Source organism: Aquarana catesbeiana, linkage group LG11 (genome assembly GCF_042186555.1).
Source record: "Aquarana catesbeiana isolate 2022-GZ linkage group LG11, ASM4218655v1, whole genome shotgun sequence".
Lineage (NCBI taxonomy): Eukaryota > Metazoa > Chordata > Amphibia > Anura > Ranidae > Aquarana > Aquarana catesbeiana.
The window spans coordinates 144,396,252-144,540,430 of NC_133334.1; the positions used below are offsets into that span (position 1 = coordinate 144,396,252).

Consider the following 144,179-nt stretch of genomic DNA (forward strand, 5'->3'; position numbering starts at 1 on the left):
TGCATTTTGGACAGCACATAATACCTGTATGGAAGTACCACTTGGATGTGCATATACCTGAGTAAACCTGCTGCGTATTTCAGTCTGTCATTGATTTTAAGAAGAATATGGGTGCACAGGCTCATGGTGCAAATAACATTTGTTTATTGGGATAGGATAAATAAAATCAATACACTTACAAATGTAGGTCACAATCACAAGCGTCAAAATCCTCCAGTACCGATCCCTGAACAGGGTCATATCTGAGCGCTGAGATTGATGAGATATCCACAGGGTGGATGGATGCGCTGGCTCCATAGACACCGGCTCAACAAGCAGCTGCCGATAGGCTGCGAGCGAGCCGCACACAGACTCCGGGAACCGGACGATCCGGACAAGGCTAAGGGAGCTTCCACCACGTAGCCCAGGGAGAGCTCAGATGAGACAAAGTGTCAGGGGACGCTGTGTGGTTGCCAGGACCTGAACACAGAGCTGCAAGGAGTGTGGTGTCAGATAGACTTTTGAGTTAACTCTTTCCCTTGAGGAATCCCTTGGTCATTTTTTTTTGTTTTGGACTCTATATACTTTTTAGCGCAAAGACCGTTGTTTTTGTTTGTCATTGATTTTAACAGGCGGCTGAGAGCTGGCTGCATGCTGCACCTGTGACTACTATGCAGAGAATTATGCATTAATGTATGGCTGTACAGCCCTATTGCAGCCTTGTGCATGAACCCTTATTGTTAAAGCTGTAATGCCCTGTACACACGATAGGATTTTCCGACAACAAATCCCATGGTTTTTTACCGACGGATGTTGGCTCAAACTTGTCTTGCATACACACGGTCACACAAATCTTGTCGGAAATTCCGAACGTCAAGAACGTGGTGACGTACAACACGTACGACGAGCCAAGAAAATGAAGTTCAATAGCCAGTGCGGCTCTTCTGCTTGATTCCGAGCATGCGTGGAACTTTGTGCGTCAGAATTGTGTACACACGATTGGAATTTACGACAACGGATTTTGTTGTCGGAAAATTTGAGATCCAGATCTCAAATATTGTGTGTCGGAAATTCCGATGGAAAATGTCCGATGGATCCTACACACAGTCGGAATTTCCGACAACAAGCTACCATCGAACATTTTCCGTGTGTACGGGGCATAAGAGTAGTTTAAGAAAAGAAAAGTCCCCCTGAGATATGGGACTTTAAGAAGTGACTGTAAACGTAAAAGTATAAAAAATATATATCTTTATTAAATATTAACAACAACAATAACACAAAAGGTAAAATAAAAATAGGGTCACATCAATGTACAAATCCATAAATAGTGGGTGGATGTAGATATATATAGAGCAACTCTTTACTTGACCCAACGTTTCTGGCTGAATGCCCTTCTTCAGGGGTTTTATTCAAGCATATAGAGTCATATATCTAAGAAAACATATATTCCAAATATTAGTGTATAGTTGATAAGCGTATTCATTTGTAATAGAAAATGTCTCAGCAGTGAAAAAACATAAAAGCAAAATCACTTACATCATAGAAAACCACCTTGACATCTCACATGACCATAGAAAAGGATAGCTGAACAGCTAGACTGTTGGAAAAAAGATTTCTCCAAGACCCCACTCCCCGGTAACACCAGCGAGGATCCCAAAAATCACCGCCCGGTCAGAGAACCCTCTGGAGTCCAAATATTTAGACAGAGGAGATTATTTGATTAGGAAAATTATATGCGCAAAAAGCTGTAGATAACTAAGTCTCCATAAGGCACAATGGAAAAAAGGGGGTGTACATATAGCTACCTACCTATAAATGACGAGATGAAAGGAAATAAGGATAACTCTGAAAGTATGGTAGCAAAATCTGCAAAATCTGCTATACAGAGGAAAGGGGCTGGGTTGGGTCCATCAATCCAAGGAATATACCTGTATAGATATCAGAGACTAAATGGTCTCAGAAAATGTGGGCCACTTAGAAAAGGACAAGGCAAATAGGGGGAAATAGCGAAATATAATTATGAAGTACCTGTCATTGACAGTAACCAGGCCGGCCATATGTATCCCCAGAAGGAAGCAGAGCTGCAGCAGCTGTAATGGACTGCTATGAAAACAGCTTTTTATCATGTGCAGCGGATGCCAGCGCAGGCGCACAACCACAATGCTGATGTCAGTGCGACCATAAGGTAAAAGGTCGCAAGTGTAGGCCGTAATCACGCATGAGCATTGGCAGCGCGCCGCCGTGATGAGGCCGCACGACACGGAGTGGAAACTGAGCATGCGTGCGAAGAAAGATCCCCTACTCAGGGAGCGCAGGGCCCCGCCCCGATGAACAGGGCGGAGCTCTGTTCTATATGAGCACAGACGCAGATTCGCCACTGTAGAGTGGCACAGGGACCCGCGCGTCCAACAAGGATGTGTCAGAACGCGCCCCCCTCCTGCGCTGGGTGGAGTAAAATGGGGAGCAGGGCAGGAGAAATAAATGAATAAAGATACAAATACATGTGTCATGTGAGACAACAAACAGATGGCAAAGAACATGATAGATGGTAAAAAAACAAGAAAGAGAAGTAGAGTATAAGGGGGGGAAAGGGGCACCATGATGAAAAAAAACAGGATAAAAAACAGGCTAAAAAATAATAAAGACAACAGGTTGATATACATAATATGCATATGTACACAGTTGAAAGTAGGGCTATAAATAAAGACCAAAAACCTAAACCATAAATAACTCCAGACAAGTATAAAAATGATGGACGCATTACTCCTCCCACCCCCCTGAAGAAAATCCCTCAAGGAAGGGACGGTAGCTAATTATGTCATTGAGACCTGGAGCTGTAGTAGCATTCAAATTTTGTATCGAGCGTGATTCACGCTGTAATAAGGTCCTGTTCCCATCTCCTCCACAGGGATTGGGATGTACTCTGTCCAGGATAAGAAATCTAATTTTAGGAGTTCTACTTCCATGAACGTCCCTTACATGTCGTCCTAAGGGTAGGTCTGGGCAAGATTTGTTTATAGTAGTATATGTCTAGATGCTCTCTTATGGAACGGCTGCTTCATCTTGCCTACATAGAATGAACCACATTCGCATATAAGTATGTTGACAACGCCTATGGTCTTACAGTTAGCATAATGGGATGGTTTGAAATGTTTGCCATTTGGTAAAATTATATTATCTCCAGTATACATATATTGGCATAGGTTGCAACCACCGCAACGGAATGTTCCAAGACGTTTACATGGGTCTGAGCGGAATTCACCTGTGAATTCACTCTAAATGAGAATGTCTTTCAGAGATCTGGACCTACGATAGGAAACAGATGGTCTAGAGGGAACAAAAGGGCTGAGAGATGGGTCAATGTTCAAAAGGTGCCAATACTTTGAGATAATCTTGTTTATCTCCTGATTTTGTCTAGTGTATCGAGTAATGATCCATAGAGTATTGGTTTTGTCCTCCCTATTTTTAGGGGTCTTGGGTTTGTTAGATAGTAAGTTTTGTCTGGGTTTGGCAACAGCCCTTTTGAAGGCTTTCTTTAAGCAGGTAGATGAATAACCTCTGAGAAGCAATCTGTCACTCAGGTCATTAGCCTCCCTGCGAAACACGAGTAAGAGTAATTTAAGAGCTTTACAATGGAGAAGAATAAGTATATTACACCATGAGAATTTGCCAAAATAAATGAATCACATAATATTCTTTGAAATGAGAAGTTACAACAAGACCTGTGATGCAGGAGTATCAAGCAAATGTGTGTTCTCCTTGGACAGATGCTAAATTGAGATAACTGCACAGTTACCATCAGTGCGTGGTTTCTACTAACTGCATTATACTAAAAAGACATCTGGAGTTATATTCTTATGATTCATATTTGATTTATATGACAGTATTGGTTTCAAAATCGAAACCAATATTGTCATATAAATCAGTTGGCAGTATTATTCCCTAGTATATAATGTTTATTTTTATTATTATTCTCCTATAATATAACATCATTTATCTGGATATTTTTATACATTCTTATTTGCAGTATATAGAGACATATATAAAACCACCTTAATATCATTTTATTGTTTAATAGTTAAATTCATAGAAATTGTTTGATGTTCTCCTGTAAGATCATATGTGTCTCATTACCACTGGTTTAGAGTTTCCCTTTGAAATCCTTTCAAGGCTCTGGATTTATAATGTCCTTCCCTACTAAGCTGACTCCGGCCAAGACCAGTATATTGCTATCACACAGTATCCTGCCCCCTTCTTTCCATTACCCCTTTCCCCTACTCCTTTGCCTGTAATATAAATGCCACACAGTTCCTGTTTCCCCTATGGTTTGACAAAGGAGCGTCTCAAAACTCCAAAATATGTTACCACCGAAACCCACTGATGTCATTACATCCGACGTCCCTTCCAGTTCCGTTTCTGACACTGACTTGCGTTCCAGCATGGTTACGGCTCTCGCTGGTGAATACCATCCAAGCTCTGCATCCCTCCTCACCCGGACTTCACTTGAGTAATACAGCCACCCCCAGTTGCCAATCTGCCAGCTTCTCGACCATCTTCTCATCGAGTCCTGCAAGTGACCAAGGACTAATGATGAGCTTGTTTTCGTCTACCTTTGTGAGTGCATTTTAACCTCCTTGTTTTAATGTTTAGGGGTTTTTTTGCCCATAATTTGTATTAAAGTTTAAGACAATACAGGTAAAGAACAAGTGAAGGAAAAAACATGTGCCTGTTGCTCAAGACAATTCCAATCAAGACATGTTATATTGCTAATGGGGTTATACCTAAAACCAACGTTGACCCGTAAATAAACAGAAAATATGATTACTTCTGAATATCAATATAGTAATTACTATTTACCTAAGAGTTCCATCTGCTATCGAAGAGGTTTCTGGTGGCTAAGATACGTGAATACATTTTTCAAAAGAGTAGTTCAGATTGACTAGATTAATGACTTCAGAGGGGTTTGGTGCTCACTCCTGTTTCCAATATCTGGCCAAAACATTTTTGGGTGCTAATAAAATGTGGATTTTACTGTTCTGTAGTTGTGGGGAAATGCATCAATTACCATATGTGGAATGGCCAAGCCCGGGTCTGGTTTAGTTAATATGCCAATAATGTCTGAAATAATTAGGAAGATTTTTCTCCAGAAGCCATGTGATACTTTTGTAGACGCAAAAAACATGGAGCAAGGTCCCCACTTGCCCATAACTTCTTCAGCATAGGGAGGAGGAGTTATGGGAGAATTTAGTGAGTTGATAGGACGTCAAATACCAGCGGGTGTTATTTTTGGGTCAGTTCCCAATGTGAAAGACAATGCTATATGAAGAAATTAAAATTAATTGCCTTAACCCATTGTTCTGTAGAGTAAGGTGTTTTGAGATCTATTTCCCATTTACCATTTCACCATGGGGGGGGGTTACAAACAAGGATGAGTGAGTGCCCACTCACCAGTCCAGCGACTCTTGGTAATGGAAGTGGCGTAGGCCTCAGCGATAGGCCTTGGTGGAGCCCTGATCAAAGGGTACAGCAGTGCAGAACCCACGGCGCTTCAGCCGGGCTTGATCTGGCATGGACGTGGGAAGAGCAGCCTTCAGGCCGCAGGCTGGTTGGACAAAAGTAGCTGCCAACGTATGCTCCTGCACCCATGCATGATGACTCTCCCTTTCTCTGCAGCACAGGCCACGACACAGCCACAGTACACACCAACACAGAGTCACCTGCTAGCAGCTTCCAGGCCATGGTCCCAAGTGAGAGATCCCACCTGCACACAGATCTTTTATCACCTCTCCCAGCATCCTGTTCTTCCTCTCCAGTCGGCTGGTATTTATAGCTCAAACCAGTCCAGCTGAATGCAGATCTTGACTCCATGGACTACACGTCCCAAGATGCTTTGTGTTGCTCATAGAACTCAGTCACTCTTCAGAATATGACAACACAGAGTACAGCTGAACACTAGGAGAGAATAGCTCCACAGCAGTGATGCTGCACAGTGTCTCCTGACAATTCAGGCAGCATTATCAGCTCCTGGCTACATATATACAGTATCTCACGAAAGTGAGTACACCCCTCACATTTTTGTAAATATTATCTTATATTTTTTCATGTAAAAACACTGAAGAAATGACACTTTGCTACAATGTAAAGTAGTGAGCGCACAGCTTGTATAACAGTGTAAATTTGCTGTCCCCTCAAAATAACTCAACACACAGCCATTAATGTCTAAACTGCTGGCAACAAAAGTGAGTACACCCCTAAGTGAAAATGTTCAAATTGGGCCCAAAGTGTCAATATTTTGTGTGGCCACCATTATTTTCCAGCACTGCCTTAACCCTCTTGGGCATGGAGTTCACCAGAGCTTCACAGGTTGCCACTGGAGTCCTCTTTCCCTCCTCCATGATGACATCATGGAGCTGGTGGATGTTAGAGACCTTGCGCTCCTCCACCTTCCATTTGAGGATGCCCCACAGATGCTCAATAGGGTTAAGGTCTGGAAACATGCTTGGCCAGTCCCTCACCTTTACCCTCAGCTTCTTTAGCAAGGCAGTGGCCATCTTGGAGGTGTGTTTGGGGTCGTTATCATGTTGGAATACTGCCCTGCGGCCCAGTCTCCAAAGGGAGGGGAAAATGCTCTGCTTCAGTATGTCACTGTACATGTTGGCATTCATGGTTCCCTCAATAAACTGTAGCTCCCCAGTGCCAGCACCACTCATGCAGCCCCAGACCATGACACTCTCACCACCATACTTGACTGTAGGCAAGACACACTTGTCTTTGTACTCCTCACCTGGTTAATGCTACACACGCTTGGCACATCTGAACAAAATAAGTTTATCTTGGTCTCATCAGACCACAGGACATGGTTCCAGTAATCCATGTCCTTAGTTTGCTTGTCTTCAGCAAACTGTTTGTGGGCTTTCTTGTGCATCATCTTTAGAAGAGGTTTCCTGGGATGACAGCCATGCAGACCAATTTGATGCAGTGTGCGGCGTATGGTCAGAGCACTGACAGGTTGACCCCCTACCCTTTTAACCTCTGCAGCAATGCTGGCAACACTCATATGTCTATTTCCCAAAGACAACCTCTGGATATGATGCTGAGCATGTGCTTAACTTCTTTGGTCGAACATGGCGAGGCCTGTTCTGAGTGGAACCTGTCCTGTTAAACTGCTGTATGGTCTTGGCCACCATTCTGCAGCTCAATTTCAGGGTCTTGGCAATCTTCTTATAGCCTAGGCCAGTGATGGCGAACCTTGGCACCCCAGATGTTTTGGAACTACATTTCCCATGATTTTCCACTACACTGCAGAGTGCATGAGCATCATGGGAAATGTAGTTCCAAAACATCTGGGGTGCCAAGGTTTGCCATCACTGGCCTAGGCCATCTTTATGTAGAGCAACAATTCTTTTTTTCAGATCCTCAGAGAGTTCTTTGCCATGAGGTGCCATGTTGAACTTCCAGTGACCAGTATGAGAGAATGAGAGCGATAACACCAAATTTAACACACCTGCTCCCCAGTCACACCTGAGACCTTGTAACACTAACGAGTCACATGACACCGGGGAGGGAAAATGGCTAATTGGGCCCAATTTGGACATTTACACTTAGGGGTGTACTCACTTTTGTTGCTAGCGGTTTAGACATTAATGGCTGTGTGTTGAGTTATTTTGAGGGGACAGCAAATTTACACTGTTATACAAGCTGTACACTCACTACTTTACATTGTAGCAAAGTGTCATTTCTTCAGTGTTGTCAGATGAACAGATATAATCAAATATTTACAAAAATGTGAGGGGTGTACTCACTTTTGTGAGATACTGTATATATAATAATACAGCGCCTGTACTGTATATATAGTCTACACTACACTGACTACACTGTGCAGATATATATATATATATATATATATATATATATATATATATATATATATATATATGTATATATATATATATATATATATGTGTATGTGTATATATATATATATATATATATATATATATATATATATATATATATATATACCGTATTTATCGGCGTATAACACGCACCGGCGTATAACACGCACCTCAATTTAGGAGGGAATTTTAAGGAAAAAAAACTTTTAGGAGGGAAGTTGAAGGGAAAAAAACTTACATTTAAATGCCCATCATTGCAGCCTTCTCAGTGCAGCCATGTCAGTGCAGCCTTGCCAGTGCAGCCATGTCAGTGCCGCCTTGTCAGTGCAGCCTTGTCAGTGCAGCCTTGCCAGTGCAGCCATGTCAGTGCAGCCATGTCAGTGCAGCCTTGTCAGTGCAGCCTTGCTAGTGCAGCCATGTCAGTGCAGCCATGTCAGTGCAGCCTTCCCCAGTGTCCAGTCCAGCCTTGCCCCAGTCCAGCCTTGCCCCAGTGCAGTCTTGCTGAAGCCTCTGAGCTTCAAAATCGCCGACCGCGATTTGAAAATGGCGCCGCCGGCGCCGAAATACACAGAGCCGGTCCTCGGCTCTTCTCGGCGGCTCTCGTTTACTTTCGGTTCCACTCGGATGGTGAGCGGAGCTATCCGAAACTAGCTCGAGTGAAACCGAAAGCCGCCGAGAAGAGCCGAGGACCGGCACTGTGTATTTCGGCGCCGGCGGCGCCATTTTCAAATCGCGGTCAGCGATTTTTTCGTTCTGGATCGCAGGGGATCGGCGTATAACACGCACCCGCGATTTTCCCCTGATTTTAAGGGGAAAAAAGTGCGTGTTATACACCGATAAATACGGTATATATATATATATATATATATATATATATATATATATATATATACGTATATATATATATATATATGTATATATATATATATATATATATATATATATATATATATATATATATATATATATATATATATATATATAATATAATATATTAAACTGCCTGCACTCCACTAACTAACCTGCCTCTAGATAATGTTCTCTCAATCATTACACTATACACAACCTCAGTGTAAGAAGCCTTATATAGTGTGGGGCGTGTACTTAGCCTCCTGTGCCATGATTGGCTAAAGGCACCCTGCACCCTATTTATAATAAAATATTTACAAAAATGTGAGTGGTGTACTTACTTTTGTGAGATACTGTATATATAGTGGGGACGGAAATCATTCAGACCCCCATAAATTTTTCACTCTTTGTTATATTGCAGCCATTTGCTAAAATCATTTAAGTTCATTTTTTTTCCTCATTAATGTACACCCAGCACCCCATATTGACAGAAAAACACAGAATTGTTGACATTTTTGCAGATTTATTAACCACTTGAGCCCCGGACCATTATGCTGCCTAAGGACCAGAGGTCTTTTTCCAATTTGGCACTGCGTCGCTTTAACTGCTAATTGCACGGTCATGCAATGCTGTACCCAAACGAAATTTGCGTCCTTTTCTTCCCACAAATAGAGCTTTCTTTTGATGGTATTTGATCACCTCTGCAGTTTTTATTTTTTGCGCTATAAACGGAAAAAGACCGAAAATTTTGAAAAAAAATGATATTTTCTACTTTTTGTTATAAAAAAAATCCAATAAACTAAATTTTAGTCATACATTTAGGCCAAAATGTATTCGGCCACATGTCTTTGGTAAAAAAAATGTCAATAAGCATATATTTATTGGTTTGCGCAAAAGTTATAGCGTCTACAAACTAGGGTACATTTTCTGTAATTTACACAGCTTTTAGTTTATGACTGCCTATGTCATTTCTTGAGGTGCTAAAATGGCAGGGCAGTACAAAACCCCCCCAAATTACCCCATTTTGGAAAGTAGACACCCCAAGGAAATTGCTGAGAGGCATGTTGAACCCATTGAATATTTATTTTTTTGTCCCAAGTGACAAAAAAAAAAAAAAAAAAAAAAATATTTACAAAAAGTTGTCACTAAATGATATATTGCTCACACAGGCCATGGGCCTATGTGGAATTGCACCCCAAAATACATTCAGCTGCTTCTCCTGAGTATGGGGATACCACATGTGTGGGACTTTTTGGGAGCTTAGCTGCGTACGGGGCCCCGAAAACCAAGCACCGCCTTCAGGATTTCTAAGGGTGTAAATTTTTGATTTCACTCTTCACTGCCTATCACAGTTTCGGAGGCCACGGAATGCCCAGGTGGCACAAAACCCCCCCAAATGACCCCATTTTGGAAAGTAGACACCCCAAGCTATTTGCTGAGAGGCATATTGAGTCCATGGAATATTTTATATTTTGACACAAGTTGCGGGAAAGTGACTTTTTTTTTTTTTTTTTTTGCACAAAGTTGTCACTAAATGATATATTGCTCACACAGGCCATGGGCATATGTGGAATTGCACCCCAAAATACATTTAGCTGCTCCTCCTGAGTATGGGGATACCACATGTGTGGGACTTTTTGGGAGCCTAGCCGCGTACGGGGCCCCGAAAACCAAGCACCGCCTTCAGGATTTCTAAGGGTGAAAATTTTTGATTTCACTCTTCACTGCCTATCACAATTTCGGAGGCCATGGAATGCCCAGGTGGCACAAACCCCCCCCCAAATGACCCCATTTTGGAAAGTAGACACCCCAAGCTATTTGCTGAGAGGCATGGTGAGTATTTTGCAGCTCTCATTTGTTTTTGAAAATGAAGAAAGACAAGAAAAAACTTTTTTTTTTTCCTTTTTTCAATTTTCAAAACTTTGTGACAAAAAGTGAGGTCTGCAAAATACTCACTATACCTCTCAGCAAATAGCTTGGGGTGTCTACTTTCCAAAATGGGGTCATTTGGGGGGGGTTTGTGCCACCTGGGCTTTCCATGGCCTCCGAAACTGTGATAGGCAGTGAAGAGTGAAATCAAAAATTCACGCCCTTAGAAAGCCTGAAGGCGGTGCTTGGTTTTCGGGGTCCCGTACGCGGCTAGGCTCCCAAAAAGTCTCACACATGTGGTATCCCCGTACTCAGGAGAAGCAGCAGAATGTATTTTGGGGTGTAATTTCACATATTCCCATGGCATGTTTGAGCAATATATCATTTAGTGACAACTTTGTGCAAAAAAAAAAAAAAAAATTTGTCTCTTTCCCGCAACTTGTGTCGCAATATAAAATATTCCATGGACTCGACATGCCTCTCAGCAAATAGCTTGGGGTGTCTACTTTCCAAAATGGGGTCATTTGGGGGGGTTTTGAACTGTCCTGGCATTTTATGCACAACATTTAGAAGCTTATGTCACACATCACTCACTCTTCTAACCACTTGAAGACAAAGCCCTTTCTGACACTTTTTGTTTACATGAAAAAGTTATTTTTTTTTTGCAAAAAAATTACTTTGAACCCCCAAACATTATATATTTTTTTAAAGCAAATGCCCTACAGATTAAAATGGTGGGTGTTTCATTTTTTTTTTTCACACAGTATTTGTGCAGCGATTTTTCAAACGCATTTTTTGGGGAAAAAACACACTTTTTTAAATTTTAATGCACTAAAACACACTATATTGCCCAAATGTTTGATGAAATAAAAAAGATGATCTTAGGCCGAGTACATGGATACCAAACATGACATGCTTTAAAATTGCGCACAAACGTGCAGTGGCAACAAAATAAATAAATTTTTAAAAGCCTTTAAAAAACAGGTTACCACTTTAGATTTACAGAGGAGGTCTACTGCAAAAATTACTGCCCTCGATCTGACCTTCGCGGCGATACCTCACATGCATGGTGCAATTGCTGTTTACGTTTGACGACAGACCGCCGCTTGCGTTCGCCTTAGCGCGAGAGCAGGGGGCGACAGGGGTGCTTTTTTTTTTTTTTTTTTCCTTTATTATTTTTTTGCTTTTTTATCTTATTTTTAAACTGTTCCTTTCATTTTTTTTTTTTTTTAATCATTTTTATTGTTATCTCGGGGAATGTAAATATCCCCTATGATAGCAATAGGTAGTGACAGGTACTCTTTTTTGAAAAAATTGGGGTCTATTAGACCCTAGATCTCTCCTCTGCCCTCAAAGCATCTGATGACACCAAGATCGGTGTGATAAAATGCTTCCCCAATTTCCCAATGGCGCTATTTACATCTGGCGAAATCTAAGTCATAAAATGCTCGTAGCTTCCGGTTTCTTAGGCCATAGAGATGTTTGGAGCCACTCTGGTCTCTGATCAGCTCTATGGTCAGCTGGCTGAATCACCGACTGCATTCTCAGGTTCCCTGTTGAGACAGGAGAGCCAGAGAAAAACACGGAAGACGGTGGGGGGGGGCATTCCCTCCCACGGCTTGTAAAAGCAGTCTAGAGGCTAATTAGCTGCTAGGATTGCTTTTACATGAAAGCCGACCGCTGGCTGAAAAGAATGATACCAAGATGATACCTAAACCTGCAGGCATCATTCTGGTATAACCATTCAAAGTCGTGAATGGCGTACCTGAAGACAAAAAAATGGTTAACAATAAAGCACAGTAAACGGTAAAGTATAAAAAATTGCAGACCTGAAAAGCAAACATGATAAAACATAATAACAATAAAACATTGCAGAATAGAATACAGTAAAAAAGAGCAGAACAAGAGAGAGAGAATAGAGAGAGAGAGAACAATAAAACGACAACTATTTTTTTTATTTTATATATATATATATTTTTTTTTTATACTTTTTTTGTAACTAACTTTTATAACGGTAACCGGTTCCAGGTTCAGGTTTCTCAAAATGCGATGGCATCTTGGGAGACCCTGTGAAAGTGTGCCTAGTCTGTGCAATGCTGTACCCTACGCTAATACTCAACTAATGAATGGTAGCGTTCAAAACATTCACCAATGCAAAGACCAGGATTGTCAGGACAGGAGGGACAATAATAGCGGGTGTCACGCCTATATCCGCGCTTGCTGCAGACACAACATCTTTTTTGGGGGTTCGTTGGGTAGGGGTACTCGGGAGGACATAAAGAAAATGCCTCTCATGCAGCCGACTGCATTTGGTTGGGGATGTGAATGGGGGAAGTACGGGCGCTGCAGAAGTGGTGGGTTCCCAATTAGGATTGGCGAATGCAGCAGGAAGGGCACTATGGGCACGACGGGCCTGTGTTTGTCTTTTTGGTGGCAGCGCGACACTACTTGTGCTTGCCACCTCACCAGCTTGAACTGCACTTATGGGACTCGCCACGTCACCAAGTGTTACTGCAGTGCTGGTTTGACTACGACCAGGGTGTACTAGGCCGCTGGCGCTTGCCAGTTCAATAAAAAGCTACCAAAAAAACTGTTAGCGATCGCAAGGATCAGGCCTGACTCTGCGAACGCTGCAGTTATGCGTTTAGTGTTTTGTAAGTGACAGTGATCGATCGATACTGCACTTGGGTGGGCTGAGCTGGGCCGGGCGGAGGGGCAAAATGCAGGTGCTAGCAGGTATCTGGGCTGATCCTGCTAACACTGCGTTTTTGGGAACCCTAAACTGCTGGGGACGCTAGTATAGATCTGATCGGATCAGATATTGATCCGTTCAGATACTATACCACTAAGGGAGGTGTACGGTGCGTGCGTGGGTGTTAGCGGTACTGGCGCTAATCTGACGCTGCTTGGGGCTGGTGCTTGCCAGTTCACCAAAATACTGCCAAAAAAACTGTTAGTGATTGCAGGGATCAGGCCTGACTCTGCGAACGCTGCAGTTATGCATTTAGTGTTTTGTAAGTGTCAGTGATCGATCGATACTGCACTTGGGTGGGCTGGGCTGGGCCGGGCGGAGGGGCAAAACACAGGTGCTAGCAGGTATCTGGGCTGATCCCGCTAACACTGTGTTTTTGGGAACCCTAAACTGCTGGGGACGCTAGTATAGATCTGATCGGATCAGATATTGATCCGATCAGATACTATACCACTAAGGGAGGCGTATGCTGCGTGCGTGGGTGTTAGCGGTACTGGCGCTAATCTGACGCTGCCTGGGGCGACGCATATAACCGCCGGACGATCAGGGGGCTAAACCTTTATTCAGTAATAAACGGCGGGTGCCCTGACACTAAAAAAAATAAACAAACTAACCAGCGTCACCCGTAACACTTATACGGTGATCAGTGGTGAAAGGGTTAACTAGGGGGCCATCAAGGGGTTAAAACATTTATTAGGTAGTATATGGGGGTCCCTGTCGCTATAAAACGCTGACGGCGAACCTAAATATTTACCTCCCTAACTAGCATCACCAGCGACACTAATACAGCGATCAGAAAAATGATCGCTTAGCGACACTGGTGACGGGGGGTGATCAAGGGGTTAAAACTTTATTAGGGGGGGTTAGGGGGGTATCCTAGACCTAAAGGGGGCTAATATTCACTGTCCCAACACTGTAACTGTCACAAACTGACACCAATGCAGTAATCAGAAAAAAAAAAAACTGCTGGTGTCAGTTTGTGACAGGGAGGGGGGGGGGGGGTGATTGGGGGGGATCGGGGGGCGGATCGGGGTGTTTTGTGTGCCTGGCATGTTCTACTGTGTTGTGTAGTGTTGGTGCACTCACAGTGAAGTCTTCTCTCCTCGGCGCTGCAACGGAATACCGAGCCGAGGAGAGATGACATCATTTCCTTTGCTGCTGTTTAGCATACAGCAGCAAAGGAAGTGATCTGATTGGCCGGCGGCGATCGCGAGGGGGGGGCCACGAACGGATGGTCTCCCCCTCACCTCTGATCGCCGCTGGACAAAAGACGACCGCCTCGGGCACCGGGGGGGGGGTCCGATCGGACCCCCCACCCGCGGAAGGCAAATCACGTATATATACGTGATTTTGCCTGTCTGTGCCACCTTGCCGACGTAAATCGGCGTGAGGCGGTCGTCAAGTGGTTAAAAAAGAAAAACTGAAATATGACACGGTCCTAAGTATTCAGACCCTTTGCTGTGACATTCATATATTTAACTCAGGTGCTGTCCATTTCTTCTGATCATCCTTGAGATGGTTCTACACCTTCATTTGAGTCCAGCTGTGTTTGATTTTACTGATTGGACTTTATTAGGAAAGCCACACACCTGTCTATATAAGACCTTACAGCTCACAGTGCATGTCAGTGAAAATGAGAATCATGAGGTCAAAGGAACTGCCTGAAGAGCTCAGAGACAGAATTGTGGCAAGGCACAGATCTGGCCATGGTTACAATAAAATTTCTGCTGCACTTAAGGTTCCTAGGAACACAGTGGCCTCCATAATCCTTAAATGGAAGACGTTTGGGATGACCAGAACCCTTCCTAGAGCTGGCCGTCTGGCCAAACTGAGCTATCAAGGGAGAAGAGCCTTGGTGAGAGAGGTAAAGAAGAACCCAAAGATCACTATGACTGAGCTCCAGAGATGCAGTCGGGAGGTGGGAGAAAGTTGTAGAAAGTCAACCATCACTGCAGCCCTCCACCAGTCGGGGCTTTATGGCAGAGTGGCCCGACGGAAGCCTCTCCTCAGTGCAAGACACATGAAAGCTCGCATGGAGTTTGCTAAAAAACACCTGAAGAACTCCAAGATGATGAGAAATAGGATTCTCTGGTCTGATGAGACCAAGATAGAACTTTTTGGCCTTAATTCTAAGCGGTATGTGTGGAGAAAACCAGGCACTGCATGGTGGTGGCAGCATCATGCTGTGGAGGTGTTTTTCAGCTGCAGGGACAGGACGACTGGTTGCAATCGAAGGAAAGATGAATGCGGCCAAGTACAGGGGTATCCTGGACGAAAACCTTCTCCAGAGTGCTCAGGACCTCAGACTGGGCCGAAGGTTTACCTTCCAATAAGACAATGGCCCTAAGCACACAGCTAAAGTAACAAAGGAGTAGCTTCACAACAACTCCGTGACTGTTCTTGGAAGGCCCAGCCAGAGCCCTGACTTAAACCCAATTGAGCATCTCTGGAGAGACCTAAAAATGGCTGTCCACCAACGTTTACCATCCAACCTGACAGAACTGGAGAGTAGGGATGAGCTTCGAGTTTGAGTCGAACGCGTGTTCGACCGTTTGACGAATTTCAAACGTTATGGGCGGTTCGCGCCAAATTCGAGTGGCGTGTCAAAGCCAGGGTGGCTTTGGCCAATTATGGCTCAGGGGATTTAGTACACGCCCCACACTATATAAGGCCGCCTGCGTGGCGGCCTTGTGTAGTATGTTGCGGCGGCGGCGGAGAGATAGACAGAGAGACAGTGTCATTTGATTTAAGTTAGATAGAGTAGGCAGGCAAGTCAGTTAGCTACACTTACAGTGTATTGTGTATATATATGCATCCTAGGTGTTATATATATATATATATATATATATATACTGTATTCAGTTTAGCTAGATCCGTTATTCTCTTCCTACTGACAGGCAGGCAGGTGTTTTTACAGTGTTTACAGCTACCTGAAGAAAATTGCTGGTGTTCTTCTGCTCCTATTTGTCCTATTAGCTGCAGTATTTACAGTTAGTGTAGTGCGTCCTCTCCGCACGTGCAGGGCGCTGCTGTCTCCATAATTCCAAAAGTTCTTTGGTGTGGGCCTTTTTTGAGAGGAGTGCATCAGATCCCACCGCTGCTATTTGCAACATATGTCTCGAGCGAGACCACGTGCTTGACCAGACATATGTCGACCTGCCATGCAGTTCGTTGGCAAGCGTACCTAAAAGACCCACACCAAAGAACAAAGCGGACCTCTCCTTTCTCCTCATCAGCTGGGATCTCCAACCCCACTATACCTTCAGTCCTCTCTGAAACCTGTACTGAGAGGAATGAAGGTGTAGAATTAGGTGTGTCACAGCCAAGTACTTGCAGGCAATCTGCTATTGGTACACCAACGTCAGATTGTACCAGGCAAATTTCCCTGCCCCAGCTGCTGCACCGCCGCAAGAAGTTTGCTCCCAGCCATCCACATGCCCAGCGGTTGATTGCTAGCTTGGCTAAATTGCTAGCACTTCAACTGCTGCCTTTTAAGTTGGTATTCTCTGCCCCCTTCTGTGAGTTTGTGGAATGTGTGGTTCCTCAGTGGCAGGTTCCCAAACGCCACTTTTTCTCATGGAAGGCAATTCCGGCTCTCTACCGGCATGTGGAAGGCAATGTCTTGGCCCCGCTGGACAGGGCGGTCAGCGGTAAGGTGCATATTACTGCTGACTCATGGTCCAGCAGGCATGGACAGGGACGTTACCTATCTTTCACCGTGCACTGGGTGACTCTTCTGGCAGTTGGGAAGGATGCAGGACAGGGTGCAGTAGTGTTGGAGGTTGTTCCGCCACCACGCCTCCAAAATACTACTAGTGGTGATTCTGCCACACCTCTCTCCTTCACCCCCTCCTATTCTTCTTCCTCCATGGCCTCTTCCTGTGCTGATTTGTCCTCGGTACCAGCAGTGCTCCGTAGGCGTTCAAAGGGCTACGCAAGCACGCAGGCCAAAAGATACCATGCGGTGCTTGAGCTGGTGTGCTTGGGGGACAGGAGCCACACTGGAGCAGAGATTCTGTCAGCTCTGCATGGGCAGCTTTAGAAGTGGTTGACACCACACCAGCTTAAGGCAGGTATGGTGATTTGCGACAATGGCACCAACCTCCTCTCCACCCTCCGACAGGGACAACTGACCCATGTGCCCTGTTTGCTTCATGTCCTTAACTTGGTGGTGCAGCGGTTCTTCGGAAGGTACCCGGGCTTACAGGATGTCCTGAGGCAGGCCAGGAAAGTCTGTGTGCATTTCCGCAGATCATATAATGTTTTTTGATGCATTACACTTTATTGATTGATATATTTATTTGCACCTATTCACTTTACTGATTGTGATATCAGGGTATATGTTTTTTGATCCATTTTTTTGCATTTATTCACCTTATTGATTGATTATTTATTTGCACTTATTCACTTTACTGATTATGATATCAGGGTATTTTTATGGTTTAGGATTTTATATATAAGCACCACTCCAACATATTTTATATTGACATATAATGCCAGTGCTCGGTTGTCTGACCTCCAAAAGGAATTTAACCTGCCCAAAAACCGCCTAATCTGTGACATACTCACCAGGTGGAACTCAACGTTGGCCATGCTGCAGCGGCTGCACACGCAGCAGAGGGCCATCAATGAGTACCTATGTGACTATGGCACCAGGACAGGATCAGGTGACCTTGTTTTTTTTTCCCCACGCCAGTGTTTCATGATCAGGGATGCATGCACTGTCCTGTCACCATTTGAGGAGGCCACGAGGATGGTGAGCAGTGACAGTGCATGCATCAGTGACACTGTCCCTCTTATCCACCTGTTGGAGCACACGCTGCGTGGAATAATGGACAGGGCACTTGAGGCAGAACAGAGGGAGGAAGAGGAGGACTTCCTTACCTCTCAAGGCCCCCTTTATCCAGACAGTGTTCCTGCGTGCCCGGCGATCACACAGGAAGAGGACGAGGAGGAGGATTGTGTCAGCATGGAGGTGGAGCCTGGCACTCAGCATCAGCAGCAGTCTTCAAGGCATCATTTACAATCCGAAGAAACCCATAGACTTGTACGTGGCTTGGAGGAGGTGGCTGCGGATCATGTCGTCCTTAGTGACCCAGAGGACTCTGGACCGAATGCCTCAGCAAACCTACGCTGCATGGCCTCCCAGACCCTGCAAAGCCTGCAGAAGGATCCTCGTATTTGTGGTATCAAAGGGAGGGACCCTCCTTGATCCACGTTATAAGGTTGCGGACCTTATCTTGCCGTCGCAGAGGGAGCAGAGGATGAAACATCTTCGGGAGGCCTTGCAGATAGGTTTGTGCAACGCGTTTCCAGAGCCTGGGAGGTTACAATTTCCTGGTCCTCCTGGACAACATGTTGCTGAGGCTTCGGTCGGTCACAGAAGGAACGGTGGAGAAAGTGGCCGTCTGATCGATGCATTCAGACAATTTTTTAGTCCGCAGCCCCAAGGTTTGATCGTTTCCAGCAACCATCGCCAACGTCTGATTCACATGGTGCAGGATTACCTAGGGGCAAGATCAGACTTGGACACTTTTCCCACCCAAAATCCTCTGGGTTACTGGGTCTTGAGGATAGATCACTGGCCAGAGCTTGCATAGTATGCAGTTGAGCTACTGGCCTGTCCTGCATCCAGTGTTTTTTCGGAACGCACATTCAGTGCTGCTGGAGGCTTTGTAACCAATCACAGGGTGCGCCTGTCCACCGAATCGGTCGATCGGCTGACCTTCATAAAAATGAATCAGTCTTGGATCCCCAGCTACCAAGCACCTGATGCTGATGTAACCGATTAATTTTTTTTTTAAGACTGCCTATGCTGATGCTGAGTGACTGTCCTGTTATGCTGAATCACAATCCTCTTCCTCCTCAATTTTCATGCTGATAGCTTGTAAGAACATTTTTGGTTCTGGGCACCGCCACCAGTGGCCAAGGCCCAATTTTCTGCCCCTGTTTAACAGAGGCGTATAATTACAATTTTTCATGCAATACTTTGCAGCAGGGCTCATTCCTGCGCTCCAACTATAGTATCTGGGAGGGGTTGCAGTGTTGTGGCACCAGCACCAGTGCCCAAGGCCCAATTTTTCAGCCCCTGTTTAACAGGAGCGTATAATTACAATTTTTGATGCAATACTTTGCAACAGGGCTCATTCCTGTGCTCCAACTACAGCATCTGTGAGGGGTTGCAGTGTTGTTGCAATTTTTCTGCCCCTGTTTAACAGGGGCGTGTAATTACAATTTTTAGTGCAATACTTTGCAGCAGGGCTCATTCCTGCGCTCCAACTAGTGTATCTGTGAGGGGTTGCAGTGTTGTGGCACCAGCACCAGTGCCCAAGGCCCAATTTTTCAGCCCCTGTTTAACAGGGGTGTGTAATTACAATTCTTGATGCAATACTTTGCAGCAGGGCTCATTCCTGTGCTCCAACTATAGCATCTGTGAGGAGTTGCAGTGTTGTGGCACCAGTGCCTAAGGCCCAATTTTTCTGCTCCTGTTCAACAGAGACATGTATTTACAATTCTTGATCTAATATTTCACAGCAGGGCCCATTCCTGCGCCCAAAAAGAGTAACTGAATGAATGAATGAATGATTTGTAAAGCGCAGCAAATGCAAACTGAATCACCTCAAGGCGCCAGATGCATTCTCTGTTGTCAGCTTTTTAGAAAAGGAAGGTCTTTAGTTTTTTCCTGAAGGCCTGGTGGTTTTCTTCCATGCGGATGTTGGTTGGAAGAGCATTCCATAGTCAAGGTCCTTGGACTGTGAATCTTCGTTCTCCCTTTGCTTTGTAGCGGTATTTGGGAATGATAAGGAAGTTTTGGTTGGCTGATCGAAGACTGCGATTCGGTGTGTAGTGTTTTATTTTCTCCCGGAGATATAGCGGAGCATTACCTTGTATGCATTTGTGGGTGAGGCAGAGGGTCTTGAATGTGATCCGATTCTTCACGGTTAGCCAGTGTAGGCTCTTTAGGGCTGGAGAGATGGATTCCCAGGGTTTTTTTCCTGTTAACAGTCTTGACGCCGTGTTTTGGATGAGTTGCAAGAGCGCAAGCTGATATTGGGGTAGTCCTACGTAGAGCGAATTTGCGTAGTCGAGTCGGGAATTGATGATTGTTCCCACAACTGCCGCTTTGTCCTCTTCTGGGATGAAGGGGATGAGTCTGCGTAGCTGGCGGAGGAGATGGTGGGATCCGCTCACCACTGATCCTATTTGTGCATCCATTGTCATTCCTGAGTCAAAAATGACTCCGAGACTCTTGGCTTTGGTGCTTGGAGAGATGGTCTGTCCGAGGATGGTGGGAGGTGTCCACGAAGTCTTTATTGTGGAATTTTTGTTAGCTTGTAGGAGAAGAAGTTCTGTTTTTGATCCGTTGAGTTTGAGGGAGCTAGTGGTCATCCAGTCATCTATTAAAGTGAGGAATTTCTGTAATTGCTGATGAAGGTCTTTTTGTCCGTTGATGCGAAGGTAGAGTTGGGTGTCGTCAGTGTATGAGTGGAAGCAGAGATCGGTTTTCCTGATGATATTGAGAAGTGGGTGGATGTAGATGTTGAATAGTACTGGTGACAAGGGTGAGCCTTGAGGGACTCCACAGGAGACTGCCTGGGTTTCCGAGGTGAATGTTCCTAGTTTCACTGTCTGGGAGCGATTCTCTAAGAAGGATGTAAACCATTTTAGAGCAGAATCTGTAGCTCCTGCAACTTCAGCGAGGCGGACAAGTAAAGTATTGTGGTCCACTGTATCGAATGCTGCGCTGAGGTCTAACAGTACCAGGAGACTCGGTTCTCAGTCGTCTGCTGCTTCAAAGGGCGTTGTCCCATATTTTGAGAAGTGCTGTTTCTGTGCCATGGCCTGGGCGGAAGCCTGATTGCAGAGGGTCCAGGAGTTGGTGTGTGTCCAGGTGGTGTTAAAGCTGCTGTACTACTGCTTTCTCTATAATCTTGGAGATGGCGTTGAGGCTAGTTATTGGTCTGCGGCAGTTAGGGTCCTTAGGGTCGAGATTGGGTTTCTTTAGCAGGGGTTTGACGATGCCTTGCTTGAGGGAGGTTGGCACAGTCCCTACTTTGAATGATTGCTTTATGAGATGTGTTAGGGTAGGGGCCAAGATGTCGGAACATTCTTTAAACAGTTTAGTGGGGATGATGTCGTTCGGTGATGTACTGTCTCGAAGGGTTCTGATGATGTTTTTAGTCGTGTCCGTGGTGATTGGGGACAAAAAGAAATTCGGTGGTTGAGTGATGTTCGTGTCGATATCCTCTTTTTGCTTTGGTTGAGTGAGGTTGGTTATTTTTTGATGGATTGATTTCCGAATTATGTCGATTTTGTCGATGAAGAAATCTGATAACTCATTGCAGAATTCTTGAGTATCGTTTACTGGGGGCTCTAAGCAGGTCGGGTTCATTGACTGAGCAACTATTTTGAAAAGTTCCCGCGGACGGTTTAAGGCGGATGAGATGGTGTCTGAGAAATGTTCTTTTTTGGCTTTGAAGATTGCCTTGTGGTATTTCACAGTGAGTGCTTTGTAGTTAGCATGGTTTTCCTTGGTGGGATTTCTTCTCCATGCTCTCTCAGCTCTTCTACGTTCTTGCTTGAGTAGGGTGAGAGTGCCATTAAACCAACTCGAGTTTTTTTGCAGATGAGTGTTCTGCGTTTTGGCGCCACGGAGTCTGCTGTTTGTAGTAATACATTGTTTAGGGAGTTGAGTGTTTGTTCTGTTGAGAGGTTTGAGTTTAGCAAAAGAATTTTGTGTCCTGAACCATGCGTGGGAGAATTTATCAGTTTTTGAAGGCCAAGTTCTTCCATTTGGTTGACGCAGGCGGTTGCGATGGAGTCTTGGGCAGAGTTTGCCCACAGGTTAAAATCCCCAAGTACCAGAAGGTTTTTGGTTTTCAAGGTGTGTATTGAGAAGAATTCAGTGAGCGGCATAAGGAGATTGGTCATTGGTCCTGGTGGTCTGTAGCATAGTAGTATGTGAATGGTGTCCTGAGGTGTTGTTTGAAGATGCAGTGAGAGTATTTCCATGAAAGGCACTGAGTTCTGTAAGTTTGGTTTGGTGAATCCAAGATGTGATTTGAAAATCACTGCTAGGCCTCCTCTTTTTTTTCCGATTCTATGCTCGGTTAGGATATTGTAGTTCTCAGGCACCAGTTCAGTTAGGATGGTGTTGCAATCGGATGTTAGCCAGCTTTCTGTAATGAAGAGGCAATCTATGTTGTTTTTCGATGACGAAGTCGTGGATTTCCAGCCTGTGCTTGACTGCAGATCTGGTGTTGATCAGGGCGCATGCTAGTTGTTGCGGTTGGATCGATGTCTCCCTGCATTTCCTGGTTGATTGTGGGTTGGTCCTTAGTAATTGTTCTTTTTTTAGTCTTTTTTGAGTGGCGGTCGGTAAAGTTACGGCAGTGTTTCTTAGCCTGTGGAGGGTGTCTGCTGTGTATTTGAAGTTGCACATGATGAGGAAGACAGCGTTGCTTGTAGGAAGGGTGTTCTGATGGTGGTACTGATGTGGTGGTGATGCACTTGCAGGGGGATGGAGGGGTCCGATGGCTACCCACTGCTTCTGGAGTGGTGTGGTGACGGGCTGGTGTTGGTGCGGAGGTACTTGAGGAGGTGCGGCTGCCTACCCCCCTTGTCTTTGATCCAGAGGAAGGTGAAAAACCCCTAGCTGCGAGTGCCAATGATGCAGCAGAGGAAAAAATTCCTTCCTGACCCCCTGAGGGGCAATCGGACTTGGCCCCTGGATCAACTGCTAGAGTACCCCTGTGGCTTACCTGTACGGATGGTCCAGCGGACGAAGGGAGGGGGATCTGACGCTACTTACTAGTAGGTGGTGCGGTGGCTGCGTCTACGACGATTAAAGTTTGAGTAGCCCCCGGTGAATAACCAGAGCCCCTGCGGTGAGGTCCAGTAGTAGCAGGATGGGTGATTCCAGGTGTGGAGGGGCACGGGGCTCTGTAGGACAATAGTGGGAAGGGGTATGGGTGGCTGGCTGGCAGGAACTAGGCCACAGCCGTGGTCTGTCCCACTGAATCTAGCGGCTAGAATGAGGTGGTTAGACCGCGGCTGCGGTGGTGTCCCGGGGGGGGTGGCTGGATAGAGGGACCTAGGGATTATGGGTCCAACCGGGAGGTGACGTGGCTGGGGGCTAGTGGCCTCAGAAGGGGGGTCCTAAGATGCTGCACCGGGGTCCTCAGTTGCTGCACCGTCGGCACTGGGTGTGCCAAGGCCCGTGCCGCGGGCTGGACGGCGGTGGGAGTACCAAGATGGCCGCCGGCCAGGCCCGAGCCGCGGGCTGTCCTACGGTGTTACCCGGACCGTCCAAAGATGGTGGGCGGGTGGATCCGGTGAGGATGGTCAAGCAGGGGAGGGGGGGAGCGGCCCGCCGGTCGGGCGACCGGTCGGTAGTAGGAGGAAGCGATGAAGTGCTGCCGGCTAGCAGCCGAAGCTAGGCCGGAGCCGCGGAATGTCCTGAGCGGCCGACTGGCTGGCTGAAGGCGGCGTCCGGAGTAGGTGAGTGCCGATAGGAGGGGAGGGGGTCCCGGAGTATTGCTGGGGGGGAGCTGTGCTGCGGGGGAGCTGGGCCGGACCGTGGAGTGGCCTGTGTGGCCGGCCCGCTGGCAGAGAGTGGGGTCCGAATGGAGGTCAGTCGGTCGGTACAGACAGGGATGGGGAGGGGGTCCCGGTTACTGCTGCAGGGGGAGCTGGCCGGAGCCACAGAGTGTCCTGAGCGGCCGGCCTGCTGGCTGAACGCGGCATGCGGATATGGGTCGGTGAGCAGATGGGGGGAGGGGGGCTGGTGTGCTACTGCAAGGGGAGTCAAGGATGAGTCAAGGATCCCAGAGATGGGTGGCCGGAGCTGCTTCGCAAAGCCGCTGCAACAGAGGTCAGTTCTCCAGTGTCAGCACTCAGACTGATCATGTGACAGCTGTGCTATGTGGAGGGACTGTGAGGGCTTACAGTGTTGTGGCAACACCACCACCACCAAAGGCCCAATTTTTCTGCCCCTGTTCAACAGGTGCATGTAATTACAATTCTTGATACAATATTTCACAGCAGGGCCTGTTCCTGCGCCCACCAAGAGTAACTGTGAGGGCTTACAGTGTTGTGGCAACACCAACACCTAAGGCCTTAATTTCTGCAGAGTATATAGGGCAGGCCCCTACTTTCAAACATCCAACTTACAAAGGACTCCTACTTGCAAACGAAAGGAGACAACAGGAAGTGAGGTGAAATCTACCCCTAAGAAGAGAAATTCTCTCCTGTAAGAGTTAATATGGGAAAAATGTGTCTCCTCTTCACTGATGCTTTATCACCAATCCTTGTTTCACTAAAAAACCCACATTTTCAAAAAAACATTTGTCATTGGGACAGAAAGTGAGGTGAAATCTTCTGAAGAGGTGCACAGACAGCAAAACAAATGTCACAGGGGTGCTAACCCTTCCCTATGTTTCCAAAAAGCTTAAAAATAGATTTTTTTGGCTGGAATTACACTTTAAAAATGTACCAGTTCAAAATTACAAACAGATTCTACTTAACAACAAACCTACAGTCCCTGTCTTGTTTGCTCCGCCTGTATACTGCTGTTCAGAGTATATAAGGCCTGGGGGCCCCACGCCTTTCCTTTTTTTAATTTGGGTGTGGGGTTCCCCTAAATATCCATACAAGACCCAAAGGACCTGGTAATGGACTGGGGGGTGGGGGGCACCCATGCCGTTTGTCTCACTGATTTTAATCCATATTGCAGGGACCCGGCATTACATTAAAGCCGCAAGCAATTTTAAATGACTTTTATTCCTTTAAAAATGTCATTTTGTGCAGGGACTGTTCTAAGCACGGGAAACACGCGCCACTTTACAGGCATACTATAGACACCCTCCCGGGTACGATATTTAAAGAAATATTTTCCTTTTTTTTTTTTTTCACTTTAAGCATCAATAAAATCACTGCTCCCAAAAAAACGTCCGTTTTTAAAACTTTTTTTTGCATTGAGGGCAGGACCCAGGTCCCCAAACCCTTTTTAGGACAATAACTTGTATATTAGCCTCTAAAATTAGCACTTTTGATTTAGAACGTTCGAATCTCATAGACTTTATTGGGGTTCTAAAGTTTGCGCGAACTTTCGGTCCGTTCGCAGGTTCTGGTGCGAACCGAACCGGAGGGGGTGTTTGGCTCATCCCTACTGGAGAGGATCTGCAAGGAGAAACGGCAGAGGATCCCCAAATCCAGGTGTGAAAAACTTGTTGCATCTTTCCCAAAAAGACTCATGGCTGTATTAGATCAAAAGGGTGCTTCTACTAAATACTGAGCAAAGGGTCTGAATACTTAGGACCATGTGATATTTCAGTTTTTCTTTTTTAATAAATCTGCAAAAATGTCAACAATTCTGTGTTTTTCTGTCAATATGGAGTGCTGTGTGTACATTAATGAGAAAAAAAAATGAACTTAAATGATTTTAGCAAATGGCTGCAATATAACAAAGAGTGAAAAATGTAAGGGGGTCTGAATACTTTTCGTCCCCACTGTTCTGGTCACGAATAAGGTCTCATGTATGTAAGTAACAGTTCATAGCACCTGGCCAAGATAGCATATCTGTCAAACAACATAGTTGAAGTTCCAAGATAAATACAAGATATATGGTGACCAGGTTGTCATTCCAAAAGTCTTTTGTAAGGACATAAAAGATTTAAGGAGTTTGTCAGAGTAGATGTCCGAAACATAGTGTATGCCATTTTCTTGCCACAATCGTAGCCTGAGGTTAGGTATGAGTAGAGAAAATATAGTTATTGGTAGTGGAATTCCAAATGGGGTGTCCCCTTTGGGGGCATTAGGCAGTATGTAATTGAAAGCCATTACTGAGGCAACAATAGTGGGGGAGAAAGAGGAATTCTGAAGTAAACAATCACTGAGACTATGACCCAGGACTTGAGATGCTTCAATGCTGTGCCAAAGGCATGGAGTGAAATATCACAATGGGATCTGATTTTTTTCAGCAAGATGCTCCATTACAATATTGAAAAGAAGGGGTCATAAGGGGCTTCCATGTTTCATGCCATTGCTAATCGTAAAAAGGTTTGGATAACATGGAAGAGCAATAAACTTGGGCTGAGGGACACGAGTACAGTGCCATTATTGCTGAAAAAATATGTCCATGGAAGCTAAATTTTTTCAAGACCATAGATAGGTATTGCCAATGCACTGAATGCCTTCTCTGCATCCAGAAATACAAGCAGAGAAGGCACTCCACTGATTTCTTCATGGTGGATAATATTCACCATCCTGTGTATATAGTCAGAGGTCTGGCACCCTTTCATGAAGTCCGACTGGTCAGGATGTATAAGAGTCGGGAGAAGGTCAATCAATCTGTTCACAATGACTTTGGCAATTTCATATCATGATTTAGTAGTGATATGGGGTGGAAATTTTGTGGTGCAGTGGATTCCTTCCCTGGCTTCAGTCATGTTATGATCATAGCTGTCAGCATTTCCAGTGGGAAGGAGGCCAAGGAAGTAGCTTCATTAAATAATCGGACCAGGTGCTCACCCAAGATAGATTTAAATTGCTTATAGTATTCCCCTACAAAGCCATCTGGACCTGGAAACTTATTGTTTGGGAGGGAGTCAATGGCTTTATTTATTTCTGAGTCTGTGAAGGGAACATTGAGGGCTTGTAGTTGAGTATGTGTTAAATTCGGGAGGTGCACCTGAATCTAAGAAATTTTGAATAATAATGTGGAAAGGTCAGGTTGTGCCAGGGAGGGGTCATCCTTTAAATTATAAAGGGTGCTATAAAATGTGCTGAACGTGTCCGCTATATCCTGCAGGTTTATTCATTTATCTTTGGTAACAGGATAATGAATAAAAGAGATATGAGATTTAATATGTTGCCCTTTAATTTGTTGGGCGAGAAGTTTCCCTGCTTTGTTCCCTGCTTTGTAGAAGTGCATTTTTAGGCATTTTTGGGGTTTGTCATAATTGTCTGAAAGGAGGGAGCTCCAGGCATAGCCTAAAGTAATTTGGTGTTAAGCTCAGAGTTTGGTTGCCGTTTGTTGGCGGAGTCAGTGTTTTAGACATCTTCTAGGAGCTTGTCAATGTGCTGCGTCCTCTGTCTCCTATCCCTTGCTCCCAATTGAATAAACACACCCCTCATAAAGGATTTGTGAGAAGCCAATAGCATATTAACATCAGTGACAGAATTTTCATTCACTGTGAAAAAATGTTAAAGGTTTTCATGTAGGACAGGTAAGTACTTAGGAGATTGCAAGATCTGGGTGCTCATTAGCCAGAGGTATGTGGGAGAGGAACCAGCGCTGTCCTCCATAGTGATGCACACTTGAGAGTGGTCAGATCATGTGGTAGGGAGAATAGTAAAGTCTGATACTTTTTGTAAGGTCCATTGGTCAGTAAAGAAGAGGTCTATGTGGGAATATGAGTTGTGGCATAGTGAGAAGAACATATAGTCCGTTCTACAATATGTTGACATCTCCTGACATTATATAGTTGGAGAGATGGAAGGAGACATCCTAGGGAGGATTTGTGAAGTCCAGATAAGGGTCAGGAGTAATGTTAAAGTCTCCACACCATATAGTTGCTCCCTGTTGCACAGTGCTGACTTTTTTGTGGAGTTTGCATAGAAAACACAGCTGGTGAGTATTAGGAGCATAGACTGTTACAATGGTGTATAAGACATCATTTATATAACAAAGTAGGGTAAGATATTTCCCCCTTTTATCTGCAATGCATTGCTGGAGTCAGAAAGGAATAGAGTTTTTGATGGCAACAAGGATCCCCTGTTTTTTGCTGGAGCATTAGCTGTGAAGACATTGGTGACGTTTTTTTGTGGGTGCAAGATGGCGGGTTTGATGCCTGGAAATGAGTCTCCTGTACACAAAGGATATCGCACTTGGATTGCCCTGCTTATTTCCACAGGGAAGATCATTTTGCAGGGTGATCAGGGCCTTTAGCGTTAAAAGTCAGAATCTTAATTGTCATGTTGGTAGGCGAACAGGCAAGAAAAAAAGTGGTTGAAGAAGGTTGCTGAAGAGTAGAGTGATCTGCGAGGAGAGTCCCTGCCAGGAGAGGTTTTCAATAAGATAACAACTGGTAGAGTGATAATACTGAATAGTGAGAAAAATCGCTCTATACTGGTAAAAAGCAACCAAACATGACAGAACAAAAAAAGAAGAGGCTTGGAGCCCTGTATTACTTCCCATACTAGTGACACCAATGGTGCCAAGGAAGAGAACAGTAAAACTGAGAGGTAAGGAGTTCTAAAGAGCTGAGTGCCCCCATTGGAGTCCCCATCGGTTGCGTTGGTGGATGCTGGTGCGAGCCCACAGCAAGTTTTTAAAGGGGCTGTAACTTACTGGTGCGTTGTGGTAGAGGCTGGTCCAGGCAGTCTGGTTCCTGTATATGCTCCATTGGTGTGGGAGTAGTGGGGTCATTGATGACCCCCCAGCTCTGAAGGTGCAGACCATCTTGAAGGGATGACACTATATGTTTAGCGCCATTATACATGATCGCCAGCTTAGCAGAATCTGCCCACTGGTATTGGTGGTTGCGCAAGGCTTTCGTTGGATATAGATGTGGTGGTTGCGCAAGGCTTTCATTGTGTTAAGCTGTCTCTGACGTTGCAGGGTGTGTTGGGATAGGTCTGCATAGATCTGTAGTTGTGTGTAAGAATCAGGTCTCAAGAGATCTTACTTTTTGCATGAGTTGATTCTTTTACGTGGAAAAAGTGGATGCGCAAAATCACATCCCTAGGTGCAGAATCTGGCAAGAAGGGAGGTTTAGGAAGCTGGTAAATGCGGTTAATGACCAATTAAATATGTTTCAGATCAGGCAGTAAGGCTTTGATAGGCTTTGATCATGCTGCGTACATAGGATGAGAGCTCATTGGCCTGCACTGTTTCTGGTATGCCAAGAATCTTAATATTATTGCGGAGTGATCTGTCCTCAATGTCAGCCAACTTGACCTTAATCCACTTATGATCTGCCACGTGGTCATCATGTGCATCAATAGGATCACTAACTGCGTTGGTCATTTCTCCCAAGTTGGTTTTAATATGGGAAACCCTGTTCCCTATGTTTTGGATACTGTGGTCAAATTTCTGCAGGGGGAGAACATGTCTGACTGGAGAGAGCTTCTGAGTGACATGAGCATTTCCTTAAGAATTTTGTCCACGACAGGCTGACCTTCTGTGCTATAGGGGACTATGGGGTCTGGCTGGGTCTGAGCTCTTCGGGCAGCATACATGTGACTCACCACTTGTGTATGTCAGTGTCTGGGGAGTCTAACCTCATTCTGGCCTTGGCTGGGGCTGCTGGCCATGGGAGTGCATGGAGCAGATGAGGGAAAGCCAGTCCTGCTGACAGAGGAGTCCTCAGATGCGGCCTGGGGGTTTGTTCCCAAGGGAGGCTGCATGTCCACGGACGAGGCGCGCCGACTTTGTGGCACCTCTGCGCTGGGAGGAACATGAAGGCTGCCAATTTCCATGGATGGCACTCCTTTTTGCACTTTGGGGATATGTCACCCCGGCAGAGAGGTGTGGAGGAGTGCTGCTAGGCGATGGGTGAGCCGTGGGGATGCTGACAGACGCCGAGACTCCAGACCGATCCGAGGAGCTGATGGATTATCCATTATCATCCATCCTGCCTGTGTGCTGGCCACAGCCCATTAAGGAGTTCTAATTGTGAAGTGGATAGAGTAGGGAGTCAAACTATGCATAAGAATGACTGAATATCAGATTGGATGAACTGGATCACTGCATGGATCAGTTTGCCATGGCGTTACAAATGCTCCTGAGTCGCACAGCTCAACCGGAATCTCCCACTCCAAATTAGCCTATGTTGCAGGCCGACCTTGATGCTGCTCTAGTCTCTCTGCAGGCACTCGTCTCAAGTATTACCTCTATAATATATATGTCTGGTTCTGCTCTGCTTCCCCAGCGATTTTTGGGGGCGATCCAGTCCAATGCAGAGGGTTTCTCCACCAGGTTGAGATATACTTTGAGATGCTGCCCCAGGCGTTTCCCACTAACAGAAGCAAAGTAGGTTTCATGATATATTTGCTTTCTGAGAGAGCCTTGGCCTGGGCAAACCCTCTATGGGAGATGCAAAAACATGTTGTCTTGAGTTACCCTGAGTTTGTGGCTTCGTTTAAAAGGGTATTTGATGTTCCCACACGCTCCGCTTCTGCTGCCAAGTGCCACGTGTCCATCGAACAGAGTATGAGAACTGTTGCCGACTACACCATACCCTGGCAGCAGAGGTTGCGTGGAACAATGAGACCCTCGTGGCTGCTTTTTCTCATGGTCTCTCATATACAATCAAGGATGAGATAGCAGCCCGAGATATACCCACTGAGCTTGAGAAGTTGATCACTTTTGCCATCCTCATTGACTCCAGACTCAGAGAAAGACACTCTTTCAAGGAAGCCTCCTGTACGTTTGTCTCATTGAGGGAGAGATTGTGCCTTTATTGTGGCCAGGCAGATCACTTTTTGAAGTCTTGTCCTACCCGTCCAGGGAACGCCCGAACCTTGAGGTCCTGTCACAGGCAGACCTTAGGTGGCATTGCTTCATCCCCAGTTATCCAAAAGGATAAGCCCCTGGTTTCGGTCACCCTTTCTTGGGCTGAGTCGTCCGTCGAGATGCAGGCTCCAATCAACTCTGGGGCTGCAGGCCAGTTCATTGATGCTGCCTTTGTATCGAAGCACTCGATTCTGCTGCAGCTGCGTTACACTCCACTTGCCATTGAGGCTCTTGACGAGAGACCTCTACAACCTGCTCATGTGACTCATGAGACGGTTTTGTTGTCCATGGCCGTAGGGGCTCTTCACCATGAGAAAATCCAATAACAAGTTATTTCCTCACCTAGGTTTCCACTGGTTATTGGTTATCCTTGGTTACAGAGGCACAACCCCTCTTTTGATTGGCTCCGTGCTGAGGTTAGCCAAGGTAGCCAAGGTCCTGTGTACCTCTTGACTCTCCTTCCTGCCGGAAGAGTTTTGCGATTTTAGCGAAGTCTTTGACAAAGGTCAAGCCGGTAGTTTGCCTCCACACCGGTCTTATGATTGCGCAATTGACATTCAACCTGGTGCCATAACCCCTCGGTTTACCCTTTGTCGGTCTTGGAGGATAAGGCCATGGAGGAGTATGTTGCAGACGTACTTTCACAAGGTTTCATCCGCAAATCCTCATCTCCTGCTGGTGCTGGTTTCTTCTTTGTAAAGAAGAAGAGCGGTGAACCGAGACCTTGTATTGAATATAGGGGTCTCAATTGTTTCACGATTAAGAATGCCTACCCAATTCTGTTGATTACAGAGTTATTTGACTGCCTCAAGGGAGCAACAGTTTTCATGAAGCTTGATTTGAGAGGGGCATACAATCTTGTGCGGATTAAGGAGGGCGATAAGTGGAAAACTGCGTTTAATACCAGAACAGGTCATTATGAGTACCTCGTAATGCCTTTTGGCCTTTGTAACGCCCTGGCAGTTTTCCAGGAATTTATTAACAATGTCCTCGAAGATTTGTTGCAGTTATGTGTGGTGGTTTATCTCGATGATATCCTCATATTTTCCAAGTCCCTGGAGAGCCACCACACAGATGTCTGTCATGTGCTTCAGAAACTAAGAGAAAACAATCTCTATTGTAAACTGGAGAAGTGCGAGTTCCATCGTGAACAGGTTAAATTCCTGGGCTATGTCATTTCCACTGGTTTTTCGATGGACCCAGAGAAACTTTCGCCAGTCCTACAGTGGCCCCGACCCGTGGGTTTATGTCCTCTGCAACGTTTCCTGGGCTTTGCCAACTACTATCAGAAGTTTATATGTAACTTCTCGTCTCTGGTCAAGTCCCTGACTGATATGACCAGAAAGGACGGTAACCCACAGAATTGGTGTCCGAAGTCCATTAAGGCCTTTGAGAGTCTCAAGGCTGCCTTTGTTTCTGCTCCTGCGTTGGCCCATCCTGATCCTAGGTTACCTTTTATCCTTGAGGTTGATGCTTCTGAGACTGGTGTTGGCGCCCTACTGTCTCAACGTCCTACCTCTAAGAGCGCTATGCATCCTTGTGGTTACTTTTCCAAAAAATTGTCATCTGCGGAGTGCAATTACGAGATTGGTGATAGCGATCATTTTAGCCCTGAAAGAATAGATACATCTCCTCAAAGGTACCACTGTACCGGTTCTCATTCTTACTGACCGTAAGAATCTCACATTCTTGTCTGAGGCTAAATGCCTCTCTCCCAGAAGGGTGCGATGGGCTCTTTTCTTGTCAAGTTTCAATTACATTGTCTCATTCTTACCCAGTACTAAGAATGTAAAGGCTCCATGCTCCTCCTGAGAAACCTTGTGACCGCTGCTTTGTCCCAGAGAGTCTCCGTACTGCTGTGTGCTCCAGACTTACCATTCTCCCAAGGCAGCTGTCCACCCTGAGAAGAATCAACTAGTTTGTGCCATTTCCCAACAATTCTGGTGGCCTAGTCTACGTGCTGATATAACTGCCTTCGTAGCTGCCTGTTCCGTGTGTGCTCAGAGCAAGACTACATGACACCTTCCAGTGGGCCTCCTACAACCCATGTCCAATGGAGAGAGGCCCTGGATCCACCTGTCTATGGATTTCATTGTGGAGTTACCCAACTCCCAGAGCAACACAGTTATCCTTATGGTGGTTGACCGGTTTTCAAAGATGTGTCATTGTATTCCACTTAAAGTGGGAGTCCGGCGACCAATCTTTTTTTTTTTTAGGTCATTGAGACACTTTGCTAATCCCAAAATAATACTCACAGTTTGGGTGTAATATTTCTGCCTCTGTGTGTTTTCGTACTGAAGAATAACTTTAAAAATGTGATGCTGGCTGTTTCCATCTTGCTTGTGGGCATGTGAAGCCCACAAGCATTGATTTCCTGGATGCAGTGAATGCTGTTCATTCATAGCTTATTCACAAGCATGATCATTGTTCCCGCACTGAATCTTGGGAAGCCTGACACTAAGCTCCCAGGAGACAGTGCGGCGCCGGGGAAAGGCAATAAACACGCCTACTCCCATGGGAGGAGAGACAGGAAGTGCCACAATAAAGTACAATATAAAGGTAATTACAGCAATAAAAAAAAATTTCGTGCGGCATTTGAACATCTATGCAATTAACTGAAGGGGGTAAGATTAAGTTAAAAATTTGAGTGGAACCCCGCTTTAAGAAGTTGCCCACTTCTAAGGAACTGGCTTCCATTTTTGCTCTGGCGAGCATTTTGTGCACAGTTGGGAATTCAGCTTGCTTTTTCCTCTGCGTATAACCCACAGTCTAATGACGAGCCAATCAGTCCTTAGAGCAACTGCTACATTGCTATATTTCTGACCATCATAACAACTGGTCAGACCTATTACCGTGGGCAGAGTTTGCTCACAACAGTGCCTTGAATTCTGCTTCCCGATTGTCCCCATTTATGGTGAATTTTGGTTTCCAACCTGCCATGTTGCCTGACTCGTTTGTTCCGCAGAGTATTCCTGCGTTAGAGGAGCAGCTCCGTGGTCTTCATACTAATGATAGGTACAGAATCCATGCTGACCACAGATGCCTGCCTGCGCCTTCCTACCAGGTTGGGGACAGGGTCTGGCTGTCATCTCGCAACCTCCGGCTTCGTGTTCCCTCACTGAAGTTCGCACCTCAGTTTATTGGGCCTTTCTGTATTCTTCGCAGGATTAACTCAGTGGCTTATGCATTCGACCTTCCTTCTAATATGCGTATTTCAAATGTATTTCATGTCTCCTTATTAAAACCTTTGGTCTGCAACCGCTTTACCACCTTGGTGCCACGTCCTCACCTTGTACAGGTTGAGAACCATGAGGAGTATGAAGTACAGTCCATTGTTGACTCCCGTAGGTTCCATGGGTACATACAGTACCTGGTGCACTGGAAAGGGTACGGTCTGAAGGAACGCTCTTGGGTCTCATCCTCAGACGTACATGACCCTGTCCTCCTCCGTGATTTCCATAGACGTTTTCCCCTCAAGCCTGGTGGTCCTCCGAGGGGGAGGAGTCGTTGAGGATGGGGTACTGTCAGGGCTGGGCTCAGCCCTTCCTTCTCTGAGCTCTCTCTACAGTTACTCAGCTGTTGATGATATCCTGCTTATCAGTCCTACCTACTTAAGCCGTCCAGTTCAGAGGAGCTCTGCCTTCACCTTGGTCAACATCACAGAAACGATCTCCTGCGATCCTGTTTAAGACTTGCTTTGCTGACATCCCTTCTGGCTCCAGATCCTGCTTGCTATTCCACTACATCGATCCCTGACTTCTGGCTTGGCTGACTATCCATTCCGGTTACCGAACTTTGGCTATGTTTTGACTACGTTTGTTCTTTTTACTTTTATTATTAAACAAGTGTGATTTAACTGTACTTCTGTCCCGGCCTGATTTAATGGTTTCTGACACGTGTACAGCAAAAATATCAACATGGCAGGATAGGGCCTCTTTCTATAGTGAGTAACGTTTTGTCAGGTGGTTGAGACTGCGGACAATGTGGGATAGCAGCTTAAGTCCCATGGAGCTTAGAGTCAAGGATGGTGAGGTGGCTGGCTATGGGATCAGGTTGCGTTTTTTTCTACAGGGTGGTGGCGCAGATGCTCACTTACCTCCATCAGTGGATCATCATCAGCAGGGTCTGAGGAGCCTCTGCGGGGCTGTGACTTTGCTGGGCTGCTGATGGATGGACTGAAAAAAACACATTGGCATTGTCCCCTGAAAGAGCACATGGCTGGAGCTTTTCCCTCGGGCTGCATCGCAGGTGATGCCACTAGAGGTCCAGAGATGGTCACCACCACCGGGTCTCCAACACCATTTTGCTGCAGTCCTGCCCACATCGTGGGGAAGAAAACTGATAATTACTGCAGAGGAGCCTGATTGCGGCGGCATCTCTGCATGCCACTGGTTTGAGTGGAAGGTAGGCTGCAGCAGGGTGGTTGTAGCAAAGCTGAAGTGAGTCTAGGAACGGCCATAGATGTAGAGTCTCTTGGAGCCGAGAGGAGCACTCAGATTATGTGGCCGTCTGCCGAGTGGTCACCACGCCCCCTCCCCTTGTTTTAATGTTTTTATTGAACTGATACACTTAGAGGGTGGCGTCTTCTGCTTTTTCATTTGTTTTAGTGCACAGAGACCATCCAATGCTCTGCTGGAAGAGCTGCAGCAATTGAACAAGTGGCTCTCCCAAATATGGACTCTTTTACCCTGGGACTTTATTATTCTCTATTTGCGCTATTGAGTTTTCTTTTCTTTATTCTTGCATTCAAGGAGCAAATTTCTTTATGAGTTGATATAACCCTATTTTAACCACAAAAGCTAGCCATGGACGGTTCGAATCGCAGCTGGTTCAGCAGGGACAGGCTGATATTCGAACCATATATGGGCAGGCTGATTGTACCCAAGTTAATTGATCGATCAACTTGGGTACAACCAGCCCATTGAATCTTTCAACAGTGGCTGTATCCACTAGCAATAATCTCTGTGGGAGGGATTCTTCCATCAACACTGACTGTGTTGATGAAGGAATTGGGCAAACTGTGCTTGCAGGAAAGAAAATTGCACCGTCTATGGGCGGCTTAAGAGTCCAACTAAACCTGTCGATTGAAGCCTAACTTTACCTTGCTGCCACTTTAAAATTGTTTGTTTGGACCAAGCTGGTCTGAACTACAGTGCCTTGAAAAAGTATTAATACCCCTTGAAATTTTACACATTTTGCCTTGTTACAACCAAAAACGTAAATGTATTGTATTGGGATTTTATGTGATAGACCAATACAAAGTGGCACATAATTGTGCAGTGGAAGGAAAATGATAAATGGTTTTCAAAATGTTTTACAAATAAATATGTGAAAAGTGTGGCGTGCATTTGTATTCAGCCCCCCTGAGTCAATACTTTATAAAACCAACTTTCGCTGCAATTACAGCTGCAAGTCTTTTTGGGGATGTCTGTACCAGATTTGCACATCTAGAGAGTGACAATTTTGCCCATTCTTCTTTGCAAAATAACTCAAGCTCTGTCCGATTGGATGGTGAGCATCTGTGAACAGTCTTGCCACAGAGTCTCAATTGTATTTAGGTCTGGACTTTGGGCCATTCTAACACGTGAATATGCTTTGATCTAAACCATTCCATTGTAGTTCTGGCTGTATGTTTAGGGTTGTTGGCCTGCTTGAAGGTGAGCCTCTGCCCCAGTCTCAAGTCTTTTGCAGACTCTAACAGGTCTTCTGACATCAGCCGGGGAGATCACATGGCCGCTTAGTCTCATGACCGACCTGAAGACAGCACCAAAACGGTATTTACAGCACTCGTTTTTCTAAAAGAAAGGTACAGTGTGCTCTGCCAGGATATGAAAGAGTATCTGGCAGTGAGCAAAAAATATTTTTATTTTTACTAGAAGTGGCGGGGGGGGGGGCATGGGCAGAGATGGAGACACAGACACGAGCTAACATGCAGGAAGGAGGGGGGTGAGGGAGGAGACAGGAGAGCAGAGGGGACAGCAGCATATAATGGAGGCCTGCAATTAGAGCACGGTGATCAGAGCTGCTGATTTTTGTGGTCTGTTTAGAGAGGGGATACGGGAAGTGCCAGATTCAGGGTTTTTTTTTTTACAGTTTAGAGGGGGGCAGATTACACAGCACAGGCACTGTGCTGTGTAATCTGCTTTACCAGAAAAATATATATTTTTTTTTGGGGGGGGGGGGTTAACAAACCCTTTAAGAAGAACCTGCTTACTGGATGGCAAGCAAAAAGGGCATGTGGCTATAGACCAGCCAAGGCCTTTAGCTTGCACAGACGATCTCTGACCGAGTATCACAGGATGTAGCTCTCCCAAACCCTGGCACCGTTATGAATCCCTGACTGTTACACTCAGCAAATGACCCAGAAAAAAAAGACTGACCATAGTGTAATACAGTCTATTTGATATAATTATAAAAAAGGCATTGCACTTACATTTGGTATGTTTAAAAGTTGCATACAAAAACAAAATACTCAAAACCTTAAATCCTGTACCTTTAAAGTACTGCATGGCGTCTCAAATTCCATATTTGCAAACTTCTGCATTTGTAATATAAACAAAAAACACAGTGGGTTACATGTATAGATCATGAATAATAGCATGGGTCACTGCAGAGTATGCAGTGTATGTTGGGTGCAGCAGTGCACATTCTTGTGCATGCATATATTTGCCAACATTATGGAAGTGCATGCAGAGTTTACTAGCAGTGGCATGCATGGTGGATGCAGTGTTGCTGCAATGGTGCATGCAGAGTTTGCTAGCAGTGGCGTGCATGATGAATGCAGTATTGCTGCAATGGTGCATGCTGAGTTTGCTAGAAGTGGCGTGCATTGTGGATGCTGTTTTGCTGCAATGGTGCATGCAGAGTTTGCATGTAGTAGGCAGTGGTGGTGTACAGGGTGGATGTTTTATACAGAGCTTGCAAGCGGAGAGCGTGCATGCAGTATGGAAATGATAGAGTTTACAAGGTGGATGTTTTATGCAGAGCTTGCAAATGAAAAGCATGCTGGAGTAGGCAGTGATGCTGTACAAATGTTTTATGCAGAGCTTGCAAGCAGAGAGCATGCTGGAGTAGACAGTGGTGGCAGTGGCGTAACTAGAAGCTTCAGGGCCCCAGTGGAAGAAACCATTAAAGGCCCCCCTGAACCCCAGCAGGGGTCCTTCCCTCCGAGTCAGGTGGTGGAAACTCCAGGGCCTAATCACAGGTACGACCTTTGTGATCCCTGTAGTTCCGCCACTGATATTAGTAGTTTTTCATTATTTTTTACCATTTTTCAGGAGCCCCGTTGAGGGGCTTTGATGAGATTTCAGAGGTCTAAACAGACTTATGATGTTCCACCTTTGAGACAAAGAGGAAGACTGAGGACACAGCCCCCAATCTCCTTCTCTGCAGCCTCAGCTACATAGAATGAAAGGACAGGAATAGCTCTGTACAGAGCTTCCTGTCCATTCATAAACTGAAGCATAGTAAACACAGTTTACTATATGACACAGTTATGAATGGACAGAGTCAGTGATCGGTACAGATCACTGACTCTCAATTCAGAAAAAGAAGGGGCCAGTAAATTACACATTTACCGGCCCATTTCCCACTCTCCGTCCTGACAGATCCCCAGCAGCAGCCAGCAGGAGAGGGGATGGGGGAACCTGTCAGTTGACAAAAAGGTCCGGTAAAGAGCACACAGGGGCTGGAGTGCACACCTTGCTGGTACTGCTGTACCCATCCCCATCTTCAGTGACCGCACGCTGGTACTGCTGTAGCCCCCTGGTGTCCAGTGACCCCTGCTTGTACACCCCCCAAATAGCTGGGGATTCAGATTTCCTTTGTGTATTCTGCCCCCTCCTCCATCCTAGCACCCTAGGATGGCTGACGCCAGCCCTGCCAGCCAGCATGGTCTGTAGATGGGATTTCTGTTCTTAGGGGAGGTGGGATGCTGGTCCCCAGGGAAGATGGGATCCCGGTAAGATGGAGTCCCCATTGCCAGGGGAGATGGGGTTCCTGTCCCCAGGAGAGATGCGGTCCTTTTCCCCAGGTGAGAAGAGGGCCCTGTCCCCATGGGCAATGGGGTCCCTGTCCCCAGATGAGAAGAGGGCCCTGTCCCCATGGGCAATGGGGTTCCTGTCCCCAGGTGAGAAGGGTGGTCCCTCTCCCCAGGTAAGAAGGGGTCCCTGTCCCCAGGTGAGAAGGGATCCCTTTGCCCACGTGAGAAGGGGTCCCTTTCCCCAGGTGAGAAGGGGTCCCTTTCCCCAAGGGTGATGGGGTCCCTTTCCTCAGGGCTGATGGGATCCCTGTCCTTAGGGGATATGGGGTCCCTGTCTCAGGGGAGAAGGGGTCCCTGTCCTTAGGGGAGATGGGGTCCCTGTCTCAGATGTGATGGGGTCCCGGTCCCCAGGGGTGATGGGGTCCCTGTCCTTAGGGGAGATGGGGCCCCTGTCTCAGAGGTGATGGGGTCCCTGTCCCCAGGTGAGATGGGGTCCCTTTCCCCAGGGGAGATGGGGTCACTTTGCCCAGGGGTGATGGGGTCCCTGTTTCAGGGGTTATGGGGTCCCTGTCCTTAGGGGAGATGGGGTCCCGGTCCCCAAGGGAGATGGGGTCCCTGTCCCCAGGGGTGATGGGGGTCCCTGACCTTAGGGGAGATGGGGCCCCTGTCTCAGAGGTGATGGGATCCCTGTCTTCATTGGTGATGGGGTCCCTGTCCTTAGGGGTGATGGGGTCCCTGTCCTTAGGGGAGATGGGGCCCCTGTTTTAGAGGTCATGGGGTCCCTGTTCTTAGGAGAGATTGGGCCCCTGTCTCAGAGGTGATGGGGTCCCTGTCTCCATTGGTGATGGGGTCCCTGTCCTTAGGGGTGATGGGGTCCCTGTTCTTAGGGGAGATGGGGCCCCTGTTTTAGAGGTGATGGTGTCCCTGTCCTTAGGGGTGATGGGGTCCCTGTCCTTAGGGGTGATGGGGTCCCTGTCTCAGAGGAGATGGGGTCCCTGTCTCAGGACTGATATGCGATGGTGTGTGGGGGATGGGGTCATCTCACTCACCATGACCAAGCTGCAGGCCGGGCACTCGTCCATGGATCCATGGTGGCCTGGGCTCCCTCCAGCGTGCTGGACAGACGATCAGTGTATCTCCCAGAAAGACCTGTAATCTGTGTATCTTGGGGGAGGAGGGGGGCTGGCAGACAAGCCTGGGGTGTCCTCTGAGGAGCCAGCTCTCACAGGGCTGCACTGCATCTGTATGCTTAGTTTGTTTGCCCGGGAGAAGCATGCAGTGCAGTGTGAGCTAACTCAGGGGGCGGGACAGACACCAGGCTAAGTGGCGCTGCATGGAGCAGGAGAGGGGGACCCAGAGGAGCCGGCTGTGGACACAAATCATGCTGGGAATGCAGGACTAAAGAGCAGCCAGTGCGGTACTCGAGCATGGAGCTCTGCTAGTCACCCCCCACCTACAGCCACCCGTGCGCACGGTGCACGCACTGGTACTCCTAGCCTATGCTGCCACTGGCCATGTGTAAAGGGGGGCCGCGCAGGCCCCCTGCAGCACAGGGCCGGGTCGCGGCCGTGACTCTTGCGCCCTCTATAGTTACGCCCCTGAGTGGTGGTGTACAAAGTGGATGTTTTAACCAGAGATTGCAAGCAGAGATCGTGCTTGTGAAGACTTACCAATGCGTTCCACCAAATCCAGCATGTCTGGCTTCTCTTCCCTTCCTGTCTGTCGCTCCATCATGCCCAACGTAGTGGCGGGAGTTATACATCGCCCGGCTCCACCCACAGGAAATGAACTTGACCACCGACACGTGCAAAATTACCGCATGAAAAAATGTGGCAATTACTGCTCAATTGAACAAACACTGCACTCGTTATTTAGCACAAAATTCTTGGCGAATTGCACTTTCAAAAATGATTTACCACAAGCGCTATTTTAACGCATTTTATTGGACGTTATTTAACTCTCAGTGAATAGTTAAAATTTAGAGAAATCCTCTCCTACAATTGGAAAGTCATCTTTCAGTACAGATGGCAATGGTAACTAAAACAGAGTAAATTTCCCCTGCAGGGGCACAGACAGCAATAAATACCTGATAGGGTTGCTAACCCTCCCCTATTCTGTCCAAAACTATAAAAGATACACCTATAATAACTTTGTAACTTTGTCAGTTGTAAACATTGCAAAATGTTTAATAAAACAGACCCGCAAAGAAAACTGCAACTTGTTTAATTTGAAGGAAATTGGAATGTTAATGGAAGGATGTGGCTATTGCAATAGATTTATATAATCTGTAGAAAACTGATTGTTAGTATTCTTTAATTGCATACATCTCCACATTTGGTCAACACTGTCTGTGTGCTATATAATCCCATGTTCAGTTCTACTCTTGTAATGAGAAAGAGACTACTGACAAAAGCAGCAAGCCAATACAATGGGTAGGAAGTGAGACTGCTGGTGATGTGCCATACACAGACAATATTGTCCTGAGTATTGCTATTATTACAAAGAAGTGACAACTGAAATTTATTTAAAGATTTAGAAAATTGTAGTAGGGTGCACATTGAAATGGAAAGGTCATTTTTGAACCCAAATCATTACAAACTGGCCTGTGAAACAACAGCTTTCATGTTTAGAATATAATTGCAAAGCATCCAGAAAGACTTGATTTCCCTGTGTTCAATAAGAAGGGTGATTTGTTTGATTGCATCACATTCCTTAGATGCCTAAAGATTTTTGTTGAACATAAGCAGCAGCAGTCTAAAGCTGGGTACACACTAGAATTTTTTTTTTTTTATTCAACCCAGCAAGCTGAACGAAAACAAAGATACTAACACAAGCAATTTTAGTGTGACAATCTTCCCCTCTGTGTTATTGTATTGTGACAAGAGGACTGCCCTTTCCCAACCCCCAGCCAGAACACACTGATCAGCGCTGATCTGATGCTGGTTTTCCAGCACGTCCATTAGACAGAAGCCAGTCTTGAGAGTGGCTTCTGTAGAACAGACTGCTGTACACATGGGCCAAAAGCCAGCCCGTGTGTGTATAAGGCTTAAGCCCTGGTTCACACTATTGTAATTTGTCATGCGATTTGACAATTCCAAATTGCGTGACAAGTCGCACCCTATTGCCAGGACTGGAACCGTTCAAACTACCACATTCATCATCTCACAGCAACTTTGAAAAAAGTTCCTGCACTACTTTTTTACTATTTTATTGCGGCTTGCACTGACTTAAATGAAGTCGCAAGACAGTGAAATCAGAGGTACAAATTGCACTGATCTGCAGCTTAGAAATCGGGCTGAAGTAGTGAGATTTCAAAGCCGCACTGGTGTGAACCAGGGCTAAAACTTAAAGGCAATTAATTAACTGGCATACACAGTAGGGTAATTAGGAACAGAAAGACGCAGGAATGGGGGATACAAAAAGAAGGAAGAAGAGGACTGGTAAGCACCAGGGTAATATGAACACATTTTCATTTTAGCTACCCTGTGTAAATACTCTTCATAATCATCATGCCATACATGAGCAGTTTTGAACCAAAAGTAAGAAGCTCATTTACCTATAAGGTCTAACACAAGATAACAAACAGCGTGCAGCAAAAAAGGGGTAAGGCATAAACACTAGAGTTGCCACCTCATTCCTTTAAACCCGAACACATATTAATTACACAGGTTCTGTGACTGATAAAGGTGGTAATTAAACTCACTTGGTGCCTTATCTGCATTTAATTAGCCTCAGAACCTGTGTAATTCATATGTGTTCGGGTTTAAAGGGATGAGGTGGCAACCCTAATAAACACACAAGGCTGGTTTAACAAAACATTTTGCGCTTGTTCACTGAAACTATCCTCACTTCAACCACCAAGTCAATGAACCACTTCAATAACAGGCACTTTCCTATCTTCCTGCCCAGGACAATTTTTAGCTTTCAGCGCTTTAAATGACAATTGCGTGGTCATGCAACACTGTACCCAAATGAAATTTTTATAATTTTCTTCCCACTAATAGATCTTTCTTTTGCTGGTATTTGATCACCTCTGCGGTTTTTAATTTTTGCACTATAAACAAAAAATCCTGACAATTTTGAAAAAAAACAAAACTGATGGGCACTGATAGGCGGCACTGATCGGCACTGTTGTGAGCACTGACAGGTGTTTATAGAGGGGGACAGGCTGGCAGGTGATGGGCACTGATTGGCAGCTGATGGGCACCTTTTGATGGGGGCTGTGCTGATAATAAATGTGCTGATTATCAGCACAGACCCCCCCTACTGACAGCGGCTCTCCCTGTCAGCGTGAACCAAGGAAAGCCGTTTACCAGCACTTCCTGGTTCAGAGGCTTCATACCACGATCGGAGTTGCAGTGTGTCGGACTGACACACAGCACCTCAGATCGCTGCGCTGCGCGCCGTCCCGCCAGCACGCGCTGGCTCTGTTATCCTGATCATGTCATATGATGTCCTGTCAGGATAGCTAAACCACTTTGCCGCCGCCATTTTGCTATACAGCGGGCAGCAAGTGGTTAAAGCAGTCCCCAAAAATATTGCAGCTTAACAAATCTTATATGTGATGGTTGTATTCGTTTTCTAATTTAGGCTTTTTCCATTTATTTTCATCTGGCGATCTGGCCAGTATTATTTTTCAGGTGGAGGTATATAAGGCGCTTCTGTATGAATGGAACTTCTGGATATCCTGGTTCTCTGGGCTACCATTCAAATGGACTAAGAACAACTGGAGGATGCACAGAGGGCACTCAAGCAGCACTCAAAGAGGTAGAAGCAAACTCAAAATAGATAGGCGCTCCTAAGTGCAGTAATACCAGTATTTATTAAAATGTGGTTAAAAACACTCACAGAAAACTTCTGCTGCTGGTCAGCTAGTGAGGATCCAGGAGAGCTGTGACAGCAGACCTACCTCCAGGTCAGTATGGGATGATGAGCTTGAGTTACACTACTTTTCTGTGAGTGTTTTTAACTGCATTTGTTTAATAAACTGTTGTTACTGCACTTAAAATTGCCTCTCTTTCTATTTAAGTGTTATTTTTCAACCTCCTTATAGCGGTTGTATATCCATTCCTACAAATTTTCTTTACGTGGACAATTGCAAGTTTTATAGTTAGTTGCTCTAGATGTCTTCTTACCTGCTTGCCTTGTGAGTTATCTGTATATTTCTGTCTAATGACGTCACCCGCGCATGTGCTGTATGTTCTAACTTTCAAAAAAATGCAGGGTCTATGCTAGAGCTGCGTCATTTCCTAGTGTTGACGTCAGCCCGACATCCCGCGATACTTCCTCATACTTCAACAGGATAATCTGTGATTCGCTAGACTTCATTTCCGTAGTAACCGGAAACGAAGAAGAGGCTTGGATACTGCTATTACTGCACATGCACGGGATTATGAAGAGGAAAATCTACTGTGGGCAGAAGTAAAATAGAAGACAAATGCGGAAGACCACAGTTGATATGGCATGGGCTATTATAGAGCAGAAGCATTTCGAATTTAAATATTTTTTACAGTAAGAACGATTTTTGGGCATACTCTTAGTGCCCATTTTATTCTAAACAAATATTTAGATTCTAATAAGTTAAATCTTTTGTAGACTTTACTACCGCTTTAAAGCCTTGTTCACACCATATGTGCAGAAAAACTGATGGAAAAAGCATGCAGATTTTACTTGCTAAGACATGAGTTTACATCACTTTGTATGCGTGTTACAGTGAGTTTTATACATGTTGCAGATTTCTGTGCAGAAAAAATCAGCATGTGATACTAGTATTGTTGTGTGAACAGGGCACATAGATAACAATTGTTTTCTTTGTGCCCTTGAAGAGCGTGTGCAGAAATACTCACGGCTCTGCTCATGGTGTGATTGAGGCTAGGGATGAGCCCAATGTTCGAGTCAAACATATTAGGCAGGGTGCCTTTAGCCAATCATGGCTCAGGAGGCCATTATAAAAGGCTGCTTACACGGCTGTCGTACATAGTGTAATGATTGAACGTTAGCTAAAGGCAGGTTAGTGGCGTGCAGGCAATTTAGTATATATATTATATATATATACATACACAGTGTAGTCCGTGTAGTGTAGACTATAAATACAGTGCAGGCAGTGTATTATTATATATACAGTATTTCACAAAAGTGAGTACACCCCTCACATTTTTGTAAATATTTTATTATATCTGTTCATGTGACAACACTGAAGAAATTACACTTTGCTACAATGTAAAGTAGTGCGTGTACAGCTTGTATAACAGTGTAAATTTGCTGTCCCCTCAAAATACCTCAACACACAGCCATTATTGTCTAAACCACTGGCAACAAAAGTGAGTACACCTCTAAATGAAAATGTCTGAATTGGGGTCAAAGTGTCAATATTTTGTGTGGCCACCATTATTTTCCAGCACTACCTTAACCCTCTTGGGCATAGAGTTCACCAGAGCTTCACAGGTTGCCACTGGAGTACTCTTCCACTCCTCCATGATGACATCACAGAGCTGGTGGATGTTAGAGACCTTGCATTCCTCCACCTTCCGTTTGAGGATGTCCCACAGATACTCAATAGGGTTTAGGTCTGGAGACATGCTTGGCCAGTCCATCACCTTTACCCTCAGCTTCTTTAGCAAGGCAGTGGTCATCTTGGAGGTGTGTTTTTCATCGTTACCATGTTGGTATACTGCCCTGTGGCCCAGTCTCCAAAGGGAGGGGATCATGCTCTGCTTCAGTATATCACACGACATGTTGGCATTCATGGTCCCCTAAATGAACTGTAGCTCCCCAGTGCCGGCAACACTCAAGCAGCCCCGGACCATGACACTCCCACCACCATGCTTGACTGTAGGCAAGCCAGACTTGTCCTTGTACTCCTCACCTGGTTGCCGCCACAAACACTTTACACCATCTGAACCAAAAAAGTTTATCTTGGTCTCATTAGACCACAGGACATGGTTCCAGTAATCCATGTCCTTAGTCTGCTTGTCTTCAGCAAACTGTTTACTGGCTTTCTTGTGTGGAGTAACAAAGTGTAGCGCTAAAAAGTAAAATACAAATAGAAATAAAAATGGTGATTTAAGGAAATCTCTAATGTCTTTTTTTTAAAGTCCATCATAATCGTGAATCGCAGTCCATCTTAACGTGAAGCCATCATGATCACCCTGTGTGTAGGAATAAGATGTGAAAGTACCACCACCAATATGAATGTAGGCCTACCAGAAAGTTTGAACCCAAAACAGCATACGCTCTATGGGTTAAACCGACTTGTATTGCCCACCGGCAATGAGGAGAAGGCCTTGGTAACCAGCAAGAGATGGAATCCTAAGAGCCTTACCGGGAGTGTCATAAGCATATAAATGTGAAGATACCACCACCAAAGTGAATGGAGGCTTACCAGAGAGTTTGAACCCGAAACAGCATACGCTCTATGGGTCAAACCAGCTTGTATTGCCCACCAGCAATGGAAGGGAAACCTTGGTGGCCAGCGAGGGATAGGGTCCTAGGAGCCTTCACGGACGTATCTCCTCTGCCGCCAAGTTCCAGCAACATTTCCTTTCTTGTGTGTCATCTTTAGAAGAGGCTTCCTTCTGGGAAGACAGCCATGCAGACCAAGATCTTAGCTTGACATAATTATGAGCATCATCCATCAGTAAATCATGATAAGCCTGCGGTTTCCCAACAGAAATGGAGCGATGAGGTTGGCCCACTGGTCCTGAGGCAATTACTCTTTCTCAGCTGTGCATTCCAAAGTGGTCAGGAACACTACATAACACATCTTTGTGGGATTTTTCGTAAGAAATTGCTGGCTCTTACAGTTACTGAGCTGCTAGGGGCAACAGCTATCTACTGCACAGACTGCTTCTGAACCTCCAGCTGCGTTGCCTGATACTGCAGAGCCTTTATCAACAGAGCCAAGGTCTCCTCGTAGTGATGGTTGGCTTCCCTGAAGGTCTGCTGCTGGCATACCTGAACTTCCTCATGGTGGCAGTAAGCTTCCCTAGTGGCCTCCTGCTGAGCTTATAGTTAAGCCCAAGTGACTTCCTGCTCACTCACTGTACCCTGAACCAGGGTTTTCCAACTTCCTTTATGCCCCTTCAGTGGTTTGCAGTTACTGTGCCACTCTGACTCATGACAAAAAAACAGCACTGGCCTTTTAAATGTCATTGTCTTTGCTTCAGTGGCTTTTTCCAGCTAGATTGCTCACATCTGAGCACCAATTGTGATAGCTGGGGGTTTGGATAACTATTCGGTTTTGTTTTTGTAAAACTAAGTCTTTTTTTTCCCCAAAAAAAGTTTAATATATATATGAAAGGTTTGGGGGAAACGAGTGGGTAAGAACCATGAAGACGAGCCGACGCACGATCAGAGGAGGAGGGATATATACCCCTCAGACCCCTCCTACAAATACAGCCTCCAGCCAGCCTTCTCACTTGTAGTCAGAGTCTTCACTTGGTAATGTGCTACCTTAACTACCAAGACCTGAGGTGTACCTTGGCCTAGCTGGTTTGTACACCTAAAAGAGAGCAAAAAAGGACACAAAAGTAGGTGTGATGAGAAAGCCTGATGAAGGGGATTAAGCCTAATTACAGAGAAAAACACAGACATGAGAACGGACTGCTTGTAGTGAGAGGATACGTGGGCGAAAAGGGAGCAAGGGCTGACCCGAGAAGCCCCTGCAAAATAATTGCAGTGAAGATCGACCACTTCAAAACGGACACCAGTTAAGTAGTTCTGTAACATTCCCACAAACCCCTGACCTGTCTGTCTATTCTTGGTATTGGGAAGTTTGAGAGGGTGAGCCACAAAAAAGGATGAACTGTCAGGAGTTAGCAGGGATCTGAAGTGCTGGACGCCTGATAGTGTTGGTGGATACGGCCAATATGCTGTGTCAATATGCATCGAAAGCCGGAGTCATGAACCCAAGAAAATCTTCCAACCCTTGGTATAAGCCTACAGAGTATTCCTGGATAAAGAACCATAACCCAGATCGATCACTTTTGTCCAGAGACTAACCATGACCAGCAGGGAGTAAGAAAGGAACCAGTTTGCCCAACAGCTCAGCGCTGGCTGCGCCGAAGTGAATCGCACTGAAATCTCCCAGGAAGGGAAACTTGTATGTCAGACCTAGCCACTTCAATCTACACATGAAGGACATGATTCGAAGAGACCCTGATCCACCTTATTGAAAAATTTCTATAGCTAAACCACCCGTAAAGAAAAACAATGAGCTACCTGACCAACCGGCCCCCATGTGGCTAACTGCCAGTATTGGTAAATAACGAAGAAATGCCAAAGTATGCGTAAACTTGGGCAGACGATCTTCCGGGGGCCAACCACTCATGACACAAGATGGACGAAAACCAACTGATCATGGTTGTGGAATAAACATGGAGATGCCATTCCAGTCACCCAATAAGTCTTAAGTCGGGTCGCGCTTTTGCCTGTAACCTGACAACCGAGTCAGAGTCCTCAAACAGGGGAAGGAGGGCCAGATTCCATCCTAAGGAATAATTCTCATGGCATGATTCAACATACCCAAAGTGACTGTAAGCGCCTCTCTGAACAGGCTGGGGATCGGACAAAAGATGAATGGTCTGACATATCTGACCAGTTCTCCAGGCAACCTCGCAATCAAGAGATTAGAGCCGAGAGAGAAACCCAAAATAAATGATGATGTTTGACCCGGACCAGACAACCACCATTTTATTCTCTAGGGGCTTTACTAATATATATATATATATATATATATATATATATATATAATGTTTGAGGTTCTAAGTAATTTTCTAGCAAAAAAAAAAAGATTTTAACTTGAAACCAACATATGTCAGAGAAAGGTTTAGTGTTTAAGTGGTTAAACTTCCCTCATTTACACACCACAGTATATTACTTTGATCTAAAGGACAAATTGTTACAATGTTTATACTTAAGTTCCACTGCTAAAGAATGTTGTGATTCTTGACAGACTGCCCAGTTTTTTTTTTTCTTTCTTTTGACGGCTGTCGGCTTTAGCAGAGCAGAAGAAAGAATTCTCTGCATAGAAAGAATCAAGAAATACTTTGTCAAGATCGCAACGGGGAAAAAATCGCGATAACGATTCTTAACGATTAATTTGCAGCTTTAGCGGTAACCAGGGTCTTCACGCAACAGGAAATCAACTGAATGAAATAACTTTTGATCCCCCTGCAGGTGCCCAAGATCCAATGGAGTGCTTGGCAAAGATGTCAAATCCAGGCCTGCTTTGACCCAAAGGTTAACCCAGTGGTGAAACGACATTTGCGCAATTTGTTTTGCCCTACCAGCGGTCAGGTCTAGACTTGTGCACAACAGAACATGTTGTTTCCTTTGTTTTCATTCGTAAAATACATAATTTTGTTCTGTTATATTTGTTATGTTAAGTTAATTTGTTTTCGGATAATTCGTTATTTCTGTAGAGTGTCGATACTCGTTATACTGAATCTCGAATCATGTCAAATCAATTTGTTATATCCGCTATAATTTCTTTCGTATTAGTTGAAATTCGATATTTATGTATGTATATATATTTATGATAATGATTCATAGTTTATTAAATCTGTTAACACACACAATGACAATATCTCTTCTCCTCTGCTCAAATACAATACAACACCCTTCTCACTCAGTTCTCAGGAATGCATTTTGCCAGTAATCCAACCTCCAGCACAAAATTAATCAGCTGATTGGACTGTAAGATTTACTTTGAGTTGACCTTTTGTTTCATTAGATCTTTAACAAATTACCGGATCATGTCAAAACCATTCGTTATATGTGCTATAATTTCTTTCGTATTAGTTGAAATTCGATATTTATGTATGTATGTTGATTTGTGATAATGATTCGTAGTTTGGAAAGTCGTTTGTTTATTGAATCTATTAACACACACAATGACAATATCTCTTCTCCTCTGTTCAAATACAATACAACACCCTTCTCACTCAGTTCTCAGGAATGCACTTTGCCAGTAATCCAACCGCCAGCACAAAATTAATCAGCTGATTGGACTGTAAGATTTATTTTGAGCTGACCTTTTGTTTCATTAGATCTTCATTAAATCTAACGAATTACAAAAACATGTTGAATTCATTCATTCGTATTAGTTGAAATTCATTATTTTTTTATTCGGACATTCGGATGCATCCAAATGTCTGAAAGATGCAAAATTCGTCCGAATTTGGATTCGTTACGAAACGAATTGCACATGTCGAGTCAGGTCTAATGGAAGTAGCTTCAAAGCATAGTTAAATCAGATTTTTATAACCAATACCCCCCTGACTGTAGGAAGTGCTGAATCGCCAGATCCATGGAGTTCTTCGATGAAAATACTTCCACAAGAAGAAGGGCAGCCAAATGTAACAACCGATAATGGAAACTTGCCACTGGACACCCCGGTGGGCTGACCCACCACCTTCAGAACGAAGGTGAAGAACCAAACCAAGCACCACTGAAAATGACTGCCTCCAGTAACTTGACAACAAAAGCATGACTGCCTGCTGAAGCCAAGATACTACACGCGAAAGACTCTGACGAGATAGTGATGAGGCCCGCATGCAGGCCTGAAACATTCCCCTAAAAGCGTCTGTCTGAAGACCAGGGATGGTAGATTCCAACACTCCTTGGCTCAGACATATTGAACCAGAAAGCTTGATAAGAATGGTGGTGGAGTAAGGGGATGCTGACCTTGCCTGCTGGAATGTAGGCAGAGCAGGAGCTGGGGGTGCACTGACACCCCACCTCTGACCAAGCAAGCTTCGATTACCTCCATCCTGTCTTGCAACCGTAACAGGCAGTGGAGAGCATATTTTAGCCCATGTGAATCTGAGTTAAGAATAATGCCCAGAAAATGTTCCATGCTGGTGGATGGGAGTAGCTGGAATGGAATTGGAAACAACAATCTGAAGCGTTCTGCCCCCCAGGCTGTGGCCAGGAAAGGAGAACCCCATGACAAGCTCTGCTGTGTGCTTAAGTATGGACCAACTCCTGAATGATGAAGTGCTACCATGCTCTGAACCCCCACGTGGGGTTGAAGGGATGAACGTGAATTAGTTGCTTCCAAGCATGCGACATGCCCAAACCCAAGGAAACACAAACTAGAGAAAATGACAACAGACAACCAAACATGAGAACAACAACACTCCTCTGTGACTACCCAACTATGAGGACATAAGCAGTGATGACAAGACCACAGCGCGTGAATGAACCTGATGACGACCCTCACCCTAGTAAGTGAGTCCGAGTAATCTGCAGCACAAAGACAGGCAATTAAAACTGAATACTCAGGGCTAGTGTACCCACAGACCGTGGTGGGTAGTCGAACAGGTGTAATGAAATGAATGTGCATCGTATGACATATGGTATACGGGCGAGAAGATTGTGGTAAAAAATCATTTAAAAACAAACCTCAGCCCGTATGGATATGTAGACGTGACAGATCCTGAGATGTGAGCACTAGCTAACTGAACCAGGTACACAAAGAAACCTGAACGAATGAGACATGGAAACAAACGAAGATGAAACGGCTACCGGTGTATGCCGTAACTGCATGGCACTAACATGCTTTGACAGAAACACACTACGACAGAAACACGCTATGACAGAACCCGCTATGACAGAACCCGCTACTGACAGAACCGCTATGACAGAAACTTGCTAATGAGAGCCGCTATGACAGAAACACGCTAATGACAAAACCACTATGACAGAAAACACTGTGACAGAAACGCTGTGAGGCATGAATCATGAAATGACGATGGAAGTGGAGCTAACCCACCAATCAGCCCCCCACCTGCTGGTCTGCACCCCCCATTTGTGACCCCAAGGTAGCCTGGACAATCAAGCAAGTCTAAGCTGGCTTGCTCTCCCGACTAGAGATGAGCTTCGTGTTCGAGTCGAACCCATGTTCGACTTGAACATCGGCTGTTCGATCGTTCGTCGAATTGCGAACGATATGGGCCGTTCGCGCCAAATTCGTGTGGCGCGTCACGGCCCATAATTCACTGCGGCATCGCAGTGCATTGCTGGCTGATGATTGGCCAAGCATGCACTATGACCCGCATGCTTGGCCAATCACAGCGCCGCCTGAACAGAGAGCCATAATTGGCCAAAGCCAAGGAGGCTTTGGCCAATTATGGCTCAGGGGATTTAGTACACGCCCCACACTATATAAGGCCGCCTGCACGGCGGCCCTGTGTAGTGTGTGTTCCGGCATTCATTGAGAGAGAGAGAGAGAGACAGACAGTGACATTTGATTTGAGTTAGATAGATTAGGCAGAACAGTCAGTCAGTTAGCTGCACTTACAGTGTATTGTGTATATATATGCATCCCAGGTGTTGCATATATATATATATATATATATATATATATATATATACTGTATTCAGTTTAGCTAGATCCGTTCTTGTTATCTTCCTACTGACAGGCAGGCTTGTCTTGTTACAGTATTTACAGCTACCTGAAGAAAATTACTGGTGTTCCTTTGATCCTATTAGTACCACAGTCAGGCAGCTAGACTATTTACAGTTAGTGCAGTGCGTCCTGCTCACAGTGTTCAGCTAGATCCGTTCCTGTTATCTTCTTACTGACAGGCAGGCTTGTCTTGTTACAGTATATACAGCTACCTGAAGAAAATTACTGGTGTTCTTTTGATCCTATTAGTACCACAGTCAGGCAGCTAGACTATTTACAGTTAGTGCAGTGCGTCCTGCTCACACTGTTCAGCTAAACCTACAAGTTAGTGTGGTGCGTCCACCTCACAGTGTTCAGCTAGATCCGTTCCTGTTATCTTTTTACTGACAGGCAGGCTTGTCTTGTTACAGTATATACAGCTACCTGAAGAAAATTACTGGTGTTCTTTTGATCCTATTAGTACCACAGTCAGGCAGCTAGACTATTTACAGTTAGTGCAGTGCGTCCTGCTCACAGTGTTCAGCTAAACCTACAAGTTAGTGGGGTGCGTCCTGCTCACAGTGTTCAGCTAAACCTACAAGTTAGTGTGGTGCGTCCACCTCACAGTGTTCAGCTAAACCTACAAGTTAGTGCAGTGCGTCCTGCTCACAGTGTTCAGCTAGATCCGTTCCTGTTATCTTCCTACTGACAGGCAGGCTTGTCTTGTTACAGTATATACAGCTACCTGAAGAAAATTACTGGTGTTCTTTTGATCCTATTAGTACCACAGTCAGGCAGCTAGACTATTTACAGTTAGTGCAGTGCATCCTGCTCACAGTGTTCAGCTAAACCTACAAGTTAGTGGGGTGCGTCCTGCTCACAGTGTTCAGCTAAACCTACAAGTTAGTGTGGTGCATCCACCTCACAGTGTTCAGCTAGATCCGTTCCTGTTATCTTCTTACTGACAGGCAGGCTTGTCTTGTTACAGTATATACAGCTACCTGAAGAAAATTACCGGTGTTCTTTTGATCCTATTAGTACCACAGTCAGGCAGCTAGACTATTTACAGTTAGTGCAGTGCGTCCTGCTCACAGTGTTCAGCTAAACCTACAAGTTAGTGGGGTGCGTCCTGCTCACAGTGTTCAGCTAAACCTACAAGTTAGTGCAGTGCGTCCTGCTCACAGTGTTCAGCTAGATCCGTTCCTGTTATCTTCCTACTGACAGGCAGGCTTGTCTTGTTACAGTATATACAGCTACCTGAAGAAAATTACTGGTGTTCTTTTGATCCTATTAGTACCACAGTCAGGCAGCTAGATTATTTACAGTTAGTGCAGTGCGTCCTGCTCAGTGTTCAGCTAAACCTACAAGTTAGTGGGGTGCGTCCTGCTCACAGTGTTCAGCTAAACCTACAAGTTAGTGGGATGCGTCCACCTCACAGTGTTCAGCTAAACCTACAAGTTAGTGCAGTGCGTCCTGCTCACAGTGTTCAGCTAAACCTACAAGTTAGTGGGGTGCATCCTGCTCACAGTGTTCAGCTAAACCTACAAGTTAGTGGGGTGCGTCCTGCTCACAGTGTTCAGCTAAACCTACAAGTTAGTGTGGTGCGTCCACCTCACAGTGTTCAGCTAAACCTACAAGTTAGTGTGGTGCGTCCACCTCACAGTGTTCAGCTAAACCTACAAGTTAGTGGGGTGCGTCCTGTTCACAGTGTTCAGCTAAACCTACAAGTTAGTGGGGTGCGTCCACCTCACAGTGTTCAGCTAAAGCTACCTGTAGAAGGTTGGTGGTGTTCTCATACTACAGGCAGGCAGTTGATTTTGCTAGCTGCAGTATCAGTACATATATATATATATATATATATATATATATATATATCCCAGCTTAGTGCAGCTACAGGCCATTAGTATGTCTGGAAGGCCAAGAAGGAGAGGCAGACAGTCACAAGCCAATAAGAGAGGGCAAGCAGGCTCTGTGTCTAGTGCTGGTCATGGAGACGGTGCATCCTCATCAGCATGTGGCCGTGGGACACGCTTGGGCTTTTTTTCGGCAGCTGGCCGTGTTAAGCCACAACATGCGGAAGACTTGGTCGAGTGGATGACCAAGCCGTCCTCATCCTCCTCATCCTCTCTCACCCATGCCCAGGGTACTTTGTCTGGCAAAGCAGCGGCCTCTTCCCTCGGCTTAATGTCATCAGTGACTCCTTCCCTAGCCCCACCATGTCCTCCTGAGGAGTCCCTCAAACTGTTTGACCACAGTGTTGGGCACATGCTCCCGGAGGATGCCCAGCGTTTGGAAGGCTCTGATGATGATACTGAGCTCGATGAAGGCAGTAACATGAGCGCAGACAGAGGGGGTGCCCAAGAAGGACAGCAATCTGGCAGTCATGCTCCCCCTGCTGCAGCATACTGCCAGGTTTGCTCCAGTGATGAGGAGGGAGGGGATGATGAGGTCACTGACTCAACGTGGGTGTATGATAGGAGAGAGGAGGAGGAGGAGGCGGCACATCACCAACGAGGCAGGATGCCCTCCAGGGGCCAGCCTAAGGGCAGCACATTGACTGCATCACACTCCAAAGCTCCACATGTGCAGGGCGCTGCAGTCTCTGCGCGTTATTCAAAAAGTTCTTTGGTGTGGGCCTTTTTTGAGACGAGTGCATCAGATCGCACCGCTGCTATTTGCAACATATGTCTCAAGCGTATCTTGCGTGGCCAAAACATCTCCCGCTTGGGTACCACATGCTTGACCAGACATATGTTGACCTGCCATGCAGTTCGTTGGCAAGCGTATCTAAAAGACCCACACCAAAGAACAAAGAGGACCTCTCCTTGCTCCTCATCAGCTGAGATCTCCAACCCCACTATACCTTCAGTCCTCTCTGAGACCTGCACTGAGAGGAATGAAGGTGTAGAATTAGGTGTGTCACAGCCAAGTACTTGTGGGCAATCTGCTTTTGGTACACCGACGTCAGATTGTACCAGGCAAATTTCCCTGCCCCAGCTGCTGCACCACCGAAAGACGTTTGCTCCCAGCCATCCACATGCGCAGCGGTTGAATGCTAGCTTGGCAAAATTGCTAGCACTTCAACTGCTGACTTTTCAGTTGGTAGACTCTGCCCCCTTCCGTGAGTTTGTGGAATGTGCGGTTCCTTAGTGTAAGGTAACTAAACGCCACTTTTTCTCACGGAAGGCGATTCTGGCTCTCTACCGGCATGTGGAAGGCAATGTCCATGCTTCGCTGGACAGGGCGGTCAGCGGTAAGGTGCATATTACCGCTGACTCATGGTCCAGCAGGCATGGACAGGGACATTACCTAAGTTTCACGGCGCATTGGGTGACTCTGCTGGCAGCTGGGAAGGATGCAGGACAAGGTGCAGTAGTGTTGGAGGTTGATACGCCACCACGCCTCCAAAATGATTGTGACAGAACCTCTCTCCTCCACCCCCTCCTCTTCTTCTTCCTCCATGGCCTCTTCCTGTGCTTTGTCCTCGGAACCAGCGGTGCTCCGTAGCCATTCAAGGGGCTACGCAAGTACGCAGGCCAAAAGATGCCATGCGGTGCTTGAGCTGGTGTGCTTGGGGGACAGGAGCCACACTGGGGCAGAGGTTCTGTCAGCTCTGCAGGGGCAGGTTCAGAGGTGGTTGACGCCACGCCAACTTAAGGCAGGAATGGTGGTTTGCGACAATGGCACCAACCTCCTCTCTGCCCTCCGACAGGGACAAATGACCCATGTGCCCTGTTTGGCTCACGTCCTTAACTTGGTGGTGCAGCGGTTCTTGGGCAGGTACCCGGGCTTACAGGATGTCCTGAGGCAGGCCAGGAAAGTCTGTGTGCATTTCCGCCGGTCATATAATGCCAGTGCTCGGCTGACGGACCTTCAAAAGGAGTTTAACCTGCCCAAGAACCGCCTAATCTGTGACATGCCCACCAGGTGGAACTCAACGTTGGCCATGCTGCAGCGGCTGCACACGCAGCAGAGGGCCATCAATGAGTACCCGTGTGACTATGGCACCAGGACAGGGTCAGGGGAGCTTGTTTTTTTTTCCCCACGCCAGTGGGCCATGATCAGGGATGCATGCACTGTCCTGTCACCATTTGAGAAGGCCACGAGGATGGTGAGCAGTGACAGTGCATGCATCAGTGACACTGCCCCCCTTGTCCACCTGTTGGAGCACACGCTGCGTGGAATAATGGACAGGGCACTTGAGGCAGAACAGAGGCAGGAAGAGGAGGACTTCCTTAGCTCTCAAGGCCCCCTTTATCCAGACAGTGTTTCTGCATGCCCGCCAATCGCACAGGAAGAGGACGAGGAGGAGGAGGAGGAGGAGGAAGATTGTGTCAGTATGGAGGTGGAGCCTGGCACTCAGCATTAGCAGCAGTCTTTAAGGGATCAGTCCCAAGAAACACATGGACTTGTACATGGCTGGGAGGAGGTGGCTGCGGACCATGTCGTCCTTAGTGACCCAGAGGACTCCGGACCGAATGCCTCAGCAAACCTACGCTGCATGGCCTCCCTGATCCTGCAAAGCCTGCGGAAGGATCCTCGTATTCGTGGTATCAAGGAGAAGGACCAATACTGGCTGGCAACCCTCCTTGATCCACGTTACAAGGGTAAGGTTGCGGACCTTATCTTGCCATCGCAGAGGGAGCAGAGGATGAAACATCTTCGGGAGGCCTTGCAGAAAGGTCTGTGCAACGCGTTCCCAGAGACTGGGAGGTTACAAACTCCTGTTTCTGGACAACGTGTTGCTGAGGCTTAGGTCAGTCAAAGAAGGAGCGGTGGAGAAGGTGGCCATCTGACCGATGCGTTCAGACAATTTTTTGGTCCGCAGCCCCAAGGTATGATCGGTTCCAGCAACCATCGCCAGCGTCTGTTTTACATGGTGTAGGAATACCTAGGGGCAAGATCAGACTTGGACACCTTTCCCACCGAAAATCCTCTGGGTTACTGGGTCTTGAGGATGGATCACTGGCCAGAGCTTGCACAGTATGCAATTGAGCTACTGGCCTGTCCTGCATCCAGCGTTCTTTCGGAACGCACATTCAGTGCTGCTGGAGGCTTTGTAACGGATCACAGGGTGCATCTGTCCACCGACTCGGTCGATCGACTGACCTTCATAAAAATGAATCAGTCTTGGATCACCACCAGCTACCAAGCACCTGATGCTGATGTAATCGAATAATTTTTTTTTAAATCTCAGATCCCTTCAAAGACTGCCTATGCTGATGCTGAGTGACTATCCCTGAGTAATTATCCTCTTCCTCCTCAATCATCACGCTGATAGCTTGAAAGAACATTTTTGGTTCTGGGCGCCACCACCAATGCCTAAGGCACAATTTTTCAGCCCCTGTTTAACAGGGGCGTGTGATTACAATTTTTGATGCAATACTTTGCAGCAGGGCTCGTTCCTGCGTTCCAACTAGAGTGTCTGTGAGGGGTTGCAGTGTTGTAGCACCAGCACCAGTGCCTAAGGCCCAATTTTTCTGCCTCTGTTTAACAGGGGCGTGTAATTACAATTTTTGATGCAATACTTTGCAGCAGGGCTCGTTCCTGCGTTCCAACTAGAGTGTCTGTGAGGGGTTGCAATGTTGTAGCACCAGCACCTAAGGCCCAATTTTTCTGCCCCTGTTTAACAGGGGCGTGTAATTACAATTTTTGATGCAATACTTTGCAGCAGGGCTCGTTCCTGCGTTCCAACTAGAGTGTCTGTGAGGGGTTGCAGTGTTGCAGCACCAGCACCAGTGCCTAAGGCCCAATTTTTCTGCCCCTCTTTAACAGGGGCGTGTAATTACAATTTTTGATGCAATACTTTGCAGCAGGGCTCGTTCCTGCGTTCCAACTAGAGTGTCTGTGAGGGGTTGCAGTGTTGTAGCACCAGCACCTAAGGCCCAGTTTTTCTGCCCCTGTTTAACAGGGGCGTGTAATTACAATTTTTGATGCAATACTTTGCAGCAGGGCTCGTTCCTGCGTTCCAACTAGAGTGTCTGTGAGGGGTTGCAGTGTTGTAGCACCAGCACCAGTGCCTAAGGCCCAATTTTTCTGCCCCTGTTTAACAGGGGCGTGTAATTAAAATTTTTGATGCAATACTTTGCAGCAGGGCTCGTTCCTGCGTTCCAACTAGAGTGTCTGTGAGGGGTTGCAGTGTTGTAGCACCAGCACCAGTGCCTAAGGCCCAATTTTTCTGCCCCTGTTTAACAGGGGCGTGTAATTACAATTTTTGATGCAATACTTTGCAGCAGGACTCGTTCCTGCGTTCCAACTAGAGTGTCTGTGAGGGGTTGCAGTGTTGTAGCACCAGCACCAGTGCCTAAGGCCCAATTTTTCTGCCCCTGTTTAACAGGGGCGTGTAATTATAATTTTTGATGCAATACTTTGCAGCAGGGCTCGTTCCTGCGTTCCAACTAGAGTGTCTGTGAGGGGTTGCAGTGTTGTGGCACCAGCACCACCACCACCACCACCACCACCACCACCAAAGGCCCAATTTTTCTGCCCCTGTTCAACAGGGGCATGTAATTACAATTCTTGATCTAATATTTCACAGTAGGGCCCATTTCTGCACCCACCAAGAGCGAGTGAGGACTTACAGTGTTGTGGCACCAGCACCACCACCACAGGCCCAGTTTTTCTGCCCCTGTTCAACAGGGGCATGTAATTACAATTCTTGATCTAATATTTCACAGCAGGGCCCTGTGAGGGCTTACGTTGTTGTGGCCACAACAACACCTAAGGGCCAAATTTATGCTGAGTATATAGGGCAGGCCCCTACTTTCAAACATCTAACTTACAAACGACTCCTACTTGCAAACGGAAGGAGACAACAGAAAGTGAGATGAAATCTACCCCTAGGAAGGGAAATTCTCTCCTGTAAGAGTTAATATGGGAAAAACATTTCTCCTTTCCACTGATGCTTTCCAATCCTTGTTCCACAAAAAAACCCAAATTTTCAAAAAACATTTGTCATTGGGACAAAAAGTGAGGTGAAATCTTCTAAAGAGGAGGAAAGACAGCAAAACAAATGTCACAGGGGTGATAACCCTTCCCTATGTTTTCCAAAAAGCTTAAAAAAGATTTTTTGGCTGGAGCTAAACACGTTAAAAATGTACCCGTTTAAAATGACAAACAGATTCTGCTTAACAACAAACCTACAGTCCCTGTCTTGTTTGCACCACCTGTATACCGCTGTTCAGAGTATATAGAGCCTTGTGGCCCCACATCTTTCCTTATTTTAATTTGGGTGCGGGGTTCCCCTTAATATCCATACAAGACCCAAAGGGCCTGGTAATGGACTGGGGGGTACCCATGCCGTTTGTCTCACTGATTTTCATCCATATTGCCAGGACCCGACATTACATTAAACCCGCAAGCAGTTTTAAATGAGATTTTTTCCTTTAAAAATGACATTTGGTGCAGGGACTGTTCTAAACACGGGAAACACGCGCCACTTTACAGGCATACTATAGACACCCCCCAGGTAAGATATTTAAAGGAATATTTCACTTTCTTTTTTTTACTTTAACCATCATTAAAATCACTGCTCCCGAAAAAACGGCCGTTTTTAAAAGTTTTTTTTGCATTGATACATGTCCCCTGGGGTAGGACCCGGGTCCCCAAATCCTTTTTAGGACATTACCATGCAAATTAGCCTTTAAAATTAGCACTTTTGATTTCGAACGTTCGAGTCCCATAGACGTCAATGGGGTTCTAACGTTCGTGCGAATTTTCGGTCCGTTCGCAGGTTCTGGTGCGAACCGAACCGGGGGGTGTTCGGCTCATCCCTACTCCCAACTCTCAGGGCCATGCCGGACAGATCAAGCCAAACATGTCCTCACTAGGATTTACTGAGAATCTGGTGATGGAGCCTTTGAACAATTAAATGAAACTAAATTACAATTAAATTAAACAATTAAATGAAACTAAACTAGGACTAAAAACTGCTAACCAATGTGGGCCCCCCCCGTTGATTTGATGTCCAGCGTGAGCACCGGGAGGAGTAAGCGGGCAGGTGGACAGCCGTGTGAGTAACGGGAGAATTGAGCGGGCAGCCCTCCCTCCGATGATGCCGGCGTGAGCCCGGGAGAGGTGAGCGGGCGAGTGAGCGCCCCCCCCCCCCCAATGAAGCTCGGCATGAGCACCGGGAGAAGAATTGCCATGGCTCCTGCAACCGACCGCCGCTCTGTGAAGAAACTGAATGACGCGCGTCGGCTGTAAGCAAGAAGAAGAGCCGGGGCACGATCAGACAGAGGAGGAGGGATATATACCCCTCAGACTCCTCCTACAAAGATAGGCTGGCCTCTGGCCAACCTTCTCACATATACTGTATATATTCACTCACTGGCCACTTTATTAGGTACATCTGTTCAATTGCTTGGTAACACAAATTGCTAATTAGCCAATCACATGGCAGCAACTCAATGTATTTAGGCATCTAGATGTGGTGAAGACGACTTGCTGAAATCCAAACCGTGCATCAAAATGGGGAATAAAGGGGATTTAAGTGACATGGTTGTTGGTGCCAGACGGACTGGTCTGAGTATTTCAAAAACTGCTGATCTACAGGGATTTTCCCGCACAACCATCTCTAGGGTTTACAGAGAATGGTCTGAAAAGAGAAAATATCCAGTGAGCGGAAGTTGTGTGAATGAAAATGCCTTAAAAATAAAGAATTGCGCTAGGTGCATAAATAGTGAAACATAAAAAACCAAAAATAAACAAAATAACTGTGATATGAGTCCTGCTGCTAAGCACTATAACCCTGATATAAGGCAAAATTAGTATGTATAATAAACAGTGCAGCGCTGGACATAAATCTAAGTAAATAATCAACAAATAGTGATGATACTAATAGTGAGAGAAAAAAAGTAGCAATATAATAGTAAATACTGTAAGCGATCTAATAATAAACCGCAAATGTGCAAACGTTCATCAATGGGAAAAACGTGCTCCAAAATCAAAAAATTATTAGAAAGTAGAAATAATGAAATAAGAAAGAATGTCCAAAAATAATATATAAAGTGCAGAATCACAATCCAATGATCCAATCAATAGTGCCGCCCACCACCGGAGAAAATGGAGGCCAGAAAGCCTACGACCGCCCTTATTCAGGGGGGTCAAAACAGGCATAGTAGATCACCGTTGATATCCTTTTTGGAACCGCCGCCGATGTCCCTCTGATTATCTTCAATACTAGCTTCCCAGCAGCAGCAGGAGACACTCAGGAGAAAAAGGTGGTTCCAGGATGGCTCAAGTGGCCATGATCTGCATGGCGACAGCCAAAACAGATGGGGAAGCTGTTTGTGGGCGTGGTTAGGGAGCTGAAAGAGCTCCTATTTCAGCTCCCTAACCATGCCCACAAACAGCTTCCCCCATTGATGAACGTTTGCACATTTGCGGTTTATTATTATTATAGATCGCTTACAGTATTTACAATTATATTGCTACTTTTTTTCTCTCACTATTATGCCCCGTACACACGGTCGGATTTTCCGATGGACAATGTCCGATCGGAGCGTGTTGTCGGAAATTCCGACCGTGTGTGGGCGCCATCGAACATTTTCCATCGGATTTTCTGACACACAAAGTTGGACAGCAGGAGATAAAATTTTCCGACAACAAAATCCGTTCGTGTCAGTTCCGACCGTGTGTGGCCTGTTCTGACGCACAAAGTGCCACGCATGCTCAGAAGAAATTCCGACACGGGACAGCTTGTTCTGGTAAACTTAGCGTTCGCAATGGATACAGCACTTTCGTCACGCTGCAATGTTAAAAATGGTTTAATACAGCGCACTCTCTTCTTCTTTATAATGTGACAAGAATTAAGTCGTTTTGCTGCTCATATTCACACACATTTCTCACAAACTTTTATTTGTGTTTTTTTAGTGGGATTCCCTGAATATATTGTTATTAGTTGTCACATCTGACAGTTTTATATTTTTTAATTTTTTTTTATTTTGGATTTTAAGCCTTTTTTTTTCTTTAATGTTTGGATTTTTTCCAAGGCTGATCTTTGTTCAATGTTATTATTATTTTTACTCCAGAATATTTTTGGGTGTGTTTTGTGTGTCAAGTTACCCCAACACCATTGATATCTTTTATTATTTAATCTCAAGGAGATTGTTTGTTGTTGGTGTCCCTTGTTCATTTCACATTGTATATTTGAAATGTACCTGAATCCTCACAAACTGTCCTTTTTGAAGTAAAACACATAGGAGAGTATAATTCAAAACAAAAATCCTTTATTAAGGGATCAGAACCAAAAAAAGAGGAAGGCAACACTGGATCAACAGGAGAAATTAGCGAAGCCTGGGACCCCCAAGGCAGACATCAATTCTTCAACATCAAAATTGGTGGCCTGAGGAGTCCATATGTAAGGGAGTGCAGTCTGGTCCGGGATTCGCAGAGATCTGGAAAGCAGCAGATGACATGTGTGTTCCCAGGCTGTGGTACCACAAGAGGCTGCATCTTTTGGCCGACCAGACTGAACCCAGGGCAATCACTGTCTGGTCTTCCTTCCACGCTTCCTTCCCGGCTGTGGCTGTGCAGTTGGAGATGTGGCAGGAGGAGGAGTAGGACCTGGAGGAGGAGGACTGGGGGGACCTGGAGGAGGACTGGGGGGACCTGGAGGAGAGGGAGGAGGAGGAGGACCTGCAGGAGGAGGAGGAGGACCATCCCAAAGATGTGTGTGAGGTGTAATTTGGCCCCTCATACCTTTCTCCAGAGCCTCCGATATGAGGGCCTCACACATGGCTTTTTGGCCCTCCTCCATCCTCTGCATTTTATAGGCTATGAAGGCAGCAATGTTCTCCTGCATGGTGTGGGGTGCTCCCAGGACCTCTGTAGCCCTCCAAAAGAATGCTATAGCAGCATCCTCTAGGGTACTCCTCCTACTGCCACTTTCTCTTTTCAGGGGGGGTGGAGGGACCTTGATATCAGCCAGCCAGCTCGGCCCGGCCACCTCCTGGCTGAGACTTCCCTGTGTATGAAAAAGGGACATGGTTTTAGTTTTTGCATCATCAATCACAATCCTAAATTAGTACTCCCAACTAACATCTAGTTAACATCATTGATTGGACAAGCAGAAATATTTAGAGGAATGCTATACCTGGCTCAATCTGGGCTCCTCCACATGTGGCCTGGAAGGCCCAGGTTGGGCGTTAGAAGGCTCAGCCGGGGGGGAAGGAAGCGTGGAAGGAAGACTGGAGAGGGATGGCCTGAGTTCAGTCTGGCCTGCCAGAAAGTGCAGCCTGTCGTAGTACAACATCCTGGGGACATAGATGTCATCTGCTGCTCCGGATCTCTGTGAATCCAGGCCCTTCTTGTGCTCCCTTAGATATGTGCTCCTCAGGCCACCAATTAATATCTTTAAATAGGTGATGTCTGCCATGGGGGTCACCTGCTTCACAATTTCACACAATTGCTCCAGTGCTGCCTTCCTCTTTGCTTGGTTCTTGAAATGGGGGTGGGTAATCTCCCACAGACAGGGCAGCTCACTTAGCATCTCTATGAATACTGACATGAAGTCATTGTCTTTCATTAAGATATCCATGTTCACTGCAAGACACAACACAAGACAAAGCCTAATGTCAGACAAAACTCTCCTAATCTTGTTACAATATAGGCCTCAATCTAGAAGCAGTATAGGCACAAGTTTGTCTCTTACCTTCGTTCTTACGATCGGCGCGTCCAATGCTCCTTCCTCCGCTCACAGATCGTACGTAATACGCACGCGTGTTACGCTTTATACACACTGCGCATGCGTGTAACTCCGCCCACCCCTGACGTTCTTTCTAGTGTATTCCCCACCCCTTTTCGTTCGGCGCAGTGGGTGAAGAGCACATGGCGGAGTTACAACAGGTGCGTGCTAATTCTAGCAACGAGGAGGAGGAGGAGGAAAGCCCGGATCCAGGCACGTCCCGATCTAGAAGGAGACGTTTTAAGGCCACAAATATGTCGTTTGGGGAGATGTTGGAGATGGTCGACATCATGAGAAAGTCCGACTATGACGGAAAATATGAGCCTTACCCCAACCCGAACATCCGAAAGGCCAAGATCATGGCGAAAGTGGTCAGGAGTCTTGAGAGGAATTTCGGGGTACGAAGATCTAAAGATCAGCTCAGGAAGCGGTGGTCGGACCTGAAGTTGAGAGCAGTACCGAAAGATCCGGAGAGTGCTGCAAAAAAGTAAGTAGTTGTGCTGTGTTCTTATTCTTTCTGTCTTTATTACGTTCGTTCTGCTCCATATGCTTTTATTAATTGTAACGTTTAAAAAGGTCAACTTTAATGTTCATGGGCCCATTATTCGTTCGTATCAAACATTTTTCTTTCAGCCTCTAGAACACCATTGTTTAGGCCATATGCATTTTCACACATTTTCGGGGGCCTACTTGGATGCCAAATATATGTTTGTGTAGATGGGTTTGTTAGAGAAGTGGCCTCTCTACAGTAAAATATAAAGGTAGCAGAAGTGCATATGTACCATCATCCAGAAATCAATATCAAAAGGGGGTTGGAAGCCTGATCCCCGGTCAGGCGACCAAAAAATGGAGCATATTGGACTATTACGGTACAGTAATTAAGGGTAACCATAAGAGCAAGTGGCGACAATAATAAAATTATAATTCATTTATTGATGCAATGAACAGAACATGATAATACAAAAACACTTAATAAAAATACAGGCATATCACCAATGGATTCGATAGTATACAGTACAGCACAAAATCTCAGATATCATATTCCTCGACTAGTTTCGTGGACACAATCCGCTTCATCAGGAGGGAATCTGAAGATAAGTTTTTTCTGACTAAACAGTCTGAACCTGACAATTAAAAAAATACGAGGTTTACAAAAATACAAGATCAGATAATTTATGTTCCAGCATCAAAACATACACATAGATAATGGAGATAGGGGGGGAGGGGAGAGAACGAATCTGCTTACCCAGGTCCCAGCAGACCCCAAGCGCAAGGCCCCAACACCAACAAATGATCTCCCACGGCAACCTGGGGGAGCTAACGAAATAACGGAATAATAAGGATAAAATGTATATTAGAATTGAGGTACCCTAAGTTGCCACATACAGGAAGAAGTGAAACATAAATTGGTGAGTGTGGAGAAAGGTGATGACAAGGGAGGGTAGGTGGGTGAATGTTGTGGAAATTGCCAAAAATTAAAGTCGCATTATGTAAAGAATGAAAGATTACAATAGGTGACCAACCAAATAAGAGGAGGTGATAATGAAAAGGGCATAAGGGTGTTGTATGATATAAGTGGAAGAGTGCACAAGTGAGGAGATGGGGCTGGGGAAGGGAAGGGGAATGGGGGTGGAGAAGGGGATAGGGGAGTGGGGAAGAGGGGTAGTGAGGGATTGGGAGGGAAACAGGGGGGGGAAGAAAAAGAAAGGGGGAAAGGAGGAGAGGGGGGGAAAAACGAGGGAGGATAGGTGGAAGGGGGAAGAGGGAGAGAGGGGGGGAGGAGAGAAGGAGGGGGGGAGAAAGAAGGTAAGAGGGGGGAGGGGAAAGTGAGAAGGAGAATAGAACAATGTGAACATATGGGTAAAAAGGGGCCAAACGGTACCTGGAACTAGTGAAAGCATAGAAGGGCTCCCGAAGGGGACACCCTGCCAGAAACTGGTTCCATAATAGGGTAGGAGGGAGGGTAATAGGAAGGACTGCAAGCGATGGGTGAACACAGACCAAGGCATGTTCACCTAGGCCTAGGACAGCTGCAAGGTAAAATACGGTAGTTTAGAGATACATGATGTTAGTGCCCAGGGATATGGGACTTGGGTAGAAGGGTGGATAGGTACTTACCATAGACTTACATTAGGCTGGCTGAGGTATGGGCACCCAAGGGCAGCAGACCGAACCGTCCGGCTGGCAGGCATAGCCTGCTATAAATAGCTCCCAACCCTGCGATGCTGCGCCGCGCGTCGGTGGGACGCCGGCGCATAACGTCACAGGGTCAGAGGTTCCACACAGCGCGCGCGCGAGGAGATCGCGCGCGCACGCATGCGCACCGGCTACATGGCCACGGGAACGTAGTCCCAGCCAAGGCCGGTGCAAGAGGAGGGGGCGGTCCCGTGTGGGAGACCGATCCCTCCACCAGGGACCTCACCAGGCCGCCGCGGGAGAACACAGGGGGAGGAGTCCGCGCCGGCGCTCGTGCCAGGACCAAAACTGGGGAAGCAGAGGTCTCCATAAAACAAAATATGAAAACAACAATATAAGAGTTGATCAAACATAAAAAAAGGTAGATACAATATAGAAAAAAATAATTGAAAAGCTTAATTAGGGTAAACTAGGGATGGTAATACCCTAGAGACCGGTGCAATGAACCCACCGAGACACAAACCCAAAACACCTAACTGCATGATATGTATATAAGTTTAAGGAGGGCCAAAGACAATAACACATGATTGGGTAAAAACATGTGGAAAGAGGGCGGGTAGCCAAGGTAAGGGTGTCTGGCCGACCTACTGGGCATCTGTCTCGGAGGGTTGCATCGGGGCTGAAAATTAGCCATAATGTAGTATAAAGGGGTAAAATTGCATATACTAGAGGCCCCCCCAAAAAACACACAAGATTGTGTGTCAGTGGGGGTTGATTAAAAATGAAGGGTGGGACAAATGGGGTCCGCAGGGTGGAGGGCATTGATAGCCCCTCCACTGAGACAGCCTACCCAGGTGTCTCACTCGACATAAAAACGGGTGTGTTATCCACCCAATGTATACGATTAGAGAAGTGGCCTCTCTACAGTAAAATATAAAGGTAGCAGAAGTGCATATGTACCATCATCCAGAAATCAATATCAAAAGGGGGTTGGAAGCCTGATCCCCGGTCAGGCGACCAAAAAATGGAGCATATTGGACTATTACGGTACAGTAATTAAGGGTAACCATAAGAGCAAGTGGCGACAATAATAAAATTATAATTCATTTATTGATGCAATGAACAGAACATGATAATACAAAAACACTTAATAAAAATACAGGCATATCACCAATGGATTCGATAGTATACAGTACAGCACAAAATCTCAGATATCATATTCCTCGACTAGTTTCGCGGACACAATCCGCTTCATCAGGAGGGAATCTGAAGATAAATTTTTTCTGACTAAACAGTCTGAACCTGACAATTAAAAAAATACGAGGTTTACAAAAATACAAGATCAGATAATTTATGTTCCAGCATCAAAACATACACATAGATAATGGAGATGGGGGGGAGGGGAGAGAACGAATCTGCTTACCCAGGTCCCAGCAGACCCCAAGCGCAAGGCCCCAACACCAACAAATAGTCCAATATGCTCCATTTAGATGGGGATCAGGCTTCCAACCCCCTTTAGATGGGTTTGTTACTAGAATGAAATGCAAACTAGATTTTGTGTAAGGAGAGGACACTCAGCAGCTGTTTTCACATCTGGACACTGGAGCACTAGTGTGGGACACAAGAACACCATTTTTATTAGGGGGGACCACACAGGTGCTCCAGTGTATACTATAGGGGGGGCTACATCTGTGAAGCTTGTACTAAACAGGTAAAGTATTGCAGCTTGACAAAGGCCAATAAAAAAAATACATCTTGGAACCCTGCTAAAATAGACAATTGTACCCCACTTCCAAGCAATGTTTCCTATTTCTAGTTCTGCTATCAAATATCTGTGTGCTAATTATACCATTTTTGTTTTACATAGGGGAGAAAAGACTCAGACACCCCTCATCCCAGGAGACCAGAGACCCCCCCCCTCTGGAAGAAGGGGAAATACCAACCCAAGAAGCTGAGCAGGAGGAAGAAGAAGACGTGGTGGAGATTGGCACCACAACAGGTGAGTGTCTGCGACCACAGGCTCAGGTAAAAGAGATGGATGGTGGAAGATTTTTGAGACCTTTTTTTTTGTTCTTTATCTCTTTTTAGGTGATCGTGTTCCAGAACGCTTTACATCTGAAAGTGCCCAGATACTGATCGGGGAGATCATGGGGTGTAATCTCCAATTGCAAAACATCCAGCAACAAATCAGTGATGTTATTAAAAAAAATAATAACATCATTGATGTTTTGGGGCGAATTTAAACCCCACAAAATCACCTGTTTTATCGTACGAAAATTTTTTCAATGTTTAGAAAAGCCAAATTTGGAGGATGCACACAGTGTGCCAACATGTGCTATCTGCCATCACGGGAGATCAATGGACGCGTTTTGGGGGTGCAACCCCTTCCTCAATTATAAAGTAGCGTTGAGGAAGGGCTTGCTCCCCCAAAACACGTCCCTTGATCCCCCCTGATGGCAGATAGCACATGTTGACATTCGTAAATTGGTGTGCATCTTCCAAATTTGGCTTTTCCAGGGGTGATTTCCCCCCATCTGAACGCTATATCAAACCCAGTTCCTAAATACTGATGTCTGATATAGCCTTCAGGTTTTACCTAATGTGAACTTTGTAAGTTCAAGTTTTTTGGCTTTCTTGTTGGTTTTACACAGGCCTGTTTTATCTGAAATGGATATTTCGATTTTTGATAATGCTACTGCAAACATTGTTATACAACAAACATGTTGGTTTGTTTTAAAAACCTTTAGGAAATGCACATGTGATTGTGCAGGTATAAAAAAGTGCCTTACTCAAGAATGTGTGGATTATTGTCTCAACACTACAACACTTTTGGGGTGATGTAATTGCTGTTTTATGCAAAAATGGGGGTTATTTCCTAAGGGCAAATAAACTTTGCACTACAAGTGCAGGTTCAGTGCAGTTGCAAGTGCACTTGTAGTGAAATGTGTTTTTGCATTTAGGAAGTACCAGCCAACACTGTTTTTTATAAGGTTACCCAATCACGACATTTTCTGCACTCAACACATTTCTGTCAGGGTCAGCTAAAACAAACACAAGCAGTAAATGTCCACAAAGAATTTCTTTTGGTTGTTTTTTATTTGAAAAAGGTGTCACAGATTGTCTGGCATATTGATAGCCCCCCTACCCGCAAAGAACTCCAGGTAGCGTAACCGGACATCACGGGCATTCAGGGAGGGCAAGCCAGGACGGCCACTTTCAAGCGCCGTCAGTGTTGATGGATTTGGGATTCCGGCCTCAGGCCCAACTGAGCCAGCATAGTTGGCTGAATGTTTTCTTAAAAAATTATGGAGAACACAGCAGGCAAGTATTATATGGTTCAGTTTATACTCCGCCATATGGATGGGTGTCAGAAATAATCGAAACCAGCTGGCCAGGATTCCAAATGTGTTCTCCACCACTCTTCGGGCTCTGGCCAGCCGGTAATTAAAAACCCTCTGTTCCGGGGTGAGGGTCCTCATCGGGAATGGCCGCATCAGGTGGTCCCCCAGCACAAATGCTTCATCAGCAACGAACACAAATGGGAGACCTTCAACATTGTCCTCTGGAGGTGGCAAGTCCAAGCTGCCATTCTGGAGACGCCTGTAGAACTCCGTCTGGGCGATCACTCCACCATCGGACATCCGGCCATTCTTCCCCACGTCCACATACAAGAACTCGTAATTAGCCGACACCACCGCCAACATCACTATACTATTAAACCCCTTGTAATTATAATAGTACGACCCCAAGTTGGGTGGTGGGACGATGTGGACGTGTTTCCCATCAATTGCCCCTCCGCAGTTAGGAAAGTCCCACCGCTGGGCAAAGTGGGAGGCCACAGTCTGCCATTCCTGTGGCGTTGAAGGAAACTGTTGAGGAAAAAACAATAAACATTACTATTTTTTCACAGAAACATGGCAAGCAGATTAGACACAAACATTATGGGGCAACCTCCAGATAGCATTTATAAGGGGAATTTAACAACAACAAAGTATAAGGTACACCTATCATATTCCCCCTCCCCCCCTCTCATGGGCCATTTCTAACATTATAGGGGGGGGGAACTCTTGGACAGGTAACCCTCTTCACTTCATTGAGAGATGAATGCCTAAATACAGGGTATTACTTGGAACAGCCCCTCCTTAGTTACACTATTGGCAGACCACTGGACAGGTAAGAAGTGTCATAATACAAAGATATAAATACACACTGTACACATTTGAGGACATTTGAACATTCTGCTATTACCTATCAAGATAATAATAGGATACAAAAACTTTAAACAGTACCATTGGAAAGTATACAGGCAGGCCCTTGCACTACATGCTTTGGGGAATTCATCCATAAATCTGACCAGTAAAGAGATGGGTATAGTGTGTATGGGTTTGGCAAAGTCAGCAGATAGATGATTGAGGATAGAGAATTGTGATCAGCTGACTTAGCAGTTGGGGGGAGGGAGGGTTACAAAAAATTTGGGGACACCACAAAAAAAAGCCTCTGGCACTCTGCCTGAATTTAAATCAAAAATAACATTTCCAAACATTTTAGGGGGTGTTTGGGGTAAAGCACTACTATGGAGCTGATAAAATACATTGTTAAGTGACTACATGAGGTGAATATAGGCCAGGAAAGACCATGCTGGGGAGGTTATTGAAGGGCAAATATGTATGAAGGACATAAAATAATAATTACCTAAAAATCCAGCATGCATGAGAACAAAGGGGACATTCACAACATATTACAATCATGGTAATTAGGGAATGAGGGAAGAAATACAATATATTATCAAACATTCAATACAATAAAATGTGATATAAAAGGATAAAAATCTTACCTTCATATACTCCTTCTGCAGGACCTGAATGATGGCAGAACAGGTCTCTGGGATAATGATCCCCAGAGCCTGGGGGGAGATGCCTGTCGAGAACTTGAGGTCCTGCAGGCTTCTCCCTGTGGCCAAATACCGCAAGGTAGCGACCAACCTCTGCTCCGGAGTGATGGCTTGCCTCATGCAGGTATCCTGGCTGCTAATATTGGGGGTCAGCGAAGCCAACAAACGGTGAAATACGGGGTCCGTCATCCTGAGAAAGTTCCTGAAATCATCAGGATTATTCTCACGGATCTCACGGAGCAAAGGCATATGACAGAACTGGTCACGCTGAAGCAACCAATTCTTGGTCCATGAACTCCTCCCCACCCTGTTCATGGACTGGACTTGTGTCAAGGTCAGGACCCCAACACCAAGCCCCCGCACAGCACGAACTCTACGAGGAGTACGCATACGAAACATGGCTAGAAAACGGTCGGCTGCTCAGAACGAAGTAACAGAACGCACTGAAGAACAGCAAGGCCTGTGAAGAGCGACCTGAAAAACAGCAACGAGCGGGCAAGATCGCACAGAAAACTCTGATACGAACTGACTGCACGCACTGAAGAGCAGATACAAACCCACAAGCACAAACTGAACGGCAGAAAACGATCTGAAAGCCACGAGTCTGAAAAAGCGCGAATCGTCTCTCACCAAACTTTTACTAACACGAGATTAGCAAAAGGAGCCCAAAGGGTGCCGCGCTTGGTTCTGAACCGGCCTTTTCCAGTCTCGTCGTACGTGGTGTACGTCACCGCGTTCTTGGCGATCGGAAATTCCGACAACTTTGTGCGACCATGTGTAGGCAAAACAAGTTTGAGCCAACATCCGTCGGAAAAAATCCTAGGATTTTGTTGTCGGAATGTCCGAACAAAGTCCGACCGTGTGTACGGGGCATTAGTATCATCACTATTTGTTGATTATTCACTTAGATTTATGTCCAGCGCTGCACTGTTTATTATCCAATGAAAATGCCTTGTTGATGTCAGAGGTCAGAGGAGAATGTGCAGACTGGTTTGAAATGATAGAAAGGCAACAGTAACTCAAATAACCACTCATTACAACTAAGGTATGCAGAATACCATCTCTGAATGCACAACACATTGAACCTTGAAGCAGATGGGCTACAGAACTTCTATCAGCTGTGAACAGGAAACTGAGGCTACAATTCCCACAGACTCACCACAATTGGACAATAGAAGAGTGGAAAAACTTTGCCTGGTCTGATGAGTCTCGATTTCAGCTGCAACTATCGGATGGTAGGTTCTGAATTTGGGGTAAACTACCATGAAAGCATGGATCCATCCTGCTTTGTATCAATGGTTCAGGCTGGTGGTGGTGGTGGTGTAATGGTGTGGGGGGATATTTTCTTGGAACACTTTAGGCCTCTTAGTACCAACTGAGCATCGCTTAAATGCCATGGCCTACCTGATTATTGTTGCTGACCCTGTCTGTCCCTTTATGACTACAGTGTACCCATCTTCTGATGGCTTCTTCCAGCACCGTGCCACAAAGCTCAAATCATCTCAAACTAGTTTCTTGAACAAGGCAATGAATTCACTGTACTCCAATGGCCTCCATAGTCATCAGAGCTCAATCCAATAGAGCACCTTTGGGATGTGGTGAAACAGAAGACAAATCTGCAGCAAATGCGTGATGCTATCATGTCAATAAGGACCAAAATCTCTGAGTAATGTTTCGAACACCTTGTTGAATCTATGCCACGAAAAAGTAAGGCAGTTCTGAAGGCAAAAGGGGGTCCAACCCGGTACTAGCAAGGTGTACCTAATAAAGTGGCCGGTGAGCGTATATTTGTGATAACTGGGCCATGTAGAGGGTAAGCTCAAAAATGATGACACATGCTTCGGAATATTATAAGTGCTGGCTGTCCAACATGTTGGAAATTCTGTGTGATAGATTGGTGCTTGTTAACTTTTCTCCCTTCAATGCACCTTATCTAAACCCTGGACAATTTGGGAGGAAAAATGATGTCCCAGCAGAATACAGTGAGCGAAATCAAGCTGATCTTTCAGCACCTATTATTTTGAGTGATCTGTCCATTATGACCATTTCTGAATAAGCCCCATTTGGCTCAAAGATGTTTAGGTGTCATAACCATTAAATACAATTTTTTACAACTAGTTTGACTGCATGCCACAATTTATGACACCGTTGTATTTTATTAATTTGGAAAGACTAGTTATTTGACTCATTTATTCTATAGCTATCTTGGTCTTTTATGCCCACTGCAGTAGGAGAGTCTGACTCCGGTGGATAGACTTAGTTTAACAGAAGGTGAATTTCTTTTTTTCACATGACATTTATCAAAGAAGTTCCTAAAATGAGAAAAGTCAAAAGTAATCTAAAGCTTTAGTGTGTGATGTTGCTGTTAATGGAGGCAGTTCAGGAGATATTGAAAATCTTTCAGATGGTGCTAAAAAACAACCGCTACAATAAAAAATGTTTAGCCCCAGGCCAGATGTTCATATCCTTGAAAAAAAGGGGATCTGTCATATAAACCCAGGATTTATTACAAGGCTTAAACCACAGCCAGATAATCATTTTTATTGATACAACACACAATTGCTTCTCAACCAAAATATTGTTACAGTGGGCTACTATGTGCTGGCTAGAGTCAGACTGCAAATAGATACAAATGATTAAAAAATATAGTAGGCTCAGTTCACTCAGCTGTAAAGCATGTGTTATCTGCCATAATGGTCATAATCAGTGGTGGCTGGTGCTCAAAATTTTTTTGGGGGGGTGCAAGCAAAAATTCTGAACAAAAAAAAAAAAACACCAATTGCAGCCTCACTGTGCCCATCAAACGCAGCCACTGTACCATCAAACGCAGCCACTGTACCATCAAACGCAGCCACTGTGCCATCAAATGCAGCCAGTGTATTATCGAACGCAACTCCTGTACCATCAATTGCCACCACTGTGCCCATCGAACGCAGCCACTGTGCCATCAAATGCAGCCACTGTGCCATCAAATGCCGCCACTATGCCCATCAAACGCTGCCACTATGCCATCAAACGCTCCCACTGTGTCATCAAATGCTCCTACTGTGCCGCATCAAATGCTTCCATTGTGTCATCAAATGCTCCCACTGTGCCCCATCAGATGCTCCCAGTGTGCCCCATCAAATGCTCCCACTGTGCCCCATCAAATGCTCCCACTGTGCTGCCACTGTGCTGCCATTGTGCCCCCCCCGCCTGCCCGGCACTTACCCTGTCTCATTGGGGCAGAGGGTGAAGGCGGGCAACGAGCGATGTCCTCTGTCTTTTTCTTTCGTCCTCTCCTCCCGTTCTCTCCTATGATTGGATGCCTGATAGGCGTCCAATCACAACACTTGTTGTTTCAGCTAATCAAGTGACGGGTAACAGACCCGAGCACCTGATTGGCGGAGAGGCGGTTCAGTGTTAGGAAAGCGAATATTCATTCGCTTTTCTAACACAGCTGGGTGAACTGCAAGCTTTTTTGACGCCTATTAGAGCCTAGAACTCTAATCAGGTGCTTCAAAAACACCCCCTGCCGCTGTAATTCAGGCACCCGGCAACCGAAAAGGAGCCGGGCACCTGAATAGGGGGTGGCAGCAGCGTCCATGGATAGATTCATGCAATGCATGAATCTATCTATTGGTGATAGAGGGGATGGCTGGAGATAGGGGGCGGTGCCCGTGCGCCCTTATGGACGCACCGCCACTGGTCATAATATTAACTGGGTGACAGTTATTTTCACCTCTTGTTGGCTGTCTGTGTTTTATATAATAGTTGTTATGCCAAATACAAACAATGTTCAAACTGGCATTTGGCTGACAATGCTTTAAATATTAGTTGTCATGGAAAATACAAATGACACACAGTCTTTAGACGCCTTTCACACTGGTGCGCTTTTCCAGGGCAACAACAATGCATCAAAACTCTTCCCCACTAAATCCTATGTAACTGTTCACATTGCAGGTGCGCTGTGTTTTGAAAAGGCCTGCATGCTGCATCTTTGGTGCGTTTTTTTCAAAAGTACACCAAAAAAAAGCACCTTCTGTTGTAAGACAATGGGAACGAATCAAAAGTGCATCAGTGTGAAAGGCTCTTATATATATATATATATATATATATATATATATATAGAGAGAGAGAGAGAGAGAGAGAGAGAGAGAGAGAGAGAGAGAGAGAATAGTGAACAGTTCTGCACGGGTGTATCTATCCATACTTTTGACTTATATAGGTTTGATAAACTAAAGCAAAGGGATGAGGAGATCTTTGCCATTGGAACACAATAAAAATTAGCATACTTATATTATGATAAATTAAAGCTCACATATACGTATGGCAATTTCTACATGGTTACATTGATCCAGTTTGGACCATGTATGTGTCATATCCCTATGGAAGCTGGAAATCACTGTAGTAGGTACCACTACTATTATGATAGCTGCTAGCCTCTGGGTTCTTTGCCAAGCAGCTACCCTGCTGCTTAAAGGGCAAAGTTCACCTTTGTACACTTTTTTCTTCTAAAATCCAGCTGCCCTATGCACCAAATAGCATGCATCTACATTTTTTTGCAAAAATATTAAAGCTTTCCATTAAATCTATAGCCATTTACATTTCTTGTCCTAATTCATGTTTCCAGACGTTTCCATTTGTAATATCTTTCTTCCTGATCAGACTGTAGGTCATGACACAGGAAGGAGTTGACCAGCTAATCTAATTAGCACACACCCTGCATTATCCACCCTCCCATTCCCAGGAGCATGTTTTTCAAATGAAATGCAATCAATCAGTGATCACCCTTCTCACTAAATACTCAATCAAGGGGGGGTGTGGCCTGACGCATGGAGTAGGAGGACGTGCAGTGCTTCAGCTCTACAGGGCTTCTCCACATCGCAATCTGCTGTCTTACCGGACAAAATGGGGAAAGATAAGTACAAAGACCAGAAGGGAATGGGGGGATCCCGGCCTGGAGGGGATTTAGGGCACTTTTTTACCCGATCTTCAGCGCCGGCCTGAATCCAAGATGGCGCCGACGCCTCCATCTCTGGCCCACTCTGAGTCAGCCCTGGACTCACTGGCCGGTTCCCAGGCATCCCACCCAACCCCTGTGACACAGGATTGCCCCTAGGCGCTCCAGGAGCCATTCCAATACATCCCTGGGCTCAGAGGATGGATGGGACTTAGAATCACAGATGAGATCCCTGCACAGCTACATGCGGTCGCTCCCCACAAAGGCTGACTTTGAACAATGTGTTCATCGCATAGAGAAAACTTACAAGCAGGAGCTCTCTGAGCTCAAACGGTTGGTGTACGTTTTGAGGATATAGAAGCCACCACTGAGGCCCTGCATACCACGGTGCAGACACATGAGGAAATACTTAATTCTCATACAGTCATGCTGCAACACTTAGCGTACCAGCAAACGACATCGAAAACAGAAACAGGCGCAACATTTGTGTACACGGTATACCTGAATCTGTGGAACCCAAGGATTTAAAAGCGGCAGTGACGCGCAGTGACGGCCATCTTTAATCAGCTTTTACAATTGCCTAAAGATAATCCCCTTGAGCTTGACCGGGTCCACAGGACCTCTGGCCCCAGGAAACCTGTTCCCTTATTTGTCCACGACACTCTGTGCAGAGTGCATTTCTATAATATAAAAGAATCCATCATGCACTCAGGACTCTATCCTCTTCAATACCACCCCTGTGATGCTGCTGCGTGATCTTTCACGCCTGACTCTAACCATGCTGGAAAGCTTTAAAACCTCTCACGCAGTTACTTCAGTCACGTCAGCTGAAATACCAATGGCGCCTCCCCTTCCAGCTGCAGGTTCACCATGATGGTAAGACTGCCATTTTTCGCACGCTGGGTGACCTTCCCACATTCCTCAGCACCTTGGAGCTGCCTCATGTCTCTATACCAGATTGGCTCTTCACTCCCACCACACCAGGCCTGCCATACATACCTCAGTGGCAAAAACAAAGTCACAAACGACGCCCTGGATCCTCATCTCACACAGATCCCGACGATTGATGTCCTCTAGACCGGCTGGTCATCCATCTTTTTCTTTTTGAAAGCAGGAACACCTCCCGTGTCAACTCAGAATCTCTGAGTACTACCTCTCTGAGACTCTCCTGATGATCTTCTCCTCTCCGCACACCTTCCAACTAGTTGCTACTATTAGCGGTTATTTCTAATTGGAAGGTTTTCTACTACTTACCCACGTTGGGACTCACTTATAGAAGACACCAGGTTCTTCAGTTCAAGGCTGGAATGACTAATTCAGGCAACTCAGGGGAGAACTCACCCTAATTCATCAGTCCCATCTTCTGCAACTACCATCCTCCTCATTTGCCCTGACACTTGCCTCAAAGTGCATCCGTCTCCTTGATGCCTGAGGTTTACACTTACCAAACTCTAACTTCTGTTTTTCAGGGACATATGCGCCTGATTGCAATCCGCAATTACTCTCATGGCAAGCAAACCTGATTTCAGTACCTCGTTATCTTATGTTTTATTCAAATGTCATATTTCGTTGTTCATAACTTTTTTTTCCCCCATTACAGCTTATTTCATTCACAGTTACCTCCTCCCCCATGCTAACCACTAACCCCCCCTTAGGAATACTCGGTGTTCACATTTAGCACCGTACCCTGGTTTCTAGATGTTGTCCATAATGTATTCTTATGTATATTGTATTTATGCATTTATGATTAACTGGCGCCACCTAGTGGCCTATTCAAGTAAATTGGTTTATCCACTGCTGTCTGGGTCCCAGCTACCTGCACTTGATTTTGATAAAACATGTAGTTTTGCTACTCTACCAACTGTGGAGTCTGGGACTCTCGCTTTCGTCTTATACTTTTATGCTGCTACATTATTTTCTTACATGTCTCCCTCTATTTGTTACCTATCCTCTTTCCTCTTCCTTCTACCCCCCCCCCCCTTCTGCTGGCTGGGACTGGCCCCCGAGGGACTCCCATTACTTTATCTTTACTACTCTTAACTCCCCCTTCCCATTATAGCGGTCACACCACCTCTTAACCTAGCATCCTACAACTGTAGGGGCTTTAACACCCCAGAGAAGCGCAGCCAGATCCTCTACCACTTCCACAAACAAAGAGCTAGCATCCTGCTATTGCAGGAGACATACTTCCGTTCTGGCTCAACACCCACAATACGTAATCGCCATTACACTACCTGGTTCCATAGTACTAACCCGCTAGCTAAATCTAAAGGGGTCTCTATTGCGTTCCATAGGTCTTTTCACCCTGAGATACTTGACTCCTGTATTGATGATAATGGACGTTTTGTGTTTCTCAAATTAATCATTTTCTTTTTACAGTGGCAAATATATATGCCCCCAACATGGACCAGGCTCGCTTCCTATCTACCACTCTCACCAGACTACCCTCCTTCGGAGGTCCCTGTGTTATCGTTGGAGGTGATTTCAATGTTGCTCTGTCCCCGTCTGCCGACACATCCGTGGGTAAGTCATCCATATCCACGACCTCACTCTCACACATCAAGTCTCTTCTAAACCCCCATCACTTAGTAGATGTGTGGCGCATACACCACCCCACAGACAGAGATTTTACCTATTTCTCCATAGCCCACAACTCCTATAGTAGATTAGACTACTTCCTCATTTCACAATCCCTCTTAGATACCCCACTACAGACCTCCCTGGGACGTGCCCTCTGGTCTGACCTCTCCCCGGTATACTTATCCTTTGCCCAACCCCCGCAGTCATGTAGAGGGAATTCTTGGCATCTCAACGACAACCTACTATGAGACGCAGTATGTGTTGCTGAAGTTACTAAAGAGATCCAAAATTTCCGATCTGATCATACATCGGATACTACCTCTCCACTTAACCAATGGGAGGCCCTGAAGTGTGTGGTTAGAGGTGTCCTTATACAAAATGGCTCCCGTTTAAAAAAAATTAGATCAGACGACATACGACTCCTCCTTACCACCATTTCGGATCTGGAATCCCTTCACAAACAAACCTTAGACCCATCCTCCTTTGTTACCCTCTCAAATACCCGTCGTGATCTTCTCCAATTACTAGACTCCCACTTTCTAATAGCCAAGGACCGTGCCCGCAATTTCCATTACTCTATAGCTAACAAATGCGGTCAACACCTAGCACGGGTCATTCACCCTAGATCCTCATGCCACCCCATCCCCTTTATCACCAAACCAGACCAGACCAAAGTCTTTAACACCAAGGGCATATCTACCTCATTCAAAGACTTCTACTCCCAATTATATAACCTCCCGCAAGCAACCCCACACAGCCCTATGTCTTCCTCTCAGGACCCAATGCAGACCTACATAATTGATACGGCATTACCCACAATCGACCCCCAGGAATCCTCGGATCTAGATAGACCCCTGGCTGAGCCGGAATTCCTGGGTGTCATCAAAGAACTAAAACCAGGCAAGTGCCCAGGCCCAGATGGCTACACCCCAAGGTTTTACAAAACCTTTGCACCTCTGCTAGTACCATTTCTAACTAGGGCCTTTAACACCACCGACGACACTATCCTCCCTTCCAAAGAACTACTATCAGCCAATGTATCCATTCTTCTGAAACCCAATAAGGATCCCTCCCAATGCAGCAGTTATCGCCCCATTTCTTTATTAAATATAGACCTTAAACTGTTTGCGAAAGTCCTTGCCAACCGTCTCTCCCCCTTACTCCCAGGGATCATACATAGAGACCAGGTCGGTTTTGTTCCGGGCAGGGAGGCCCGGACAACACTACTAAAACTATACACCTCATCTCATATACTCAACGCCATCGCCAGCAGGTTTGCCTTCTATCCTTTGATGCCGAGAAGGCATTTGACCGGGTTAACTGGTATTTTTTAAGACTCTCCCTTGAGCAAATTTGTTTAGGATCCACTTTCATCTTCAAAATCATGTCCCTTTACTCACACCCCTCTGCTTCGGTCTTAGTGAATGGCACCTCATCAGAAGCGTTCGACATATCCAATGGGACCCGCCAAGGATGCCCCCTTTCCCCCCTTCCCTTTGATAATGTAATAGAACATTTGGCATGTGCCATCCGCCAAAATGATTCCATACAAGGTATCCGAACACCGTCCGTGCACCACAAATTATCATTGTACGCGGATGACTTACTAATATATGCCCACCAGCCCCATATAACTTTCCCTTTCCTTTTTTCAGAATTACAGCGATTCGGAAGGCTGAGCAATTTTAAGCTCAATATCTCCAAAACAGAGGCCCTTAACATTTCTCTTTCCGCATCTACCATGTCCTCACTCCACTCCAACTACTCATTTCAATGGCAGACCAAGGGCATCACTTACCTGGGTGTAACAATCCCTGTTAATCTTTCCAATCTTTTTGCATTAAATTATATCCCCCTCCTCTCCTGTCTCTGTGTCATGAAAAGGTTCACCCGTTGGTGGCGCTATCTGTCTCCTGGATCGCAGTACCAGTGTCCACCAGCGGGTGTCTTCCAACACCTAAGACCTGTAATAAGAGGACTCACCTGCTGGTGGCACTGTTGCATCTTTGGGCCGTAGTTCCGGTGTCCACCAGCGGGTGTATTCCGGCAGTGTGGAGCAGACAGCATCCTCTGCGCTCAGGTGTAACGTGAGGTCAAATCACTGCAGTCTGATAAATACCCGGCAAGCCCTCACATCCTTGCCTTGGTGTCTCTCTCCCTGTGCCCTAATCTTGCTGCCTGTTATCTTGACCTTGAGCCTGCATCTGTCCTGACCTGATCCGATCCCTATCCTGAGCCCATCCTGGACCTGTCCCTCCGGTTCCCTGATCCCTGCCCTGCAGCCTATCCATCCATCCTCTCCCTGTCCTGTTGGTTCCCCATCCTTTCCCATCTGACTGACCTCCTTGTGTATGAACTTAGCCTGGCTTTTGTTACGATTACGGTATTTCCCATTCATTTGTATATATCATTTGTTTGTGGGTCTATGGTTGTTTTGCACTGTTCTATTTTGTTTGTTTGTCACCCATTTAATAAACACCATTATTTTTCACTTTCCTGTGTTTCTGGTTCCTTCTGTGCAGTCCACACAGTCTGGTCTTCTAAATTCCCTGACAGTACACCAAGGCCATCCCTGACCAGAGGTGGCTGCATTGAGGAACCATCCGGGTTGTTAGTTCTGCTAATATGGATTTCAATTAAATCAGTTATTATTCCCTGCTGGCAGAAGATGATGTTGAATATTGTCGCCAGATTTTGAAAGGGTGGACTAGTGACCAGCTGATGGAAACTATCCGATCAGCTCATTCCCTAGTGTATCAGGGGTATATGTCATTTTAAGATGTTCAGCCCCTGATCCAGTTATGTGCAAAACCAGCCCTGTCATGCAATCCCGAAGGGAGCAATGATTTTTCTCCCCTCTTCAATTATGGCCAAGTGGAATCCCTGGTATGGTTATTAGAAGATGATCCAGCCTTTTTTATGGAACATTATTCCGTTTGTTCACAGCAGGTGTTGTCTGATTGCATCCATTCAGTGCAATCCCTGGTTAGTCAGGCCGGGTGTGAATCAGCATTTGTTCAACCTGTGCTACGGACATGGTCAGATCTCCTGCACTTAGCTAAGCCTCAACATTCCAGCCCTGCCATCAAACACCTGCCTTCCCAAAAATCTATCTCCCCGTCACCTATGGCAACCTCAGCTACAGCCCAGTTTACGCAGCTCCCTACCAAATACTACTACCCAGTCTCCAAGTGCTGCACCTATCATGCCTTTAATCCACCTGTCTCTTGTCCTGCACCTGTAACAACCCCACAGAACCCTCCTCCAGCCACTGTTCCTTGGTCTTCCTTCTGCCCAGCTACTTTTTTTTCTTACGACCCTGCACCTACGTACAAAGCTGCAGTGGCTAAACCAAAGAGGAAACAAAAGTTCTTCCCGACCCACACCATCTTGCCAGTAACCCAACCTGCCTCCACACCTACCAACCTGTTCCAGCCTGCGTTCATGCCAGTTGAACTTGATGACCCACATAAACCTGCCAACCCTGTGCCTGTCTTCCAGTCTGATGTGCCTACCTTCCAGTCTGATGTGTCCGCTTCCCAGTCTGATGTCTTGATGCCTGCCTTCCAGCCCAAAGTCTCGTGCCTGCCTTCCAGCCTGATGTGCCTGCCTTCCAGTCTGATGTGCCTACCTTCCAGTCAGATGTGTCCACTTTCCAGTCTGATGTCTTGATGCCTGCCTTCCAGCTCGAAGTCTCGGTGCCTGCCTTCCAGCCTGATGTATCTACCTTCCAGTCTGATGTGCCCGCTTTTCAGTCTGTGCCCGCTTTCCAGTCTGATGCTTGCCTTCCAGCCTGATTTCTCGATGCTTGCCTTCCAGCCTGATGTCTCGGTGCCTGCCTTCCAGCCAGATGTCTCGGTGCCTGCCTTCCAGCTTGATGTGCCCACTTCCCAGTCTGATGTGCCCGCCTTCCAGTCTGATGTGCCCACCTTCCAGCCTGATGTCTCGGTGCCTGCCTTCCAGCTTGATGTCTCCACTTTCCATTCTGATGTGCCCGCTTTCCAGTCTGTGCCTGCTTTCCAGTCTGATGTGCCCGCCTTCCAGCCTGATGTCTCGATGCTTGCCTTCCAGCCTGATGTCTCTGTGCCTGCCTTCCAGCCGGATGTCTCGGTGCCTGCCTTCCAGCCTGATGTCTCGGTGCCTGCCTTCCAGCCTGATGTCTCGGTGCCTGCCTTCCAGCCTGATGTCTCGGTGCCTGCCTTTCAGCCTGATATCTCGGTGCCTGCCTTTCAGCCTGATGTCTCAGTGCCTGCCTTCCAGCCGGATGTCTCGGTGCCTGCCTTCCAGTCTGATGTGCCCGCTTCCCAGTCTGATGTGCCCGCTTCCCAGTCTGATGTGCCCGCCTTCCAGCCTGATGTCTCGGTGCCTGCCTTCCAGCTTGATGTCTCCACTTTCCATTCTGATGTGCCTGCTTTCCAGTCTGTGCCTGCTTTCCAGTCTGATGTGCCTGCCTTCCAGCCTGATGTCTCAATGCTTGCCTTCCAGCCTGATGTCTCTGTGCCTGCCTTCCAGCCAGATGTCTCGGTGCCTGCCTTCCAGCCTGATGTCTCAGTGCCTGACTTCCAGCCGGATGTCTCGGTGCCTGCCTTCCAACTTGATGTCTCCACTTCCCAGTCTGATGTGCCCGCCTCCCAGTCTGATGTGCCCGCCTCCCAGTCTGATGTGCCCACTTTCCAGTCTGATGTGCCCGCTTTCCAGTTTGATGTGCCCACCTTCCAGCCTGATGTCTCGGTGCCTGCCTTCCAGCTTGATATCTCCACTTCCCCGTCTGATGTGCCCACTTCTCAGTCTGATGTCTTGGTACCTGCCTTCCAGCCTGATGTCTCAGTGCCTGCCTTCCAGCCTGATGTCTCGGTGCCTGCCTTCCAGCCTGATGTCTCGGTGCCTGCCTTCCAGCCTGATGTCTCAGTGCCTGCCTTCCAGCTGGATGTCTCAGTGCCTGCCTTCCAGCCGGATGTCTCGGTGCCTGCCTTCCAGCCGGATGTCTCGGTGCCTGCCTTCCAGCTTGATGTCTCCACTTTCCAGTCTGATGTGCCCGCTTCCCAGTCTGTGCCTGCTTTCCAGTCTGATGTGCCCACCTTCCAGCCTGATGTCTCGATGCCTGCTTTCCAGTCTGCCCGCTTTCCAGTCTGATGTGCCCACTTTCCAGTCTGATGTGCCCGCCTTCCAGCCTGATGTCTTGATGCCTGCTTTCCAGTCTGATGTGCCCGCTTTCCAGTCTGATGTGCCCGCCTTCCAGCCTGATGTCTTGATGCTTGCCTTCCAGCCTGATGTTTCAGTGCCTGCCTTCCAGCCGGATGTCTTGATATTGGTGTGTCAGCCTGGAGTTTCGGTGCCCGTGTCTCAGCCTGGAGTTTCGGTGCCCGTTTCTCAGCCTGGAGTTTCGGTGCCCGTGTGTCAGCCTGAAGTTTCGGTGCCCGTGTGTCAGCCTGGAGTTTCGGTGCCCATTTGTCAGCCTGGAGTTTCGTGCCCGTTACCCAGTCTGCTGAACCGGTGCCCGTTACCCAGTCTGCTGAACCGGTGCCCGTTACCCAGTCTGCTGAATCAGAGTCCGTTAAGCCAGTGCCCGTTATTTGGCTTGCCGGACCAGCGCCTGGTGTCCAACTCGCTGAACCGGGGCCCGTTACCCAGCCCACTGGGCCGGGGCCCGTTACCCAGTTTTTTGAGCCAGTGCCTGTGATCCAGCCTGCCCTTACGGTGCTCACTGTTTGGCCTGACGACCCGGAGCTTGCTGCCCAGCTCGACGACCCAGAGCCCACTGTCTACTCGGATGTGCCCGCTGTCTGCTCGGATGTGCCCGCTGTCTGCTCTGATGTGCCCGCTGCCTGCTCTGATGTATCCGTTGCCCAGTCTAAGGTGCATGATGCCCAGCCTGAAGTACCCGATGCCCAGTCTGACGTGCCGGCATCTGTTGCTCGGTTTGAGGCCATGAACTTTGGACAATTTCATCTAGTTGGAGCGTCCGGAGGCCGCTCCTTTTGAGGGGGGTACTGTCATGAAAAGGATCACCCGTTGGTGGCGCTATCGGTCTCCTGGATCGCAGTACCAGTGTCCACCAGCGGGTGTATTCCGGCAGTGTGGAGCAGACAGCACCCCCTGCGCTCAGGTGTAACGTGAGGTCAAATCACTGCAGTCTGATAAATAACCAGCACGCCCTCACATCCTTGCCTCGGTGTCTCTCTCCCTGTGCCCTGATCTTGCTGCCTGTTACCTTGACCTTGAGCCTGCATCTGTCCTGACCTGATCCAATCCCTATCCTGAGCCCATCCTGGACCTGTCCCTCCGGTTTCCTGATTTCCCTGATCCCTGCCCTGCAGCCTATCCATCCATCCTCTCCCTGTCCTGTTGGTTCCCCGTCCTTTCCCATCTGACTGACCTCCTTGTGTATGACCTCGGCCTGGCTTTTGTTACGATTATGGTATTTCCCATCCATTTGTATATATAATTTGTTTGTGGGTCTATGGTTGTTTTACACTGTTCTATTTCGTTTATTTGTCACCCATTTAATAAACACCATTATTTTTCACTTACCTGTGTTTCTGGTTCCCTCTGTGCAGTCCACACAGTCTGGTCTACTAAATTCCCTGACACTCCGAAAGGATTTAGCTTCCTGGGGGGACAAAACCATACCCTGGTTTGGACGCATTAATACCCTCAAGATGGACATCTTGCCCAAACTACTATACCTATACCAGACTATACCGGTCACTGTCCCCAAATCTTTTTTTTCTGCCCTACGCTCCCTTTCCATCCGTTTCATATGGAATAAAGGGTTTTGTAGAACTAAATATAAACTACTCACACAACCAAAATTACAGGGAGGCGCAGGCTTACCAGATTATGAGTTATGCTACAAAGCCACACTGATGGCTCGCATCCTAAAATGGTTTCCACAACCCTTCCAAAAAGCCTCGGTGATGGTCGAACAGGATATGTCTCCTGTCGATTTTAGTGCTCTCCTTTGGGGTTACAGGGGCAATTTACTGGACTTATCCAGCTCCTCACCACTAACTACAGCTGCTCTTGTGCTCTGGTATAGGAGAGGGTTTCTTGTGCTCTGGTATAGGAGAGGGTTGTGCGAGATCCTGTCCTCGGATCCATCCCCCTTATCATCTTTATTTGACAACCCAGCCTTCCCACAAGGCATAGGGGCTCAAGCTCTAGATTCATTCCATTGCACCTCCTGGCCTCAAGTACACACCTTCATTCATGCGGAAAATGGAACTCCAATCATCCCGACGGGAACACACGACTGGTTCACCTCCCTACACCTAACAACCTTTACCAAACACTTATGCAGTTCATCCCAGATTCACCGTCCACTGACTGAATTTGAACATTTGGGTTCCCTTAAGAGTTACCCAGACGCTTACTTTCACATATTTACAGTCTGATTCAAGCTTTCACACAAAATGACCTGCCCACTTACACCAGGATGTGGTCGGCAGACTTGGGAAAGACCATCTCCAGAGCGATTTGGCAGATTGCATTCCACTTCGCACACAACTCCTCCATCTCCTGTTACTCACAAGAGAAGAATTTTAAGGTTATGTCTAGATGGTACAGGGACCCCGCCACATTATGAAAAATATTTCCCTCTACTCCATCTACCTGCTGGTGATGCAATGCGGCAACAGGCACGTATCTTCATGTCTGGTGGGAGTGTGATCGGATTCAACCCTTCTGGAGACAGGTATTCCAGGTCTATGATAAAATATATGATGAATCTTTACAACTGATTCCTGAAATAGCCCTTCTTTCTATCCTATCAGGCTCAATAACTTCTCAAAAACAGTATTTACTACGCTTTTTTCTATCTGCTGCCTGCCAACTCATACCTCTCTTTTGGAAGACAACTACCATCCCCCCGTTATCTCTCTGGGTCTCCACCATGAATGATATTATGCATATGGAGGAGATGCTGGCGCTGGACAATAACACAAACGATAAATTTACAGTCCTATGGTCGGCCTGGCGGCGCTACTACTCCTCTGATACACTGGCTACACTGCTTCCTATTCCCCCGAACTCAGCTCCCTCAATACCCTGCATTCCACCTAAACCCCAAATAAGACCCGTAAGTCCTTCCTTCCGGTCCCCGCCAGCAGATCCCCCACCCCCCCACACCCCTTCCTCCTTCTAGTCCCTACTCTTCTTATCTTCTTTTTTCCTTTCGTTTCCTCTCATACCCTTTTATTGTTTGACATAACCTATTAATATGACTATTCCTGTATTAACAGATACCAGCATTGCTGTGGGCGACAGCCATTTGGCACGCTGGTTATCACTGTGTTGTAAACAATTTGTCAACTGTGCTTTTCCCTTCTGTTACTTTTTACCAATAAAAACATTTTCAACCCTAAATAATCAACTTGCACAGTGTATGGCCATCTTTAAAGAAGTACATATGAAGGAGTGGACAAAAACACTCAGCTGTCAAGCCCCGTTCACGACTCTGCATAGCGGGAACTCGCATTCCCACATGCGTTTTTTTTTTTTGTTTTTTTTTTTTAGCGAGGGGGGGGGCGTTCTGGAGCATTTTCGCTCATCACACATAGGGCAGCCCATCCACCTGAATGGGCTGCCCTACACACAGCAATCGCCCCAAGAAAGCTTAAGAACTATTTTTTAGAGTGGAGCTTGGTGCGTTTTTTACTGCGATTTTTGGTGCAGCGCATTTCTGAAATGCAAGGAAATGCACAGATGACAATGGAGCCTCATTGTTCTTGTGTTATCACACCAATTTCACTTTCAGGCCAAATTCACATCTAGCATAGTGGGAGCGCACATTTTGTGTGTCATTTTTCCTGTGACAAGCATAGGGCAGCCTGTTGATTTCAATTGGCTGCACTACATGTGGTTAAGGGGACATTGTGGCATTTTGTGGGTTGTGTGTTTTTTACTGTGCTTTTGTAGCATTTGCCCCTCGTTTTTTCACATGCAAAATGTGTGCTTGCTTCTGTGTTTGGTGTGCCGTTAACAATTAATGGCACTGAAATCACAACAAGTAATTTTAGGTGTATAAACATGGTCATACACTATGCAATCTGATTGTAATTTGTGTATTTAGTGAGAAGGGTGATCACTGATTGTCGCATTTAATTTGAAAAATGTGCACCTGAGAATGGGTGGGTTGATGATGCAGGGTGTGTGCTAATTAGGTCAACTGGTCAACTCCTTCCTGTCTCATGACCTAAAGTCTGAACAGAAAGAAAGACATTACTAATGGAAACGTCTGGAAACATGGATTAGGACAAGAAAAGTAAGTGACTGTCGATTTATCGGAAAGCTTTGATATTTTTGCAAAAAAAGGTACATAAATGCTATATTGGTGCATAGGGGAGCTCGAATTTAAATAATGCAAACCATTCTCTGATTGGACGAGGTGGGGAGGCAGTGCAGAGACATCACAATCTCCACCTCGTCCAATTAAAGAACACTTTGAATTTATTGACTATATGCAAAGTGTTCTCTAAAAGGCACCTGTGCCGAGTGAGCGCCCCCCTGTGTTCACTAAGCAGAAGGGTAGCCCCTCCCCTTTGCATGGAACCTGGTAGCCAGCTGCAATTACTGTAGACGGGGTGCCTACTACAGCGATTTCCGACTACCATATATTTTTTTTAAATTGTAAAAATTGTAAGTTACACCCAAGCATATAAAATCCTCCGCAGATTTTTTTTTTGAGGCCCCTTGCCCCACATATAAACACATACGTATACGCAAGCATCAGATGCGCCTACAGATGAAAACGTTCATTGCGATACACATGTTACATATTGTGGCGCACGTCGGAGTGAGAGTGATATTTCTAGCACTGACCTCCTCCATAACGCTAAACTGATGACCTGGCTTTTAAAGTGTTTTCTATAAAAAATATAGGGTACTTTGTCGCCATATCACAGGCGCACGCAAATTTAAGGTTTGACGTGTTGGGTATCTGTTTTATATTTTACCAAAAATTGGGTAATCTATTTCTTTTGTGTGCCCTAAAACTAGTTTTTATGTGTTGTTTACTGAAATTTTGCTTTCCTAGACCTTTGCGGTAATATCGTGTAAAAAAATTGGAACTACCACTATTTTATTCTCTAAAGTGTCTGCTTTCAGAAAATATATAATGTTCTGGGGGGTTTATATGTGTGAAAAAACGCAAAAACAGATGTGGCAGCAAAGAGATTAATAATTCAACATTGACATTAAAGTATATTAAAGTAAAGGCAAAACTTTTTTTGAGTTTTAGATAGAGTGAAGGTGGATTAAAATACATGTCAGGCTTTTTTGTCTTTGCTCTTATTAGCGAGATTTACTCTCTCTATGTGTCCTGTTTACTGTTCTCACCAAGAGTGAAAATGAAAGAAAATACCAAATTTTGGATTGTCACCAGAACAGTAATAGTGGGAAAATCTTCCAATGGGGACATTAGTTCTGGTGACCCTGGTGAAAACAAGGGTTTCTCTCACTTTGGAGGGGTTTCCGCTCAATTCCTGTTTCAGCTACAGGACAGGAAGTGAGGGGAAATCTCTCTCTTACTCTATCTAAAATAATAAAACAAAAGTGCTGCCATTAGTTCTACCGTACAGCTCCACTCCAGGCAAAAATGTAATTAGTGCATTTTGCATCAATTACCTTACTCCTCAGTCTTCATTCCAAACACCCCTATATAAGCCATCCTATAGATGGATCATAGTCACAGTTTCCGCTATGAGCCAAGCTAAGTTCTTTCCCTGGGGACCTAGTCCGCTTACCACCCTAGTGAGTTTGGAGCTTATGGAAGAAGACCTGGTTGATAGAAGTGTCACCTCCACCAATTGAAGGTGTCTACATCATGCAGGCAATGATGAGGACACCCGAAGAAGTATCCCATACAGTAAACAGAGGAAGAGAAAAGGATTGTCACAAGATTGTGGGTTCCAGTAAGTAAAAATGACATTTGGATAGTTTTTTCATACCCACAGTTAGTTAGACGGAGGTGGAAGTCGGGGTTGCTAATACCCCATAGTTGAGCTTTAATTGTATCTTTAGATATTTGCTGAAAGGAGTTTATGCTTGTACATATTTTCATGCTGCTAGACTGTACTGGTCATCATGAGCTGCTGGATCCCACAGAAGTCATTGGTGGGCCCTAGCTGTAGCCTTTTAAAGCGCAACTAAAGTCTGAGTTTTAAAAAAATGGTCTTTATTACAGAAAATAAATGCAATGTCTCTTCTGCCTTAAAATAAACGTACCTGCCTGCTCGCAGTCTTCTTTAGAATATACACTGAGCTGCACAAGCACAGCACAGTTTACATTGTGGCACAAACCCAAGATAAACTCCTCCACATGAACAACATTATTCAGCACCAGCCAATAAAAACAGCTGCGGCCCAATACCTTGAAAAAGCTAGGTAGAAGATGACAGCGCCAGCGAGGGATGCTGGACCGTTAAATGAGAGGTAATGTATACCTGATATATTTTATAAATAGCACTCATTTTCTAATGCTATGTCTAATTAGGTCTCTGAAAATCTATTTTGCACAGTGTGCACTGTTTACATGGAGCTACATGTACCATGGAGTTCATGTCTTGAGGTCTAGAGCTATCTGAAGACACCACAGCTTTCTATGGTAAATGAGCGGTTAGTAATCTTCGGTTGGGTTCCATACAGTGCACGTTTCTCATGTCTGTTTTTCCTGTATAGAGGGGGTCCCCATGTTACAAACAAGTTAGGGACTGTAGGTTTGTTCCTAAGTTGAATCTGTTTGTAAGTCGGAACAGGTACATTTTTTAAGTGTAGCTCCAGCCAAAAAAAATATTTTTAAGCTTTTTGGATAGCATAGGGAAGGGTTATCACCCCTGTAACATTTGTTTTGCTGTCTGTGCCCCTGTTCAGAAGATTTCACCTCACTTTCTGTCCCAATGACAATTGGATTTTGAAAATTTTGGGTTGTTGTGGAAACAAGCCTTGGTGATAAAGCATCAGTGGAGGTACATTTTCCCCATAATAGCTCTTACAGGAGTGAATTTCCCTTCCTAGCGGTAGATTTCCTCTCACTTCCTGTTGTCTCCCTCCGTTTTTAAGTAGGAGTCGTTTGTAAGTCGGATGTTTGTAACTAGGGGACCCCCTGTACTTTGATTTCCAAAAAAACATTGGTGCATTTATTGGTTTTAACTGAAAACAGACCTGGGACAAGGGTGAATGGAGAGTTGTATACTGTATGTACTCTCTAAATCAGTCAGTCATTCTTATCCAGGGTCCCTTCAGAGGTTGCTTGGCTTTTTTTGAGCTGTAGCTGATTAACCTCCCATTTGATCATCCCTGCATTGTTCCTGGGCCAGCGCCACTTGAAAAGTAAGTAGCATAATACACTGTAAGGGGAGCAATCATCCCTCTGTCCACCAGTGTAAGGGGTATTTTACAATGACCCCAGATTAATTGGTTAGAGAAGGGGTTCCCTGGGACCTAAAAATTAATTCAAGGGTTCCTCTATAGCAGTGGTTCTTAAAAGTGGTTCTAACGGCTGAAAGTGTTTTACCTTCCTGCATTCTATGCAGGAAGGTAAAAAACTTTCAGTGTGCAGCTCCCCCCTTCACCCCCCCTAATACTTACCTGAGCTCCATCTCAATCCATTGATGTACACAAGAGCAGCAGCTGTTCCGCGCCTCTTTGTCCTCATTGGCTGAGAGTCAGTAGCAGGAGCCATTGTCTCCTGTTGCTATTAATCCCAGCTAGTGAGGATGGAGCGGAGGGTGAGGTGGAGCCACATTCTCTGTGTCTAATGGAGACAGAGAGCTGGCTCGAAAGTGAGCACACACGAGTGCCCCCATAGCAAGCGGCTTACTATGGGGGCACTTGGCAAGGGGGAGGGGCCCAGAGAGCCAGTGAGGGACCCCAGAAGAGGAGGATCAGGGCTGCTCTGTGAAAAAAACATTGCACAGAGCAAGTAAGTATGACATGTTTGTTTGGTTTTAATTCCCTTTACAAACACTAACCTTTTTGCGTCACGGACCACTTTAAAGCGGGGCTCCGGCCGGGAAAAAAAAAACTGTAAAAGTCAGCAGCTACAAACACTGTAGCTGCTGACTTTAAATAAGCACACTTACCTGTCCTGGGTGCCCGTGATGTCGGCCGCCCGAGGCTGACCCGTCCCTCGGCTCTCGGGTCCCGGTACCGCCATCCTAACTAAGGGAAACAGGCAGTGGAGCCTTACGGCTTCACTGCCTGTTTCCTACTGCGCATGCGCGAGTCACGCAGCGCTTTGTGAATGGGACGCAATGTGTTGTGGGACACACACAGTTCCCATAACACACTGCACCCCATTCCCCAGAAGACAACGCGGGGAGAAGACTGAAGATCACAGTGGCGTAGGAAGAGGCAGATTAGGAAGACTGCCTAGCAACAGCCATTTCAGTGGAGTCAAAAAAATTTTTTTTTTTCCTCCATTTTTTTAGGAATTTTTTTATGCAATTTTATTTTAGGGTGGACCTCCACTTTAAGAATCTGATACAAGCTATGGACCAGCTCTCCAGAAATAATCACATAAACACAACTTTGCATGCAGTGAATATATGTACTCATTCATTACAAAAATTAAATACAATCATCTAGTGCAAAGTAAACAAAACTATTTTAATTCTGCTCAAATCGACCACTACTACGACTTCTACTATTACTACTACTACTGTTCCAGTCTTAGTAAATTGCTTTCATTACATTTTTGGCTTTAGGATCAATGCACATCAGCAATGTGTAAAACGACAGTCAGAGTTATGTGTGGCTACATAAACACATTCACTGCAGATGATTTCATTCATTGTATATTAGTGACTTTGAGAAAAAGGTCGGGTCACATCACTTTATAGATTCTTCACTAAAACTTCCCTCTGGATGAGCTACATTGCAGGTTATATGAGAGTACGCTTCAAACACTGCAGTGCTCTTAAAAAAAATCATTAGGGTGACACTAAACGATATCCTTATTCTCCAAAAATAATCCGTACACATCCACTATTTAATGGCCCTATAATCTATCTTTCAATAAATCATTTCTTACCATGTTTTTCTCCCAAACCTCTCCTTTCCCCCCTCACATCTGTTTGTGTGGAAGGAGCACTGCTCTATGAACACTACAAATTCCATAGTCCCAGGTCAATCTCGGAATGTATTCAAGTATGTATTCTTAAAGTGGCATTACACCCAAAACCAAAAATGTAATACATTGCAGCTTACCAATCATTAGATGTGGTGGCTACAGTACTTTTTTTTTTAGGCTTTTTTCCGTTTTTACCTGGTGATTTGGTCAGTAACACTCCTCCTGTATCCGGCTTCATGCACACTGCAGCTCAAAGAAACAGCTCCTACAGGCTTTTGAGCTCTTATTTTTTCTGCCTAGAAACTTCCCTCAGTGTTAACAATGAAACATACTGCAGCACTATGTTTCATTGTTAATTTTCCTTGTGGTTATGGTATGACCTCTCAGTGCTTTGTAGCAGTTATTTAGTTGTAGTTTTTCTCTTTGATACAGCGGGGAATACTTGATAATTTTTTCCCTCAATGTTAGCCAATGTGTCCCCATGTACACTATGGCTTTTTCAGGAGTTTTCAAGTATATGCTCCTACAGGCAGAAAAAAATCCCCCACTAAACTCGCGTTTTTGAGAGGAGCTAGTGCCCCAAAGAGCTCAAAAGAGCTCAAAGAAGCTTGAAAATGTGTGAAACGTTTGTACCAGCTTTCTGTTTTGTTTATACAGTGGTTAAGAAAATACTATCTAGGAGGGTTTGTGAAAAAAAGTGCTTATGCTCAAAAAAAGTAAAAAGGAGCTCAAAGAAGCTCAAGAAAAACATGCACAAGAACACAAAAAAGCACAAGCTTCTTCAAGCTGAAATAAAAGCTCAAGGTCTCATGTACACTGCAGCTAATAAACAGACGAAAAAAAAAGCAAAAAATCTCATTCAGGACGAAAGTTTTTTGGCATTTGAAACGCCAGATGCTTGTAGCAGCGTGCAAACGCTGCAACTCACATTTCTAAGCCTTTGGGAGAGAGAGATCAGTACAAACTGTTATCTGGAAAAAACACTTCTAAACGTAAACGCTCATGAACACAGCTAAATGCGCATAAACACGGCATGTAAAAGTGGCAAAACGGACGTCGTTAAAGGTCGCTTACTAGCTGTTGAGTTTCAGCGTTCAGAAGAGGTTTTTTAAACGTCCTGTGTACATGAAGCCTAAGTGTTGCCCCAACCCTAGATAAAGAACAGGGGACATCTTTGGAGAGCAGCATTGTCAGCCTGGAGGGAGGGATGTGTTAGTGTAGCTAAGTCTGCTACTACATCTAACAAACTGAAGCCAAACTCCAGCTAATACTTTATGAACAGTTATTGCAACAGCTTTGTTCCTTTTTGGGATAAAGATTTTCCATAAACAAATAGAATATGACCATTGTAAGCACCCCTGTCATTTTTAAATGGTTTGCCGCAACCCTCTAACTGCTACATCAGCAGGAGAGCTTGTTCTTTTGAAAATCAACAGACTTATTGACCAGATGAAACTAGAAGAAAGAAAGCCTAATAAGAATTGGTAAGCTGCAATATAATGAATGTTTGCCTTTGGATTCACATTGCTTTAACTCAAAAAAGTACCTTTTGTAGTGTTAGCTGGCAGTTTCCAGTAGACGATGACCATGGCAGATAAGCATTGAACACTAATGATGAGATGAGTAAGCAGTACATAGGAATACATCCCGCACTCACCTGTAGATAAGACTCCAGCCAGCAGAGCGGATCGGAGAGCAGTGACGATCCATCCCTGGATCCAGCCTTGAGCACGAGCAGAGCCCACCGGCCACCACTTCCCTTTGACTCGTATAAAGCCACAGAGCCGCTGGGTGAGCGTGCATTGGTGGTGGCCGGGGTGGGCGTGTCGCGCCCGTTGTCCCCGCCCTCTCCCCCGCTTGTCTCTGCGCTCCGCTCGTAGTATTGGATGCATCGATATTCTAGCAGGAGCTATGCGATGTCCTGAGCTCGTCTGCCAGTCCGAGGGTGCAGCGCTGGGCTCAGCTGTCATGCGATCACAGAGGTACTGAGGCTGGGACACAGGCCGATCATCCACTGGGAACACTACAAGCTGGAGAGCACTCTGAAAGTCGGCCAAGTGCCTCTGAAGAGTAGCCCGTCCCCGAGCTCGCTTTTCCCTGGGAGGTGAATGGTCCAGGATTGGTATCGGCTCCAGGAGTAGAAGAGAAGTGTAGAGATGTGGGTCTTGGTTCTGGTGATGGGGCTGGTATGGCTGGCGGGGCTGTCAAACGCTCAGAACGAAACGGAACCTATTCTGCTGGAAGGTAAATGTCTGGTGGTGTGTGACTCCAACCCGACCGCCGACCCCACCGGCACCGCTCTGGGGATCTCCGTGCGCTCCGGCAGTGCCAAGGTGGCTTTCTCTGCCATCAGGAGCACCAACCATGAGCCCTCCGAGATGAGTAACAGATCTATGACCATCTACTTCGACCAGGTGAGTCCAGGAGGGGATGGGCTGGACAGGCTGCCATTCTACTCTATGTCGGCCACATCCACACTTCTCATGCCTCCAACTTCAAGTGTTTGGGACTTTAGATAACACATTGGAATCTTCTTGTACATTCATATTTAGATCTATTAACCACCGCTGGTACAAGAACCTACCTACCGAATAATACACCTACAATCATAGTTAGATCTATGAAAAGCTAAGAGCCTACCTACTGAATAATAGTCTTACAATCATAGTTAGATCTATCAGAAGCTAAGAGCCTACCTACTGAATAATACACCTACAATCATAGTTAGATCTATCAGAAGCTAAGAGCCTACCTACTGAATAATACACCTACAATCATAGTTAGATCTATCAGAAGCTAAGAGCCTACCTACTGAATAATACACCTACAATCATAGTTAGATCTGTCAAAAGCTAAGAGCCTACCTACTGAATAGACCTACAATCATAGATCTATCCAAAGCTATACTAGTGCAAGACCCTACCTACTAAATAGTACACCTTACAATCCTCCTATACAATCAATTTTAGATCTACCAACTATATAGCACAGGAGCCTACCTACTGATTAATACATCTTCTATACAGCATATTTGGATCTATCAAAAGCTAAGAGCTTACCTACGGAATAATACACCTTCTTCAAAGCATATTTAGATCTATCAATCACCACTGGTACAGAGGTACCAGTGGTGATTGATAGACTAGGGTGACCTATCTACCAAATAATACACCTACAATCATAGTTAGATCTATCAAGCTAAGAGCCCTACTGAATAATAGAGCTACAATCATAGATCTATTAAAAACTACTAGTACTAGTACAAGAGCCTATATACTAAATATTACACCTTGCAATCTTCCTATACAATCACTTTTAGATCTACCAACTATATAGCACAGAAGCCTACCTACTGAAAAATAGACCTTCTACAGACCATATTTAGATCTATCGAAAACTAAGAGCCTACTTACTGAATAATACACCATCTACAAAGCATATTTAGATCAACCACCACTACTACAAGAACCTACCTACTGAATAATACACTTTCTACAATCATATTTGAATCTATCAAAAACTACAAGAGCATATACCTACTGAATAATACACCTTATACAAAGCATATTAACCACCACTGGTACAAGAACCTACATACCGAATAATACACATTTTACAATATTATTTGGATCTATCAAAAACTACCAGTACAAGAACCTACCTAAGAAATAATACACCCTGCAATCTTCTTATACAATCACTTTTAGATCTACCAACTATATAGCACAAGAGCCTACCTACTGAATACAAGTGCACAGTATTGTTCAGTAAGAACTCCTCTACCTTATAGTTTTGGTAGATCTAAAAGGGACTGTACAATGAGATTGTAATGGTGTTCAGCTTTGGATCTAAGACTATGTAGTGCAAGAGCTTATCTGATCAGGAGAGACTTTAGGAACTTAATATGAACAGGAAAGAAGGGACATGCATGCAAAATGTAAAATACCTGAAGGGTGTGAATGAGGTTGAGGGGGCAGGATTTTCAATGCAAAGTTAAAAACAGGGAAAAGACCTCAGACTAGCAGGAGGGAAGTTCACAACTAACCGTAGAAAGTATTATTTTTTAAGAGTAGTTGATACTTGGAATAGACTTCCAGCAGAAGTAGCTAGTCAATCAACAATAAATGGATTCAAACATGATTGGGGCAAACCAAATAGGGTACAGTTTATATCAATAAGAAGCCTGATACCAGAGGTATTAACTAAGGTGACAGATTTCACTTTTATTCTCCTTCATTTGTGACTGTGAGGTGATTTTGGTCTGTTTCAGATCATCAATTTATCTTATGGTGACCATAAATGTAACAATCTCATCAAAGGATTCTTCACAGAATCAGATATGATCGAATCTATGAATTATCAATTTTGATCCAAATAGTTCAATTCAATAGGAAATCATTCTGATCGGCCTTGGCACTGAAATCCAATCATAGGAACGTAGATAATTCAACATGATCATTAAGTGTATGGCATGTCAGGCGATCTTTTAGATTTTTTGGTCATATTTCGATCAGACATAACTCTATTGATAATACTATTGTATATAAAATGATATACATATATTGGAAACTCAATAATAAAACTCTCTTTGCTCCCATTTGGGCAGTTAAAAGGACCATCTAAAATGTTTTATTACATATGTTCTGTTACCTCAGTGGATATTATCATCAGGACCTCTCAGATGAGGGATGCTTTACCAGCTTCAGCTTCCATTCTCTATTGGTGTCTGCTAATAACAAAGACTTTAAATATTCCTGGACTTATTTTTATGTCAAACCTAGATGGTGGGCATGCTTGATGTGTTAGGTCAGATTGCTTTATATTGAAGTGTATCTAATACTCAGGGCCATAGCATGATGTTTATGGGAGTGAAATGCTGCGTTTAGACCTTGTATCCAATTTAAAATAACTTTGGAATCCAAGAAGAGTTGTAACACAACTGACCTAATCCCTTTTGGTTCATCATACGCTGCTGTGCCTTTCACCTTTCCCTTGTCATTAACCACAAAGCTGACCATCTCAAAATAATCGCCCGTATGTACGCGCTGGAGCTGAGTCTGCACAACCGTTCTTGTCTTTGTATGACATTTAACTTTCATAAGCAGCTTCTAAATGAAGCGATGAAGTGATTTATATTCTGTCAGAAGAATCTACGGTATATGGAGTCTGGATACTTATTGTCTATAAAGCGTAATTCATTTAACCAGTGCACAGCAAGTCATAATAAAATGCCAGCCACTTATTTGCTAGCAAATATAAAAGCATATGAGAAAAGTAACGTGTGTACTAGTACAATAAAATCAATTTTTTTTTGTAACAGGAAAAATCTGTTTTGTTACAATTACATTCTTTGTAAATGTATACATTAATTTAACCTGCCTTTAAAAACAAATGAAATTAATGATTAAAAAATGTGTAATCCTTTAAGAGGATTTAAGAATTCTGTGGAAATACATGCAATAAGCTGAATTTACAAAGCTAAACATGATTTTTCCTTGTGTGTGAATTGAGCCTGCTGTGTAGACAGAATTTTCCAAAGCATTTTTTTAGCAATTACATAAGGGTAACCCTACTAGAAAAAATTGGGAGCATTATTTGTATTGTGTGTTGTGTTTTTGGGTGATTTTAATAATATTATAGGGCCTTTAGGTGCCTGTCAAAGTTTAAGTTGCTATAAAGGTGTCATTTTTACATTGGCCTGTGTCCATTTTAAATACTCTAGGAGGTGTGGAAGGACTTAATAACAGACAGAACCCACTTGGTCATTTAAACTTAATTCAGACCACTGTAAAATCACTTCTACACTAAATCAACCCTTCAATATATACTGCCATATACAACAGGTATCTGAAATTCCAGTGCTGGAGGTTGTCCTAGAATTTTTCTAAATAACAGACAGCTGTGAATGTCATAAAGTGTATTTTACTAAGCAAAGTGACCATGTCTCTCCAAAAAATCTTGGCCCAAGTGTGGCCCTCAAGCACTTGAGTTGAATACACCCGATGAGATTGTTTAGCACTCTATTTTTTTTCTATTTTTTTTTGCCTATGATGTGGATAATTAAACCTTAATATCTTTCTTTTTTTTTGTGAATATAGATACTGGTAAACATTGGAAGCAATTTTGATTCAGAACGAAGCACATTCATATCACCAAGAAAAGGGATTTATAGCTTCAATTTCCATGTGGTAAAAGTGTACAACCGCCAAACAATCCAGGTCAGGATGGTGTTTTCTATTTCTCTGTCCATCTATCTTGATTTACACTTACAGCTATAGATGTGTCACTGTTTAACCCATACATTATTATAAAGAAAATGTCAGTTTCTACTTCACTTCAGAAATGGGAACATACATTAGATAAAATGTTCTTTAACTGAAAAATATTTATTTTTTAGAACATTTTGAACGTACTCATTTATCTGTAGCTCCTTTGACTTTGAGGCCATTAGATACATGTTAAACACTTTTTGGTCAGGAGATAATATTGATAGCAATGAAAAATCTCAAAGCTTGTTTATTTACGCTTACTTGACATATTGTGTATCATAATGATATAAAAAAAAATATGGAACCTTACTTTTCCAGCAATCTCTATTAGCTGATAAGGTTCTTCGATAATGAAAGCTTGTGGTGCTCTGTCGCCTTCAAACAAAATGTTTTTTGCAAACAGTGCGGTGAAAATGAGGTGCTAATGTTGTTGGTCATTTCTAGAAACTCCCTCTCTTGTGGGGACAGTTCAGGAGATATTAATAATACCGCTTTTGATCTGTCATCTTCATACTCTCAGTAACAAGCAGCATTTTGATTTCTTGAGACATGATATGCTAATGTGTCCTATTTATTCTCGGGGTGTGATAAATCATAAAGTGTCATTCCTGATGTTATATTTTGACATGAAGTCTATCATTTAATGTTTAGGCTTCCAAAATAATAGAGATGGTGGCACTGTGAAGGCCAAAGGTATCATGCCAGTGCAACTGTGAACAAGTCATAAAAATCACACACAATTGATTAGATTTCATTGTCACATAATATAAGATTGCTGTGTGGCTTAGGACATGTTGTGGCTTTTACTGTTTCTCATAATAAAACATCGCAATGTGCTTGCAAAGTCTCCAGAGTCATAATCTGATGTGCTGGCCATTTGATATTTGTGGTTAGAAAGCAAACATCTGCCCTTTCTGCTTAGTAGATTTTTTTTTTTTTTGTAGTGAGATTTAGAATGAGCAAGCGCTTCATTATGAAGGTGTGAGTAGAAATTGCGCTTTATATACCATGTCATTAATTATTTAACCCCTTGCAACAAAACAGTATTGTATGCATGTAAGACATGCATACAATACTGGTGTGTAATCGCCCATGGCTACCGGTTGATCTCAGCTTTCTTTGTTTAGCTCAGGATTAAGTACTGATTTCTGATTGGTTCAGCAGAAGTCTACAGAAAATTTACATTACTCAGAAAAACGCTCTAGGTCCTTACTTTTCAATAAACAATTTAACCAAATAAATATAATTACATACATAGTTGTACATGTTGACCATTTAAGTAAGGAAATCGCTTACCTCTGTAGATGTCCACTTATAATGCTGCTCTGTTAGTCATTGTAGGGAATAAAAAGGAAAAATAAATACAAAAACAACCCCCTTACAAAGTATACACTACCTGTGTATGGTGAATCTACAGTAATCATGCTTTTTCTTTAACTTATCCTGCTACCATGCGATAATGTAAAGAATATTTTTCTCCATTTGTATTACTGGTAGTTTTTATTGTAGCTCACAATATGTGATAGACAAGCATACACTTTTAGTCTATACATAGCACGATAAATCCATTACGCTGGAAAAAAACCTGCTTTTAAATTGGGTTTTATATCTTTAAGCTTCTGTTTTAGCTATGCATTTATATGTATATTAAATCACAATTAAATGTGGCCCTCCAACAGATTTTAGCTAGAATAAATCCCTGTTAACTCTTTATGATCTTTTCTGTGTTTATTGAAACAGTGAGGTTAAGGGGGAATGTTACGCTTTTGATTTTCTCTCTAGACTGGTTGGGCATTGACACATGCTTGCTTGTCTTGAATAAAAAGTATGCCCTTTCGTAAATCAGCATGATAAGTGGGCAGCAATGAATGAACTGAAATGAATAAGCTCCCTCTGTACTTTGAAGACTCTAAACTTTCTAATTCTGAACATGTTACTAGCTTGCTTAGTGAACTGAATCAAACATATTAACCTTTTGGTTTGTGAAGCTTACAGAAGCCTTATAATGTTTTTCTTTTTTTTTTCTCTCCAGGTGAGTCTAATGCTAAATGGATGGCCTGTGATATCTGCTTTTGCTGGCGATCAGGATGTGACAAGAGAAGCAGCCAGCAATGGGGTTCTTATTCAAATGGAAAAAGGAGACAGAGCTTATTTAAAACTAGACAAGGGAAATTTGATGGGAGGATGGAAGTTTTCCACATTTTCTGGATTTCTGGTATTCCCCCTTTAAATCTGACTTAATATAAGAGCAGCAATGAGAGAAGGTTTGTTGCTATTGCCCTCAAATAGCTTAAATTAGAGACTCAGAATGGACATTTTTCACTTTCAGATATTCAAGACCCCGTATATCGAATTGTGTGTTTACCTGCTTCGGAAACTATTATTGTAACAGACAAGGAACTAGTGGGATCAGCTGTCATTGCATAACACGTCACTTTAGGAGCAAACGTCTTCTGTCCACATCCTTAGGGGAATTACTATGTCAAATAGGTGTACATGTTTCTTTTTATTTTTGAGCACAGTCTATATGCCATGTGTAAATTTTGTTTTCTCAGCTTGACAACAAGTAGGAAATACCGTAGAGGTATCATATGTACTGGCTGCTAGTATCCCAGATAACACCAGAACTATCTTCAGAGGCACAGTTGGTGTATTTAAGTATTTCTCTGTAATTTTGAGTGATTGTGGAAGTAAAGACTGCTACATGTCCGATGCTTGTTCTGCTCTTTTAAAATGTGGCCAAAATACAAGCGATAGAAATATATCCAGCTATCAGTATTATACTCCGTACTATAGGTGTGAATGCTGGAATGTTGTTATGCTTCAAGTCCTTAAGTCATAGTTAGGAGGTTTTCTTTTTGTTTGAAGTTCACATTAAAAAATATGTAAGTGTAAACCTACAATTTCCCTGACATATGCCAAATAATTCTGTGAATACTTTTAAAGAGAATCAAATGATGTAAAATATTTTTTTTACTCAACAGAATTTTGGATTTATGTTATTTATTCATCCTGTCCTCAGTTTTCTTAACATTTTACCTTTTTTATTTGTAAAAGTTGCATGTTTAGTGTTCATTTTATCTCAAGATTACAAGTTCCAAACTGTACTTTAAAAAGAAGAAAAAACACCTAATGGCATTAGGTAAATAGATATATCGACTGTATATAGAGTACACATTATATAAAATACTATATTTTAAAAGTAATTTTTCTTTATTCAGATGTTACCTTGTATGCAGCCCTCTGAAATGTCACTGTTTATAATTTCATACTCTTGTCATTTGTTTGCTAATTTATAATTTTTATTGTTATTAAATAATGAAATGCTATAATTTTGCAGTACTCAGAGATGACTACTTTCATGTACATGATCATGGGAGGAGATTTGATTGTACCTTAAATTACCAGTAAAATAAAAGTGTAAGAAAACAGTTTTGAGTTTGTTCTTTGCAGATTGTCATGGCACTTTTAAGTAGTTGCTTTTTGTTGCATTGTCTAATGTGAATAATTTTGGGTGACATTGTTTATGTCAAATTGTTCTTAAGAACATGTCCCACTCCTCAAGTGAGGCATGGATATTTTAATTGTGATTTAATAAAACATTAATTTTATTTAAGATGATTGTACAGAATTTGTGATTATACTGTTGATTAAATAGCACCTTAAAAGTCCCTGGGGAAAATTTTTTCCCCTCCCCCTCCTTCTTTAGGCCAAACAGCCTTTATTTTCTGTTCATTATTTAATCATGGGATGTGGTGCTTTCAGCTGACTATCTCTGTCCTTCCTATACCTCTTTGTTCTTTGCAATGTAAAATTTGTTTAAAGGGATGGTCTACTCAAAAGTGATGTTTAAATCATAGGTATAGAGTCTGGTGAGCATATAATATCTCCCAGGACGCCAGAGTTTAGATCTCCCTGCCATATCACAACTCTCGCTTGTCTTTTGGGATTACCCTTAGGGGTGATTTCCACTCTTCCTGTTGTATCTTTCATGATATAAAATAAATCACAATCCAACAGAACAACTAGGACCCCCTTGTGGCCAGGGTTTGTATGTTTTTTTTCAGAAATTCATGCTTGAAGATCTTAGCACCTCAGAGCTATAAGAAACTGTTAGGTAGTTTACCTCTTTAGCATCTACCAAAACTGAAAAATCTGGCTTTGGTGGGCTGACCCTTTAAAAAAAAAATTAATGAGCTATTTTGTTAATATTAGAAGAAAGAAATGTGCTGCCCATAAAAAACAGTTAAATTCCACCTGCAATGTTGTTTACACAGGCCGGAGAATGAAAGGGTCAATCTGATTAGCTAAACGGAGTGTACATTTTTCTCTAGTTCAGTCTTTATACATCTGTGTGAATGTGTCAGCTTCTATTATCTGTGTCATTCTGAGATCTTGATTTTTCTGGAAAATCTACAGAATGGGAGTGGATACTGCAGAGTTAATATGCCATGGCTTTATTTCAAGCCCTTGGCTTCAAGATGGAATTTAATTAGCTCCTATGGGGAAAATTAATACCAGCATAATAAGCAAAGTCTCCTTATTTATTCTCAGTTTTGTCTCCATAATAGTTTTGCTGAGCTGATGGGGACATTGCAAAATCTTCTAACACACCAGGTGACTCCATCATATCTACAACTTGATTGTTCCTGTAGAGGTCATTATTAAAATGACAAGATCTAATTCCCACACTACTTGACTCACTTCTGAGAAGTGTAAACAGACAGAATTTCCAGTATATGCTCAGTTTCTTCTAATACTTTGTACTACAGACTGAATTATTGTATATTTATACTGATGTAACAGCATATTGTGTATAGAGCATGGTTATATGTAGCAATTTTCTTTTACTGGTTTAAATATACTTTAATTAAAAAAAAAAAGCATTCTGAACATTTTAATATTTTTTGTAAGGATTGGGATAGCATGATACATTTGCTCGATCGATAGAAATATACTGTAATTTCTGAAGTAAAACAGAAACGAGGGCATATTGTGGTCCGATGTATAATAAAATAGCACAATTACCCCTCTCAGTCTGCAGTTCTTCCTACACAAAATGTTTCAATGATCTTAAGGTCCACTGACTTTTACTGTAGACTCACTATGAGCAACCACACTATCTCTGTGGGATAACACACTCTGAAAGTCCAATTTTGCTCAAACTACAAATGCTCAGTCCATGCTGCATAGACAATATACCCCTCACAGCAGTCCATCCACTGCATATATTGTATGAAAGAGTAAGATGTTACTTCCCTTATTACTTTCAGTTCCAATAGGAAAGGAAAAATGCTATCTTGAATGGTGGCTGTTCATGTGGGGAGATGTTATAGTATTCTCCTGGATGGATGATCTCCCACATGATGCTTTATTGGGGCACCTGTGAACATCAGCTCTGCCTCCAAACCCTCCATACATGACAGGCTCTGCAAGGTGGCAAGTGCAAAAAAAATAGTTTAGACTGCCAACTATTAATAAAATCAGTACATGTACTGTACCTACAATAGTCTAAAAAGAAATGTGCATTGTAAAATCCATATAAAACCGGTATCGCACACATAAATAACATGGTCACTCATAAAATATCCTGTGGACCTTGAGATTGCTGGGACATTTTGGGGTTGACTTGCTAAAGGCAAATAGGCTGCTCACTTTCCAAGTAAAGTTGCATGATAATTTTCCCCAGAGCTTGAATGTGGTGAAACTTCACTTTGTGAAGAATACCCAATCATGTGCAAGAAAAATAAAAAAAACTGCATTTTTACTTGACCATAGTTGGATGATGGAAATCAATCATTAAGCTTTGGGGAAAGTTATCTTTCAAAGCACAACTTTCCTTGTAATGTGAACAGTCTATTTGCCTTTAGTAAATCAACCCTATGCTTGAGAGCAACTGCAGACTAAAGCCTCGTACACACGATCAGATTTTCGGATGACCATTCGTTCATTTTTTGTTGCATGCTAGTCTCATGTCGAACGTGAAGAGGTTGCTCACCCTACAAAAATTATCGTACGACAGAATACAACTTTAGAAGTGACGTAATGTGGTGAATAGTTTTGTATGTATTCTTTTGTTTCTCAGCATGCGTAGTCTTGCTCTTACGATTTTTTTTCAGACGAAAAATGTACAAATCAAGGGAAAATCGGATGTTGAGTTCACTTATGACAAAAATGTTATAGTCTGCACGTCCAGCTTTTGTCGGGCGAAAAATCGTAATCGACTGACGAAAGTACCATACTAACGATCCGAAAATCGGCAGATCGTTCATCAGATGAAATTTTACTTCTGATTTTCGTGTGTATGGGCCTTAAGAGGGTTAGTGGTGGTTTATATGGTTTTCATTCAAGGAGTGTCCTGTTATCTCCTTTACAGCTACTTCATTTTTACCCTGAATTTTTATCCTGAACGTTATAACCAATTTTTTTTTGTTCTTATTAGAGGTCATTTGACCTTTTATTGAAATATAAATATTTATCCATATCTGAACATACTCTGTGCAACAGCACAGTGAGTCCACAGTAATAGTCTTTTAAATTTATAACATGCACTTGCAGGAAGGCATACAGATGTCTTAAATTCTGAAATAAAAAAAACTTTTATGAATTTGGGACAAATATTTGGACATTGGGACATTTTAGAAAAACAGGTTCTGCAGGGAAGATAGGATCAGTGCAAAGCTTGTCGATCAATGTATCAAATCAGCCACAGGGCTGTTTTCCTCAATGGTAAACCATTGTGCACAGGGCAGGAGGAGGAGAAACATCTGCTCACAATTTAGGAAATTTTATGTAACAGACAGATTTCAATACAGTGATAACTACTCAAAAGTCAACAAGATAATTGACTTTGAACCATCAAAGCACCACAGAAAAGTTAAATAGATATACAGAGTGATTTTTTTCACTTATAATTATTTGTGTTTCTAATTATATTTTTGCCCAAAATATGCAGTCACACCTGAGTACAGTACACACAGTAATACAAAAGAACATGTTCCATGACACTGTAGAACTATAGACAAAACTTTTTTTTTTTCATTTTGGATAGAGCAAGGGAGGGTAATAACCACTGTGAGATTTTTTTTCACCAACTATGTCCCAACTATGAGGAGATTTCATTTCACTTCCTGTTCCATAGCCAAACAGGAGGTGAGAGGAAATTCCTGCAAATTAAGGGAAGACAACCCAAAATTTGGGATTTTCCTTTAATTTCACTTTCAAATATAGTAGTAAACAGGACAAATAGAGAGGGTGAATCTTCCTAATGGGGCACAGGCAGCAATAAAAACTCACAAGCGTTGTAATCCCTCTGCATTCTATCCAAAACCCCCAAAAAAGTTTTGCTTTTAGTTATACTTTACAGATTTGTGTCTTCATGAGATATTTATTTTTGATAATTCATTATCCATAAGCTGATCAATTTTGTTGTCAGTGATGTTTGAATCTTTGTTATACTCTGATAGATACATGCTTAGTTCATCATGGCCTTGGGTATTGCATTTACTACTTTTTTTAATATTTGTTCATACAAGTTGAAATGTACATTGCTGACCTGTTGTACCATGCCAGCATTCTTTCTAAATGCATTAGGGGTTAGGGTTACATTTGTTTATATTAATTTTCCTCTTAGAAGTGGCTTTGTCTTCTATTGCTAGTATCTGTATCTAAACAAACCCTGAACAGAAAAGATCTGGCACAAAATGGGTATAAATTGAAGTGCTTTACTTCATTTTTTTCTTTTTTGTGGACCTCCGGGTGCTCTCATATATACTGTCCCCCATGTGCTCTTCAGTTGATGAACAGCTCTTGTCTGAAGACAAAAAAGAAATCTGGCTGCTTTTCATCTGCTGATACACAGGACCTGCCAGCAAGTCTTCATTATAAACACATTCAGATACTTCAGTAGCAGCTGGTTGGGGGGCTTGCGCACAAACCAATTACAGTTTATGAAGAGGTTAATAATGGAAGGACAAGTCCTTCCTCTTCGGAAAACACTCATTTTTGTCAATTCTTGTTTGGGAGCTATCGTATTGTATTATGGACAAGTAAAAAATTTGATTTGGTGTATTATCTATATCAGGGAAACAATATTTTGTATTAGTAATATTTCTTTATTACCTCTGATACTAAAATGTATTACAGAAACAATGGTTAAAAGAATAGGATTAGGTTAATTTAAAGAATGGGCCCTTTGGAATAGGGTGAAATGAAAAAAGGCATATGTTTCAATCAGGAAAATTCTATCACTGATTTCTAAAGCAGGATAGTGGTAATAAACATTTGTTTGCTTGCTGTGGGCAACGTTTGTGATTCCCTATAGTTTTTGTGCTTCAGACCATCAAGTACCACAGATAAAAATATAAAAGTACAGTGTTTAGGGCCTAGACAGGACTCGGTGAATAAAACAAAATAATGAGGCTAATTCACTAAAGAAGTTGAGAATATTCACACAGTAAATTGTGTGAATATTCATATCAGTTATCCCAATCACATGAAAAGCTAAATCCGTTTGTACATGTTTGGATAACTGAAGTGTAGGCATTAGCGAATTTGCCTAAAATTTCGAAACTGTGAACTGTAATCCAAACCCCAACTAAGTCAATGGGGGACAAATCTTAAAAATCAATCCTAGCCAGTTTCAAAGCTAATAGACAAATAATTGTTAAACAAAGTGCATGAGGAGATGGGCACTGCTGGAGGGAACTTGTACCAATGCAAAAATACATTTTAAAAGCTTTGCGACTTTGAGGGTGACATGGGAAAACACAGATCATTAAAATTACATGATTCGGGGATGCGTTTAACCTGATTGTTTGTCTAGGCATGAACTGACCAGTGGGAGTAGCAGCCACAACATGTCTAAAAGCTTTGTACAAAATGGCCAGTGGCTCAGCAGTTTTGTGGTATGGATTGTGAGCTTCTTTCTTTGCAGTAACACACTACGTTGTCTTGAAAGTTTAACAAATAGTGAAAGCAGAGTGCTAAAAACACCTTAAAACCATATTCCACAAACCCCTCTCACCATCCTCATGCCTCCAATTCTCCATAAACTGTCAAAATATAGACATGATACAAATTGGGTAGCATCATAAGAAACATACAAGCAGTGAATAGTCAGCAAATAGAAAGAGCTCTGCAGTGTGAGCCTTTTTTACCATGACTGCTGCCAACAGCACCATTGAAGTCTGCAGCCTCTATCTGTAGTGTATTAGCCATGGTAAAAGTACAAGCCATTTAGGTACCACATGCGTGGGGAACCACAGCATCTCAATGATACTTGTTGGCAACAAAAAGCCCACACTCAGTGATGGGAGAAGGTCCTTGAGCACCCAAGGTAATAAGGTCAAAGTGTACTTCCTCCTCCATAAGCTGTAAACTAGTTCAGCAGCATACTTTACAGATCCTTCATGCACCCTCTCCTGCTAAAGAGCCCAATGCAACAGTCTCTTCTTCTTATGCCTCAGCCTGGTCCTGCCAGCACTCCTCCTCCTTATTACTCACTTTCCACCCTTCCTCAACTTCACAAGATTTTCTATCTGTATGCTGCAGCATCTGTGACCTCAGGCTTTAGGGACATAAGTCTGATAAGGTATTTGAAATGTTTACTTTGTGGTACGAGTGGGTAAGAAGATCAGCATGAGGCAATGCAAAGTGTAGGCTTCAACCTTGCTGTAAGTCTCCAAACCCTACCACACCATCTCCTGCAGCATCCTTGTCCAGGCAGGTGTCTCTTTTGCAGCTGCTGGAATGGGAAAGAAAATCTAATCACCCTCATGCCCAATGCATCATTGCCAGTTTAGCCTAACTGTTGACTTTACAGCTGCTCCAATTCAAGCTGGTGATTTGGCCAATTTTGGTCTGTGCTGCACCACCGAAGCATGGTCATGTTTTGCTCAGAAGGCCATGCCTGCCCTCCAATAACCCAAGCAGTGGTAATTTTTATGTATTGCTGAACCATGCAGTGGTAATATTTATGTATTGCTGAACCACTAGATTAGTGGCAAGGTCCACATGAACATATACACTTGGTCCAGCAAGCATGGGCAGGAACGTTATTTCTCCTTTGCATACCACTTGGCGAGTTTGATGGTGGCTGAAGAGGATGCAGAATGAGACACTCTGCTGGAGCTAGTAGGCCAGAAGAGTGTGTGGCCATTTTAGGTGGTCATATCCATGATGTGTTTGTGAGAAGGATTGTGGTGAGGAGAGGGAAATTTGAGGTGGTTTCAAGGAGGGGCATCATCTATCCTTGATCCAAGAGAAAAATCATTAATTTCTGTATGATTTGCACTGTATGATCCCTGTAGGATTTTCCCCTTGGATCAGGGATGCATAACGCCCCCCCCCCACCCCCCCTTGAGGCAACCTTAAATTTCCCCCTCCTCAATAGCAGCACCACAACCTTTCTACTACCGCCATTCAAAAAAAGCACAAAATTCCCCACTTTAAGGTAACTCAACAAAGAACCTTTGCTGAATCTCCTTATGGATTCACTATACACCAGCCAGGTGAAGAGTGAACCATATAATGGCTACAAACTGACATCCCCACACAAGGTGGCCTTTCTTTTGCACTTGTTTTTTCTCCAAAGCACCCCTCTTGTGTCCCCCTGTTTATCATAGCTGCCATCACATTTTTTTAACCCCTTGTTATGTAGGGAAGTTTTTTAAGTGTCTAGCCCATTACTTGTGTGGGAAGCTGGAGATGGATTTTGGTGAAGTAGGGACCAGGGGAGTGGAAAGGGTATTGTGAATTAGTTATAACAAATGAAAAGGTGAGTATGTCCCTTAATAAATTACCTCAGTGTTTTTTTGCTAATAGTGTTAAAATATATGACCAGCCAAAACAGTGGTGGCTCCAAAAAACATTTTTTGGGGGTGCTGTACAGGTGCTGGAAGCATGAGTGAGGGAGCTCAAATGGCGTGCGTAGCCCACTTTACATATGTGGGCATTGTGAAAAAGTGGGTGTAGCCAAAATGGGTGTGGTACAAAGTGAGTGTTTCTTCCCGATCTATAGCTTGTAGTGTGCCATCTTTCCCCCTTTACATAGACTAAATAGGTCCTGGAGGTACACTGAAGAGATTGTGGATGTAAAATAAGCTCCATTGGAGCCAATAATGAGAGCCCCTAGCAAGTGTTGGGGCCAGTAATGATAACATATGTCAGGATCGGTAATGATAGCCCCTAGCAAGGTGTCAAGGCAAGCAATAACCTCAAGAAAGTGGCATAGTTAAATACAGTAATTCAACAGCCACAAAGAAGCCGAAGAACTATCTAAAGACTCAATCACACACTGAAAACAGGCCATGCAGTCAAGCGCTCTGCCCCATGCCAATGCCACAAGCTCTTCCAGACCTCTTCCATTTTGCACATACAAGCAACCGCTCTTCTTATATTAATCTACCAACAATGGCACTACTGGCAGCCCTGAGTATTATAGACTAGTTGTCGGGAGCATGTTAGCTAAGAAAAGTTAAACATAGACTCTCACTATGGTGCATGGGTGTTGCTAGGATTGTGAAAGTAGATAATAATAGAAAGAGTGGGGTAAGTGGTGCTACCTATATACTGAAAAGTAATAGACCCAGGTCACTCTTTATGTGGTGTGTTGCTACAGGTGTAAGTATTGTGTATAAGTATAACACTAAATACCACTTCCTACCAACAAAGTGCAATATATAAAGCCTCGGTTCACACCAGAGGCGGCACGACTTGCAGGTCGCCTCACCGAGGCGACCTGCACACAACTGCCCGGGCGACTTGCAAAACGACTTCTGTATAGAAGTCTATGCAAGTCGCCCCAAGTCGCCCCCAAAGTCGTACAGGAACCTTTTTCTAAGTCGGAGCGACTCGCGTCGCTCCCCTTAGAACGGTTCCATAGCACAGAACGGGAGGCGACTTGTCAGGCGACTAGGTCGCCTGACAAGTCGTCCCTGTGTGAACCGAGCCTTAAAGTTGATACACCACAGGTGTAGGTGTTGTGTATAAGTAAGCCACTAATTAACACACCCTACCATCAATACAAGTGCAATATATTAAAGTGCTCTCCATGCTATCATAACTGCATAAAACATGCTTTCTCTCCTAAGGGAGTAATAAGTATTTATGAAAAAATATATAAAAATAAACGTGATATATGTGGAAATATTGAAAAAGTATATATATATATATAAAAAATATATATATATAGTGCAATTCCAATGAAAATGAGTTCATGTAAACCAAACAAAATATCCAACACAAGTGCTAAAAAACTATATGCATCCAAAGTACATCAAAACAAAGTCTTTAAGAATTCCAAAGTGCTAGGTGCTTGTAAGTGCAGAAATATCCAGGTGACTTTCGTGCTCCCCCTCCTGGGTCCCCACTCACCAGCTCCAATAACCTCTACAGGGGTATCTTGCATAAAGGGCAGACTTGGTATACAGGTGATCCTTCCAGAGATGGGTCATTCATTCAGGCTCTTTTCCAATCTTAGAATGCCAATTAAACAATATACGAGAACATTGGTCCCCCAGTTATTAAACGCAGCCAAAGGTGTAATCCCTCAACAGTGGCAGGAGCTAGAAAGTCCCATGATGAGGAGTTGGTGTAGTAAAATAAACAAAACTTATAATATGGAATATCTAAGGTTCAGTGGTGGAATGGAAGGTTTCAAAGAGAAGTGGAGAGTTTGGATAAAGTTTAAGCAGACAAGTAGATTTGCTGAAATGTTGGGAGCATAAGAAGGGGAGAAGTTTTTTTTTTGTAATATGAGACGGTGATGGGGGGAATTGTATGTCAGTTTTTTAAATATTTGGATATAAAGAAAATCAATTAAGAAATTGAAAAACAATGACTAGGTAACATACTATAGAGCAAATGAAGTAGAACAGTCAGGACTATCAGTGTGCTCCCTTAATTGTGTAAGATACAACATAGCATACAGAATGATGAGGTCAGGACTGAGTAGCGTATAAATTGCAGGTGTCAGGACTGTGTATAACATTAGATGCCCAGTGTGCCCACTTACATTGGTGGTCAGTGCTTCCTCTTACATTGGTGGTCAGTGCTCAGTGTAACCACCTACATTGGTAAATACTGCATAGTATGCCCCTTTACATTGTTAGTTAAAGCTCCCTATTACATTGGTGGTCAGTGTGCCTTCTTGGGGCTAGCTCACATGGGTGGCCGGGGGCCAGTAAGAGCATGCAGTTGAGCTGTCGTTTTCCTGCCCGCTGACTGTCAACCAGAGCAAGGAGATGAAGCCACTCAGAGCTGTACATGTGCCGCCGGTACAATGTATGCTTCGCAGTTGCTGCAAAAATAAAACGGCATGCCGCATTCAGTGAATAAAACCGCTGTGAGGGGGGCCATGCCCCAACCACCCTTCAACTATGAACTATGTGCATTCACAGTTGTGGCACAGTAGGTGAGCATTGTGCCCCAACCTCTTTTATTGGTGGCTGACATGTTCTTCTTTATTAACAGTTTACTCCACAAAAGATAACATTACAGCATGTTGCTCTACCACAAATATTACAGGATGATCCACCACAAAAATTACAATATGCTCCACTACAAACATTACAGTATGTTGCTCCACCACAAACATTAAAATATGCTCCACCACAAATATTACAGTATACTGCTCAACCACAAACATTTCAATATACTGCTCCATCACAAACATTACAATATGCTCCACCACAAACATTACAGTATGCTGTTCCACCACAAACAAAACAGTATTCTCCACCATTAACATTACAGTATGCTCCAGTAACATTACAATACACTACCCTCAGCACACTCCAAAGCATACTTACATTATAACTTGGTGTTCCAGTGTCCAAGCAGGCTGATGTGCAGCATAGCTATGAAGTGCCTGTTAACTGGATGAGTCAGCACATGTACACATAGGGGTGGGCTTGGGGGGCACTGGCATCAGGAGCCAAATCTGAAGCTATCGTGACAGGCAAAAGACCCGGGCTCCAAACTGTAAACCTTTTCCCCCAGGTGCCAAGGGCGACTGCTGATGGTGGTGCTTTGGGAATTTTTGGGGGTGCTAAAGCACACCCAAGCACCCTCCTGACCCCACCCTTGGGTTTTTACTGTTCTTATACTGCTTTGTGGGCTTTTAGTACAGAGATTTTCCATCACCTATTGATCTGCTGAAAATGGATTCACGTGAAAAATGTGAGACAAAGGGGGTTATTTACGAAAGGCAAATCCACTTTGCACTGCAAGTGCACTTGAAAGTGCACTGAAAGTGTACTTGGAAGCACAGTCGCTCTAATTCTAAGGGGTAGATCTGAAATGAGGGGAAGCTCTGCTGATTTTATCATTCAATCATGTGCAAGCTAAAATGCTGTTTTTTATTTTCTTTGCATGTCCCCCTTGGATCGACAGGGACTTTACTTCCAAGTGCACTCTCAGTGCACTTTCAAGTGCACTTGCAGTGCAAAGTGGAGTTTCCTTTAGCAAATAACACCCAGAGTCTGCAACAGCAAAACAAGCAGAAATGTAAAAATTGCGTATTATAGCAGAGTGGGGGGATGGCTAAAACCCTTGCTGGCTTTTTACTTCTGTGTTCCTGTTTTAGATTTTGTTTAATTTCTTGTCTTTTGTCACAGAGGCAGTAAGAGGGGAAAATCTCTGTAACTGAGCCACAGATAGGGGTTCTGATTCTTTCCCATTCTAGCTAGAACAAAAAAGAAAAAAAGAAAGTTTTGACAGAACTCGTACAAGCAAGTTCATCTGATAATAATTACTTGAAGTGAATATTATCCTTTCAGCTTTGTTGATATTTGGATGCTTCTGAACTTTGCAGAGAAATGTTCAATTAACAGATATGAAAACAAACCTTTAAATAAAATACTACCTAAAGCCAAGATTATTGAAGAAAATATTAGTTTTACCTTGTGGAACAAGCAAAAATGCCTTAGATGGAAGGGATAAAGTTAACATTGCTTTCTTAAAATTTAAGCAAAAATCATTTTATATTTTCAAAAAATATTGCTATTATTATTGTACAGGATTTATATAGCGCCAACAGCTTGCACAGCGCTTTACAACATGAGAGCAGACAGTACAGTTACAATACAATTCAATACAGGAGGAATCAGAGGGCCCTGCTCATTAGAGCATAGAATCTAGAAGGGAGGGTCAAGTGAAACAGAATGTAATAACTGTGGGGGATGAATTGATGGAGAAAATTAAAATACAATTGTTAGGTGTGGGTAGAATAGGCTTCTCTGAAGAGGTCAGTTTTCAGGAATCGTCTAAAAGCTAATAGAGTAGGAGATAATCGGACAGGTTGGGGTAAGGAGTTCCATAAGATTGGACAGGCTCTGGAAAAGTCCTGGAGGTGAGCAAAGGAGGAGGTAACAAGGGAGCTAGAGAGCTGGTCTTGAGAGGAACGAAGAGAACGATTAGGTTGGTATTTTAAGACTAGGCTGGTGATGTAGCTGGGGGCTAAATTGTGGATGGCTTTGTAAATTGTTGTTAGTATTTTGAATTTAATTTGTTGGGTGAGCGGGAGCCACTGGAGGGATTGACAGAAAGGAGTAGCAGACACAAAACGATTGGTGAGGTGAATGAGTCTGGCAGCAGCATTCATGATCGATTGAAGGGGGGATAGCCTATGTAGACGTAAGCCAATGAGTAGAGAGTTGTAGTAGTTGAGGTGAGAGATGACCAGGGAGTGAATTAAGAGCTTTGTTGTGTCATTGGTTAGAAAGGGGCATATTTTGGAGATGTTGCGGAGGTTGAGGCGCAAAGATTTGGACAGTGTTTGGACGTGGGGCTTAAAGGAGAGTTCAGAGTCCCGGACTACACCTAGGGCCTTGGCATGCGGGGATGGGCTGATAGTTGTGCCATCGATTTTGACAGAGAGATCAGGGGAAGGTGCACATGGTGGAGGAAAAATGGGAAAAATGATAAGTTTAGTATTGGATAGATTGAGTTTGAGGAAGTGGTGTGACATCCACACGGACGTATCTGTTAGTAAATTAGTGATATGTGAGGAGACTGAGGAAGTGAGCTGAGGGGTAGAGAAATAGATTTGGGTGTCATCGGCATAGAGATGGCATTTGAAGCCATGGGAGGCTGACCCAGGAAGGAGGTGTAGATCGAAAATAGGAGAGGCCCAAGAACAGAACATTTGGGTCCCCAACAGGGAAAGGAAGAGAAGAGGAGAAAGTAGAGTTGTAAGTAATGCTAAAGGTGTGATTGGATAAGTAGGAAGAGAAACAGAAAAAAGTACTGTCACAGAGACCAACGGCATGCAGTTTTTGGAGGAGGAGGAAGGGGTGGTCAACCGTATCAAAGGCAGCAGAAAGGTCCAAGAGAAGGAGTACAAAATAGAGTCCATTGGTTTTGGCCATTAGTAGATTGTTTGTTAGTTTTAGGAGAGCAGTTTCCGTGGAGTGTTGAGGACGAAATCCAGACTGAAGGGGATCGAGAAGACTATTCTCTGCAAGGTGGTTGCTCAGTCAGTTGTAGACCAGACGTTCAAGGAGTTTGGATAGAAAGGGGAGCAATATGTATGTAGGATCTCTTTCTAATTGGGATCTGCAACAATGCTTAAACTTAATGTTATAGAAAATGTTCAGTACCTGAACTGGACCTAAGCTGTAGAAGTGCAGGCAGATAGTGCAGTGGGGAACAGGGGTGGCTTCTAGATAACTATAGGGTATTGTCTGAAGGTGGAATCATTGTACTATTAGTACTAGCCACTATGGAGTTTAACTTGCATATAAGCCTTTTAAATTAGCACTTTTGATTTTTCACGTTCGTATCCCGTAGACTTTAACGGTGTTCCCGTGTTCGAACAAATTTTTTTTTTGTTTGCATGTTCTACTGCGAACCGAACCGGGGGGGTGTTTGGCTCATCCCTATTAATAAAGGACCCGTCGATCCGCTGATGAACTTTTTCAAACAAATAGTTTTTTCCAGGCTTTGGCATTGGTCTGTTTTGCTGCTAACAAAATGTAGGTCACCAATTTGAATTGGGCTTTAGTAAAATCGGCGGGTTTAAGGTGCAATAATACATACCAAGGATCTCTGGGGAGAGGATGATCAAACAAAGAATGAATGAGCTATAGAACCTTGGTCCAAAATCTTGTGAACATGGGACATGTCCACCAGGTATGTAAAACATCAGCTGGCATTGGGCAGCCACGAATGCACAGTCCATTATGGGAAGGCTGAATATGGGCTACGCGTGATGGGACCAGGTACCATCTGGTACAGTTGCGGCTGGTGCTCAAAATTTTTTGGGGGGCGCAAACAAATTCTGAAAAAAACCCCCCATCAATTGCAGCCTCACTGTGCCATCAAACGCAGCCTCTGTGCCCATCAATTGCCGCCACTGTACCATCAAACACAGCCACTGTGCCATCAAATGCAGCCACTGTGCCCATCAATTGCCGCCACTGTGCCATCAAACGCAGCCACTGTGCCCATCAATTGCCTCCATTGTGCTATCAAACGCAGCCACTGTGCCATCAAACGCAGCCACTGTGCCCATCAATTGCTGCCACTGTACTATCAAATGCAGCCACTGTGCCATCAAATGCAGCCACTGTGCCAATCAAACGCAGCCACTGTGCCATATCAAATGCTCCCACTGTGCCATCAAATGCTGCCACTGTGCCATTTCAAATGCTCCCATTGTGCCATCAAATGCTGCCACTGTGCCATATCAAATGCTGCCAGTGTGCCATATCAAATGCTGCCAGTGTGCCCCCGCCCACTGTTTGCACTTGCCCTGTCTCGGTGGGACAGCTCCTCGATGCTCCTCAATGTCTTCTCCCGTCCTCTCTTCCCGTCCTCTGCTATGATTGCAATGCCTGACAGGTGTCCAATCACAGTGCCTATTGTTTCAGCCAATCAGGTGACAGGTAACAGATCTGAGCACCTGATTGGTGGAGAGGCGGTTTAGTGTCAGGAAAGCGAATATTCATTCGCTTCTCTAACACAGCTGAGTGACCTGCGAGCGCCCAGCATGGCGCTCGCAGGTCACCTTTTCTGACGCCTATTAGACCCTATGGCTCTAATCAGGTGCTTCACAAACACCACCCCGCTGCTGTAATTCAGGCGCCCGGTGCCCAAAAAGGGCCGGGCGCCTGAATGGGGGTGGCAGCAGCGGCCATAGATAGAGTTATGCAATGCATGAATCTATCTATTGGTGCTAGAGGGGGTGGCAGGAGAGAGGGAGCGGCGCCCGTGCACCCTTATGGATGCATTGCCACTGATCTGGTAACTGTTTAAAAATGCAGATTTGATAGTATTCACATTAATAGAGCAAGAGGCTATTGTGGCCCAGATTTGCAAGCAATCTGCTCTCTGGTGCACCGGTGGTCTGTCTCCCATTTGGAAACATAAGTGTAATTGGTGTGGTGGTTGAAAGCATTCAACTGAGAGTAAAGAATATAAATCAGTTTAGGGGAGAGAGGTGCATGGTGGCATATATGTTCAAATATTGACAGCTGTCTCGTAAGTTCTTTATTAGCCTCCCTGGCAGTTTTCCCGAGTGTGGCTCGGGGTTAAATTTCAGTCCCATTAGCGGTAACCCCGAGTCACACTCGGGATCGCATTGCAGGATCCTGGGGCAGCGTTACTTACCTTGTCCCCGGGATCCTGCGATGTCACTCGCAGTGTCCGAGGACTCCGTCCTCCTCCGAAGCCTCTCCGTGCCAGGCTCCGTTCCCTGCGAGCGGCGCGACGCACGGGGGCGGAGCCTGGCGGTAAATTCAAAAAAATGTCAAAATCATAACACATACAGTACTGTAATCTTACAGATTACAGTACTGTATGAAATCATTTCACATCCCTTTTGTCCCCAGTGCTCTGGCCCATGCCCTGCATGCAGTTTTACATGATATACACTGTTCTTTCTGCCTGGAAACTGGAGATTGTCCATAGCAACCAAAAAGTGTCCCTTTACGTCAAAAGTGGCTTTAGACCAGCTAGAAAACAGCGATTGTAAATGAGAACACTTGCAGAATTGAGCGATAGTGAATTGTGGGGAAATTTATTTTATTACTATTTTTTTTAATTTTTTTTAATTATTTATTTTTATTTATTATATTATAATTTATGTTTTTGTGTTTCAAACTTTATCATACCCGGGATATCTACTAGACTCTGGTTTGGACAGATTTAAGTGTGTTATTGTTAAGATTTACAGACCTACAATATAAAACGCCAAATTTCCATGCAAAATAATTGTACCGCTTTCAGCACCTAAAATCCGAAATAATCATACCGCCAGGGAGGTTAGTGAATATGGTGGAGAGCCAATGTTTTATTTGTAAGAATCAAAATAATTCGGAGGATGGGGCCTGATTTTTTTCCCTAATGGAACCAGCCACATTTCAATTTATTTATGGGCAGGCTGGTTGTACTGAATTTGATTTATTGGTCGACTTCAATACAACCAGCTTTTTGGATTTTTTTAGTATGCTCACTACTGATGGCTTTAGCTGCTGGCAGTAATTACTGTGACTGACTGTGTTCATTGGGGAATCAAGCAATTTTCTTTCCTTCAACCCGTGGTTGAAGGGAAGAAAATTGCATAAACTATGGCCAGCCCTAATCCAATTACTATCAGTCTGTTAGTGCTTAGATCATGTCTCAGAGAATTAAATCTCTCTCTCTCTCTCTCTCTGTTCAACAGAAGATGGTTTTTGCCTTGGGTAGCAACTGGTGCCAATCCCTCCCAGCCTTGGGGTGTCTCTCGTGGGTGCACCCCATGCTGCTATCAGGAGGGACACCACTGGAAGCATATGGGGCAATCTCTTGCCTTACCATTCTTTATGATTGGTTCAGAGTGAGTGGGCGGACGGATGATGATGGTAGAGCTATCTGGACACATCAAATACTATTTGCCTGGTTATAACCAAGCCTAGAAGAATGGCTGTTGGTTTGTACATTGTGCAGAAGAAGTGAAGAAGTGAAGGAACTTTTTTGTATGGATTGGGAGAAATTTTTTTTCATGCAATGCTTTCCCTCCAGTAGTCTTTAAGATGTATCATTCTGAAAAAAGGCTGATATGCAGACATGTTGGCTGCAGCAATTAGAAAAGGCAGGAGTCTCGGTACTTGATGGTATCACCTTTATGTACAGTGAAGACAACCAGAGTGTGCCTTTCATGGTACACATGTATAACCTATTTGCAAGAAATGAAGAAATCCAGGCCTTGATTCCCATATACAGTATTGTAGCTCTGTTTCAAAGGCTACAAAATAAAAAATATTTGGTACTAGGAGGTACTGGGTCCAATTCAGACAGGATCCATAATAAATTTGTGGAATTAAACACCCACCCAAGTCTTTTTCAAAAGGAACAAACAGAAGCCAATTGTGGTACCCCAGACAATCAGTATTTTGTCAGAATTGTTATTCGTTCAGACATGGGTAGGAGGAGTCTGACAAGGGGCAGGTCTGCTGTAACAGTTTTAAGCCTGGCCTCGGAACTGCTGAATTGATGAAAGGGCGTAAATGTCACCTTTGTGGGAGTGGAGGGAATCCGGTGAGAGGGTGCCCATTTATACCCTGTGCCAATAAGGCTAACAATTCACCTGGCCAGAGCAGCACAGTTAGACTTAGTGGTTGTTGATAGAGCAAAATCTTAAGCCAAGGTTGCTGTGGATAGTAAAATGGGCAATTCCCCCCATGGAGTTTGTGGACAAGGTTCCTGCTGCTGATGCAGAGGGCAAGTTAAATGTCCCAGGACCCGAGGCAGTCCCTAAGGAGGCCAAGATGAGAAGGGGACCTCAGAGTTTGGAGGTGTTTCTAAGACCCTTGTGGCTGAGAGGAAAGAGGAGGAAGTTATGGGAGAGAGTGGTTCAAGTGGTGTGGTGGAGGAGGAGGTGATGGACCAAAGCTGGGGTTTTCATCAGACATCATATAGTTTTCGAGTGGGGTAGAATTTTTGAAAGCAGACCTAACCCTACAGTCAGACAGCTCCATTCAGTCCTTTGCAAGTATCAGACAGGTCGAATACGTGCAGTCCATTATGGGGTACACCAAGAGCAAAAAAGGGACGAAAAAGGCTGAGACCAAAATGAAGGGGGTTAGGGTGAAGGAGACTCATAGGGTGAGGGTAAGGCGGAGAACTGTAGAAAAGAAATTAACATTGGTTGTCTGTTTTGATTGTTTTCCTTTCAAGATACATCTTAGGGTTTCCCCATTGTGTGCACTGTTCCCCATTAGTGCAGCAAATAGATGGGCTGCTACAGTATGTTTAAACTTCTTGCTACACACCCAGTTCATGTTTACAATGATTCAATTTGAGTAAGCAGCCTCACTTTATGAGGAAATGCAAGGGGGTGGCTATTTTGTTTAACCACCCTGGCGGTATGATTATGTCAGATTTTTGCGTCTCAAAGCAGTACATTGTTTTGCATAGAAATTGGACGTTTTATATTGTAGGCCTGTAATTCTTAGGAATAACACACTTAAATCTGTCCAAACAAAAGTCTAGTAGACATCCTGGGTATGATAAAGTTTGAAACACGTAATCATAAATTATAATATAATAAATAACTATAAATAATTCTAAAAAATAATAATATAATAACTAGAAAAGGTACAATTTCTGGGGAAATTGTGAAAAGTGTTCTTGCCTCTACAACTGGAGTGGGCGGAGTAACTGGGGGGAGTGGCTGGAGTAACTGTTGTGTGGTTGGAGTAACTGTGGAAAGGTTGAACTGGGCAGATGGGCAGAGTAACTGTGTGGAGTGTTTGTAGTGAGTAAAGATAGTAAACATTACACTAACCAATTGATTGATCAAATTTAAAAAGTGCACAAGTGCTAATGATGTAGAAGGTAGAAATATCGGTAAATGACTTTGTCAGACACAGACTTAAGGGTTACCAGGATTTATTCCGCCCCAGCCAAAGCATAGCACCTGATGGACTCGCGTCCCAAAATCAAGTGTGTCAAAAACAGTTTACACAGTGTACATATAATTTCAATATATTGCATCACAAGCGAACTGGCAGTATATTTCCGTTATACATTGTATTAACATTTTGAACAGTCAACTTTTTGTACTTTTTGGATACAAGGCAATTCATTAAAGCATATACTTTAAACCCTTACAAATTTTCAGTTTCTCTGCAGTTTTGCTCCTTGCTGTTTCTTTATCTGTCTTACTAATCAGCAAGCAGGCTATAGCACAGGAAGGAGAGGGTGAGTGTGATGAGGACAGATGTCTGTGATGGATGGGGGGGAGTAAGTGAGTTCAGTGTCTAACAAGTACACCGAACATGAAATATAGAGAATGATTTTTAGCTAATTGTAAATGGTCCCACATAACTAAAACTGACATAAAACTCACATAACATAAACTGACCCTCATTGCCACTTTATTATCTGTTTGATGACCACTGTCTCACAACCACTGTTTCCTGGCATCACTCATGCCCTGTTTATGCAGGCTCTAAGCGTTTTCACAACCACTGTTCAAAACACAATACACAGGATCATGATAGCTGTAATAACTGTGCAGTACTCCTGACTGGAGACAGTGCTGCACCCTGGAGATGTAAATGTGATCCAACAGTGTGTTTTTTTCTGTGGTGGCTGCCCAGACCAGTTGGGTATATCCTCTTGAGTGAAGAAGGTCAGATATTGGCTTCTTTTCTCTGCACAGAAAATCTTCATTGAAATCTCCACAGAGTATTATAGGTTGGCAATCCATTATTTCCAAAGATTCCAAGAGGCCCAGCAGGTTAGTAAGGAATTGGCCAATACTGTAATCCGGTGGCCTGTAAACAACAGCGATCAAAGCTTGTACAGGGGACTCCAGTTTGACAACCAAGAACTCCAAGTCAGTCACATTGTGATGATACTGCTTTTCAAAGGCCTTGAAATGGTTTCTGACATACAAGGCGACACCTCCACCACTTTTACTTGCAATGTCAGGAAGGTTCGTGTACGAGAGGTGTCTGTTGCGTTTGAACAGGTTGTAGCCCTCCAGCTGGAGACTTTCAGCAACAGAAGAGCCTGAGAGATGAGTTTCAGTGAAACATAAAACATCTCCAAGTGTCAACTCATGGTGAGATTTGATATCTTCAATGTGAGCTGGTAATCCTTCCGTGTTGTGATGGATAATTGTTAATGTTTGCTGTTTGTCTGTTGTCTGTAGAAACTTTAAGAGGGGCATAACACTTTCCAGTGATGCATTCTTCATTGAATCCAGGGAGGCTGTGATTTCAGGATCAGCAAAGATCTTCTTCTCATCAAAGTCGGTTATGCGATTTTTACCGTAGTAGTACCATTCTCAGTCTGGATGATTATTCTTGCAATCTTGCCAAATGTCCCGTTAACAAGCCCGTCTTCTACATCAATGTTTCTTGTGATCATGATACGGGCACCTTCAGCTGCTTGCAGTGTGTCAATCAGATTGTCTTTGTGTCCTTTGAAAGGTTGGTGTTGCCTCAGCATCACTCCTGTCTTAGGGTCTTTTCTGTAATCGTCGGCATCTATGTTGGGGACGTTTGAATGGAGAACAGACACAGTTGCAGCATTATGTTTGTGAACCTCTTTGTTGGTGGCAAATATGTGTAGCAAGTCATTAGGGCAGTGGGTGGGATCTGTAAAAGCCTGAGCAAGCAGAGCTTTGTCATCATTGCTTAAGGTGACAGTCTTCTGCTTGACTCTGATTCTATTCAAAAGCTCAGCAAATGAAATGTCATCCTTCTGTCGCATGATCTCTGTCAGCGTGATCATCTGAAAGTTGTCTTTCCAGAGGTCATTGGTATTTTCTTCAAACACGCAGAGTGGCTTACTTTTTCCCAGCGGGGGGACCTGGTAAAAGTCTCCTACTGCTAGTACTGACATACCACCAAAAGGTTTCTTACTGCCTTTGATTTGCTGTAATCTCCAGTTGATGTAGGCAAACAGGGGCTTTGAAATCATTGAAACCTCGTCAATAACAATGATCTCCGCATTTGACAGCTGTGCCCTCACTTCATCTATTAGATTTCCAAGTCCTTGGTAGGGTGGCTTCAAGCTTCTTGGCAACTTCAGCAGAGAATGCAAAGTGTTGCCTGAAATGTTGAAAGCTGCTGTTCCTGTAAATGCAGTTAGTAAAACGCTGGGCATGGATATGTCTGCTTCCTCACGTAGTCTGGTAAGTTTACAGAGTATCTTTGTCGCCTCAGCATAGATGCACTTTATCAGGTGTGATTTGCCTGTCCCTGCACCACCAGTGACAAAGTAATAGAATGGGTCAGGATTTAGGCCACGCACACGGTTAGTGCACCAGTCACAAACTGAGTAGAATGTCTGAGCTTGTGTCCGGTTAAGGTTTCTGTACATTTTCCGAAGGAAATCAGGGCACATTTGTGGGGCCTTCACAGTAAGTGCAATTCCACCTGTTTGTTTGTGACATGTATACTCCGGAACATCATCTTGTTCATTCTCATGAATTGGCTCCCCTTCTTTGCGTTCCTCTATACATTCCAACCTATCCAACTCAGCTTCTGGGGCAAAGGTGTTCCAAGCATCTTCAACAGGGCCGTTTTTTACAAAGTCATCCAAGACTTGTTCCACAATTTTCTTGTGTTGTTCAAACTTCTTTTGGTTGCTGGTAACAATTGCAGACACTGCTCGGATTGCTTCTTCCCCTGGTAAGCTCACACAGGCGCCTTTGTAAAAATCCTGGTGTGTTGGGAACCTTACAGTTTTCAGTGATGACTCTGAACGGTGGGGGAGGTAGAGTTTAAGCAGTCTGCCGTAGTAGTTCTCGGGGTCCTTCTTCTCTGAGAAGCGTGCGTACCTGATGATTGCAGGCTTCCCTCTCGTGCGTTTTTGAATCATTCCCATTTCATTCAATAGGCTGACACGCTTGCTGTCTTCCTTCTGCTTGCCATAGACAACCCTGTAATGGGATGCAAAGTCTGCCAGACACATGGACTAAAACTCTGGTGTTTCGGGTCTGGCTCTGTATTTGTCGACAAAACTCGTCATCCACACATTAAGAGAATCGGCTGGTTTGTTCTGCAATGCACTGAGCGGGAGACTCATTTTCAGTGCGTTGTCACCAGTTGGCAGAAAAACAACCTCACGTGAGCAAGACTTCATTTTCAGGCTGCACGTACGGGCCACAGACTCCTGGGCGCTGACCTCTCTGTGTTTTGAATAAGCCTGAAGAACCTCTTTAATTTCTTCTCGTTCTGTCGCTGTTTCTGGGCTCATTTCTTTGACTATTGTTTTGAGATAGTCACTCAGCTCCCGTTCTGGCTTGGATATGTAGGACAACATGTACATGATGCAACCATACTCATCAAGAATGTACTGGATGTCCATGTTGGCGTTCCAGGCCGTCAGCAAATGTGGATTGTAGTTGTTCACCCAGCAGTCCTTGACATCACGCTTCATTAGAATCACGCTTGAGGAGGTCAATGCCTGAATGTACGAGTTGTACTGATTCAAAGTCATATCACACTGTGCCAGTAGCTGTGACATGTCTTCAAGCTGCACTTTTGGGTTATTAAGCAAATCCCAGACTGGTTTCAGTTTGTTTTTGGCTGCTTGTGGTTTCATTGCACAATCTCCTTGTTCTTCTGGCATCGGGTAAGTTATCCTCGTTTTTCTAATAGGTGGCTTTGGAAATCCAAATCTGCATACTCTGTTACCTTTCTTGCATGATTTTGAATGAGATCTGCTGTGCATTTGAAGTTCTGTTACAAATCTGTGAAGTAAGGCCTGTTTGGCTTCATCAGGCAGCTGGCATGAGATGTTATGATCTATAAAGGCACACACCTTGTCATCACTGTCTTGTCCAAATATAGGAGCTCCTGCTACCCAACAGAGACAATGTATATGAGGGCTCCCTCTCGCCTGAAATTCAACCCGGTAAAAGTAATCGATAACTTCACCAATTGGCTGTGCAGGACCCAAGAGCAGCTCTCGCATCAGAGCATCAACCCGTTTGTCAAACATGCGCATGGTGGTCACTGGGTTACCTCGAAGAATGTCACACTTTTCAGCCCAGTCTAGCCCCGCAAAATCCACCTTTTGACCTTGTTGTGCCTTTATTGCCGTTATTACCTCTGGCCATCTGAATTCTGCAGCAGAGAAGGTAAGAAAAAATGTTGGCTTACCCAATTGTCTGACCATGGCTAGCAAATTCTTCAGATTTTTATCCCAGTAAGCTGGACTCCCTCTCAGTGGTTGCATGAACCTTGTGGCATCTCGGTTTCGCACCAACCTCTCAACCTCACACTTGTCCTGTAGCAGCTTGTTGGATATTTTCCGTCCATCCCTGGTATTGGGTTTTCCTTTCCTTAACTGGATGGACATGCTGCTTTTGGCCATGTGTGTTTCTGTGACAAACTGCGCAAAGAAGAGGTAGCTTGTGTCTCTTGCAAAACGAGTATCAACACAAAAAAGCCTTGCATTGAAATACATGCTCGGGGACAGTTTGACTTGTCTTGCCTGGTCCAATGTATTCTGTCCAGTAGGGAACTGAACAGGGAAAGCCATTGCCTCAAGCCTAGGAACTTTAAAGAAGCTGACAGGTGTGTTTCCTTGTGCAGGTGCAATGCTGAATATTCCATCACCGTGTGTCAGTGCTTCCTCTCCAAGGTCAGATGGCTGCAAACAACTGTCTAGGCCAATTCCAGGTCTTAGTGTATCCTTCTCATCCTCTGCATTAGGAGGTTGTTGGTCATGGCCTTCCTGTTGCTCAGAAGCAGCCGGTAAACATGCAGACTGTACCTCTGATGGATCACAATTTTCGATGCGTTCAAGTATCTCCATCATTTCAGTTTCGTCACAACTGTCGAGTTCCATCCCATCATCATCATCATTATCATCATCATCATCAGCGATTGTCTCATCCACTCTAATTGAAATGTCACTGTAGCCGGGGTGTGTTTCAATGAGTTTTGACAGACCTGCTACTACATTTCCCATGTTGACATTATGAAACAGCTGGTGGCCTTTGTAAGTCAGACGTCTTTTCAGCTTCACTCTGTGTAACTGGGATGTGCTGTGCGATCTTGGTAGAGTATTGACCGTGGTTTCCACCTCGGATGGCACACACACTACAGCGCCATGTATAGCCTGTCGACCTTTGGGAAGTGTGATGATCTTGGCAAATGGCAGTATTTTGGCCAAAAGTTGTCTTTCCAGCACATTCAAATCGCAGAGCTCTGGGGGAATGGGTGCCAGCTCCATGTTGTTAGCCACAGCGATGGATGATTTGTGTCCTGCTTTTAAATGTGAATCACAGTTGTGACAAATCCATTCTTTGGTCCTTTCATCTGGTACGGTGCATTGTTCAGGTCCTTGACAGTGATTGTTGCACACATGGACATATTTCCCTGTCAAACAGGCAGCAACAATGTGTAGATTCTTCTTGTAGTTGCTGTGAATGCAATGTTTCACTTGGTTAGGGAAAAGGGTGCGATGACACATCGTGCACACAAATGTTGGCCCAGCTTTAATGCATTCATGGAAAGTGGATATAGCTGTCTGCATTAGGCTGTTGTCCACTGGTTGACTGCATTCCCGCATGACACGAGTCGATCGTCTGTATTTCATTCTTATTTTGAAGGCACATTGCATCTTATGGGTTATGCGAAAATCTGCTTGAGTGTGACGCTTCATTTTCATGTAACTCATGCAATGTTGCAAGTGACGTTTTCTGAAAGCAGGATCATTATGATATTTTCTGGTGATGTATTGCTTCTGCTTCAAGTTGAAATCAGCATTTGTCGCATATTTTCTGGTGATGTATTGCTTCTTCTTCAAGTTGTAATCTGCATTTGTCGCATATTTTCTGGTCATGTATTGCTTCTGCTTCAAACTTGAAATCTGCATTTGTCGCATATTTTCTGGTGATGTATTGCTTCTGCTTCAAGTTGAAATCGGCATTTGTCCCATATTTTCTGGTGATGTATTGCTTCTGCTTCACGTTGAAATTGGCATCTGTTGCATATTTGCGAATGATATATTGCTTCTGCTTCAACTTAAAATCAGCATCTGCTCTGTATCGGCTGGTGATGTATGTCCTCTTCTTATTGGTGACAGACATCTTTGTAGCCTTGAAATCACGCCTTCTTTCATTTCTGTGTCTTGTCTTCAGTTTTTGTCGTCTCTGTGCATTTAATTTGGACAATGCCTTACTGTCCTTCCATATGCCCTGTGAGGATTTTGCATCAAGTGACCGTGGAGAATGCTTGCTGGCTGGGAATCCAGTGTGTGTTGCATCTTTGGTCATCTGTGTCACTTTGTTCTCCACATGCTTTGCATTATGTGGTTTGTCAGATTGCACCAGTGGGGACAGCAAACCATCTGACAGACGTCTTGCACGATGAAATAAGACTGGCATGAAGTCATACTGCAGTCCATCAATAGGGCCTCTGGTGTCTGTAAGGAGCAATTCATACAACTTATAAATCCTTGCCCCCATATCACTCAAATGTGTAAAAGTGATCATAACAGCTTTTCCTTTTCCAGTGGCAAGAAGTCCATCCTTATTTCGACTATGAGAATCAAACAGTCCATATCTCCCAGACTTGTCTCTGAACAATGCAATGCAATATGGCACTACTATAAAAAGTGCATGTGTAACATCTGCATTGAGGCACTGAAGTCTTGTGGAGAGGTCAACAAACCAACCTTGGTTGTCACCGTCTACAGTGTCTCTCATACATCCCGATAACACTGGAGATTTAACAACGTTATACTCATATTTGTCAGTGTTGACTCTGAGGGGCACTTCTTCCATTGTCAAGTGCTGATGCTGATAGACATTTCTTTGTTTTAGCTGTTTTATTGTTGAGCCATACAAGCTGTTGCCCTTCTTCAGTATTTGATCAAGATCACCCTTTCTCACATCATCAAGCTCACTGTGGTATGCCAAAAATGTCAGAGCCATGCATGTACACTGTTTGTTCCTTAACCTTCCATAGCCATGATGACCCTGATGAAATGATGCCTGCACAGAAATCTCACTTGGTACACATGGTTCTTGCATGCCATGGTTTTCAGAAGTGCCCATCACACTGTCACTGTGCTCTTGAACTTGACACTGAGTTGAACATGAAAATGACACCACAGGTTCACTATGTACCTCCTGGGCACATTCACTGTCACAAACCTCCATATCCACTATGCTGCTGTGGGGCTCCGGATCCAGTTTAGTCCAGCGTATCTTTGCAGCTTTAGATCTCTTTCCTTTAGATGGCATGATGATATTTGTGGAAGGAGCTATAATTCCCCTCAGAGCTTTGTTCGAAGAGCTATAATTCCCCTCAGAGTTGTGTTGGAGGAGGAGCTATAATTCGCCTCAGAGCTGTGTGGGAGGAGCTATAACTCCCCTTAGTGTTGTGTGGGAGGAGCTATAATTCCCCTTAGAGCTGTGTGGGAGAAGCTATAATTCCCCTCAGAGCTGTGTGGGAGAAGCTACATTTCCCATCAGAGTTGTGTGGGAGAAGCTATAATTCCCTTCAGAGCTGTTTAAAAGGAGCTATAATTCCCCTCACAGCGGTGTGGGAGAAACTATAATTCCTCTCAGAGTTGTGTGGGAGGAGCTCTAATTCTCCTCAGAGCTGTGTGGGAGGAGCAATAATGCTATAATTCCCCTCAGAGCTGTGTGGGAGGAGATACAATTCCCCTTAGTGTTGTGTGGGAGGAGCTATAATTCCCCTTAGAGCTGTGTGGGAGAAGCTATAATTCCCCTCAGAGCTGTGTGGGAGAAGCTACATTTCCCATCAGAGTTGTGTGGGAGAAGCTATAATTCCCTTCAGAGCTGTTTAAAAGGAGCTATAATTCCCCTCACAGCGGTGTGGGAGAAACTATAATTCCTCTCAGAGTTGTGTGGGAGGAGCTCTAATTCTCCTCAGAGCTGTGTGGGAGGAGCTATAATGCTAAGCTGTAATTCCCCTCAGAGTTGTGTGGGAGGAGCTATCATTCTCCTCAGAGCTGTGTGGGAGGAGCTATAATGCTAAGCTATAATGCTATAATTCCCCTTTGAGCTGTGTGGGAGGAGCTATAATTCCCCTCAAAGCTGTATTGGAGGAGCTATAACTTCCCTCCAAGCTGTGTGGGAGGAGCTATAATGCTATAATTGTCCTTAGAGCTGTGTGAGAGGAGCTATAATTCCCCTCAGAGCTTTGATTTTTTTTTTTTTCAAAAATGATTTTGTTTTTTTGTTTTTTCAAAAATGATTTTTTTTAATGATTTTTTTTTCAAAAATGAATTTTGTTTTTTTCAAAAATGATTTTTTTTTTAATTTTTTTTTTCAAAAGTAATTTTTTTTTTCAAAAATAATTTTTTTTTCAAAAATATTTTTTTTTTTCAAAAATATTTTTTTTTTCAAAAATTAATTTTTATTTTTTTCAAAATGATTTTTTTTTTTTCAAAAATAATTTTTTTTTTACATGGGGCGGTCATAATGTTTTGGCTGATCATGGGGTGGTCATAATGTTTTGGCTGATCATGGGGTTGTCAGCTTTCGTCACGTCCCACTCTAGTTTTGAACATTTCGCCATTCATTCCTTTGGGACCAATTTCGCCGCAAAAACGACGATATTTCGTGGACCATTCGGCGAAACGTTCCACAAAGTAATAGCACACCAATCGGGAACAATCCGCACGTTTCGGTATATTACTTGTCTCTGTAGTGTAAAAACTGTGGGAGGAGTCTACAAGCATTATCAAGTCTAGCAGATGAAGTCACATGCATTTGGGGTGTCTCAGCATCTTGTGTTTACAACCACTGTTTCCTAGCAACGCTCATGCCCTGTTTATGCTTCACAAATACTGCTCCATACACAGTACACAGGAACATGATAGATGTAGTAACTATGCAGTAATTCAAATGGCCGTATTTTAAAAACTATAAATCCTACAGCGAAGATCTTTATATTGTGAGAATCACAAGACCCAGACCTAGATTTTGATATATAGTATGTCTCTGAAATATTAAAATTGAAGGCACGGTCGCAGTTTAGAAATTGCCCTTCAAATTTGAAGGAGCTAGAGTGTAGTTTCAATGAATGTCAATGGACGGTGTGAGTTGCAAACAAATGGTCATATTGTGAAAACTATCAGGACTATGGCTTAGCCGTGGACATGTTTAGTGGCAGCAGGGATAGCTGAACGTTTTGATATAAGATTTGTGTAGGTGGGCTTGAAAATGAGGGAGTGGCGGCAGTTTAGAAATCATGTTTTGATTTTTCAGCTTTTTTCACCTCCCACTCTAGTTTCCCCATTCATTCCTATGGGACCAATTTCGCCGCAAAAACAACGATATTTCGTGAACCATTTGGCGAAACGTTCCACAAAGTAATAGCAAACCATTCGGGAACAATCCGCACGTTTCGGTATATTACTTGTCTATGTAGTGTAAAAACTGTAGGAGGAGTTAGGGTGGTAAATTTGGCTATAATAATAATAAGAACTAGAAAAGCTACAATTTCTGGGGAAATTGTGAAAGTGTTCTTGCCTCTACAACTGGAGTGGGCGGAGTAACTGGGTGGAGTGGCTTGAGTAACTGTTGTGTGGTTGGAGTGGCTGGAGTAACTGTGAAAAGTGTTAAAAAGCTTAATATTTTAAAAAGTATAAATAGTAGTAAAACAGTTGAAGTCCCATCATTAGCTGAAAGAGCTGAACATTTTTTTCAAAAATTATTTTTTTTTTCAAAAATGATTTTTTTTTTTAAATTATTATTTTTTTTAAATGATTTTTTTTTTTTCAAAAATGATTTTTTTTATTTTTTAAAAAATATTTTTTTTTTCAAAAATAAATTTTTTCTCAATAATTTTTTTTTTTAAAAAATAATTTTTTTTTTCAAAAACATATTTTTTTTTCCAAAAATATTTTTTTTTTCAAAAATCTTTTTTGTTCAAAATATTTTTTTTTTCAAAATAATTTTTTTTTTCAAAAATTATTTTTTTTTTCAAAAATTATGAATTTTTTTTTTTTAATTTTTTTTTCATAAATTATTTTTTTTTTTCAAAAATGATTTTTTTGATTTTTTCAAAAAAATATATATTTTTTTTTCAAAAAATATTTTTTTTATTGTTTCAAAAATATTTTTTTTAAATGATTTTTTTTTCAAAAAATATTTTTTTTATTGTTTCAAAAATATTTTTTTTTTTTCAAAAATGAATTTTTTTTTTTTTCAAAATTGAATTTTTTTTTTTTTTCAAAAATAATTTTTTTTTTTCATGGGGCGGTCATACTGTTTTGGCAGATCATGGGGTTGTCAGCTTTTGTCACCTCCCACTCTAGTTTTGAACATTTTGCCATTCATTCCTATGGGACCAATTTCACCGCAAAAACAACGATATTTCGTGAACCATTCGGCGAAACGTTCCACAAAGTAATATCACACCAATTAAATGACATTGAGGCCGGATTCACACTGGTATTTTTCAGCTTTTCACAAAGTTCCACAAGGTAATAGGACACCAATTAAATGACATTGAACATTTCACTATTCATTCCTATGGGACCAATATTGCCGCAAAAACGACGATATTTCGTGAACCACAAAGTAATAACACACCAATCGGGAACAATCCGCTCGTTTTGGTATATTACTTGTCTCTGTAGTGTAAAAACTGTGGGAGGAGTCTACAAGCATTATCAAGTCTAGCAGATGAAGTCACATGCATTTGGGGTGTCTCAGCATCTTGTGTTTACAACCACTGTTTCCTAGCAACGCTCATGCCCTGTATATGCTTCCCAAATACTACTTCATCAAAACTGCCCCATCAGATTTACCCCATCAAAACTGCCCCATCATATTCCTCTATTATAAATCAGTACATGGTGTGTCTGTCCCCTCCCCCTGGGCTCTGTAATCAGAGCTGAGATGCTCCAGCCACCTCCCCCCTGTGTATAACAGAAGCTTTGGTAACCATGGCAACAAAACAAACACAGTACACGCTGATTAATGGCTAAAATTTCCTGAAATGACCTCTAAACAAATGGCTGTATTTTAAAAACTATACATCCTACAGCAAAGATCTTTATATTGTGAGAATCACAAGACCCAGACCTAGATTTTGATACATAGTATGTCTCTGAAATATTAAAATTGAAGGCACGGTCGCAGTTTAGAAATTGCCCTTCAAATTTGAAGGGGCTAGAGTGTAGTTTCAATGAATGTCAATGGACGGCGTGAGTTGCAAACAAATGGTCATATTGTGAAAACTATCAGGACTATGGCTTAGCCGTGGACATGTTTAGTGGCAGCAGGGATAGCTGAACGTTTTGATATAAGATTTGTGTAGGTGGGCTTGAAAATGAGGGAGTGGCGGCAGTTTAGAAATCATGTTCTGATTTTCCAGCTTTTGTCATCTCCCACTCTAGTTTCCCCATTCATTCCTATGGGACCAATTTCGCCGCAAAAATGACGATATTTCGTGAACCATTTGGCGAAACGTTCCACAAAGTAATAGCACACCATTTGGGAACAATCCGCACGTTTCGGTATATTACTTGTCTATGTAGTGTAAAAACTGTGGGAGGAGTTAGGGTGGTAAATTTGGCTATAATAATAATAAGAACTAGAAAAGGTACAATTTCTGGGGAAATTGTGAAAAGTGTTCTTGCCTCTACATCTGGAGTGAGCGGAGTAACTGGGGGGAGTGCCTGGAGTAACTGTTGTGTGGTTGGAGTAACTGTGGAAAGGTTGAACTGGGCAGATGGGCAGAGTAACTGTGTGGAGTGTTTGTAGTGAGTAAAGATAGTAAACATTACACTAACCAATTGATTGATCAAATTTAAAAAGTGCACAAGTGCTAATGATGTAGAAGGTAGAAATATCGGTAAATGACTTTGTCGGACACAGACTTAAGGGTTACCAGGATTTATTCCGCCCCAGCCAAAGCATAGCACCTGACGGACTCGCGTCCCAAAATCAAGTGTGTCAAAAACAGTTTACACAGTGTACATATAATTTCAATATATTGCATCACAAGCGAACTGGCGGTATATTTCCGTTATACATTAACATTAACATTAACATTTTGAACAGTCAACTTTTTGAACTTTTTGGATACAAGGCAATTCATTAAAGCATATACTTTAAACCCTTACAAATTTTCAGTTTCTCTGCAGTTTTGCTCCTTGCTGTTTCTTTGTCTTACTAATCAGCAAGCAGGCTATAGCACAGGAAGGAGAGGGTGAGTGTGATGAGGACAGTGTGATAGGGCGAGCTGACGTGCTGCATCTACCGTCTGTAGGACGGGTGATCGTTTTAGCCAGCCGGCTTCTTATGCTTATTTGAATCTGCTACACTGTAAGTGTTATTTTAATTCTTTTAATAAACCTCAAAACCAGGATTACGCTATGTTGTTTCCCTCTCTTTTCCCGGGGTACCCCTAAATGAGAACAACCCCCCAGCTAGGAGTCTTTTATTAATCTCCATGATAAGAGTGATTTCCTGTGACTTGGTGGACTAGTGGTATCATCACCCTTTGGCTGTATGAAGTGGCATGTCGTTTCCTAGAAGCCCATCCAATGAAAGGCCCTGACCGGGTTAAGGTCGCAAGCCCCCTTGTGCTTGCCGTTTGGTAAGCGCGCATTTTATTTTCAGCTACCACCGTGGTGCGGTGGAGGAATTTTTTCTATTTTACATTTCCTGCTTTAAAAAAATGGGGTCTGAGCCTATGTATTTTCACAACATTTATTTGGACTTTATTCACTGTGTTAGGACTGTCCAGTGAACACTTATTGATTTAGGTTTCAAGAACTGTGTTAGTTATTTAATTTGGGTTCTAACCAATTAGTCCTATTCAACACTGGTACTAGTATTTACTCCTATTTACAGCGCTGCTATATTTGTTATATTGTTGTATTAGTGTGTGTATCTCACATAGAGTGGCTGCTTTTGTTATTATGTAGTTTTTTTTTATTTTCTTTCACTAAGTTATTTTCATCACTATTTTGGTTATCCCCTATTTGGTCATTCACAATATTTCACGAACAGGTACCCTTTTTGGGTGCACTACAGCGCGGTATTCCTCTTACTATATGATGAGGACAGATGTCTGTGATGGATGGGGGGGAGTAAGTGAGTTCAGTGTCTAACAAGTACACCGAACATGAAATATAGAGAATGATGTTTAGCTAATTGTAAATGGTCCCACATAACTATGGCCACGTAAACTGACCCTCATTGCCACTTTATCTGTTTGATGACCACTGTCTCACAACCACTGTTTCCTGGCAACACTCATGCCCTGTTTATGCAGGCTCTAAGCATGTTCACAACCACTGCTCAAAACACAATACACAGGATAATGGTAGCTGTAATAACTGTGCAGTACTCCTGACTGGAGACACTGCTGCACCCTGGAGATGTAAATGTGATCCAACAGTGTGTTTTTTTCTGTGGTGGCTGCCCAGACCAGTTGAGTATATCCTCTTGAGTGAAGAAGGTCAGATATTGGCTTCTTTTCTCTGCACAGAAAATCTTCATTGAAATCTCCACAGAGTATTATAGGTTGGCAATCCATTATTTCCAAAGATTCCAAGAGGCCCAGCAGGTTAGTAAGGAATTGGCCAATACTGTAATCCGGTGGCCTGTAAACGACAGCGATCAAAGCTTGTACAGGGGACTCCAGTTTGACAACCAAGAACTCCAAGTCAGTCACATTGTGATGATACTGCTTTTCATAGGCCTTGAAATGGTTTCTGACATACAAGGCGACACCTCCGCCACTTTTACTTGCAATGTCAGGAAGGTTTGTGTACGAGAGGTGTCTGTTGCGTTTGAACAGGTTGTAGCCCTCCAGCTGGAGACTTTCAGCAACAGAAGAGCCTGAGAGATGAGTTTCAGTGAAACATAAAACATCTCCAAGTGTCAACTCATGGTGAGATTTGATATCTTCAATGTGAGCTGGTAATCCTTCCGTGTTGTGATGGATAATTGTTAATGTTTGCTGTTTGTCTGTTGTCTGTAGAAACTTTAAGAGGGGCATAACACTTTCCAGTGATGCATTCTTCATTGAATCCAGGGAAGCTGTGATTTCAGGATCAGCAAAGATCTTCTTCTCATCAAAGTCGGTTATGTACAGTCCTTGTAGTGTAGTCGTTCTACTCAGAGCAACATAGGCCATTCCCGGTTGGAAGACCCGTTTCAATGAGACCACTGCCGACTGTATCGACATCCCCTGACACTTATGAATCGTACATCCAAAAGCCAACTTCAGGGGGAACTGCCTGCGAACAACTCCTTTCTGTCTCAGGTTTTCCTCTACCCTTTCTATGTACACCAAGTTGTCAGCATCACAAGACGACTTGTTACGGTATCTCTGTCCTGCATTTGGATTGTCCAGCACAAGCCCAAGCTTGTTTACCGTAGTAGCACCATTCTCAGTCTGGATGATTATTCTTGCAATCTTGCCAAATGTCCCGTTAACAAGCCCGTCTTCTACATCAATGTTTCTTGTGATCATGATACGGGCACCTTCAGCTGCTTGCAGTGTGTCAATCAGATTGTCTTTGTGTCCTTTGAAAGTTTGGTGTTGCCTCAGCATCACTCCTGTCTTAGGGTCTTTTCTGTAATCGTCGGCATCTATGTTGGTGACGTTTGAATGGAGAACAGACACAGTTGCAGCATTATGTTTGTGAACCTCTTTGTTGGTGGCAAATATGTGTAGCACGTCATTAGGGCAGTGGGTGGGATCTGTAAAAGCCTGAGCAAGCAGAGCTTTGTCATCATTGCTTAAGGTGCCAGTCTTCTGCTTGACTCTGATTCTATTCAAAAGCTCAGCAAATGAAATGTCTTCCTTCTGTCGCATGATCTCTGTCAGCGTGATCATCTGAAAGTTATCTTTCCAGACGTCATTGGTATTTTCCTCAAACACGCAGAGTGGCTTATGCCGCGTACACACGAGCGGACTTTCTATCCTACTTGGTCCGGCACACTTTCCGACGGACTTTGTCCGCCAGGTGCGCCGGACTTTAAAACGAACGGACTTGCCCACACACGCCGGGATTTTCCGGCGGGCTAAGTCCGCCCGTCTTTCCGACGGACTTTCGCCGGAGTTCCGGCGGACTTTCAGAATGAACGGACTTGCCCACACATGGACAAGTCCGTTCATTTTGAACGTGACTCAGGTGCGACGGGACTAGAAAAGGATGTCAATCTTGCCGCTTTTATCGGCGAGATTGACACCTTGCTAGCCCCGTCGCGGGGCATACCAGGCCCTTAGGTCTGGTATGGATTATAAAGGGGAACCCCGCTACGCCGAAAAAACGGCGTGGGGTCCCCCTAAAATCCATACCAGACCCCGATCCGAGCACGCAGCCTGGCCGGTCAGGAAAGGGGGTGGGGACGAGCGAGCGCCCCCCCCCTCCTGAACCGTACCAGGCCGCATGCCCTCAACATGGGGGGTGGGTGCTTTGGGGGAGGGGGGCGCCCTGCGCCCCCCCCCCCAAAGCACCTTGTCCCCATGTTGATGAGGACAAGGGCCTCTTCCCGACAACCCTGGCCGTTGGTTGTCGGGGTCTGCGGGCGGGGGCTTATCGGAATCTGGGAGCCCCCTTTAATAAGGGGGCCCCCAGATCCCGGCCCCCCACCCTATGTAAATGAGTATGGGGTACATGGTACCCCTACCCATTTACCTAGGAAAAAAGTGTAAGTAATAAAACACACTACACAGGTTTTTAAAATATTTTATTAAACAGCTCCGGGGGGGGATCTTCCTCCGGCTTCGGGGGTCTTCTTCCGGCTTCGGGGGTCCCTCCGCTTCATCTTCTCCCGGCGTCCGGTTGGTTCTTCTCCGCTCTCCGGCCTCTTCTCCCGGTGTCGCAGGTCTTCGGCCGGCCCCTCCGCTCTCTTCATGTAGCTCTATTGCGAGCGGAGGTCCGGACTTCTGGGCTTCTTGGCTTCTTGGCTTCTCTTCTCTTCTCTTCCCCCAGATGTTGACACGACGCTCTCTCCGGCTGGACTGGTCTCTGAGGGCTGCGTTGTGACTTATATAGGCGGAGACCCCGCCCCCATATGATGTCACAGTCCTTGGGCATGCTGGGACTGTGACGTTTTAGGGGGCGTGGTCGACCATGCCCCCTAAAACGTCACAGTCCCAGCATGCCCAGGGACTGTGACATCATATGGGGGCGGGGTCTCCGCCTATATAAGTCACAACGCAGCCCTCAGAGACCAGTCCAGCCGGAGAGAGCGTCGTGTCAACATCTGGGGGAAGAGAAGAGAAGAGAAGCCAAGAAGCCAAGAAGCCAAGAAGCCCAGAAGTCCGGACCTCCGCTCGCAATAGAGCTACATGAAGAGAGCGGAGGGGCCGGCCGAAGACCTGCGACACCGGGAGAAGAGGCCGGAGAGCGGAGAAGAACCAACCGGACGCCGGGAGAAGATGAAGCGGAGGGACCCCCGAAGCCGGAAGAAGACCCCCGAAGCCGGAGGAAGATCCCCCCCCCGGAGCTGTTTAATAAAATATTTTAAAAACCTGTGTAGTGTGTTTTATTACTTACACTTTTTTCCTAGGTAAATGGGTAGGGGTACCATGTACCCCATACTCATTTACATAGGGTGGGGGGCCGGGATCTGGGGGCCCCCTTATTAAAGGGGGCTCCCAGATTCCGATAAGCCCCCGCCCGCAGACCCCGACAACCAACGGCCAGGGTTGTCGGGAAGAGGCCCTTGTCCTCATCAACATGGGGACAAGGTGCTTTGGGGGGGGGGGCGCAGGGCGCCCCCCTCCCCCAAAGCACCCACCCCCCATGTTGAGGGCATGCGGCCTGGTACGGTTCAGGAGGGGGGGGGCGCTCGCTCGTCCCCACCCCCTTTCCTGACCGGCCAGGCTGCGTGCTCGGATCGGGGTCTGGTATGGATTTTAGGGGGGACCCCACGCCGTTTTTTCGGCGTAGCGGGGTTCCCCTTTATAATCCATACCAGACCTAAGGGCCTGGTATGCCCCGCGCTCGCCGCAATAGGAAGATTTGTTTTTCCTATTGCAGCGAGCGCGAGATGCAATACCATCCCCTCGTGTCGTATTTGGTCTGTCGGACCAGCCTACACACGAGCGGGCTTTCCGTCGGACCAGCACACACACGAGCGGACTTTCCGCCCGAAACTGAGTCCGACGGAAAGATTTCAAACATGTTTAAAATCTAGGTCCGGCGGGCTTTTGGGAAGAAGTCCGCCGGAAAAGTCCGCCGCCGCCCACACACGGGCGGATTGTCCGGCACACTCTGGTCCGCCGGACCAAGTATGCCGGAAAGTCCGACCGTGTGTACGCGGCATTACTTTTTCCCAGCGGGGGGACCTGGTAAAAGTCTCCTACTGCTAGTACTGACATACCACCAAAAGGTTTCTTACTGCCTTTGATTTGCTGTAATCTCCAGTTGATGTAGGCAAACAGGGGCTTTGAAATCATTGACACCTCGTCAATAACAATGATCTCCGCATTTGACAGCTGTGCCCTCACTTCATCTATTAGATTTCCAAGTCCTTGGTAGGGTGGCTTCAAGCTTCTTGGCAACTTCAGCAGAGAATGCAATGTGTTGCCTGAAATGTTGAAAGCTGCTGTTCCTGTAAATGCAGTTAGTAAAACGCTGGGCATGGATATGTCTGCTTCCTCATGTAGTCTGGTAAGTTTACAGAGTATCTTTGTCGCCTCAGCATAGATGCACTTTATCAGGTGTGATTTGCCTGTCCCTGCACCACCAGTGACAAAGTAATAGAATGGGTCAGGATTTAGGCCACGCACACGGTTAGTGCACCAGTCACAAACTGAGTAGAATGTCTGAGCTTGTGTCCGGTTAAGGTTTCTGTACATTTTCCGAAGGAAATCAGGGCACATTTGTGGGGCTTTCACAGTAAGCGCAATTCCACCTGTTTGTTTGTGACGTGTATACTCCGGAACATCATCTTGTTCATTCTCATGAAGTGGCTCCCCTTCTTTGCGTTCCTCTACACATTCCAACCTATCCAACTCAGCTTCTGGGGCAAAGGTGTTCTAAGCATCTTCAACAGGTCCGTTTTTTACAAAGTCATCCAAGACTTGTTCCACAATTTTGTTGTGTTGTTCGAACTTCTTTTGGTTGCTGGTAACAATTGCAGACACTGCTTGGATTGCTTCTTCTCCTGGTAAGCTCACACAGGCGCCTTTGTAAAAATCCTGGTGTGTTGGGAACCTTACAGTTTTCAGTGATGACTCTGAACGGTGGGGGAGGTACAGTTTAAGCAGTCTGCTGTAGTAGTTCTCAGGGTCCTTCTTCTCTGAGAAGCGTGCGTACCTGATGATTGCAGGCTTCCCTCTCGTGCGTTTTTGAATAATTCCCATTTCATTCAATAGGCTGACACGCTTGCTGTCTTCCTTTTGCTTGCCATCTTCCTTCTGCTTGCCATAGACAACCCTGTAATGGGATGCAAAGTCTGCCAGACACATGGACTCAAACTCTGGTGTTTCAGGTCTGGCTCTGTATTTGTCGACAAAACTCGTCATCCACACATTAAGAGAATCGGCTGGTTTGTTCTGCAATGCACTGAGCGGGAGACTCATTTTCAGTGCGTTGTCACCAGTTGGCAGAAAAACAACCTCACGTGAGCAAGACTTCATTTTCAGGCTGCACGTACGGGCCACAGACTCCTGGGCGCTGACCTCTCTGTGTTTTGAATAAGCCTGAAGAACCTCTTTCATTTCTTCTCGTTCTGTCGCTGTTTCTGGGCTCATTTCTTTGACTATTGTTTTGAGATAGTCACTCAGCTCCCGTTCTGGCTTGGATATGTAGGACAACATGTACATGATGCAACCATACTCATCAAGAATGTACTGGATGTCCATGTTGGCGTTCCAGGCCGTCAGCAAATGTGGATTATAGTTGTTCACCCAGCAGTCCTTGACATCACGCTTCATTAGAATCACGCTTGAGGAGGTCAATGCCTGAATGTAGGAGTTGTACTGATTCAAAGTCATATCACACTGTGCCAGTAGCTGTGACATGTCTTCAAGCTGCACTTTTGGGTTATTAAGCAAATCCCAGACTGGTTTCAGTTTGTTTTTGGCTGCTTGTGGTTTCATTGCACAATCTCCTTGTTCTTCTGGCATCGGGTAAGTTATCCTCGTTTTTCTAATAGGTGGCTTTGGAAATCCAAATCTGCATACTCTGTTACCTTTCTTGCATGATTTTGAATGAGATCTGCTGTGCATTTGAAGTTCTGTTACAAATCTGTGAAGTAAGGCCTGTTTGGCTTCATCAGGCAGCTGGCATGAGATGTTATGATCTATAAAGGCACACACCTTGTCATCACTGTCTTGTCCAAATATAGGAGCTCCTGCTACCCAACAGAGACAATGTATATGAGGGCTCCCTCTCGCCTGAAATTCAACCCGGTAAAAGTAATCGATAACTTCACCAATTGGCTGTGCAGGACCCAACAGCAGCTCTCGCATCAGAGCATCAACCCGTTTGTCAAACATGCGCATGGTGGTCACTGGGTTGCCTCGAAGAATGTCACACTTTTCAGCCCAGTCTAGCCCCGCAAAATCCACCTTTTGACCTTGTTGTGCCTTTATTGCCGTTATTACCTCTGGCCATCTGAATTCTGCAGCAGAGAAGGTAAGAAAAAATGTTGGCTTACCCAATTGTCTGACCATGGCTAGCAAATTCTTCAGATTTTTATCCCAGTAAGCTGGACTCCCTCTCAGTGGTTACATGAACCTTGTGGCATCTCGGTTTCGCACCAACCTCTCAACCTCACACTTGTCCTGTAGCAGCTTGTTGGATATTTTCCGTCCATCCCTGGTATTGGGTTTTCCTTTCCTTAACTGGATGGACATGCTGCTTTTGGCCATGTGTGTTTCTGTGACAAACTGCACAAAGAAGAGGTAGCTTGTGTCTCTTGCAAAACGAGTATCAACACAAAAAAGCCTTGCATTGAAATACATGCTCGGGGACAGTTTGACTTGTCTTGCCTGGTCCAATGTATTCTGTCCAGTAGGGAACTGAACAGGGAAAGCCATTGCCTCAAGCCTAGGAACTTTAAAGAAGCTGACAGGTGTGTTTCCTTGTGCAGGTGCAATGCTGAATATTCCATCACCGTGTGTCAGTGCTTCCTCTCCAAGGTCAGATGGCTGCAAACAACTGTCTAGGCCAATTCCAGGTCTTAGTGTATCCTTCTCATCCTCTGCATTGGGAGGTTGTTGGTCATGGCCTTCCTGTTGCTCAGAAGCAGCCGGTAAACATGCAGACTGTACCTCTGATGGATCACAATTTTTCGATGCGTTCAAGTATCTCCATCATTTCAGTTTCGTCACAACTGTCGAGTTCCATCCCATCATCATTATCATCATCATCAGCGATTGTCTCATCCACTCTAATTGAAATGTCACTGTAGTCGGGGTGTGTGTCAATGAGTTTTGACAGACCTGCTACTACATTTCCCATGTTGACATAATGAAACAGCTGGTGGCCTTTGTAAGTCAGACGTCTTTTCAGCTTGACTCTGTGTAACTGGGATTTGCTGTGCGATCTTGGTAGAGTATTGACCGTGGTTTCCACCTCGGATGGCACACACACTACAGCGCCATGTATAGCTGCCTGTCGACCTTTGGGAAGTGTGATGATCTTGGCAAATGGCAGTATTTTGGCCAAAAGTTGTCTTTCCAGCACATTCAAATCACAGAGCTCTGGGGGAATGGGCGCCAGCTCCATGTTGTTAGCTACAGCGATGGATGATTTGTGTCCTGCTTTTAAATGTAAATCACAGTTGTGACAAATCCATTCTTTGGTCCTTTCATCTGGTACGGTGCATTGTTCAGGTCCTTGACAGTGATTGTTGCACACATGGACATATTTCCCTGTCAAACAGGCAGCAACAATGTGTAGAGTCTTCTTGTAATTGCTGTGAATGCAATGTTTCACTTGGTTAGGGAAAAGGGTGCGATGACACATCGTGCACACAAATGTTGGCCCAGCTTTAATGCATTCATGGAAAGTGGATATAGCTGTCTGCATTAGGCTGTTGTCCACTGGTTGACTGCATTCCCGCATGACACGAGTCCATCGTCTGTATTTCATTCTTATTTTGAAGGCACATTGCATCTTATGGGTTATGCGAAAATCTGCTTGAGTTTGACGCTTCATTTTCATGTAACTCATGCAATGTTGCAAGTGACGTTTTCTGAAAGCAGGATCATTATGATATTTTCTGGTGATGTATTGCTTCTGCTTCAACTTGAAAGCGACATTTTTGGCATATTTTCTGGTGATGTATTGCTTCTTCTTCAAGTTGTAATCTGCATTTGTCGCATATTTTCTGGTGGTGTACTGCTTCTGTTTCAAGTTGAAATCTGCATTTGTCGCATATTTTCTGGTGATGTATTGCTTCTGCTTCAAGTTGAAATTGGCATCTGTTGCATATTTGCGAATGATATATTGCTTCTGCTTCAACTTAAAATCAGCATCTGCTCTGTATCGGCTGGTGATGTATGTCCTTTTCTTATTGGTGACAGACATCTTTGTAGCCTTGAAATCACGCCTTCTTTCATTTCTGTGTCTTGTCTTCAGTTTTTGTCGTCTCTGTGCATTTAATTTGGACAATGCCTTACTGTCCTTCCATATGCCCTGTGAGGATTTCCCATCAACTGACCGTGGAGAATGCTTGCTGGCTGGGAATCCAGTGTGTGTTACATCTTTGGTCATCTGTGTCACTTTGTTCTCCACATGCTTTGCATTATGTGGTTTGTCAGATTGCACCAGTGGGGACAGCAAACCATCTGACAGACGTCTTGCACGATGAAATGAGACTGGCATGAAGTCATACTGCAGTCCATCAATAGGGCCTCTGGTGTCTGTAAGGAGCAATTCATACAACTTATAAATCCTTGCCCCCATATCACTCAAATGTGTAAAAGTGATCATAACAGCTTTTCCTTTTCCAGTGGCAGGAAGTCCATCCTTATTTCGACTATGAGAATCAAACAGTCCATATCTCGCAGACTTGTCTCTGAACAATGCAATGCAATATGGCACTACTATAAAAAGTGCATGTGTAACATCTGCATTGAGGCACTGAAGTCTTGTGGAGAGGTCAACAAACCAACCTTGGTTGTCACCGTCTACCGTGTCTCTCATACATCCCGATAACACTGGAGATTTAACAACGTTATACTCATATTTGTCAGTGTTGACTCTGATGGGCACTTCTTCCATTGTCAAGTGTTGATGCTGATAGACATTTCTTTGTTTTAGCTGTTTTATTGTTGAGCCATACAAGCTGTTGCCCTTCTTCAGTATTTGATCAAGATCACCCTTTCTCACATCATCAAGCTCACTGTGGTATGCCAAAAATGTCAGAGCCATGCATGTACACTGTTTGTTCCTTAACCTTCCATAGCCATGATGACCCTGATGAAATGATGCCTGCACAGAAATCTCACTTGGTACACATGGTTCTTGAATGCCATGGTTTTCAGAAGTGCCCATCACACTGTCACTGTGCTCTTGAACTTGACACTGAGTTGAACATGAAAATGACACCACAGGTTCACTATGTACCTCCTGGGCACATTCACTGTCACAAACCTCCATATCCACTATGCTGCTGTGGGGCTCCGGATCCAGTTTAGTCCAGCGTATCTTTGCAGCTTTAGATCTCTTTCCTTTAGATGGCATGATGATATTTGTGGAAGGAGCTATAATTCTCCTCAGAGCTTTGTTCGAAGAGCTATAATTCCCCTCAGAGTTGTGTTGGAGGAGGAGCTATAATTCGCCTCAGAGCTGTGTGGGAGGAGCTATAACTCCCCTCTGAGCTGTGTGGGAGGAGCAATAATGCTATAATTCCCCTCAGAGCTGTGTGGGAGGAGATACAATTCCCCTTAGTGTTGTGTGGGAGGAGCTATAATTCCCCTTAGAGCTGTGTGGGAGAAGCTATATTTCCCCTCAGAGCTGTGTGGGAGAAGCTATAATTCCCCTCAGAGCTGTTTAAAAGGAGCTATAATTCCCCTCACAGCGGTGTGGAAGAAACTATAATTCCTCTCAGAGTTGTGTGGGAGGAGCTCTAATTCTCCTCAGCTGTGTGGGAGGAGCTATAATGCTAAGCTGTAATTCCCCTCAGAGCTGTGTAGGAGGAGCTATAATTCCCCTCACAGCGGTGTGGGAGAAACTATAATTCCCCTCAGAGTTGTGTGGGAGGAGCTATAATGCTAAGCTATAATGCTATAATTCCCCTTTGAGCTGTGTGGGAGGAGCTATAATTCCCCTCAAAGCTGTATTGGAGGAGCTATAACTTCCCTCCAAGCTGTGTGGGAGGAGCTATACTGTTATAATTGTCCTTAGAGCTGTGTGAGAGGAGCTATAATTCCCCTCAGAGCTTTGTGATTTTTTTTTTTCAAAAATGATTTTGTTTTTTTGTTTTTTCAAAAATGATTTTGTTTTTTTGT

At 44.4% G+C, this 144,179-nt stretch overlaps 1 protein-coding gene and 1 long non-coding RNA gene across 2 annotated transcripts; one reads left to right on the forward strand and one right to left on the reverse strand.

Moving 5' to 3' along the window:
• Positions 1 to 1,285: 1,285 nt before the first annotated feature.
• On the reverse strand, positions 1,286 to 94,372 carry LOC141112320 (uncharacterized). The gene is made up of 4 exons (XR_012236567.1): positions 94,194 to 94,372; positions 40,514 to 40,632; positions 37,356 to 37,400; positions 1,286 to 4,546 (listed from the first exon to the last, which is right to left on the reverse strand). It is a non-coding gene; the product is annotated as an uncharacterized lncRNA (long non-coding RNA).
• CBLN1 (cerebellin 1 precursor) lies at positions 94,286 to 102,421 on the forward strand. Its single transcript, XM_073605005.1, has 3 exons — positions 94,286 to 94,950; positions 98,635 to 98,754; positions 100,838 to 102,421. Exons 1-3 carry the CDS (start codon positions 94,693 to 94,695, stop codon positions 101,033 to 101,035), a joined length of 576 nt encoding a protein of 191 aa, XP_073461106.1. The 5' UTR covers positions 94,286 to 94,692; the 3' UTR covers positions 101,036 to 102,421.
• Positions 102,422 to 144,179: the final 41,758 nt, after the last annotated feature.

What these genes read in the sequence shown, in the direction of transcription:
- CBLN1 (XM_073605005.1), top strand. Translation starts at nt 94,693, where the DNA reads ATGTGGGTCTTGGTTCTGGTGATGGGGCTGGTATGGCTGGCGGGGCTG. An exon ending in TGACCATCTACTTCGACCAG is followed by an intron (nt 94,951 to 98,634) that starts GTGAGTCCAGGA and finishes TTGTGAATATAG; the next exon opens with ATACTGGTAAACATTGGAAG. An exon ending in ACAACCGCCAAACAATCCAG is followed by an intron (nt 98,755 to 100,837) that starts GTCAGGATGGTG and finishes TTTTCTCTCCAG; the next exon opens with GTGAGTCTAATGCTAAATGG.